Genomic DNA, 121896 nt, shown 5'->3' with positions numbered 1-121896 from the left:
CTCAGATATAAATGAAGCCCCTCCCCCCCTTATTTTCCATCAAAATTCAAAATGTAAGTAGGTACGTTTAGAATTTGATTTCAATGCCTCAGAACGCTGCGGTAGAGTCCCTTTATACCCAGAGTAACGACAACTCGATTATCAGCTGACTGGCGGCCGACCTTGGCTGGCCATGGAGGCCGAAACTAGTGCACTCAAACGAACGATATTGGGGGATAAGGATCAGGAATCCTGCGATGTCTGTCATACAGAAACAACAACATCAACAAATTGATCAATTAAAAAGAAAATGAGATTGGTTTGTGAATAATTTCTTAATCTATTTTCATTTTGGACCGATGGCAATAACAATTTACTCTTGATAAACCACAATTAGGTAATATTTTCATTATTCTTGTTCACATACGAGGTACCGCCATCTTGGTGCACTAGTTTCGGCCTCCATGAGCGAGAACCAATCAGAATTGGATTTTTTTTTAGGCCACTTTCAGCCCAATCCTGGCCCAACCAAAAGTGAGTTGTCGTTACTCTGGGTATAAAGGGACTCTACGCTGCGGGGCCCCCACACAAGCTTGTGATTTCTCCAGATATGCTAAAGATTTTCCCTCCTTAGGTAATCCTTAAATTATATCAGAAAAATGTCTTGCCAAAGAATTTTGAGAATTACCCTGGTTAGTACTTGGTTTGAACTCTTTTAGAAATTTAATCCCGATCAAAAAGGTCAATTCCCTGAGCTGAGCAGTTTAATTTTTCTCCGAGAGTGAAATTTGTGCTTGGCGCCATTATGTGATGTGCAAAGAGTAGAGGAGAGGAGAGAGCAACAGAGTATAATCATGGAGTCCGAGCGAGCTTCATGCACGCTCCACCAGCTACTCCCGCTCTGTGATCGCCTGCTCATTCGTAGGGGGTCTTTGCCTGCAAAAACGCTCAATCGGCTTCATCGGCGCTCCAGTGCATTGCGACTCTATTGTACTCTATGGTCAATACGTATCTCTATTTTGCTTGTTCAATCCGGTCCCTTTTGGGTTTTCTTTTATCTAGTCTCGAATGTTCAGTGTGATATGGCAGTTTCTGAATGGTTTCTGCCCATGTTTTCCATGTCTCATACGTTATTGAATCAAAATACTCTTTTTAATTGTTCCTTGTTTTGGAGTGTTGAATGCTCTTGATGTCAGGTCATTGTTTAAAATGGCAAGGCAGGCTTTCGGGTGACTGATCATTTATTTTAAATTTAACCTTCAATAATGAGTGTTTATCGAAAAATTGTGTCTGCAATGCAATTGTAGTGATGGACAGCAAGATGGCCATTGAAGAGTGCGACCCGGATGAAGCAAAGTTCTCTGACAGCATCTCATACCAGCAGAGTGATCAGCGATCAGTTGCTGGGTTTCCAGATGAAGATGGAGAATTAGGAAGTCTCAAGAATGTACATTTTAATTTAGAGTCAAATGGATCCAATCATAACTGGCTGAGCTATGATGATACCATGAATTTTTTCCACCGGGTTGATTCCAATCAAATCATTTATCGTGCCAAGAAAAAACGGTGCAAAATGATAGGCAAATATGTCATGGGCAATATTTTAGGTGAGGGTAGTTATGGGAAAGTTAAAGAAATGTTGGACTCAGAACTACTTTTCAGGAGAGCTGTTAAAATTCTCAAGAGACGCAAACTGCGAAGGATTCCGAACGGAGAACAAAATGTTCAAAGGTGGGTGTTAAGTATGGTTCGTTTCATTTTACGTAGTATATTGAAGGTGAAAGAAGGATGCCTCTTTCAGGTCATTTGACTGACGGATCTATGTCGAGATTGAAATTTATGGAAATTTCAGTTTTATTGCGCTGCTGATGGAGATTCTCTTTATTTATTGATTCCAGACCGGATGGTTCTGATCAACATAGAGGTGCAAAGTTAAACTGAAATAAGCTGGGCAGAAGAATTCTGAAATGTAAACATAGAAAGGTTATTTCATGATAACAGGAATAGCTAAAATGTGCAATACTTTCAAAATGAAAGTGCACCAATTTTAAGGTGATTCATCAAGCTCAAGTGACGTGGTCGAACTGGCATGCGACATATTGCATCGATTAAGTCAAAAATCTCGGCCGATTTTGAATTTTTTGTGAAACAAAGGACTGTAGCCCCAGCGCATGAGCCTAACGAACCATTCTAAACCCCAAAATCATCAAAATTCTGAGGAATGAAAGCAGAATAGTGTTTGGAATAAAACCTCGCATTCGATTTAGCCAGCGATTTCTGTATCAAATGCGAGGTTTTTTTCCAAACACAATTCTGCTTTCATTTCTCTGAATTTTGCTGATTTTTGGGTTTAGAATGATTCTTTAGGTTCATGCGCAGGGGCTATCGTCCTTGTTTTAGCTAAAAATTCAAAATCTGCCGAGATTTTTAACCTAATCGATGAGATATATTGCACTCCACTTCGACCACGTCATTTGAGCTTGACGAATCACCTTAAACAAATTTTATCACTTCATTTTAAAGGTATTTAACTACCTTTTTCCAGCTTTGGCAGGAACTATTTTGATTCAGTACAAAGTTGTAGGGATTGACAAACAAGCCATTGAATCACAGGTATCAGCTCCTCCCGCAGGACTGCTGGAGATCCATGCAAACATGGCCAAATTATGCTGATTAGGTAACCGACACAGAGTAATTGACACTTGAAAATGTGAAATCTAAGATGATACAAAAGATGAAACTTGCCAATTCTAAACTTTGGGGACTTCTTGTTTAGTTTAATATTATGAAATTGAGGATCTTGTGTAGTGTGTAATTATTGCTATGGACCTAAAAACACAGGTTTTTATCATAAAAATCGAAGTCTTCATCGTAGAAAAAGCTGACTTATCAGTAATTTTTTGTTTGAGAAAACTTCAGCAAACAATTTGATGACAGCTTTGAAACTCCTGGTTCTATTTGGCGAGATAAACGCACTTAATAAAACTGCAAAAATATGTTGCTGAATGTAGTGACATTCTTTCCAATGACTTTTCTTGCTTTAGAATAAATAATTTAGTTCAAAATGGCAATCGTTTTGATCATTAGAGGTTCCTTTCAGCAAATATTGCCAAAGAATCCATGATCAGACAGATTTACTACCACAAATTGCTCTTCTGCTTTAAAATCGAGGTTGGCGACGCGAAACCGACTGTACATTTTCGGGCTTTAAAGTCTGGTACTATTAAATACAATCATAATTTATCATAGTTTTTAGCATTGATAAGTTCAGGTACATCATTCCCATTGGTTTATCAACTTGGTTTTCAATGGTTTTGCCCTGAGTCGTTGATAACCGACAACGACGCGACTATTCCTTTTATTGAGAAATCACCCAGAAACTATGAAACTCAAGTACTTTCCTTTGCGAAGCCTTTAGAAACAGATTGAAATAGGTACCTCAAAGTACCAGCCATTCCAAACAACCTTTTGTGACATCTGAGATTCTGGTGTTATCTAACCTATTCCTAAAGCTGTCCAAGATAGTAGGTATAAGTAATGCATACGCAATCCAACCCACAGAAATTCCTGGAAAGAACATGAATACTCACTGAACTTAAGAAAAAAGAGGAATCAGTGAAGCTATGAAGTAATTTGTACAAGGATACAAGATCATCATAATGCAGATGGCAAGAAATAGGAAATAATTTGAACACCTTGCAATAGAATCATAATCATAGTCTGTGAATCCTAACGAAATATCAGTTCTCCAAGAAGCAAATCATGTAAAACTATGTCTAACTTCGCCAACCTTGGAAATATTAATAGAGGTAGATGGAAACCCACTAGGGCACGAGCATGCCTGAAAGGCACAATAGTTAACCTGCACGAAAGTCATTTACTTAGGATGACCCTCGAGGTGTACCCACGAAGTGCACTGTATAGGGGTGCCAAGCCGGCACTATCTATATCTGAATTATCGGACATATGTATTTGTGCTATAAGGAATTTTGTGCCCAAGATTTGTGCTCTACATGGTTCCTTTTGATTTTACTAATTATTACTTATGTTTATTATCAAGATTTATCACAAACAGAACACCTTTGCTTTTACCATCTTTTTTAACTAAGTCAAAGAAATGCTGAGGATCACATTTACCATACTTTTCAGTTTCTGGAATGAATTTATCATGCAAAAAACTCAATAATAAAAATTGTGAGATCAGCGTATTTCTGGGCACTAGTTTTTGACAAGGAATTATAATCCTAAGTACATTTTTGAACCGGAGTCGGAAATGTTGTGACACTTTAAGCCAGACGCAAACATTTTCTAGACATCTGGTGTGCTCACAAACAATTTGAAAAACTAGGAAATATGATAAATGTTTGGTGGAGCTTCAAGATCAGAACTTTTAGAGGAAGATTATTGGGTTGCACTTTGCATAAAGGAACCAAGAGCACTCAAATGTTGCCAGGATTGTGCAATTTAAATTCTTTGCATTAAAATACTGAAATCATGCAAAAAAGTAAAGAGCCTCCCAAAAATAGGGCCTTTTTTGGCCTCTTTTCGGGAATCCGGGGATTTCATTCGTTAGTGACCTAAACGAAACCTTGTGGTGAGGCAAGCCTCCGGTAAAAATTTTAGCTCGAGAATATGTCTGGTTTCCGAGGTACAGCGCTGCAAAGTTAGCATATTTAAGCATTCAAATTCTCGTCTTTTCGGGACCTTTTCCACAGCCCCCCACATTCGAATCTTAAATAAAAAATTATACCATAATTTTGTGCTATTTTGTGCCGCAAATTAAAAATTTTGTGCTGCAAAATTGAGGGGGGGGGGGGAACGCTCCTCAAAATGGGGGAGGGGCTGTAGAAACGGTAGTCCCCCTCCTTTCGAATTTTCGAAAAAAAGGAATGTCATAATTTTGTGCTAATTTTGTGCTATTTGTGCCGCAAGAAAAAAATTTTGTGCTCCAAAATTAAGGGGGGTAGCAGCATTCCAAATTGGGGGAGGGGGAGGGCTGTAGAAATGCCTGCCCCCTGTTTTGATTTCTCGGAAAAGGAGTATGCCATAATTTTGTGCTATTTTTTGCCGCAGCGGAACATTAATTTTTTTCAAATTTAAGGGGGGTAATGGGCACATCAAATTTGGGGGGGCTGTAGTATTGTTAGCCCCCCTTTTTGATTTCTTTGAAATGGAGTATGCCGTAAGTGTTTGCGAATTTTGTGCTATTTTGTGCCGCAGAAAAACGCTTCATTTTTGGAAATTTAGGGGGGTAAACGGGCACATCAAATTTTGGGGGGCTGTGGAAATGTTTGCCCCCCTTTATTAATTTCTTGAAAAAAAAGAATGCCGTAATACTCTCCGCCGTAGTAATGAAAATTTTGTGCTCCAAAATTAGGGGGGTTAAATACCATTTCAAATTGGGGGGCTGTAGAAACGATAGCCCCCCACTCTCGAATTTCGAGGAAAAAAGCACGTCATAATTTTGTGCTATTTTGTGCCGCAAAAAGAAAATTTTGTGCTCCAAAATTAGGGGGTTTAAATACTACTTGAAATGGGAGACGGGGACTGTAAAACAAGTTAGCGCTCCGTCGGAACCCGAATCTTCCGCTCCGGAGTCGCAGGCTCGCAGGTAGCCGAAACCTTTAATAGCGCAGCGTGGTCACATCTCTCTCCGCTTTGACTTCTGCCCATGGAAACGGACGGAAAGGGCCAAGTACCGTGGCAACTGAAGAAACATCCGGGCGGGAGATCCGGCGCTCTATGCACGGGATATTTAAACAGAGAAATTTATCCTAATCATTAAGGAGCCTTTTCGGGGGTTATATACCGTTGGGTGTCAGCGAGTTCCAAATCGAATGTTATTCTACTGTTTTTATTTTGCACGCTACCGATTATTATTCACTGAATCGAACAGTTTTAAGAAATAAATGATTGGCTTTCATTTCAAAGCAACAACAATTTTGACCCGTATCCAGCGAAACATATCATAAAAGGACTATTTTTAAGAAATGTCTCAGAAAATGTGTTATCGTTGATTTCAAGACCTCCGAAATCTAGTTTCCATTAATTCACTGGAATTCGCCCTGTGCTCTTTTCCAATTTTTAATAACAAAATTCAGTTTTTCCACCATTTTTCTGTAGGTGCATGCCGATTTTTGGTTTTAAATAAAGTGCCCACACAATGTACATGCATATTTTTTTATAATGCCTTATTTATTTTAAAAAGCACTCAAGTCTCCGAAATTTTTTGTTTTGGTAACGCTTAGCTCTAGCGTTCTACTGGGCTGATTTACATGATCTTTGCGGATATCAACGGGCAATTTTCTTTAAACGAGCCCGCTTACAGAGCCTCATTTATGGGAGGGGGGGGGGGTGGAGTTATGCCATCGGGCGGCTAATTCCGGATTTTTTGGGGGTTTTTTTTAGCGGAAGGGGAGTGTATGTTTCATTTTCGCCTTTTACGCCTCACAAATCCTCCTTCCTTGAAAAAGCATTTGCCCTTTCCTTAAATGCTGTTTGCAACACTTTCCTGCACATACCTTTGCTTGTCGACCACGGAACCAGAAGTGCTATTGCTTTTGTTCTTTTGTGCCTCTTCTTTGTTTTGTTGCTTTGCTCATTTTTAACTACTGGCCGCTGTGCAGTCCAACCCCCAAAGGGCCCGCATCGCAAGCCTTTGTTTCTCAATTTAAGTATACTGAGGGCGCGCTACGATGTCTGGATAATCGGATGAGTAAATACCATAATCTCTTAATTGGGTTGACGGGTGAGCTGGGCAAGGGTAGGGGCAATAAGCAAAATTTGAAGTTCCCTCCAATGAAAAATGACGGGAATTTCAAATTTGGCGGAAAATTGACCAAATTAGAGATATTGAAGTCTGGTTTTTTAGTCTCAGTTCGTTTGGATGATCAACCGGGGTAATTCTCATGGCTTTCTTGGCTACTAATGGAATAAAATCGCTGGATAGTCACGCTCTATACTGAAGGCGCGATACGATGATGTCTGGACCTGAGGTTTTTCCAGCACACGCTGACACCAGCAAAACCATATCTCGGCCAATGCCGGTCTCTTTTACACATAACAATAGACCGCTCGGAATCAATGAATCTCAATCCGTCGGCCTTTCCTATGGCCAATTGGAGCTCCAAAGAAATTTGATGACATTTTTCAGTTTGCTTCGACTTTGACTCTCTTAGTAAACTTACATTCTGCGGAAGAAGCAGATTACAATGAACTAACTTTTTTTATGATTTGTATACATACAACGGAGATGCCGGTCAGCAAGTTGCAAATTCAGCAGAAGAAATATTGGACCGCGTTTAGCAAACAGGAGCCAGCGTGATTACAGTGTTTTCAAAATCGTGCAACTACTTTTTTTCTCTTACAAATACGAAATGTATGTACTGTATGAAAATTTACAGAATTATTTCCCCTCAAAATTAATAAAACTTATTTGGTGGGAAGCCAGAACTATTTGTTATTTTGGTAGATTTTACTTGGATAATTATGAAAAAACAATATTTTAACTCCCCTTCCACTTGGCAGGTTCCTGTTTGCTAAATGCGATCCTATTGATCTTGCTATGCCGCAGAATCACGTATTTTCTTTGGTTTGACCACCAATTTGCTCGAAATTTTACCGCGAATTTGAAAATATAGACTAAAAAAACTTTTTTTGAAAATATAAAAAAATTGTACTGGCGAGCTGCCTAAATCGTCGGTTGAAATTTCGAGGGTCAGATTCAGGTAAGCGCAAGACAATACGGTAAGTAGCGATATCGAGCGTGCCGAGTAGTGGTCTAGAGGATTGCTGTGTTGCCAATTAAGAGGTTATGGTATTTACTCATCCAATTTTCCAGACATCATAGCGCGCCCCCGGTATACTTAAATTGAGCAACAAAGGCCTGCGAAGCGGGCCCTTTGGGGGTTGGATGCACAGCGGCCGGTAATTAAATATGGCCCATCATGAAGAACAAAAGCAATAGCACTTCTGGTTCCGTGGTCGACAAGCAGAGGTATGTGCAGGAAAGACTTGAGTGCTTTTTAAAATAAATAAGGCATTATAAAAAAATATGCATGTACATTGTGTGGGCACTTTATTTAAAACCAAAAATCGGCATGCACCTACAGAAAAATGGTGGAAAAACTGAATTTTGTTATTAAAAATGGGAAAAGAGCACAGGGCGAATTCCAGTGAATTAATGGAAACTAGATTTCGGAGGTCTTGAAATCAACGATAACACATTTTCTGAGACATTTCTTAAAAATAGTCCTTTTATGATATGTTTCGCTGGATACGGGTCAAAATTGTTGTTGCTTTGAAATGAAAGCCAATCATTTATTTCTTAAAACTGTTCGATTCAGTGAATAATAATCGGTAGCGTGCAAAATAAAAACAGTAGAATAACATTCGATTTGGAACTCGCTGACACCCAACGGTATATAACCCCCGAAAAGGCTCCTTAATGATTAGGATAAATTTCTCTGTTTAAATATCCCGTGCATAGAGCGCCGGATCTCCCGCCCGGATGTTTCTTCAGTTGCCACGGTACTTGGCCCTTTCCGTCCGTTTCCATGGGCAGAAGTCAAAGCGGAGAGAGATGTGACCACGCTGCGCTATTAAAGGTTTCGGCTACCTGCGAGCCTGCGACTCCGGAGCGGAAGATTCGGGTTCCGACGGAGCGCTAACTTGTTTTACAGTCCCCGTCTCCCATTTCAAGTAGTATTTAAACCCCCTAATTTTGGAGCACAAAATTTTCTTTTTGCGGCACAAAATAGCACAAAATTATGACGTGCTTTTTTCCTCGAAATTCGAGAGTGGGGGGCTATCGTTTCTACAGCCCCCCAATTTGAAATGGTATTTAACCCCCCTAATTTTGGAGCACACAATTTTCTTTTTGCGGCACAAAATAGCACAAAATTATGACGTGCTTTTTTTCTCGAAATTCAAAGGTGGGGGGCTGCCGCACCTGCGACCCTCCCCCTCAACTTGGGGTGGTATTTAGGCCCCCTAATTTTGGAGCACAAAATTTTCTTTACTACGGCGGAGAGTATTACGGCATACTTTTTTTTCAAGAAGTTAGTAAAGGGGGGCAAACATTTCCACAGCCCCCCAAAATTTGATGTGCCCGTTTACCCCCTAAATTTACAAAAATGAAGCGTTTTTCTGCGGCACAAATTAGCACAAAATTCGCAAACACTGACGGCATACTTCATTAACTGCGGCAAAAAATAGCACAAAATTATGGCATACTCTGGCAAAATTTTTTTCTTACGGTACAAAATAGCACAAAATTATGGCATTCCTTTTTTTCGAAAATTCGAAAGGGGGGGGGCTACCGTCTCTACAGCCCCCCCCCCCCATTTTGAGGAGCGTCCCTCCCTCAATTTTGCAGCACAAAATTTTTAATTTGCGGCACAAAATAGCACAATATAGCACAAAATTAGCACAATATTATGATATAATCTTTAATTTCAGATTCGAATGTGGGGGGAGGGGCTGTGGAAATGGACCCCGTATGTTCAAGTACCTAATTTTGTTTGAACAACTCCATTGAATATCTTATGATATTTTGTGACATTTTATGAATAGTTAGTGTTATTATTAAATGCATATTTCTATTGATACGATAATACTGCGAATTCTGTTGATAGGTACAACGTTGCAAAGCTTCCATCACAGACCTATGAAAATTGCCCATTTTGTTAAGTTTCTCAATCAAAAATCGAATTTCGTGGCCACAGAGAGATATATTCATGGGGCTTAGATGCAATTTCATGATAAGTCTTCTATCAAAAATCGAATTTCGTGGCCACCGAGAAATATATTCATGGGGTTTAGATGCAATTTTATGATAAGTCTTCTGTAAAAGTTATACCTGCAGTGTAAGTTTATTTTTAACGATACAGCGTTGCAAAGTTCATATATCTGAGCTTTAAAAATTTTTGTAATTTTTAAGTAGCAAGTTTAAAAAGCAGCTCTCGTGGATATTTAGTAAAATTTAAGGCATACAATCGACTATTTATGTCATTTCTAGATGTATGTCCGTGTTTGAATAGGAATACTTTGACTGGTGGTGATGCAACGTTGGCCAACTTGCTTTATGAATTACAATTTTTTTTTTAAATTGAAGACGACTTTAAAGGGCATCATAACTCTTATCAAGGCAAAATATCCAGGTTTGATGTCAGTCTCAGGTGAGAATTGGTTTTGACGAAAACACTTTTGCCAAGTTAATTCATAATATTTTTCAAAGAATAAACAATAATATGATTTTAAAATAAAAACTTATTTATATGTTGTTTTATTTTTTTTCCTAACGAAGTATGGAACTTTTAGAACTCATAAAAGAAAAAAATAATAGATAATAATGCCGGAATAATACTTTTTGACACATCAACGCAACAATGATTTAATTATTCAAATTATTTTTGAAATTGTTTTTTTATTTATTTATTTATTTATTTATTTATTTATTTATTTATTGTTTTATTGTTTTATTGTTTGTTTGTTTGTTTTAACATCTATTATCCTTACGTTGATGATACTTTGTTTTCCAAGGCACAACACATGTATTTTCGATTTTTAGATGTATTTTTACCAAAAAAACTGAAATGCTTCTATATTCTATGTTTGTTTTTTCATTCCACGTAAAAAAGGTTGAATTGGCAACTAAGTCGACGCAGAATTTTTTATATTTTGAAAGCAATGCTGATGCTGAATCATTCATTATATTCCCTAAACTCACTTGAATTACGTTTTACAACCAGATTATTGGAAGTATCCATATTATAAACTTATTATATAATCTAATGTCAAAAGAAAACTAAATAAAATTGGCAACAGTGCCATTTTTAATAAAAATTTTCACGATGGATTCCTGAAAGTCCTCCACATTTTGCTTCACAATATTAACCATCGACACTTTTTCTATCTGGTCTCCAATAAAATAACAACATAAAATAGATATTTTCATTGTGTAAACTTTGCAACGCTGTATAATCGCATGCTGATATAAATTATTTAACGCATCCACGAGTATCACTACTCCTTGATTTCATGTCTTATAATATAGTTAAATCTTCACTGAAATCGGATTGTGAATGAGAAACTTATAAAAAATGGGTATTTTTAAAGCTCAAAAATATAAACTTTTCAACGTTGTACTGCCAAAACATGGCTTATTCACGAGTCAAAACTTTTAATTAGGGACTCTTTTTATCATAAATTCTATTTACGCTTTGTGTGAGTATCCTAAAGTCTACTCTAAAGAATGTTTTTTAAAGGAAATCCATGGAAAAATGAAAATTACTAAGACTCAAATATGCAAACTTAGTAACGCTGTATCTTGGAAACCAGATGTATACTCATGCTAAAATTTTTACTGGAGGCTTGCCACATCATGAGGTTACATTTAGGTCTCATGCGAATGAAATCCCCGGGCTCCCGAAAAGAGGTCATTTTTTTGGAGGCTCTTTACAAAGGTAATTTTCGTCTTGAATTTTTAGTATATTGTGAGTAAAGATAAAATTTGTGTAGATTACCAGTATATATTTGCAAGGTAAGAGAAGTTGCACAATGTAAGCGACATTGGAATAGTCTTGGTTTCTTTTTGCATAATGCAATCTAATTATCTTATAGTTTGATAGGTCTATACCTATTCTTGTCACCCAAAATTGACAATGCTGTCTAGCACAAGCCCTAGACGCCATTGGAAATATCTAGTAAACTATAAGAAGGACCCTTCATAATCATCTTGGATGCGTTTTCAGGGCAGCACTAATAGTGCTGACTTTTCCATTGGATTGTAAGGTGATGCCAGGACATCATAGCGAATTTCATACTTTTCAGTTGCCTACTGGTACTTAATGGTGATTTTGGTTTTATAATTTTGGACTGGGTGTAGGTAAGCACCTGAATTAAAATACGTATGCCACACTCCAAAAAATTTGCAATTTTTGGACATTGAAAGGTGTATTTTAAGTCGTGAGACCTAAAGAAACTAAAACTGCTCGAAATCTTGCTGCTAAAGGAGAATTTTCTCCTTCCGCGCATTAAAGATACTTATATCAAACCAAGAAGGCTTGCTTGTGAGTTGACTTGAAGTGTACTGTTTAGAATTTTTGATTATTTGTAATCATAATATCATGTTTAATAAGTTCTTATTAAATTTTCTGATAAGTTAATATTGAGGGTTCTCAGTATGCATTGTTAGAAGAATTTTGCAGTGTCCAATGGAAATTTCTGTAGGTACTTAAGAAATATGAACTTTTTGACCTGCAGACTATGATGCAAATGTAATCTCTTTGAAAGATTTCCAAAATTTTAAATTTTGGCCCTGAACTCGAAGGCAGCTATGGCAATGGCAAATTTTAGGAGACCTTTTATCCTTTGAATCTCAAAAACTGATGAAATCTATTTTCAAGAAAATGATTTTTATGATGTTTACTATTAAACTGTATTCCTCTTTAACATAAACTTCATTAATCATTTAAATTGAGTTTTTTCTAAGGAAAAAATTGGTGCTGTGAGTTGGAAGTACTGTCAAATGATAAGTAGTAAAATGTTCACCTTCTTCAAACAATTATGGGTTTTATTTTACAGAGAAATTCAATTGCTAAGAATGTTGAAGCATCATAATGTGATAGAATTAGTTGACGTTATTGTGAATGAAGAGAAGCAAAAAATGTATTTAATTATGGAATTCTGCATTGGCGGCCTTCAAGACATGCTAGATAACTCACCAGGGAAAAAGTTGCCTGATTGGCAAGCTCATGGGTATGTTTTTATTATTATTATGAAACTTTTTTACACCGTGGCAGATGAATTTAAGGTTGTATGAGACCTTAACATGAGAGTTGTATGAGACATTAACCATAACATGATGAGTTTAAGGTTATTATTTATTTTTTTATTTCACAGGATTTCTTCCGGTATTCAGAACCCAGAACGAGTCGAGGACTAGAGTTTTGGGTCCTTTTCATGCCCTAACCATTAAAGTTTTCAAGAATAGAAAACTAAAAAAACGAAAAGAAAGAGAGAGAGGACCACTCTACGTTAAGGAAACTCCGAACTATATTGCAGGTGCTGAGAATAACTGACTTCTGAATGGTGTGGAAAAGGTGATCCGGTAGTTTCAGCTCTTTTAGGTGTTTAATTAGGCTCTCCGGTATGACTCCCGTGACGGACATGATGAGAGGTCTGTTGTGAACAATGTCCGTGCCCCATTTTCTCTTAATTTTCACAGAAAGAGGCATGTACTTGCATATCTTTTCCTCATACTTCAACAACAAATTGTGTCAATTAGGGATGCTGAAATCGCAGACCTGCGCAAACGAGCCTGCTTATCTATCAAGATGACTTCAGGTCTACTACCCATAACCATCCAATCAGTTTGGACTGGATTGTGCCAATACTGGCGATATCGTTGATTCTCAAATACAGTTGGCGGATCATAAGTTCCAGATTCCTAAAGAGATCGCAATTACTTGCCAAAGCTTGAAAACTATCTGTCCCATGTCGTCATGATGCTCTGTATATTTTTTCGCGGCAAGCTGAGTACGGGCAGAAGTGATATGATCTATTCTTTCAGAGGCCGCATTAAATCCTCTGCACCTGTAGCTCCCTGTGTTTCCCTGTGTGATAGTATTACTCTACATAAAGGTGCCGTACCGGCTCACTCTGCCCCCCCCCCCCCCCCCCCCTAGAGAAAAATTGGTTGAAGCGATTTCCTTTAAACTTGGCACACGCTTAGCAATTGTCGTGAGGAGTTGATCAAAATTATTGTATGTATGTATGAGCCGCTTTCACGGCGCGCTAGGGCGCTCTGCGACGCCTACTCTCCATAGGAATCTGCCATGGTAGAGATCCTCCGGAAGCTGGCATCTCTCCATCTTTTCACGGATGCCCTCTACCCACCGTTTGGCTGGAAGCCCTCTCTGCAACCTACCTGGGGGGACCCACTCCAACACCTTCTTCGGCAACCTGGTATCAGCCATTCTCTGCACATGCCCATACCACCCGCCCGGCAAAATTACGTTGTGGCAACGTTGCCAAAACGTTGCAATTTCGCCGTTTACGTATTCGGGCAACGTTGTGGTAACGTTGCCACAACGTGTAATTTTGTCAGCTTGCATGAACGTAATAGGCAATGTTTCTGCAATGTGTTTTAGCAACATAGTGGGAATGTTGCAAAAATTTTGTGAAAAAAATTGCGGTGATTTATTTTAGGAGTACTCCACATTTTACCTCTTAGAAATCAATGTGGACTGCAGAGAAGGTTCCCTTAGGCACCCGAAAGTCACGCTGAGTCCGAAAGTAGCCGCGCTCCGCCCGGGTTCCCAAGCGGGCTCCCATCGAAGTACTAACTACGCCCGACGTTGCTGATCATCGGTGATCGCCCGTGTGTCGCTGCCACTCAGCCACGGACGCTCGCGCGAGAAAGATCGCTTATTTAGCATTAATCAACATCCCCAGATCTGGTTCAATGATAGAAAGCAATGATATTCTTGCACTTCTGTGCATAATTCTACAACGAAGGACATAATATTAGGAAGATCAAGTTTCTACAAAAAAGGAGTATGGAAAAAAAAAACTAAAAAAGAATTGAATAAATATATTCATTTTCAAGTTTCTAAAAAAAAGGAGTATGAAAAAAAAAACTAAAAAAGAATTGAATAAATATATTCATTTTATATAAATAAAATGATTATTATTTTAATTATTTATTATATTATATTATAATAATTTCTTATTATTACAATTATTTGGTATTTTTATTTTGTATTAAATTATTTTTTAATTATTTATATTTATTTGTATTATTTTATTTTTAAATTATTTTTTATTTTTTTAATTTTATCTTTATTTGTATATTTTTATTGTTAATTTTTTTTTATTTTTTTTAATTATCTATCAATTTTTTTTATTTTTGTACATACATATACATATTTTTGCGACATTGTATGAGGGCGCATTCCCTTATATTGATTGGAGAAAATCATCTGTTGAAAAACAACAGAAAGGAGAACACCTGAAACAGTGTAAAAGTGTCCCCTCCGATTTGCAGCACATCATCTGCCTGACCTCATAACTGAGTTCTACGACCAAAATTACATAGGGATTGATACCTCACATGACACTATATGCGCATTTTAAAAAACCGAAATCCCAGAGGCCTTATTATGGCCGCCATTTTGAAATTTAGGCATTTTGGGGGGTGTTCCGGGGTCGGACCGTGGTAAACTTTTGGTATGTTGTTCACGAGGAACTACTGATGACGTTTACATAGGAAAAGTTTGTTAAGCAATTTGTTCCGGGTCAAATCGTATTTGTCCCTGACTAATAATGTTTAACAACGTTGTCACAATATATCTAAGAAATATTTATTGAAACGATTTTTAATAATGTTTCAGAAACATTTCTATAAACGTCTTGAAAATATTGTCTAAAATATAATGTCAGGCAACATTGCTGAAACATTGCTTAAACGTTGCTGCTTTACCTTTACAAAGCAATATCATCAAAAATGTTGCCTTGCAACGTTGCGGCAACGTACACATTGCTCCCTTGCCGGGCGGGTCTGAGTCCCCTGTGGTTCTGCCTCGCCTTGAGTCCACTGACAAAGTTGCTTGGCAGTCTGAGGGTGGGGTGCAATTACGGAGATTGCAATATATCACACTTGTGGTACATGGATGATTTGAAATTGTTCTCCAGTCAGAAAGAGAACCTTCACTCGATGTTAAATATAGTAGGAGAATTCAGTAGCGACATCCAGATGAAGTTCGGGCTCGATAAGTGTAAAATAAGCAGCATAGTCAAAGGTGTTTGGTCAGCTCACGAAGGTTATGAACCTGCGGGACAAGAAGGGAAAATAGAAGGTATGCTTGAGAATGATCAGTATAAGTACCTGGGGTACTTGCAAGCGAGAGGAATCCAGCATAAAGATGCAAAACAACAAGTTTCTGATGATTATAAGCGAAGACTCAGGTCAATACTAAAGTCTGAATTGTCCGCACGTAATACAGCGCTCGCGATCAATACGTATGCTACCTCACTGTTGACCTACACATTTGGCATTCTCAATTGGTCCAAAACTGAGCTCAACGCCCTGGACATTGCAACGAGGAGGGAATTCCGGAAGTATCGTGCCCATCACCCTAGAAGTTGTGTTGAAAGGTTCCACTTGCCGCGAGCGGAAGGGGGCAGGGGGATCCCAAGTGCGATGCGCAGACATCATCAGCAAGTTCAAAATCTAAGGAAGTACTTTCTTGACAAAGCCAAGGAAGGCAAGTTGCATCAGGCCATCGCGCGTGCGGATAAAAACATCACGCCTCTGAATTTGAATGATCATACCTTCAACCCAGTAGAAACGCTCCCAACCACAGAACAAACAATCGGGCGGTGGGAGGCTAAGCCTCTTCATGGACGGTACATTAAAAGACTCCATGAAGACGCAGACATAGATGCTAAATAGAGTCTCCCTGGAAGATGCCGCGCCTGATGTCAATCGTCCCTATTTTTAGCTGTTGGCCGGGTGTGTTTAGACAGAGCTCGGTTTTCCAGCTTCTCATAGTCTGTGCTAAAAACTGTATAAGTTTCGGATTGATACCGTAAATTTCAAGGACCTCTAGCAACCAGGAGTGGGGAATGCTATCAAATGCCTTTTGGTAATCAATATAGGCTGTGAAAAGAGGTGCCTTTGTGTTGATAGCGGTCTTAGTAATTACTTGTGTTGATAGCGGTCTTAGTAATTACTGCATCAATTGTTAGTTGTTCTTTGCACCCTCTTGAGCCTTTACGACATCCTTTCTGCTCTTCGTCTAGTAACTTATTCTGCTCAAGATGTTTGTAGATCTTCTCTGAAATTACAGACGTTAACAGCTTGTAAACTGTGGGAAGGCAGGTGATCGGCCGATACTTTGCAGGGTCATCTGAGTACCGCTTCGTTTTGGGTATTAAAAATGTGATTCCAGTTGTTAGGAATGCTGGCAGCTCTTCCGGGCATTGAAGGATTTTTCCAAAACACCGAGCAAGTTGCTGGTGCGCTGATTTGAAGGATTTCAACCAGAAATTTTGGAGCTTGTCGGGGCCAGGGGCTTTCCAGTTCAGCATCTTTTTAAGGGCTCCCTCAACATCTGCTTCGCTTATCGTTTGCTCTGTCATTTCATCCTTGATGTTAACTTTGGACTTAACTTCCTCTAACCACTCTGCGTTATTGTTATGGTTGACTGGCTTTCTCCATATATCTTGCCAGAAATCCCTGGTGATTTCAATGCTAGGCGTTTTGTCGTGCCCTACGTTTTCATCTGCTCCTTTATGCTGCAGACTCCTGTAAAATGCACTTTGGCTTCTCTTGAATAACCCATTTTGTTCCCGGCGTATGTTACTCTTTTGGTACCTCTTTAGCTTCGCTGTTTGAACTTGTAATTTTTGTTTAAGAAGATCTAACACATCGGTTTCGGTGGGATTATCCTCGCTCCTGAGCTTTTCAAGAAGTTTTTTACCCATCTTTTCGACTTTTGCTTGGGTGTGGTCTCAAGTACTCGGTGAGAATGCCTGTATCCTTCCTTAGGCCTTTGATTGTCTTCTGTATCCTGGCTTCCCACGCTGGTCTCCTATTCTTTTTGCCACGACCGTTGCCTTCTTGTAATCCATCGATTTTCTGGTGATTGAGGAACAGAACTGTCGCAGCTCCTACGAAAAGCAGTGTATGCAATTCTTGGAGTGACGTTTCACTAGTAATGATGCTCCCTAGTATGCCATTGATTTCAGCTATGATTTTTTCAGTAAACGGCTTATTGAAAAGTCGTGGGAGTCTGGGTCTACTCGCAGGCTCTAGATGCTTGAACTGTGACAGGAACTTGTCGAACACCTCTGTGGCTTTGGGAGACGGACTGGTTGGGTTTTCAGCCCTTGCTCTTTTCTGCGCAAATGCAGCACGTATCTCTACTCTCCTGGATCCTGCCGAGCTCTCCGCACTAGCCACTACTTGAGTAGCATCTCTCAAATTTCCTTGCTCCATTCTCTCCGTTTCTAGAAGCTGCAGCTTGTTGGCGACCTCCCTCTTGATTCGATTTATGTCAGCCTCAAGGAGAAGTTTATTGGCAAAAATTGATCTCCTTTGGTCCAATATGTTCTGAATCGACTTGCTCCTCAGTTCAGGGAACCTTTCAAGCACCATCCTATGCAAATCTCCACTATAGGGTAGGTCAGTAGTTTCGTTCCGAGTGATTTCGAAGTAGCAGCGCACTATGTGCTCGTTCATTTCTTTGGTCCACTTGGTTCGCCTTCGTCCTGGAACGGGAAGAGTTGTAGGTGCGGCTATCACTACGACTGCGGGTGGCTGATTACTTGCGGGCGTTACTTCCTGGGTTTCGTTTCCTATATTCTGCATCTCTCTTGCTACTTCTTCTTTAATTTGATTCAGCCTGTCTGGAGCTACGCGTTGCTTATTGACTATTGATCGCCGTTGTCGCAACATATGCTGCACTGTTAGATGTTGCAGCTCCGGAAAACGATCCAATACTTTCCGATGCAGCGCTGCTCCATGGGGTTCTCTCGTTGACTCGAGTTTGGTAACTTCAAAATAACACCGAATCACATATTCGTTCATTTCCTGTGTCCAAGTGATTCTCTGTTTGTTTTTTGGGCCTTGCGAGGCGGGCTGCAACTGTGGAGTAGCAGCAACGCTCTCATCAGGCACAGCCACAAGATGTTGTGGAGTGTGATCGCTATTGTCAATTCTGGATGTAGAAGGTGTTGTTGACCGTCGTTCCGTCCGCTGAGGGGATCCTCGGCCGGCCTCGTCCTCAGCGTGGGGTTCATGTACCACACCAGCCTCCCCAGTTGCTGGTGCGTCCGAGGCTCTTCTTATTCTTTGCTGGAAGATTGACTCCTTCCTGCGGGGAGCAAACCCACAGGAAGGGTTTTGTACCTGTCTCCAGCTACTGGCTCCGGCGCCGCGGGGTTTATTATTATTATTATTATGTTCTCGTATCTCAATTCATAGCTCGAGGCCGGCAGATTTTTAGTCCTCCCCCGGCAATTCAATGCAAAGGAGAGTCCTTGAATTTAAAATTGAAGTAAAAATTTAAAATTGGGATTAAAACTTTAAAATTGAGATTAAAACTTTACAATTGAAGTACAAAATTTAAAATTGGGACTAAAACTTTAAAATTGGAGTAAAAAACTTAAAATTGGGGTTCAAACTTTAAAATTGGAGTTAAAACTTTAAAATTGGGGTAGAAATTAAAAGTTGAAGTTTAAAATGCAGGTTAATCTATCGGTTGGTGGTAACTATCCATCACCCAGAACTCGCCTCACAATCCTGCAGCTCCCTAGCAAAGCTGCTTTCTGCAATTGTTGATACAGCTTCTCCCTAAGGTTGATCTTCCTAAGACTATCAAACAACTTCACAGGAATCTCCCCCGTTGCTCCAATAATAATTGGCACAATTATTACTTTGTCCAATTTCCAGAGGCTCTTGATTTCGTCTGCCAAAGGCATGTACTTGCTTATCTTCTCAGCATAAGCGCACTGGATATTCACTGCCGACGGCATAGCTACATCGATTGTAAAAGCAATTTTGGCATCCTTCATTGTGAGCACTATGTCTGGGATGTTATTAGGAATGGTTCTATGGGTGCGAATCTTCCTGTTCCAATAGAGGCGGCATATATCATTTTCTTTCACCTGGGGAGGTTCAGATGACCCTGCAAAGTATCGGCCGATCACCTGCCTTCCCACAGTTTACAAGCTGTTAACGTCTGTAATTTCAGAGAAGATCTACAAACATCTTGAGCAGAATAAGTTACTAGACGAAGAGCAGAAAGGATGTCGGAAAGGCTCAAGAGGGTGCAAAGAACAACTAACAATTGATGCAGTAATTACTAAGACCGCTATCAACACAAGTAATTACTAAGACCGCTATCAACACAAAGGCACCTCTTTTCACAGCCTATATTGATTACCAAAAGGCATTTGATAGCATTCCCCACTCCTGGTTGCTAGAGGTCCTTGAAATTTACGGTATCAATCCGAAACTTATACAGTTCTTAGCACAGACTATGAGAAGCTGGAAAACCGAGCTCTGTCTAAACACACCCGGCCAACAGCTAAAAATAGGGACGATTGACATCAGGCGCGGCATCTTCCAGGGAGACTCTATTTAGCATTTATGTCTGCGTCTTCATGGAGTCTTTTAATGTACCGTCCATGAAGAGGCTTAGCCTTCCACTGCCCGATTGTTTGTTCTGTGGTTGGGAGCGTTTCTACTTATTATTATTATTATTATTATTATTATTATTATTATTATTATTATTTTTCATATTCACTGCTGTCACCAGCTTTGCTGGGTTGCTTTAAGCCCTCACACAGGGGCAAACAATGCTCCTAGGTATGAGGGCTGTTTGTGGTTTGGGTAGCCGGGTGGTGGTTATTTCACTCCCCCTTGGGGGGTGGCTCGTCACGGACTAGGATACCTGTTTTAGGAACCGAGGCAGGGTAGGTGTCTGGAGGACGCCTGCCTAAAGGTTTCTATCCTGAGGTGGTAGGCGGTAGGGGTGTTTTTGGTGTGTGGGAACGTTCTAGGTGTATTCGCGCTGCTCCACCTAGCTTAAGACCTTCCGGAGGATTCTGGCAGTGCCTAACACAGCAGACTTCTGGGCCAATACTAGCGAATGTTTCCCAGGGATTTCGTTCTTCAGTTTAGTCCAGTCTTTAGAGACTGCTCCGGTAGCTCCTATCACAAAGGGTATGACTCGGGTTTTGGTCTTTCACATCCTGCTGATTTCGATCTCTAGGTCTTTATACTTTAGTTTCTTCTCAGCTTCCTTTTTTGTGATGTTCCTGTCTGCTGGGATAGAGACGTCAATCAGCAGACACGTTTGGCCTTTCCTGCGTAGGATGATGTCCGGTCTGTTTGCCTCAACAGTTCTATCGGTTCTGATAGGGAAGTTCCACAGGATCGTTGTCTCTCCATCTCTGGTTGTTGCAGTGTTTTTCGGTTTGTGTTCATAACATTTATCTGCGTCGACTTCGATTCCATATTCTTTGCAGAGGCTGTAGTGAAGTTGGGTGCATACTCTGTCGTGTCTCTCGATATAGTCCTTTTGGGCTAGAATTGGGCAACCTGATGTTATGTGCTCAATGGTTTCTTCGAACTGGTGACAGATTCTGCATTTGCTATTCACATGTTTCTTGTGGATTTTCCTCTCTCGGTACCTTGTGTTTAAGGCTTGATCCTGTGCCGCTACAATTAGGCTCTCTGTTTCTGCTTTTAGTACTCCTTTACTGAGCCAGATGGTAGAGAGATTACTCTCGATAGAGTCATTTTCTAGCATCAGTGGATATTGCCCGTGCATGATCTTTCCTTTCCATTTGGTTCTGATGCTTTCTGAGATTTTCTTTTTGATTTTTTGCTTCCTGCTGTTTATGGGGGCCACTTCAAAGTTTTCTCCGAGCTCGGCTTCAAACTTGTTTGCTTCTTTCGCAATGTGGTCTTTGTCTAGAGCAAGGTTGACGGCATATACGGCTTTGAGAAAAGGGTCTTCGTTTTTTTTTTCCTGGAGGTAGTACTTCGCATTGATGATGGAAGATTTGTATGTTGATTCAATTTGCCTAAGTCCTCGTCCTCCTAGTTTTCTGCTCACGTATAGCCTGTCAACGTCTGCGGATGGGTGGTGCATTTTATGCATTGTCAGACATTTTCTTGTTTTTATGTCTAGCGCTTTTATTTCTTTGATTTTCCAATTCAGAATTGCAAATCCGTACTGTAGAACGGGTACGGCTAGCGCTCCGATTGCAGTTATCTTGTTTTTTGCCGTTAGCTCTGTCTTTAGTACTGCTCTTACTCGACGTATGTATTCTCTCTTTACCTTTTCTTTTATTGTCTTATGTTGGATACCTATATTTTCTTCCATTCCGAGGTATTTGTATGTTTCACCTGGGTCTAACTGTCGGATGCTGGTGTCGACGTCTATATCCATGTTTTCTCCGTGGATGTATTTACCTTTCTTGAAGGTTACTTTGGCACACTTATCTAGGCCAAATTTCATACCTATGTCGTCACTGAATTCTTTCACCGTCTCGAGTTGATTTTGCAGTTTCTCGTCGCTGCTGCTGAACAGTTTCAGATCATCCATATACAGGAGGTGCGTCAGTTGTTTATGGCCTGCCTTGATGTTATATCCATTGTTCATGTTGTTTAGTCGTGTAGAGAGGGGTATTAATCCAACGCAGAACAGAAGGGGGGAGAACGCGTCCCCTTGGTAGATTCCTCGTCTTATTTTAATTTCAGAGGTGATAATTGTATCTGTTTTTCCTCTTAGTTGGATGCATGTTGACCAGTGCTCCATCATGTTCTTACAGGCGTTTACTATATTCGGGTGCACTCCCATGAGTTCCAGTGCACGGATGATCCAGCTGTGAGGCATGCTGTCGAAGGCTTTTTGGTAGTCCAGCCATGCGATCGATAGGTTCTTCTTGTTCTTCCTGCAGTCCTCAATGATGGTTTTGGATATTAAGAGTTGGTCAAGGCACCCTTTAGCTCCTTTGCGGCACCCTTTCTGCTCTGTAGGGAGTAGTTTGGCACTTTCTAGGTATTTGTACGTTTTTCCGGCCAAGAGTGCCGTGAAGATCTTATACGCTATGTTGAGGCAGGTTATGGGCCTATAGTTTTTGGGATTTGCCGTTTCTCTATTCTTTGCTATCAGATATGTAGTCCCTTTGGCCAGCCATGGTGGGAATTCTTTCCCGTTCAGTAGTTTATTGTACTCGGCTGTTAGGTACTTATGGATGCTAGGGATTCTTTTGAACCAGAAGCTTTGTATCTTATCTGGGCCGGGTGCTTTCCAGTTTGCAAGGTTTTTTATGGTAGTTATCAGTTCATCATCACCGAGATCTGTCCATTCCATTTTGTTGTTCGTGACCTCTGAGTCTTTGATCCACCCAGCCTCCGAGTTGTGCTGAGTAGGGACTTCGTAGATTCCTTTCCAGAACTCTTCCACCTTTTCTTTCTCTGGGGTTTCACCGATGTCGGAGGAGTCACCTTTGATGTTCCTGTAGAAGCTTTTGCAGTTGGTTTCGAAGCTTCTGTTGTGAGAGAATTGATTTGATCTTTTCTGGTATCTTCTTATTCTTTGGCTAAAGACAGCAATACGTTGCCTCAGTTGCTCCATTACATTGTCTATACTGCTTTCTTCTCCTTCCGCGGTGTATTTATCCAGGATTGACTGGACTTTGTGGGTTGTCTGTTGTCCTTTTTCCTTGCTCGTTATTTTGAAGTTAGCTAGTACTGAAAGGTTCCTCCTCAGATCTTGGATTCTGAACTCAATTCTTTTTTGCCATAGGGGCTTACTTTCTTTCTTGTTCATTTTAGTTCCTTTTGGGCCGTTCGACTCGTCACTGATTGTGAGGGCTGCAGCGTAGAGCAAGCAGTTGATTTTCCACAGGTCGAGATTTTCTTCGCTCTCAAGCATATTTTGTACTTCATTGTTAGTTCGCATGATGATTTCTTGGTCTTTTTTCGCCCCCTTTATTTTCCTTATCGGCTCTCTTTCTTCCAGATTCATCTCGAGAACTTCTTGATACACGCTTCTTAGCTTTGATGTAGAGGTCGTTGTTTCTAGTGTGCTCGTCGTGTTCTGCTCTTGGGGAGTTGTTTCGTGTTCTGGTTCTGGAGATGGTATTCTTAGCTGCTTACTTCTTCTGGGAGTTTCGTTGGTTTGAGGTATGTTTGGCGTTGACTCTGATTCCCTGGTGTCAGTTGGATCATTCCGTCTCGACGGGCGGTTCTCGTCGTTTGTGGCATCACCTGGTGAGCTTTCAGTTGTGTGTTGGTCAGTGGATGCTTCTATGGTGGAGTGAACATCGTCTTTAATTTCTTGAAGCTGTTGTTCGGTTAGTTTTTTCTTGTTCTCGATGTATCTTCGTTGCGTGGCTAGCTTATTAGCGTTGAGATGCAGGCGGGCATTAGGGTTTCGTTGCCTCCATAGCTCGTAGGTGGCCTTTATGTTGTGGATGCCCGTGTTTTCCTTAACAAACCAATGGCACCATATGACTTCTTTGTATTCCTCTTCGGTCCATTGTACTCTCTGGGTGTGGTTGGCTGCATTATTCATTGTGGTAGGGGAGTTTTGGTTGTTATTGGTATTTTGGGTTTTTCTGGTGACACCCAGTTCACATTGTGTTGCTAGGTTTGCGGCTACATCAGCTTTGATTTCTTCAATTTGTGCCTCACTTAGTTTTTGGTTTTTCGCAATGAATCGTCTTTGTGTGGCGAGCTTGTTTGCATCGATATGCGGGCGGGTGTTCGGATTCCTTTTTCTCCAGAGGTCATAGTTGGCGTTTATATTGCAGCTTTGAGTGCTCTCTTTGATGTACCAGTAGCACCATATTATTTCTTTATACTCTTCTGTGGTCCACTTCACTCGCTCTGTTGCTTGCCTACGCTGTGCGTTTGTGTTCTTACCGGCCGGGCTAGTTGGTGGTGGGCTTTGGGCCTGTGGTGTTTGATTCAGCTGTTTCTGCTGTTTCTGCGTTCTTTTCCGTGTTGTCCCAGAGACCTGAGTCAATTCTTCTGCATTATCATCGGTTCGGTCGGTTTTTCCTTTATAGTTTTGGGTTTTTCTTGCTTTAGAGTTGCGCGTTTCCATATTTGTTCCCACGAGTAAGATGAGGATTTAAGAGGGTCCACCCGTAACCTCTTTCCGGGTAAGACTATATTAACTCTGGGAGGGCGCCTGGTATCCCAGGGCTCCGTAGGTCGACACCAACATAAGCGCCCTGGTGCCAAGGGACCCGATGGGCACGGTTCGCATAACACCCCGGGTTGGGCTTTTCATTAAGTACTCCTTGGCACATAGAGTGTGCGTCCAGAGTAACTCGGGAAAGGAGGTGCGTCAATACCCCAGACCATAGGCAGTCCTCCCTGCAGATTATTATTATTATTATTATTATTATTTTTCATATTCACTGCTGTCACCAGCTTTGCTGGGTTGCTTTAAGCCCTCACACAGGGGCAAACAATGCTCCTAGGTATGAGGGCTGTTTGTGGTTTGGGTGGCCGGGTGGTGGTTTTTTCACTCCCCCTTGGGGGGTGGCTCGTCACGGACTAGTATACCTGTTTTAGGAACCGAGGCAGGGTAGGTGTCTGGAGGACGCCTGCCTAAAGGTTTCTTTCCTGAGGTGGTAGGCGGTAGGGGTGTTTTTGGTGTGTGGGAACGTTCTAGGTGTATTCGCGCTGCTCCACCTAGCTTAAGACCTTCCGGAGGATTCTGGCAGTGCCTAACACAGCAGACTTCTGGGCCAATACTAGCGAATGTTTCCCAGGGATTTCGTTCTTCAGTTTAGTCCAGTCTTTAGAGACTGCTCCGGTAGCTCCTATCACAAAGGGTATGACTCGGGTTTTGGTCTTCCACATCCTGCTGATTTCGATCTCTAGGTCTTTATACTTTAGTTTCTTCTCAGCTTCCTTTTTTGTGATGTTCCTGTCTGCTGGGATAGAGACGTCAATCAGCAGACACGTTTGGCCTTTCCTACGTAGGATGATGTCCGGTCTGTTTGCCTCAACAGTTCTATCGGTTCTGATAGGGAAGTTCCACAGGATCGTTGTCTCTCCATCTCTGGTTGTTGCAGTGTTTTTCGGTTTGTGTTCATAACATTTATCTGCGTCGACTTCGATTCCATATTCTTTGCAGAGGCTGTAGTGAAGTTGGGTGCATACTCTGTCGTGTCTCTCGATATAGTCCTTTTGGGCTAGAATTGGGCAACCTGATGTTATGTGCTCAATGGTTTCTTCGAACTGATGGCAGATTCTGCATTTGCTATTCATATGTTTCTTGTGGATTTTCCTCTCTCGGTACCTTGTGTTTAAGGCTTGATCCTGTGCCGCTACAATTAGGCTCTCTGTTTCTGCTTATTATTATTATTATTATTATTATTATTATTATTATTATTATTATTATTATTATTATTATTATTATTATTATTATTTATATGCGAAGTTATCTCCAGCTTTGCTGGGTAGTTGGGCTCTCTTCACGTGAGCAAACAATGCTCATTGGTAGAGAGAGTATAGTGGGTTGAGGCCGGTGTTAACTTGGCTATGAATGGCCAATTTACAGCCGACGATAAGGTTTGCAGTAACCGGGGTGAGAACTGTGTCCTAAGACGCCCACCCAGAGGTTGCTTCTCGTCGATGATGGTGGGGTAGGGGTTTAGGTTGTGGGGGAACAAATGAGTATGGATTCTTTGGTTAAGGTTTTCAACTTAAGACTTTCCTCAGTATCCTAGCAGTTCCGAGGATTGCTGCTTTCTGAGCTGTGACAAGAGAGTGCTTCCCAGGGATTTCTTCCTTAAATTTCTTCCATTCTTTCGAGACTGCTCCCGTCGCGCCGATTACGAAGGGTATGACTTTCGTGTCCGTTTTCCACATTCTACTTATCTCGATTTCTAAGTCTTTATACTTGAGTCTTTTTTCGGCTTCCTTCAATGATATGTTCCTATCCGCTGGGATTGACACGTCGATAAGCAAGCAAGTTTGCCCCCTTTTTCGCAGTATGATGTCAGGCCTGTTGTTCGGAACCGTCCTATCAGTTCTGACAGGAACATTCCATATGATAGTTGTTTGTCCATCATCCGTTGCTGTGATAGCTTTTGGCTTGTGCTCGTACCAGTTTGTTTCGACTTATTATTATTATTATTATTATTATTATTATTATTATTATTATTATTATTATCATAATTATAGATAGCATAAAATTTCCCCATGGTAAATTGTCATTATCAACCTGACAATCAAAATTTGTTCAAAATAATACACAGCTTTTATTTATTCACAGATATTTCACCCAATTAGTGGATGGTCTTGAATATTTGCATAGCAAAGGCATTGTACATAAAGATATCAAACCTGGTAACCTTCTTCTCACATCTGGTCAAGTTCTGAAAATATCGGATTTCGGTGTAGCTGAGGTATTTTTTGCTCTTGTTTACAAATTGTACTTAGATCATTTCGCGTGAACTCAACCAGGTGCGGTACTCGGCACCATCCGACGCCCCGTTCGCGAAATATCGACCCTCGAAGATGAGGTGAATTTCAGCGCTATTCGAAACAGCCCGTTTCAGAGATTCTCATTTTCTGAACTTCCCTCTCTTTGACTGTGCCTGTTAAAACTCTGTATAGATCCATTATTTTTTAAAGTGTCGCTAGATCAATTTTTCTCGTAAATCTACCATCGAAATCGAGCTAAAAATGATTTAAATGGCCATAATCTAGGTGATTACAAAATGCTCAATTTTTTGGCCACTCATTGTTTCAGCTAAAACATCTCAAATACAGTATCTCCGATTCTAGATTCTTATTTTTTTAGGCCAAGCTTGCGATAGAAAATTGTGGTTGCTATACTTTTTGCAGTTGCCAACTCACAGTTATAGGCGTAAAAAATGTGGACAGAAAAGGTCCAATATTGGTTTAAAAAAAGAAGGAAAAAAATACAACTTGCTACTTGTTGATCAAAGTATCTCAAGACTTTAACCGGCAACGAAAATTTTTTATCCTGCGCTTGAACTAAAAAAATACAAATCTAAAACTGGAGACACTGTTTTTAAGATATTTCAGCTGAAACAATGAATGGTCAAAAAATTGAGCGTTTCTTTATATCCTAAATTACGACCATCTAAATCATATTTACTTAATTTTTCGATGGCATATTTAGAATTTGCGTGAAAAATTGCTGCAGAGACAATCTTTAAAAACATGATGGATTGATACAGAGTTCCACTATGGAGAGTCAAAGAGCTGGAAGTCAAATAAATGAGAATTGCTAGAATGGGCTTTTTCGAATATCACTGAAATTCACCCCATCTTCAGGGGTTGATGACTCGCGGACGGGGCGACAGGTGGGAAAACCCGCTAAGGTAGTCTCTAAGAATAATGTAAAGGCCTCGTATAAAAATTCTCAGCCAAATTGGAGGGGGTCGGGCACCGCATCTGGTTGAGTTTAAGCGGAATGATCTAGCTTGGTCCTCACTGAAGGTGCAAATTTTCCCATTTAAATCTTGAGATTTGTTCATTTTCCTGGCCTAAAGCCATGAATGAACAAAAATTAGGAGGGAGATAGGTAATCTTTATTCTTACAGATATTTGATTGACCAACTAAACTATCCTTTCTAGGAAGTGAGGGATGGTTGGAGTGGAGGGGGTGTATAGAATCAAATAAGTATTATTCTCAAATGTTCGGAAAGTGTATCTGGGATTTTTGAAAGTTATTTTCTGTCTAATTATTCTAATTGTTAGGTTGAATTAAGCTTTTACAATAGTGTGCCAGTGTGGACTTATATCGCCATTTTAAATGAAAAAAAATTGTATGTCAGAAGCAAAATATCTTCTACTGTGGGCTAAGTTTGATGCTTGCAACTCGAATGCTCAGTTTCAATGTGGAACTGACTGATTCATGCAGTAGAATGTTTGCACAACTGCTTTACAGGTTGGGCCAAAAGTAACGGAAAAGTGACTATTATCTTTTGAACAAATTGAAATGAGAGGTTCCGGTTTGGACCATTGCTCATTGTGGCAAGGGGCTGATTTCTTTAGAGTAGGCTCATTTTTAGGGCCTCCAAAGGGAGCAATTCGAAATTTACAAGTGGCAACCCCTCCTTTATGATACATCGGTAGGGAAAGAATAAAAAAACTAGAATGTTCACGCAAGCTAAAGATCAATCCAATTTTTCGTTCTTGAGATATTCACGATATTGAGGATTGATGAAATATTTTTGGAGGTATCATGTAATGGCAGGGTTTCTAAAATTTGTTCCAATCTCATGATCAAACTGTCACAATTTCCTATTGCAATCGCTGCCAGCGACCTAAGTAGTGATTACTCCTGGAAGATAACGGACACAGTCAGACACGACTCAGAGTTATTATTATTTATTCATTTTTTTTTTATTTTTTTTATTTTATTTTTTTTTTTTAAATGGACTTATTTTCTTGACTTTTAAAAATTAGCAATGATTTAATAAATTTTTGGGTTTGTGATATGTTGTACAAATAGGGCATTAAACGGAGGAGAGTAACTATTTTCAATGAGTTTTTGTAACATGGTATCTCTATTTATTAAGTTTTCGTCTTCGAATAAGATTGTATGATTCAGGTCCTCATAACGACTGCATTCACACGTTTCAGCGTCTTTGTAATTTAATCTCTTTAAGTGGACTGGGAAGTTCTCATGGCCGATTTGAAGTGTAATCAATTTTTTTATTTCAGTATGTTTCCATTTTAGTAATGGGGTTGTTGCAAACTTTTGCTAGAGCAAAAATAAGAGTTGTCTCTTATAGATAATGCCTCAGAAATCACGATGAGCGCATCGGCAAAGTCTGAAATGCACTCATAACTTCACAATCTGCGTAAGAAATTTGCGTTTTTTTAAGCTTCCCGCTTCAAAAACGATACTACGGCACAGGTGAACATTTTGTTAGAGGAGTCGCTCCATCGTCGGCGATATTCATCATGGCCGACACTTGCGCGCAGTTTTGCGCGTAATTCGAGGAGAGTTTAAGGTCAATCAATGCGGGCGTGGAAAACATGAACGTTAAAACACGCCGATTGTTATCTGGTCTAATCCAGTTCAGGTATTATCTCGTCCCATCACACGTGTTTTGGCGGATTGGCGTCGGCCATGATGAGTATTGCCGACGATGGAACGACTCCTCTTACAAAATGTTCACCTGTGCCGTAGTATCGCTTTTGAAGCGGGAAGCTCAAAAAACCGCAAATTTCTTACGCAGACTGTGAAGTTGTGAGTGCATTTCAGACTTTGCCGATGCGCTCATCGTGATTTTTGAGGCATTATCTAGAAGAAACAACTGTTACTTTTGCTCTAGCAAAAGTTTGCAACAGGCCCATTTCTGTCCCTTCGAAGTACAATCAATCCATTCTTAATTCCATTCGAAGTATGTCCAATGTTTTTTGAAATGAGGAATTAATTTGTAAATAGTTAACTGTCGACTCTTTCATTCCCTGGGATTCCTGCACGGCCAGGGATCCATAGAAGCCATATATTATTGGGCTGATTATAGTAGAGGAGTGTCTATATGATCCCTTAATTGCATATGCTTCCGCATCGAAGATCAACGCAAAGTTTATATAGTTTAAAAAACTTTTTGACAGTGAAAACTGCTGTTGTATAAGTTTCTGATTTACCTCCATTAGTGTAGTTGGGGCATTGGTCAAGACATTCCTGGAAGTTTCTAGGGAATAGGTCTATAGTAATGACAAAATCATGCATTTTAGGCAACCTTGCTCTTCTTACTTAATGAATTATAATTTTCTACATTTAAAATCAGGTCACCATAGCAAATGGTAACATGCAAAAGTTTCAGATTAAACAATTCGATGATGTTAAAACATTAAGTCCACTGTAAATACAATTGATGATGGTCATTGAACAAATTAAGTTAGATAAATTGACTATATTTTACTTTTTCTCAAATTTTACATCCAACAAATTAAGATAAACATCTTATAAATAAAGGATAAAAGAAAATATACGAATGTAAAACCAAACTTTAAAGCTAAGCTCAAGCAAAAAAAAAAAAAAAAAAAAAAAAAAAAACTGATGAGGAAACACTAGGTATGCATTGAGGACATAAATCCCCCAAAACTGACATGATAAAATTTTCAATATATATATACATGATTTGCAGCCCGACATGATACAAAAGATGACACAATAAAATTTGGGATAAAAGCTGTAAACACGTAAAAAATACCGTACGTTCGGGGCGAAACAACCAACCTCTTCCTCAGCGGCTGAAACAAAAAAATTAAGCTAAAAATCTAAAAAACTACCTCCTCTCCATCTCGCCAATGCTTAACCTATAAATCACAATTAAAACAATAAGTCACCGCGGCCACCGAATGGCAGCAATGACCGAACCGAAAAAACATCAACAAACATCTAATTACAGGGTGCTCTAGAAAAACCAGTCAGACACCGTTACAGGGTGTCTCAAGTGGGCAGGAAAAATTGATGGTACGTCGTACTCAGTTTATCAACATCAGCGCGATAGTTGCACACTGAGTCCCTGTTTTTTATGATATGCGCCATTTCTTATCTTCGCGCGCACCACAGCAGATCTCGATTTTAATATACCCGCTTGATCTTTAGTAATATACTCCTTTTTACACCACAAGTCGACAATAGTGGCGTTCTGTTTTGTTTGAGCAGGCACTAACGAGTGTCTACTCCCCCTTTCAGTAATGCCATCGTTCAAAAGATCTAACATTTTTTTTCTCATAATCAAAACTATTGATAATGACAGTTTTATTGGTCTTGTCTGCTCTGATGACTGGTAAAAAGAACCGGTAAAAAGCTGGTGGCTGAAAATTGCTACCCTATTTCCCGGAAACTTACCGGAATGTCTTGACCAATGCCCTAAAGAAACGATTGTATTGAGTTGATCTTGGGCGTTTAAAAAAGCTAAAAATCGAAAAAAATCCAATGGCATACTTTTTTTTGTGTTACCAATATTAGTTTCACTGCAGCTCTTATTTTTATTAATTTTTTGTTACTTTAATCCTTTGTCCTTACCGTTGACTCAAAAACACTGGTGTATGTATGAGCATTAAAGTTTTTGACTAAGTTGCACTCATCGCAAATCTTGAAAGTTTTTCTCATTTTTTGCTTTAAAGGTAATCGATAGTTGGGTGAGTTCAAATAAGCGTCTACTCTGGTGTACTGAGCTGTTTTAATCGTCAAAATCTGAGAAACACGGGCAGATCAAATTTTCTTCTCATTTTCCACACTATTTTTGACTGTTACATGCTACTTTCCACTTTATTTGGACTGAAATAAAAATTTAGGAGAACTTTTAATTTGCAAATTGCCTACATTTGTCCCAAATTTGCGTGTCCCCCGTGCCTGGTTCTTGACTCTAAATCAATGTTTCAGCATAACTAAAGTGATTACTTGAGAAAACTTTATCGGAGATGATAGGTAATGCTTTTGAATTTGAGAAAAAAAACAGGTCAATTTCTTTTTTGCTCCATTAATAACTTTTTCACGAGCTAGAATCATTGTCCCTAGCAACAGTCAGCAACAGTCAGGAGAGACATGGCAACAATGTAACAAGCCCTAAATGATTGCTGTAATGTTTGAGTTTTTACCAGAAACTACTTTTTTTGTTTCGATTGAATAGTTCACACGTCGCAGATGGCAAAAATTCTGAAATTCGCAAAGTTTTGTGCAAGATTAACGCCATTAATGATGCCAAACAAAATGCTATACACGATATCTAACAGGGCGTCAAGGATACACACACACACACTAATATCAGCTCGTAAAATACTTTCGAAGTGTGCGTTGAGGAAAAATTTTTCTTATTCCGATACTCTAGGATGTGCTACTAAATATTCCATGAAAAAAACACTAACATTGTCTATACTGTTGGAGATAACGAATTTTCAAAAATCGAAAATCCAAGATGGCGGACATGGTTGAAAATGCTAGCTCAGCGCCTAGTTAATCGATTTACGTGAAACGTAGTATTCGGGAGTATTTTTAAATGGGAAACTCGAATTTTCGAAATTCGAAAATCCAAGATGGCGGACATGCCCAAAAATGCTATCTCAGCACCTAATCAATCTATTTACGTGAAACTTGGTATCCGTGGGTATTTTTCAATGGGAAACTCGAATTTTCAGTCGAATTTTCAAAATTCGAAAATCTATGATGGTGGACATGGCCTAAAATGCTATCTCAGCACCTAATCAATCGATTAAAGTGAAACTTTGTACTCATAGGTATTTTTTGACGGGAAACTGAAAATTTTAGTCAAATTTCCAAGATTTGAAAATCTAAGATGGCGACCGTGGCTTAAAACACTATCTCGGTGACTAATTAATTGATTTTAATGAAACTGGACCGGAAAACCTTGGCATTAGAAAAAGAAAGGAAATTTTAATAGGGGTGCAGTACATGGTTTCTTATGTATCTTAGGCTACGAAATCGAAAAATTCCTAGGTTTTTTCCATCGTACACAGATTCTCTCGGAAAATTGACTCTGCTGAAAAAGCTAGATTTTTAAGGAAAATTCCGATTTCTCTGGAAAAGTTCCGAACTTTCCCGGGATAAATCGCACCGATACAGGTAAATGGAGGTGATATTAAGAATCAGCGCCAAAAATCTACTCCGAAACCGTTAGCAAATCTTCGGAAAATTAAAAAAAAAACGTTGACCAGTGTAATTGATATGTCAATGCAATTCCTCAAACTTTTCCTGGCTTTATCTCCACTTCAGCGGGTACACGCCCACTCGCAGTTTTAAAATTCGGCGTTTTTGATCCATTTTGTACTGCAATATTCCAAGAAATAAAAGTTTCTTCTCGTGTTAAAGGAGGACAGTGCGCATATTGATAAACAGACGGAACTGTCTAAAAGACAAGCAGAATAAGCTCCAGATATCTTTCATGACGGATGAATTTTTTCTCAATGTTTTAGTTCTGCAAAATATGAAAGAGTTACTTGATTTCAATTATGCTTTAATTTACTGCTCGGCGATGCTTTTATGTAAATTGTGTTCAATTTTCAATTAAAAATATTATATGTCACCTCTGAGATAAAAATTTGGGAAATCAGGCAAAATTGGAGCAAATTTTGGGAAATGATACACCTGACCGTGAAAATTCGGGTTTAAGCCCAACTAGCCATATTTCCTAATTCTACACCTAATGATAGTCAAAATAAAGTTTGGTTTGTCCAATAATTCACAAAAAAAATTTGGGAGGAAATACAACCTGGAATTGGACCCTTATTTGAATTCACCCAGTTGCCACTTACCAAATTATTTTATGGAACTGACAAGAGGAAATCTCTGAAAACTCAGTATAGCCTTTATTGCCCTTTTATATTTTTTTTATTTTTTTTTATTTATTTTTTTTAAAATAAAACTTTGAATAATTGATGAACATTTTGTGGCTATTTATCATAAATGCATGTCCACACATTCCATTGTATCCATCAACATGTCTTGTTTTAATATTCTTCTACGGATAATTTTCTGTTTTGATAACCTCGTAAGAAGACAAATCCAATATGTTTGATTTCAGCCATTAGACCTTTACAGTGAAGATGATACTTGTCGAACCAGTCAAGGATCCCCAGCTTTTCAGCCACCTGAAATTGCCAATGGTTGGGAGAAGTTTCCTGGTTTCAAAGTAGACATCTGGAGTAGCGGTGTGACGCTGTAAGTTATTTTTCAGCTTTTGCAGGGACTCTTTTTCTTTGGTTTTTTTCTGTTTGGAAAGCTTTGTGTAGAACCCTCTGTAGCTTAGAGGGTATAAAAATATCAAAGATCTCCATTTTTATGTGGTTTTCTCCCAATCATGTGCTCCTAACAGTATCTGAACAACTCCTTTAACAAGTTTTCCTCCAGTTGGGTTTTGAAATCTGTTTTGATGAAATGAAACTCCTGTTTCTTTTCCATTGCTTCAAGCTAATTAAATTAATATTCAGATGGGGTTGTCGTGTGGGTTGGGGATTTGAAAATAAAAAAATATGTATCCATAGATTTCTTAGCAAAAAAATGTTGGTATTGTTTTGAAGTGCGAAATCCGAGTCCTGCAGCCTGAAAAAGCCTTTTAAAGTTCCATCAAATGCAAGTTGGAAACAAACGATAATTATTAGCCACTACAGTTTGTCAAACTACACGTCACATTGCATGAGAATCTTTCCGTGCCACCATCTCTTGTATCTTGCCTGTGTGTTTATCCAGTGGAGGCTAGGTTAGGTTAAACTCATCTTGAGCTCTGATTGGCAGCAATAATGAGCGGACGCTGCCAGGAGAGCCCAAACAGGGCTGACTTCTACGCACGGCTCTCTGCTTACCCCCGAATGGCTCCCTTGCTCCGTAGAGAGCATGGGGAAGGAGTGGTTTTTAACCCTATTTTTGTCCTAGAAATCGTTGTGACAAGCCAAAAACTAGGTCTGAGAATGATTCACCAGGTATTCATTACGATAAAAAAATGTGGGCGAAGCCAGAAAACTCGCTTTCTCCCAATTTTTTATAAACTCACATTAGCATGAAGTTTAGATATGTAGTAAAAACCTGTGACCGTACGTTTTGAAGTCAGTCACATGATTCCGAGGCACGTGAAGGAACTCCGTTTCAAATCCCTTCTGAACTCTCGAGGGTTTTTCTCCATGTTTGTGTCACAGGAAAATTTTCATAAAAATCCCCTAACAATTAGCAAAATTTTGCGAGAAACATGATGGTTCCACTGGTTTTCTATGAAACAAACTTCAAAACTGAAAAAAAAAAAAAAAACCTCTCAAACTTGATGCCGCACTGGAGGTCATATCCCATGCTACCATGAGAGTCCACCTCCATATCAAGAAAAACTTTCTTTGCAATGATATGGAGCAAATACATTAGCAGGGTTGCTGTGTTTTCAGTTTTGGAGTCTCCTAACATAGGGGCAACCCTGTCAATGTATTTGCTCCCTATCTCTGAATGGAGAGTTAGTCTTGATATAGAGGTGGACTCTCAGGGTGGCGTCGGATATCCTCTCCATTACAGCCTCAATTTTGAGCATTTTTTTTGAGCTATGGAGTTGGTTTCAGAGGACCCAATGGCACCATCGTGTTCTTCGCAAAATTTGCATAGGAATTAGGATTTCAATCCCAAATTTCTGACATATGCAAGAGCTCCATTTTGCATTTAGGTTTTCTCATGATATTTATTGATCTGTAGAGTTTGGTGTTGAAAACTTACGTAGACTGCTGTAAGGTAAATAGAAATAGAAAGACTAGTCCTTGCACGTGCTGATGATGGGTAATTATGTTTGTATTTCAAATTCAATTTACGGTCTTGCTGAAATGCACAGGAGACACTAATCAAAAGGGTTGGAGTTACTAGGAGAGCAGAACCCCAAAGGGTATTGACATTTCTGTAGGGGTGAGGTAGGGATGTAGGCTGGTCCGCTGATTATGCCTCGGGACACAGAGATCTGCTCAACGATCCAAATGAGAGCACGGCAACTGCTCTAACTCTGCACTTACGTTTGTTGAGATGCGGCTCATTAATGTGATTCAGATTTTGTTTCAAAAGCATCACAACTCATCACTATGTCTGAAGGTTGAACACTATATTCCAGCGGGCACCTAGACTTTTGAATACCGGCAGACATCCAAAATGACGTAGCCATTAAACCAGATGATTGTTGCTAGAAAGTCTCTTACATGACTAATGCAGTAAACCAAAAAAGAAGTTCAATTAAAACAGTGGTGACTTAGGGCAGCTACAATAATCAAGTGACAATGAACCATAATTGGACGTATTTCTACCAAACAGACCTATGTGGAGGTGAGAAATATGAGGTGTGCTCGTTAGTTCTCTGGCCGTAAGAGTGAATGGGAATAATAAAGCGCCAGTGACGTCAGCGGCAATGATAGTGCGCACTCGAACGAGGGGGAGATCGTTAGAGGGAGTCTTTAACTCATGAGCCCTGTCCACAACGCTCTCTTGCCATGCCCGCGGCTCATGAATCTCTCATTCAGTTGGCACATAGGTCTGTTTGATAGAATGTAAAATCCCGCTTTTCCAATTCTTCAAAAGGAATCACGCCCACTTTTACATTGCTTCTTATGCAGCTTCGAAGAGCGCATCCAATATTTCTCACCTCCACATAGGTCTGTTTGGTAGAAATACGTCCAATTAAGACAACCGAGAAAAAAAGTAGAAAACCAAATCCTCTTTCAAATGAAGGCAAACGTAGGCCAATGCAAAGTGTCTACTAAAAATCAGCAATGTTGCGCAGATTTTTCAGAACGGTCCGGAAGCACTGAAAAAGTGTTGAAATTCCTCAAGTAATTCCGGAATTTTTCGTTTCATACCGTGCATAGTTTTTCATGACAGCCTGGAAAGTATGCAATCACTTGCACATTGATTCTTAGTGCAGTATTTACCTCCTAGATTGCGATTGTGCAGGCAAGCAATGAGTCTCGCATTTCGTGGCTACATCACTTAAGTTGCAATTCGCTTGTGAATTTCGAATTTTGCAAATTTCATCACATTGAGTGACTAAATAGCACTGAAACCCTTTTGCTGAGAAGGTTCTAAATACTTTGGAAAATCACTGAAAAAGTGCCGTAAAAGTATTGATTTTTTCCCAGCCAGTTTTAGTACACAACCTGCCAGTGCAGAATGAGATGCCACGGTAATCATTCTGTCTATGAATAAAATAATGCTCACATGAGTATTCGAGGGAATGAATCAGAATAGTCTATTATGTACCTTCTTTATCCACAGCTTTGTCAATCCATTTCCACTAACTTGATCGCTCCATTTTCTCGTTTTCTTCCTTGTCTATAGCTTTGTCTTTAGCATTATCTATGAATTTTCAATGATAAGCCTGTAGGAAGTTTCTGCACCCCCTGGTGTAACACACTGGTATTTTTCTGCGGAAGAATTATGTGGTTTCAAATAGTAAAAATAGTATTAAAAAAAAAGGCGAAAAAAATGAACAAAGCCAGACAAAGTATTATTATTGGCTAGTTTAATATTTATGAGGGTATACCCAAAAGTAAATTTTCTTAATTTCTATCTCTAAAAGTTAAGTAGATAAAGAAAATTTGTAAAAAATATTTTGTAAGTCATATTTCCAGCTTTCTAACGAGCGAAAGTTTTTTAAGTTGGTATATGGGTTGCTGAGATATTTAAATTTTTCTGGGCCCACCTCCTCTTGGTGTGGGTCTGATAATTGATGTGGATCGGTGGTCGGAATAAAATGAAGACGCAGATGATCAACTAAACAATATTTGTTGAATGGAAATCACGAAAACACATCAGAAAAAAAGGCTGGCTTGGCCCAACGCCATGTCCAGGTTACAGGTTGAGTGGCTGTTGCCAGATGGGCCACCTCTATATTGATGTTGGCTATGATGCCACATAGGCCCTACTACACCTCCCCATTTTTTATTTTTTGAAAGAAAGAAGCAGCTTGGCTTTGGCTCCGGGGTGAATGGGGACAGGTGACACGGTGCGTTTTAAACAATTTTAATGCGGTCAACATACCACCCGCGATTTTTTTGCGGAAATGTCAACTAGAAGGCCTACTGATTGAGGAACAACAAACCGCGAAATCTGTGATGGGGCCGTTTTTGAGAAAATGCGATTTTTCGCTTTTTTGGCGGGAATTTCGGGTCAAGGCGCTGAAAAAGTCAAGTTAGGCTGTTTTTGTAGTTCGTAAATGCATATCCTATACATTTTGAGTCAATCAAGTGCCAGTAGATAGCTATTCGTGCATATTGCCCAAAATTCATATCCTTAAATCCACGACTTTTGGGTTTTTGGGGGGTTAGTCAAGGAGAAATCCGAAAAAAAGAGGGTTAACCCGGAACAAATTGCTTAACAAACTTTTCCTACGTAAACTTCTTCAGTGGGTCCTATTGAACCACATACCAAAAGTTTACCACGGTTCGCTCCCGGAACACCCCCCCCAAATTGTCTAAATTTTAAAATGGCGGCCATAATAAGGCCTCTGGGAGTTCGATTTTTTTAAAAATACGCATACAGTGTCATGTGAGGTGTCAATTCCTATGTAATTTTGGTCGTAGATTTCAAATATGAAGTAAAAAAAGTCCCTTGATCAAAAGGGGGTACCCCAAATCCAAGATGGCAGCCAATTTTGAAAGTCAAGAGGGTGGATTTTTAAAAAGTTCGCGTGATAAGGCAAGTGAGGTATCATTTCTTATGTAATTTTGGTCGTAGATTTCATTTATGAAGTCATAAAAGCCCTCAAGTCAAAGGGATTGCTCCAAATGCAAAGATGGCGGCCAGCTTTGAAAGGCAGGAGGGTGAATTTTTGAAATGTTTACGTGACATCCCTAGTAAAATAGAATCAACCTGACGTTTCATAAACTACCCTGAGTCAGACTAATTCAGGCTGATATCAATCTGACTCAGGGTAGTTTATGAAACATACCCTGACGTCAGGTTGATTCTATTTTACTAGGGATGTCACGTAAACATTTCAAAAATTCACCCTCCTGCCTTTCAAAGCTGGCCGCCATCTTTGCATTTGGAGCAATCCTTTTGACTTGAGGGCTTTTATGACTTCATAAATGAAATCTACGACCAAAATTACATAAGAAATGATACCTCACTTGCCTTGGGCAAAATGCACGAATAGCTATCTACTGGCACTTGATTGATTCAAAATGTATAGGATATGCATTTACGAACTACAAAAACAGCCTAACTTGACTTTTTCAGCGCCTTGACCCGAAATTCCCGCCAAAAAAGCGAAAAATCGCATTTTCTCAAAAACGGCCCCATCACAGATTTCGCGGTTTGTTGTTCCTCAATCAGTAGGCCTTCTAGTTGACATTTCCGCAAAAAAATCGCGGGTGGTATGTTGACCGCATTAAAATTGTTTAAAACGCACCGTGGTGAGTGAAGAGGGACAATCTTGATTTATTTCCATTTTTTAGTCATAACTCAGTAAGTTTGGCACCTACAGAACTCGTTGTTTTCCAAAAATGTATAGTTTGGCATCCTCCTAAAGTAATCTGTGTAATCGGTGTTGTTTGGTGAAAGCATAAAATGTCAATATAAACCTCAAAACCAGACCTTGAAAAACAGCCGTAAAACAAGCGTGATAACGTCCCATGCAAGTGGATCATGAATTTAAGCAAAGTTTTTTTTTTTTTTATGTTATCACATTTTGACATCATAAGTTACCTTGCTCATCACCAAAAATGATTAAATTTGCTTGCTATCTAGGTGGTTTAAAAAATATTTTTCTCCAAAAATTGAGCGGTTGGGAGTCTGAGTATGAAAAGAGACAACATAGATTCTGGTACCGGGGGGGGGGGGGGGCTTTCTTTGACATTTTCCGCCTCTTATCGCATCCTTGGGAATACTTTTATGTACTTATTTCATATTTAAGACTTTTGAATACTGCCCTGGTTTAATTGAGGAATTCATCTTTCAGATCTCACAATGGTCAGGGCGTGTAGGACAATTGTCATTTGTTTGCTTTTTATTATTTAAATCACTTTTCAGTTAGCAGAATGGGGACAACGCCTTATTTACATTGAAATTTGCTGGTGTCCCTTTTCACCCCAGTGGAGGATGAATAGGGACAATAAGTAAAAAAAAAATTAAAATAGTTAAAATTTTCGTATCATCACGATTTTGGGGGAAAGTACAGGACTTGGAAGGTCACAACTTCCTGTTAAAAGAAAACGAAATTCTCGATATCAGTAGGCTGTGACGTGCATTTGTATAAAAAACTGTCCCCATTCACCCCAGATTACGGCATTTTCTTTTCTATTCATGTTGCTATTTACAGCAAAATAAAGCTATTAGGAGCCTAATAATGTAGCCTTTGGGCAAAAGGTAAATAATATCGCCATTCGGCGTAATGAATCAATTATGTAGCCATTGGGCTGAATTGTCAATAATGTCGCCATTGGGCGTAATGAATCACTTATGTAGCCATTGAGCTAGCAGTAATATTGCCATCGGGCATACTGAATTACTTATGTTGCCATTAGGCATAATTAAGACACTGTTGCCATTGGGCAGAGAGATATTGTCGCTATTGAGCGTAATAATGTGGCCATTCTGTGTAATGAGTTATTTATGTTGCCAGTAAATTAATTAAGATAATTACAATTCAAAAGTTAGGCGCGGAAACACCAGTCATAGGTTCATTTTAATTGGTCTTTCATTTGACTCTGACTCGGATTCAGCTTGCAGTCCTGATGAAAAATATTTATAATTGTATGTAAGTATGATGGTAGGTTAGTGTATCACAGAACTCCCGAATTCTTTCAGCACGTTTTGTGATACAATAACTTACCATCATACTTACATAAGTTACATACAATTATAAATATTTTTCATCAGGACTGCAAGCTGAATTCGAATCCGTTCCGTCAAAATAAAGGAAAAATTCACAAATAATAATAAATTTAGTTAGCAATTTTTCGTCTACCAGTAGACCACGATGACAAGAGTCCGGGCCGCCAGGTAAAGGCTCGGTGTGGACACAATGGTACCAATACCTTGGTGAGCTCGACGCAGACCTAGTGGCTCCGCGCCGGGATGCATGGTTGCAATTCTCGCTTCGCCCATAAATGCCCGAATTTTTAATCGGTCTAATTGGTTTGCACTGTAATGAATCGAGTCCTATGAACAAATGTACCAGTGTCTCAAAAATATTAAGTCCCGCAGGTGACACAAACAGAAACAAATGAACAAATGAAAGAACATCAGAGAAAAACGGAGAGTCACTATAACCAAAGTAGTAAACCCAGGCAAGAATTTCTAGAGAATGAAAAGATCTTTATTTGGGAACAAGATAGGTGCTTGTATTCAAGTAAAATAGTTAAAAAGTTGGAAGCTCCAAGATCATATCTGGTCTCTAAGGAAAAAAGGGGAACCGTTGTACGGAACTCCAGATTTTCTAAGAAAAAATTATTGTAATTCTAGAGCAGAAAAAGATTTTAATCCCTATTTGTTTTAATCATCATAATCGCATACTGGTAATAAACATCATATAACTACTGCTAATCAGGTCACTCCACCTCAAACTCTCGATCTGGTTCCTCCAATTGGACCCAAGCTGAAAATGCCCCTGACACTGTCTCGTCAGATGACTCGGATGAGATCACTGTAATTGAACTTATTGCTCCAGAAGAAAAAGTCATAATTGAGAAAACAGAACGTACAGATGAAGAAGAGTTTTTGGGATGTGAGACAGAACCAAGTACATCAACACCTTATGAGGTTATAAACGTTCATAAAAATGGTCCTCTCAATAAAAAGTTGAGGTTGAAATTAAATGGTGATTTAAATTAATTGAAATGGTGGACGAGGTACTCCGAAAAAACTTAGAGACTTTGTTAAATTAGTAAGTAAATTTGTCAAAATGCTACTCGATGTGCTGATATAAGAAAACTATGTATCTTAGCAAGTACCAACAATTGTATTTTCTTTTTATTCGCCCTTTTTGGCAATCTTCAATCTATCTGACTGTGATTAATTTTAATTTTTGTATAAACTTCAACTTCAGAGTCAAATGAAATACCAATTAAAATGAACCTATGACTGGGGTCTCCAAGCCTAACTTCTAAATTGTAATTATCTTAATTAATTTACTGGCAACATAAATAACTCATTATGCACAATGGCCACATTATTACACTCAATAGTGACATAATCATTTGTGAATTTTTCCTTTATTTCGACGGATTCAAATTCAGCTTGGAGCCCTGATGAAAAATATTCACTATTGTTTGTAAGTATGATGATAAGTTATTTCATCACAAAACGTGCTGAAGGAATTCGGGACTTTTGTGATAAAATAACCAACCATCATACTTACATACAATTCTAAATATTTTTCTACAGGACTGCAAGCTGAATTTGAATCCTACAAAATAAAGGAAAAATTCACAAATGATAACAAATTTAGTTAGCAATTTTTTGTCTACCAGTAGATCACAAGGACAAGGGTCCGAGCCGCCAGGTAAAAGCTCGGTGTGGACACAATGGTACCAATACCTCGGTGAGTTCGACGCGGACCTAGCGGCTCCGCGCCAGGATGCATGGTGATAATTCTTGCTTCGCGCGAAAATGCCCGAATTTTTACTCCGTCCAATTGGTTTGCACCAACTAATAGCCGTTGAGCTGGAGCCGCTCCAAAAGCTAGGATTGGAGTATTGTTTTATTCTGAAATAGCAAGATCCAAGTCGCCTGTGCTTTCCGTGACTTCCTAGCAGCATTTTGACTCTTTCTACCCTATTTTTAGCCATGCCATTGGATTGCGGATACTTTGGACTCGATGTTTGGATTTTGAAATTGAACTATTAAGCAAACTGACTTAACTCAGATGATCCAAATGGTTGGTCGTCTGCAATGACAAGCGCTGGAATACCATGAATCCTGAAAATCTCAAAAAGTCTGATTACTTCTGAAGATATTATATTTTGGATTTGACCTCAAACCATTCCCTGCTAAAAATTACCATGTTGGTAACATGTTGAGACCATGTTGTTACCAACAGGGTCTAAAACGCCCATGTTGATATCAAGGTGATGTCACGTGATATCAACTTGGGGTAAAAGACCAACATGCTAGCTATATGGCAAGTCCCAATATGATATAAACATGATTAAAAAAAAATGTTGTTAACAACATTGCACAAATATGGTAACATGATGATATCAATTTGGACTTTCTTACCATCATGATAAAGAGTTGCCTTTGTGGCCTTATTAATTTTGGAAATCCATGTTGATATTTTTTTATGAGTAAATTTTCCTTTAGACTTTTTTTTATCTATTTTTCTTTCAAAACTCATTTGTGCATTGAATAAAATTTCATTTATATCTGCGGTTTTAAGTCCAAAGAATGTTGCTCAATTAAGATGGGACCAGGAAGTAATTATAAAAATCATTAAATAATATTAAGAATTTATATTATCAATATGATAAATCATAATATAATAAATATAATACATAATATAATATAAATGATATATAATATAATAAATTATAATATATTATAATAAATTATTAAGAATATTATTCATTTTTCAATAATTTATATTATTTATTTATCTTTTTTCGTTTTTAATATTTTCATCTTTAATAACTATTTATCCGTCCATATTTTATTTCATTTTTTTCATGTGTTGTTCGTACTCCTCTCTCTCAAAAACTTGATCTACTTTATATTATTTTCGTATCCTTCATTGTGAAACTAAATGATGTGCAGAATTGCGAGAATATCATTGCCTCTAATCATTGAACCAGATCTAGTGACGTTTATTAGTGCTAAATTAGCTCCCTCCCCCACGCGAGCGTCCGTGGCGGAGTGGCAGTGACACTCGGGCGATCACCGAAGTTCAGCAACGTCGGGCGTAGTTAGTAGTTCAATGGGTGACCGCTTGGGAACTCGGGCCCAGCGCGGCTTAATTCTGGCGAACATTGATTGTCGGGTTCTCAGCGTCACTTCTCTGGTGTCCGCGATAAAAATTAAGTCTCAGAACGTGCAGGGCGCCTAAATTTAAGCATTTTGGAACTTTTTTTTTTCAGTGTGTGATATCATATTGGTAACGTGTTGATATCATGGGGATAACATGTTGATATCATATATGATAACAGGTTCCATTCACCCTGTTGCTACCATGTTGGGCCAGACCAACTTGTTACCAGCATGGCCATTTTTAGCAGGGTTTCGAGTAGTAATCAATTAGAATTAGGAAAATTTTCCTGCAAACTCTGCTATGTTAGATCCTACTTTATGAAACGGCAAGTAAGGAATGGTATTAGAAACCAAAGGCTCCTTTATTTTTTTTGGTAGAAATTTACGACACGTAGGATACACTTTAATATATTTTTCTATGTCTTTGATATATGTAGGCCAGTAGGTAATTAATTTAGCCTTTTCTGTTATTTTACTAATCCCTAAGTGCTCTTTTCAAAAGAGTTCTTGTCTAATGCTCTTTTCAAAAAATCCCCACGCCGAACGGGATTGCTGTATCAAACCAAACTCTCTGCCAAAAAAACTCTAAAGCAGCGCCCTTTCGATAAAAAAAGAAAAATTCTGCTGTACTCGAAAACTGGAGCACGGGGAGCCCTTATCGGTTAGGAATGCGGTTAGAACCCTCGGATCCTTTATTTTATTTTTCAACGTTAACTTGACAAAAAATAATTTGATTTATTTTTTTATTTCGTATGAGACCTTAAATATTTATCATAAACACTTACAAAAGGTAAGGGTGTCATTTTGATCAGCACTATGAAGAAAATTTTTATTTAAAATATTAATTATGACTCTTAAAATTAAAATGATACGCCAAATTTATATTTAAGCTGAAGCCGGGGCCCGAAAGCCTCAAACGAGATAGAGAATGAAAACAGGTGGATAAAGTGAACACGAGTAGGTTTTTAGAGTTCAAATAGCGGAAGGACCCTGAAGCACATGATTGAGGACTAAAACACTAGATGGGGCCGAAGCCCCACCCTTTCAAAAGGATGATGAAAAAACTTACGTGAAGTCTCCTAAGGAGATGGCAAAAAGACTAATGGCGGCCGGGCCCCCCACTCCCCAGGCAATGCCAATTGCCCTCTCCCCACTGGCCGACAGCCAGTAGAGAGAGACCAATCAACGTGCCCTGGGACTGGAGGGACCAAACCGCGCATATTTAAATTTTATGTCCGGAGACCGGGTTACAGATACCCCCCAGCTCTCAAGGGTATCTACAGACATTTAGATGGACTGGAGGGCTGGTTCCCCCAGGAGGAAATATACTAATTAAGGCGAAAAAGGTTAATTTACGTTAATTTAAATCGTGCTTCAAATCCCTTACCATTTATTTTTAAAATATTAGTTACAAGAAAAATTAATATCAAAAAAATATTTGGAGCCGAGAAACAGGATAACATCAGTTATAAAATATAAGTACAAAATACAAATTGGTAGGCACTTTTAAGTCACAAAATACAAGAAAGTGGTAAGCATATTAAGTTACAAGATACAAAAAAAACTGGTAAACACTTTTAAGTTACAAAATACAAAAAACTGGTAAACACTTTTAAGTTACAAAATACAAAAAACTGGTAAACACTATCATGTGTGTAGCAAGCCGCTTTTAAGTACTCCGTAGCAATTATTCACTAGCTGAATTACAAACAAGATTTTCTAAGGGCTGAGAATCCAGGGGGACAGGGAACCTATACTGTGAACAGCTCTCAATGTTCGCAGGTGCAGAGACCAACTTCACTTTGGCTCGCGAAACCCAAATGAAAGTTTTACAATTTAATCAAGTTGCCACTAAAATTGTAGCCAACCCATATTGTATACAACTTGGACACAACTGGACTGAATCATACAGTATTACTACTGGACTTGCAAGGTTGTATTTAAAAAAAATTTGGACAGACAAAAATATTTTAGCCATAGGTTTGGCACCATGATCAGCCTTTTGGAGCCATAACCAAGGGAGGGACGTCTTCAAGAATAAAAATTACAAAAATAAAGCTCGACAATAAAGGGAGGGATTTGTTAAACAAAGGATAAATAAAGCTACGAGTGACCCAGTCTGCTCGCATCTCGTAGGGTCTTCCTGCAGCTGGCTATTACTGAAGGAATACTCTGACAGTTTCCGGTCCTCCCATCAGTCTTGCACAGAGTTTGGGGGGGGGGGGGGGAGAAGCATTCTCAAGGGGCGCCAGGGTAACTTCATCGGCCCTGGAACGCCGGGATTAAAAAAAAAGTAAACAAAAAGGGATACCTCTAGTGCCGTAATACCATCCAGTATACTGCACATTAGGGTGTTCAACAAAATTTGGTTGCCTCTTACCAACCAGCAGTTAATGTTTGGATTCAGGTGAGAGTTGAACAAAATACGGAAATTCTAGTTAGTTAATTCAGTAGTGCCCAAAAGGTGAATTTACCTAGACAGAATTATTATTGGAAAAATTAAATTTGGAACGGCCTTGGTGGAGGGAAGAAAGATACAAAATAAGAATGATTACATGTTTAGGGCTGCTTAGAATTGCTGGCTTGCCACATCGTGCAAAAGAAATACAATCCTTCAAAAAGAAATACACATATGAAGAAAATGTTTTAAACAAAAAAAATTTAAAATACTAATAAGACAGCAGAAAAATACATAAGTTCTGACGGGAAAGAAGGGGTTGACCCCCGATTCCCCGGAAGAAAGCCGGGTGCATTATCAACATGGAGATCCAAGAAACGAAGGTATAACTTTTTTCATTAGAGATGTTCAATAAATGGGCGCAAATTGGCTGTGTTGTAAACACCCTTAATTTCTTTAGTTTTCGCGTCGACAACGCGGAAGGCATTTTTGCCTATTTCTTTGCTAATTTCAAACGGGCCTTCGTATAATCTGAAGAATTTGTGAATTTGGCCTTTAAGGGCATCAGACAAATAATGGGTCTTGATTAAAACTTTGTCTCCTATCTTAAAAACGTGTAAGCGATGACTACTGTCATGTTTTCGTTTCCTTTGTTCTGCTTTTCTGGCTAAGGTTTTATCACAAATTGCCAGTTTAAGTGATTTATTGAAAGACAAGTCAGAGGTTGGGAAAGAGATAAGATTAGCAAGGAAGTTGAACGGAATTTCACCCTTCATTACTTCGATGGGCGTCACCCCTGTGGATTCATTAACCGTATGATTGATGCAATTTTCAAAAAATGGGAGGTGTTGCGCCCAGGTACGATGGTTTTCACTACAATACAGGCGGCACAAAGCACCAAGGATGCGCATATATCTCTCGGAGGGATTTGAACCAGGATGGTATACAGAGCTGTGTGTCACTCGTATTCCTGCACGTTCTAAGTTCTGGTGATAATAGTTAGATGTGTAACATGGACCATGGTCACTCATGATAGTTTCTATCTGCCCTACTTCATTTACATAATTGTTCAAGATTTTTCGGGTAACCAACACTCCAGTCCCTCTCCTCAGAGGGTATAGCTTAACATACTTGGTATATATGTCTACTAAAACAAGCACAAAAGTAAAATTTCCTTTCGACCTGGGTAGGTTTCCATAAAGATCAGTGGCTACAAGTTCAAGAGGCTTGGTTGCCATGACAGCTTTCAAAGGAGCATGACAAGTTTGGTTCGGTTTTTTACATTGTTGACAATCTACACATGATTGTATGAATTTGCGAACTTTGCGTTCTAATTGTGGGAAGGTTACAAAATTTTTTAAGTAATGATATGTTTTGGTGGCACCAAAATGCCCTATAGAAAAATGCGCAGCTTCTATGACTTTTGTTTCTAAAATTTTAGGGATGCAAAGTTTCCATTCTTGTTGTTTGATAAATTTGGTGAATAAATTATTATGGTGAATAAGATAAAATTCCTCTCCTTTAAACGGAAGTTTGTTTTTTACTTTGTCGTATATTCTCCCAAGTCGACTGTCGTCCTTTTGTTGTTGAGGTAATTCAGACATCATATTTTCAAAATCCTTTGGCATATAATTTTTTGAAAAATTTACACAAATTTCCCTATCAGTTGAAGGCATTGAATACAGTTCTGGTGGATATCTAGAGAGTGTGTCTGCAGCGACATTTTCACTACCCTTTACATATTTGATTTTGAGGTTGAATTGTTGTAAATACAGCGCCCATCGGATTAATCTTCCTGATGAGAGGATGGAAATCTTAAGAAAGGTAAGAGCTTGATGATCTGTCAAAATTGAGGTAGGGAAACCCAAAATAAATGGGGAAAATTTCTGACAACTCGCCACAATCGCAAGTAACTCGATCTCAGTCACAAAGTAATTGCGTTCGGGTGGGCGTAAAATACGGCTGTAAAAATATATAGGACGACGGTGACCGTCTGAGTCAATTTGAAAAAGCTCTCCAGCAATAGCTCCATAACTGGCATCAGTGGAGATATAAAATTCTTCCTCATAGTTGATATATGAAAGCATTACATTTTCAATGAAATTTTCCTTAATTTTATCAAAAGCAGTTTGTTCTGTTTCTTCCCATTTCCACACCTGGTCCTTCTTTAACAAGTGAAGTAATGGTAGAAGGAGGTGAGAATGATTTTTGTGGAATTTGGAGTAAAAGTTTACAAAGCCAATGAAACTTTGTAGGGCTTTCTTACAATTTGGTACTGGAAATTCTCTGATACATCTAGCCTTGTTTGGATCCATGGAGATTCTTTCTTTAGACAAAATAAATCCTACAAAATCGACAGAATCAAGGAGAAATTGGGACTTCTTAAAACTAACAGTAATATCGTTTTCAATACATTGTTGCAACACTCTTCGCATGTGTTTTAGGTGTTGTGCAAAACTTTCTGAGATTACTCGGAAATCATCCACATATTTGCTGAGAAATTCATCAAACTCAGGTCCAAAAGTCCTATTTGTGGCCTTTAATAAAAATTGCATGCTGACACATGTACCGAAGGGCACACGTGTGAAACGGTAATTGTGGCCTTCAAAAACAAAACTAGTCATGTCTCTTGAATCAGGGTGTAGTTCTACTTGCCAGAAAGAAGAAACTAAATCTAGCGTACTTATATACATTGGTTTTGGAAATCGGAATAATAAAGAATCAACAGACTCTGGAGCTTCTGCATCAGATATGAGCTTGCTATTAAGAGCTCTGGCATCAAGACATATGCGAACACTTCCATCCTTTTTCTCTACTGGTACTATGGGATTGCTATAAGGACTGAAACTCTCTTCAATTATGCCCATATCTAACATTCTCTGCAGTTCCTCTCTAACTTTCGCTCGTTTAGCTTCTCGAACAGGATAGGATCGATTTGTGAAAATTTCATTGTCCTTTTTTCTAAATTTAGCCATGTAACCTTTAATTTTACCAGGGACTGTAGAAAAAGCATCACGCATTTCAGCAAGCATTATGGCCATTTGTTGCTTCTCAAACTCTGAGGCACCACATGACTGAAGTTTCTCAGCAATTTGTTCATCGGTTAGCCTTTCAGCAGATGCTGAGGCTGAGTAGCACATAAAATCATCCTTATCATAATCAAATTCGAGGCATGAATGGTTCTCTAACAGGTCTACTTCAGAGCAAAATAAACTAAAAGTACAATTGGATTTTACACTTATAGGTCCGAGACATGCTGAGACATTTTGGGCAATTATCTCACTAAGCTTATATTTTCCCGTATCGTTCAAGTGTAAACCCTGAGCGGTAAAATGTTTCCTATCAAGATGATCTTTGGTGGATATCAGATTACAAGGTGTTTTCTTCAAAGATTTTGTAAAATAAAGATTAAGAGCTGGAACTAGCTCGTTCAGTTCCGGGTTATCAAATCTACGGAACAGCTCAAAAAGGAATATTTTAGACTTAATTCTTTCGAAGACAGAAAAATCAAACTCCAACTTAAGTACATTCTTTGTTTTATCTATATTTAAATTGTTAGTGCCTGCGATTATAAATACAAAGTCAGATGGTCTAAGACCAGGAGCTATATCAGACAAGATTTTGACAACCGACTGGAATGTAGCGTCTGGTGCAAATGAAACTTTAACTTCAACTTCTGGCAGTCTCTCCGAAAGTCGTTTCTGCATGTCTCGGCCATGACTATCAGCAAATAGGTACAATATAGGTTTTTCATCCGAGGCACTCAGGGATGATACCTGTGGATGTGTCGACTTGCAGCTTAACCAAGGGACCTTCAGGCGGCCCTTGAGCAAGGATAAACATTGATGATTGCATTATAGTAGATTAGGAAATCTATTCCGATAATGAAGCTTACATTGATGTTTGGTACAATAAGCACAGCCTTAGGAAATTCTACATTCTCAAATTTTAGGACAACATAAATTTGGGAATTTACAGCTTTAGATTTGACTCCTGTGACGCCGCGTAGGAATAGACCCGTTGTTGGCAATGTGGGAAACTTACGCTTAGTGCTGTCACACACATGTTCATAATAATCCTGACTCATCAATGTGACTTCACTCCCAGAATCAACCATCGCTTCAAAGGAGTGGCCAGCTATTGTGACAGAAACAAAAGGAGATTTATGTCTTGTGTTCTCAGGTTGTGTTTCATCCTCCTCAAGGAGAAAATCATCGTCCGTGAGGTACATGGTATTATACGGGATTTCAGGATTAAGGTTAATAGCGTTCACATGCAGATTGATATTATTTGAAATCAGGGAGTCCATACAACTGATAAGGATGGATTCAACAATTGAAAAAGGCGACCTGGCTGTGACGAAGGCCTTCCTAATTAGAGAATTATCGTTCGTGTTAACAAAAGAGATATTTGAATTTTTCGTATTAAAGTGATTGTGGAGTAAAGTACTTATTTCCCTGAGACAAGTATTGAAAGTATCACCTTTTTGGTAATGAAAGAAGTCACAAAACACTACCGGAATTTTCTGCGAGATATCTCGAATCACGTTTGATACTGCTCTAACAAGCTTCTTATCAATTTCTAGAGAATTAAAGGATACATTGAAATATTGTAGGACATCAAGACTGTGGCATAAGATCAAGGAACTATCATAAATGGTCAGCTCAATTTTTAAGCAATATTGAAAAAGTTGAACAAAGTCAATAAGTATACATTCAAATAGGAGTTTTAATTCAATTGAGTAAGTTGGTGTTGTGATATTATGGACATCTTTTGTCATTGACTTAGGGATTATTACAAGCCAGCATTGAGTTATGTTATTTTGTGAGGTTGACTTTATGTTATTTTGTGAGGTTGACGTTATATTATATATTATTTTGTGAGGTTGACGTTATGTTATTTTGTGAGGTTGACTTTATGTTGACTTTAAAGAAACAATAGCTAGAAACTCCTGATAAATTGAACGGCGATAACCAGTGGTGGTTTGGCTGAGAGCTGTTGCTAAGTTGAGCTGCCGCAGATTCCACAGATCCCTGGGGTAACAGCTCTGATACATCCTCAGGTTCCGGGTAGCTCAAGTCTAGTTTAAAGAATCGGTTTCTAATTGAGCCTCAGCCTTAGGCATAAAGTTAGAATCAGATGTACCACTGGTATCAGTTTGGATAACACTGACCCTTTGCTGATTCAGTGGCCTGGGACCGAACTTGTTCTTGAAAGTACTACTGTTGCTGGTAGCACTGTCGGCTGGAGATAACGCTTTAGTAATTCCCTGTTTACGGATTTGATCAATGCGTTGCAGCTTCCGCTGAACGTGCTCAATTGTCAACCCATGATCATCGATAAATTGTTCTTGTACATCACGAGGAAAATGTGCCAATACCGCGGAAATCAAAGCAGGAATGGGAATTGGTTCATCAAGGTGTTTCGTATCTCTGACGTATTTCAGAAAATAAGTGGCGTACTTGTCTACAGCAGGATTAAATTTGTTAGCGTACAAGGATCCAGAAATATTACTCTGGTCACCGCGGCCCCAGTAGTACTTCAAGAACCCGTCAACAAAATCCTCAAAGAGAAGAAAATCAGTAGACTGAAACCAAATTTTTGCTTCACCTTCTAACAGCATGCCAACCTCCATAACTTTGGTAGCGTCATCAGCATTTTTAGCGTTAAAATACACTGTTACTATATGGACAAAATCTTTAGGATGACATTTATCCAAGTTCCCATTAAAGCGTGGCAAATCGTTAAATCTAATTGAATTGACATGTTTTACAATCTTAATCGAAGAACCATTTTGGCTTGAATCACTGTTAGACCCCCCAGTTTGTTGCCTGCTTGAGCGCTTTACTTTATTCAAAAAAGGTTTCACAGGTTTGTGAGATGTTTTCCCAGTCTGTTTTTCTAAAGAATCTAATCTTCTGCTTACATCAACCTGCAAATTATCTAACTTATCTAGAATATGGTGAAGGGTCTGGCTTGTAGCACTAGATGCGACACTTGAACGCCTAGATCCAGAACGGTCACTCCTTGACGAACACCTTGAGGGAGTCGGTGAGACTCACCGCTGGTTGAGGTCATGCCTGGATACCGAATCAATACCCACATCAACATGATGCCCCAAATCTCTCCTCTCATTTCTGGGTTGTCTCCACTCATTTCTTGGCTCTCTCCAATTGTCATGGTTCATTAACACAAAGTTAGGTATAGGCACTTGGCCAGGGTGAGGTGGTGTAGGCATATCACGCCCTTGCTGAATATGCACTACTGGCTCTAGAGGGTGTTGAACAACATTTTCCATGTCATGGCCTCCAACAGCTGCGACATCCAACGACTGACCCCTATGGCGTCTACGACCCCTCCACTGGGGGTTGACATTTCGTCTTTCCGCCCTGTTTCTAGTTTGATACCCTTCTGGACCACTCATTGTAAAATTTAACAGGGTGGACTAAATAACACACAGAGGAAAACCTAAAAGATAATATTAAAAATACAGCAACAATGATGCAATACTAACACAGCCACCGACAGATGATCCCGGAACGAAGCTTAAGCGCAGGAAATGTCACAAACTCGAACACGCTGGAATGAAGAAGATCAAAGACGATTAGATGTAGAAGGCTATGAGGTGTATTGCATCAGTTGTCCAACACCAGCACGAACATCACTTGTCCGCTCCCACAGACAATGCAGCTTGGCAAAACTCCAACGTCCAAACGGTGACTCCTCCAGACTGGGCGGTCGTGAATATGACTAGGGCGCTCCAGCCAAGCAGGACGGTCGTGAATACGACTAGGGCGTCCGCTTACCCCTCAAAGATGGAATAACCAGGACATCAGACAGGAATTGGCTTCATTTGAGTGTTGTTGGTGATAACAGCTCAAAACCTCAACATAACCTCGTCGGTTTGTGAGTTGAATGATGCATAGCATCGGCATCGATGGCACCGGCCGAAAATTAAAATGGCTGACAAAGACAAGTCTGCAAAAGCTAACATTGAACAATGCACTGTGAAGCACGCGTCAAGGTTGGAAAGTTCAGCGAAGCACTGATGAATTGATGATTGTGCTGGTATCAGGTTGTGATACACAAATAAATAAAACACATAAGGATTGCATCCTTTCGCATGATCAGGGTGTTCCGCGAAAAAGGCCAGTAAAACACTACAACTCGTGCCCCCCGTTGGGCGCCATAACTGAAGCCGGGGCCCGAAAGCCTCAAACGAGATAGAGAATGAAAACAGGTGGATAAAGTGAACACGAGTAGGTTTTTAGAGTTCAAATAGCGGAAGGACCCTGAAGCACATGATTGAGGACTAAAACACTAGATGGGGCCGAAGCCCCACCCTTTCAAAAGGATGATGAAAAAACTTACGTGAAGTCTCCTAAGGAGATGGCAAAAAGACTAATGGCGGCCGGGCCCCCCACTCCCCAGGCAATGCCAATTGCCCTCTCCCCACTGGCCGACAGCCAGTAGAGAGAGACCAATCAACGTGCCCTGGGACTGGAGGGACCAAACCGCGCATATTTAAATTTTATGTCCGGAGACCGGGTTACAAAGCCAAAATTAATTTGAGCACTAGTGGAAGATTTCTTCGAAGAAGTTTCAGTTTTAAGTCTCATGAAAGAAAAACGAATAGTATCTTGTTGCCACTACAAAGAATAAAAAAACTACTTTTAATAGCTGGTTTTGAAATAATATCTGATTAAAGAGAACATAGAATAAAACAATTTGACTCAGCTTAGCAGAAAGGAACCAAATAAGTACATTATGACGCTGCAAAGATGGTGCAACTTTTTCTTTCAAGCAAGAAAATCTGAAAGTTTTAACAGTTTTCGTTTCTAAACTTACTAATAGTAATAATAGTCGCTAAGAAATCACTCTACGAATTTTATTTGCTTGCATGGTCTCATAATTCTCACCTCTAAGTAAAAGTTCCACAATCCTAACAGCGATGCAGTTTACTTGGTTCCTACACAGAAAAAAAAGTTGCTGATTCAACAATTCAATTGCTAAAAACAGTGAGTGCAATGTTTCAACGCAGATTTTACAACAAAAAAATGCTACTTTATCCACCCCCGTAGTTAAATTAGTTTACAATGTGGTTAAAGCAGCATTTTTTGGTTGTAAAATCCGCGTTGAAACATTGCACTCACTGTTTTTAGCAATTGAATTGTTGAATCAGCATTTTTTTTTCCGTGTATCTGCTGAACTCAGTTCAATTTTTTTTCCTTCTGTAATAAAACTGTGCGGCTAGAAAGAAAAATAAACTCCAGCATACCATTGAAAGCAAGGGCTGGAAAGAATCGTCTGAGAGTCCAACAGGTTCCAATCTAAGGTTCAAAGTTGACTTGCGTGGGAGGACATCCTTTTTCAATTTTAACTTTATTTCGAAACCACAAAACGACAACATCTTGCACAAGTGGTAACCTTTCACATCAGAGTCAGGCTGCAAGATTCATAAATTGTAATAAGTTATTAATACATAAAATGTAACTACAACAATGTCGGATTAAAAATCCAATGAGTTTGGTCTCTCACCTCCCTTCACTCTAACATCAACAAGTGAAGATTCATTACAGCTCAGTTTTAAAAAATATAATCTAATGTTGGTCAAAAAAACTATTTAATGTAACCTCAGTATGATATAGACAGGAGTACCCATACGCGTTTCAAGTGTATGAATCGTGCAAGCACTAAGAGGGAGGAAGGTAGCAAGAACATTTTTAGAGGGGTGTGCTCTGTAAAAATTATCTAAGTTTAGAAAGCGGGAGTCACGTTGTATAATTTTAAAACTGCAGGGGATTCAGTGGTTCACCTTCATCCCTTTCTTAGTTTAGACCTGAGGCCGAGTGAAATTGTTCCTTTTCCTCCAACTTCATCGAATGAAACTTTTAACTGTCTACTTTAAATAGATTCATTCTTCATTTGATACAGTTAGAAGAAAAGTTGAACTGGACTTGAAACAGTGAGATAACAGGGATTGATGGAGGTATTTTGTCCCCTGTATTTTCCACTGAAGCTGAAAAAAAGTTGGCCTTATTATGTAATGAACGCGTCATGATGGAAATAACCTTACAGAACACACACTACTCAAACTCAATAAATTAATTCATCCACTTGCGCTTCAGATTGATGACGCAGTAATCTATTATTCTGTCAATCTAGACATATCTTGGACAGTAATGTCTAGAGATTAGCAGGAAAATATTTTGAAATGGCTCAGTGCAAGTTTATTTCACTTAAAAAAGGAATTTTGTACATAATGAGCTTGAAACTGATACGTATATTGTTGCCATTCATCCATCAATCAGGGAGGCCTCAGATGCGTTTTCGCAATATTCATAATAACTGGCTAGCATTTTTATAGCTTGACTCGGAGGTCACAATTGACTCTTCGACAATGGGGTCAAGGTCTATATTTTCCTTGGAAGACAAGTCAATTTACATTTTTTTTTTACAATTTTACAAAACAGTTGGGTCAAGGATTGTTGCAGAATTCAGACGTTTCAGGTGATTTCACCTGCACTTACCTGCTATCGGCTTTAAAGAGGTATTGCTCTAAGTATTTGTGAACATTTGGGTGGATATGAATACATATATTTCACAGATTTCTTTTGTTGGATCAAAATTACCTTATCATCAGTGCTATAGTATAGTATTTATGATGAAATGGTCTTGGCAGCAGACCAGATTTCTAGTGAGGGAGATGTTGCTGTCATTCTTCCCCACGGCCTGGAACCAGTCATGTCTCGTTTCATTTCGTGGCACACTAAAAGAAGTGTTTACCACTTACATTTACACTATTCTCACACCGCGGCACATAACACCTAGCCATAGCGATCACGGAGGTTTATTTATTTACGTGAAAAGTGGTTATCACTTGTTGCCGTGTTGCTTGTTTTGTTGTAGCGGCGGCGCTGCTCGTGGCGTTCTGCGAAACTTTGAGTTAGACGTCGATTTGACTACCGTAGTTTTTCAACAACGTCATTTGCCCGCCATTCAAGAGCGTTTTAAATTTGCGGAAAAGTTGCGCCTTTTAAAATGCGGTTTTCTCCGGGATTTCGGCTCCAAAAAAATGCGAGATCACCAGTTAATCTACTTACTTAGTACTTTTAGAATATCAATTAAAAAAAAAGTTGTTAAGTGACCCATTCACACTCCCTCAAAAACTCTGTAATTCTTTACGATCATTTGGATTTTTTAATTGCAATCTGGCCTGTATTCTGAATTCGGGCTGATTCCTTCTTAACTGATAACATGTCCCTTGTAATTAATCAATGTCTTTTTGAATTGAAATTTAGATTTATTAAACTTAATGTTCAGTTCTTCTGCTCTTTGCAATACCTCTGCAAAAGCTTTGTCATGCTCTCCTACAGTCTCACCACAAATTAATGTATCGTCAAAATAGATTATTACATTCGGAATATCACTGAAATATTTGATCAAAACTTTTTGAAAAATTTCTGGTGCATTAATTTTTCCAAACGGTAGCCTCAGAAATTTTAAACTTCCAAACGGTGTGTGAAAACCAACGTAATTTGTTGCTTCTGGAGACAATTTTCTATGCCAAAATCCATCCTTAATATCTAAAACGGTAAATAACTTTTCGTATGTGAGTTTAAGTTTAATTTCTTCGAAGGATGGTATGAGAAAAAGTTCTCTTTTAATATTTTTATTCAACCTACTAGGATGTAAGCATACCTATATGGATTCATCATCTCTTTTCACAACGACTCAATTCTGAACCATATTACGTTTTTGACATCGTTTGAGATTATATTCACGGATAGTTTTTTTTTTTTTTTTTTTTTTTTTTTTTTTTTTTTTTTAAAGTGACCTTTATTATCAGAGAACAAAAGAAAACATAAGTAATTACAAAGAAGTAATTACAATACATTAGTCAACAAAGTTAAAAAAGAAAACAAAAGGTAGAAAAGAACAAATGAAAATTAGAAACAAAACAGGTTATAAAAGAGAGAGGAAGAGAAACAAATTCAGGGGACTCCAGGGGTCAAGGTCGCACCGGAACTACCACATGGTATACCATCGGCGGGGTTTGGGGGGGGGGGGTAAGATAGTAACGCATTTAATTTATCTTATAAAAGGGAGTTCTAATCTTATGCGGCAATCTTCTCGGTGGATCATTTGATGGGATTGAATTGGGTGACACATAAATATCAACTAAGTCTGACAATTCTCCGACGCCAGAAAACTGTATGGGAAAGAACCCGGCACCATCCATATGGGAAATCCCCCCCCCCCCCCAGTCAAATTTGATGAAACTTGGATATGTAGCTCAACTCGTCATTCTGATCAACAGCTCTCACGGGTTCAAAGAGATCCCATGTGCGGTTTTCGAGATATTCGCCGTTTAAAAGCGTAAATTGAGGTTTCGCTGGCCGGACCATTGAGCGGCGCTACTCGTGCCGTGCCCTTCCCTTCCAGACCCCTCTTACCGCTCTCCGCTTCCCCGCCACCCGTACTCGAGGCTCGGACTCCGACGCTCACGAGGCTTTACTCATCGTTGCCGGCCCGGGTGGTCTTATCACCACCCAGATAAGACCACCCAGGAAGGGCACGAGTAGCGCCGCTCAATGGTCCGACCAGCGAAACCTCAATTTTCGCACGTAAAACGGCGAATATCTCGGAAACAGCGTAGGGGATCTCATAGTGCCCGTGAAAGCTTTTGATCAGTATGACACGCTGAGCAACATAGCCAAGTTTCATTAAAGTTGATGGGGGGCGGGGATTTCCCATACAGATGGTGCAGGGTTCTTTCGCATAAACTGCAGCTTCATCGGTGAAGGCAGACACATAATCTGTTGGTTTTTTAAAAATAAGGCCAAGTTGTACTGATGTTTGTAAGCTAAATAGAGGTGTAGAGCCTGTTTTGGTGGCAGTGAACTTAATTTTATGTGGAACACATGTATCAGGTGATTGACTGTTTAAGGTTACATCACCATAAGTTTCGATAGGAACTCTGCCATATCCGGAAACCATTGTTGTCTAACTAAATCATCACTTAAGATTTTAACTTTTTGTTAAAGATGTCACGGTAAAATATTTATTTCAGCACCGGTGTCGATTTTGAAAGCAATGAAAGAATTATTATCTAGCAGTTGTTGCAACCAAAACTGATCATTTGTTACAGCGGAAGAAACTACATTCACACTTACATGATTTAGTTGATCCAATAGCTTTTAATATCACTTTCTGAAGCTTTTTGATTGCGACCCGCTCTCACTTCACTTTCAGATCTTTTACTGCACTTGCGTAAATTATTAACAGTAACAGGAAGATTTGAAAAATTGGGCTTTGCTGGTACATAATCATGTGGAATGCAACTAATTTCTAAAATATAAACATACTCTGAAGCATCGACTTCATCAAGGTGTTTTGAAGGTGCGGAATTTTCAGGACAAACTACTTCGTTAATTCGACACCTTTTTTCAAAATGATTTTGACCCAAACATTTCTTACACTGTTGCCGATATGCAGGACACTCGCTTAGGATGTTGTTGACCACAGGAACGACAGTCAATGATCCTCGATGGCTTCTGTTGATAGGGCTAGTTGTATTTGTTTTGGTAGTTGTGTTTTTGTCCTTGATTAGAGTTGTTGTTCTTTCTTACTTGTCCAGAGTTGTTGTTTTAAGCTCGACCAGCGAAGTTGTTGCTTTGATTTGAGAGGTTGTTTTTAAATCTTCCACTATTTATTTGATGCACATTTGATGCTTTGAGTTGTTTGACTTCATCCGACCTATTCTTTCCTGCCTCAACGGAGAGGCACAAAGAAACTACTTCCTCTAATGGCAGTTCCTCGCCAAGGAGACCTTCTCTCAGTGGAACGATATGGATGCCGATGATGATTTGTTCTCTGATAAGTGAATCTCTAAGCTTTTCGAATCCACAATTTTCGGCTACTTTTCTAATTGCCATATAAAATTGATCAAATGATTCCCCCTCTTGTCGATCCCTAGGATTGAACAGGTTTTTACAGTAAGCTACGGTCAGTTTATGCTTGGTGAGTTCAGTTAGAGCTCTAAAAGACCATCTACTGTTTTCTTTGGAGCTTCAGTAATGGTAAGGGTGTTATGAATTTCTTCCCCATCAGTGCCTAATATATTGAGAAAGATAGCGACTTGGACTTTCTCATCTTTCTTGTCTAATTTGTAGCCCATACTTCAATTGGATTCCTGGTTTTGAAGCGTTTCAGGTTTTCATGGACGTTTCCAATGAGAGAAAGGTGCCCCACCTCTAATTTCCCATGGTTTTAGCCTCAGAGGGGGTCTGAGGATGGGACAACACATAAAAGATGTATGCACTGAGGCTAAGAGAGTGGTAACAAATTTCCGACTTCTCATTCCTAACCTGAAAGGTCCCAATTTTATTCAGCGGAAAATTATGACTCATGCTTTTCTATCCATCATATTTTGTGGCGTCACTATATGGGCTCCTTCTTGTGACACAAAAAAGAACATTAATGAGTTAAGAAAGACCATTCACCGCATGAAGATTGCATTAAGTTGTGCTTACCGCTCAGTCTCCGATTTTTGCCTCAGTGTCATATGAGGCATACCATCTGAGCGAATATTAATACAAGAGAGAATAGATAAGTACAATACAAAAGACCCGACTAAAATTCAAAAAGATAAAATGGCTCGATGGACTATAGAGTGGGATTCCTCCCCTAATGAATGGATCAAAAGACTGATCCCAGTACTATACTAATGGATCAATAGAAACCACGGAGACACAAATTACTACCTCACTCAGTTTTTGTCCGGTCATGGAGCTTTTGCCAACTACTTACACAGGTTCAAGATAAAACAGAATCCAAACTGCCCGTTTTGCCCAAATGAAAGGGATACACCAGAACACTCGTTCTCTAAATGTAAAAAATTTTACAGACAAAGACAAAATCTGGTATCACAAATAAATGCCCAACTTACCCCGGACAACACCATTACACTAATGATCGAAAAAAGGCACACCTGGAAAATTAAACACACATTTATTAAAGAAGTTCTGCAATGCAAACAATTTGCACTAAACTTGGACCAAGATGACAGCAACCACCAACCCCCTTCCTCCCTCGACGACATGGCTCAACTTGGCAATTCCGAGGTCAACAAACACACTTAAATAGACAAATGGAGATTGAGGACCTCCAGCACTCCAAAAATTAGATTTAAGATACTTTTACAGGAAAAAATTTACAGGGGGGAAACACACTATATGAATGTAATAGTAATAAATCAATATAGGCTCATATTAGAATGTAAAAGAGGCCTTTGGGTTAAGTTCTGTCCAACTTAATTCCACCCTGTAATTATCAAAATAAACAATAAGTTAAAAAAAAAAAAAAAAAATGAGAGAAAGGTGTTCAAAGGGTCGCAATTCCATTGTTTCAATTGCTAGTCTGAGAGATTCTTGAATGCAATAATTACTGAGCCTCATGATAATGATGGGTACCTCAACTTTTACTGTTATCAGTCATCACCTTGTAGCGCATGCAGACTAAGACATTATGGAAACAATGCGAACTGAATTGATAGGTTAAAATTCATTAAAATCACTGTAAATGTAGATTCTGCTTGAAAGTCATAACGGGGGCCGATTAAAACAATATATTTTATCGATTTTCTTCTGATCTGCGGCGGTGAGCTTAGTGGCCTAACAGGTGCATGGCCAGTCCCCAGTTAGTTAGGTGAATCCGTTGATTTCCGTCACGTTTACTTTGTCGCCATGATGTGGATGGGTGGTCTGAATAAAATGAAGACGCAGATGATCAACTAAACAATATTTATTGAATAAAAATCACGAAAACACATCAGAAGGAAAGGCTATAACTTGGCCCAACGCCATGTCCAGGTTACAAGTTGAGTGGCTGTTGCCAGATGAGCCACCCCACTCCCTATATTGATGTTGGCTGTGATGCCACATAGGCCCTACTACAATAATGTCCCCTCCTGATTGAGCGCATTGATGGTAAGCGTTCGTCGCTCTCTGTATAGGCAAGGATCGTCGCTCTCTGTATAGGCAAGGATAGCCGATACCTGTAACAACTGTAATTGTCAATGTACATGCCTCTTGGTCCGATTTTTCCGATAAAAGTAGGTTATTAGTGAGATTTTTCCCGAAGCCATCATGACCGGAAAATTTGCTTGCATCTTTGTCGCAATCAAAGCAGGGTATTTGCATGTGATCTTCAACCATGGAGGATAATTGTCGATTGTTTCTGATGTTCTGATGTTTTTGTGTTCTAAATAGAAAAGTACAAGCATTTTCAGACATTACCAACATGAAAACTGTTCAATGTTGCTCGTGAGGTGCATTGCAGCTGCATTTGAAAATCGGATCCACAGATACCCCTAAATATCGGACCCGCGGCGAGAGGAGGTGGGCTCAAAAAAAGGTTGCTATCTCAGGAACCCACCAACCCAATTTGAAAAACTCTAACTAGTTTGAAAGCTGGAATTATCACAAAATTGTTTTTAAAGATTTGCTTTATATACGATACTTTTTGAGGTATGAAACAGGGAAACTTACCTTTGGGTATACCCTTGTTCATCTGATAACATTGTCAGTGTCAGCTGATAAAATGTATATTTTCACATAAGAGGTTAATAAAAGTTTTCAGTCAGTCTTTGACATCTACCGAGAATTGTTTTGTATTTATTTACAATTACTACGTAATTATATATTTTTCTTATTAAAAACTAAGAAAAACACCCTCATAATAAAATATTTCTGAACTCAGTTCTTTTTTATTGTGATAGATTAGCTTTTAACCCATCCGCTCATATTTTATTTTTGCTCCCAGGTATAATTTGACAACTGGAAAGTATCCTTTTGAAGGTGATAATGTATATAGGCTATTTGAGAGTATTGGACAATGCAACTTCCAAATACCTGATTCAGTATCCCCAACGCTAAAGTCTTTACTTGAAGGAATGTTGCAAAAGCAGCCAGCCGATAGGTTTAGTATTCAACAAATTAGACAGAATTTGTAAGTATACTCTTCTTAGTCATCTGAATGTAAATAAGTTAGCAGAAGCTAATCCATGCAGTTGTCAGAGCTATGATCATGACTTCTGATCCTGATTCAGTGTGACAAAATAGGGTTTTGTCCCCTGTCCCCTTTAAAAAAGGGTTTCCGTAACTTAGACTTTAAAAGAATATATTTCCGACAATGTTAGAGTTTTCACAGTGAAATGTTACCCAGGATCTCTTTCACACTCAATCTGTGGTGAGATTTTGAAAACTTCTGCAACGTGCGGCAGTTGTGAATAATGCAATGTAATAGTTTTACCACATCTCATGTGTGGTGATTGAAGAATATTGGGGTTCAGGAACCGCAGGACAAAAAAAAACTCACTTTCGGGATGTAAAAACTTTTCTAGATTTTTATGAACTTTTTGGGGAAACAAAATCAAGCAGTACAAAACTCAATATAACTTATTATTTTTAAGGTTAGTAAAAAAACCTAAATCTTCTCCCTCTCCAATACTTCATCAGCTGATCCCGATTGGGGCTTGGACTGTGATTTTGATTCTCTACTGTAGCTTCTAAGTTTGACTAACAATTTCTCATACCTCTAAATCGGTATTTAGTGTCTGTCCAGGTCCAGTTGCATTGCAACGTTCTTTATCATGAAAGAGGCAAGATTGAGAATAATTCATGATTGAACAAAATATTTAAATTAAACAAACTTGAAAAATCAAGCGAACAACAAAATATCTCATAATTTGCTCTTTTATTATTCTTCTTCTCCCAATTAGCCTTGGAGCTATACAAGGACCCTTCCCTCTTATTACGAGTGGCACTGCAACAAAATTGAGGGTGTCAATTTTTATTGCAAATTCGTAAGTGCGACTTTTCCTTGCAACAAATCCCGAGAAAACGTTTTGAGGAGACAAGGTCCTAGAATTCAAGTTTTGAAACTAAAGTCCCATTTTTCAAAGCCACAGTTGCTTTGTTGATGATCTTAACTTAAATTTTTAGATCACATTGTTTCGAATGTGTCTCCTTGTTTTCAGATGGTTTATTGTGAATCCACCTAGAATAGAACCTGAAGTGCCAGTGCCTAATTTAAGAGGCCAGAAAGACCACAAAATGACAGTTCTACCCTACATCATTGATTATTTTGATGAAACGAAAGGCAGTAGTGACGATTTCGAAGAGGAGGTCGAATATTTGATGACTGAAAGGGAATATTTTGGTATGGAAATCTGTTTAGATTTGATCTACAAATCTTTTTAAAACTGTTTTGTCTTTATAGATTTTAGAGGAAGGATATTTGCTTATTGAACGCGCTTCATAGATCCCTAATATTTACTGACAAAATATTTTCTTTTGTATTCCGTTTTTTTGTAGCAGCAAATCATTGTAATTCCTTGTAACAACCCATTTCCAGAGTTATAAATCTGAATTTCAGTTGAGGTTCGCAAGAAATGTGTATTTTATAGTTCTTTGTTCAAAGCTTTCTTAATCCTCCCTTGGGCTAGAACTTGAACCAGGGAACTTCTCAGAGGTTTTAAAGTCAAAAACTAAACTTCAATTATTGCTAGAAAAACGTATCGATTTCTTATCTCTATGCCCTCTGGTTTTTGATAATCGTAATGGTCCAAATTTCTTTAAGTCCTCCCCATAATTATTTTGTATTTTTGGTAAGAGGTCTTGTCCATCCTGATATTTTTTTTCAGTTCCACACCCGATATTCATCTCTACTGACCGAATCCATGGATTATTTTAAAGACTGTGATAACTTGTGACAAAAAGTAATAAAACTGTATCTTAAAAGAACTTCCTTGAATTATTTAGTCGGTCTCAATTATCAGTTTAGTGATAAATTAGTGTTTTTGTTTTAGTGATATTGTTTAATTTTTGGTTCTATTCTCATAATCACAAATCTTTGGATAATCTTTGGTACAGTATCCTATATTTGAACAAAATTCGCTAAGAGAAGCATAAAATGTAACATAGCTGGTTTTTTCGTGAGACTTCAAATCAATAACATGCCTCGGTGACGAACTTGAGTTTTAAGGCAGTTTTTGAGTTCATGACATAAACACTGCCCATTTTTACAGAAATCCATGAAAACTTAACAAACTTTTTGACGTTAATCAATAACTAGAAGCATATTCTTATTTTCGCCCTGTGCTTTGTGTCCAATTTTTTATTCTTTCTTTGTGGGATGAGGAAGACTGGTGACTTTAATTAGAATACTTATAAACAGGCAAAAAATCAGACAGTGGTACTTTAGGAATGAAAATTAAGTGGGATCAAGATTCACAGCTTATTTCACTCAAGTCCGTGGCAAAGAATCAATGTCTGCCACATTTATACTTCGTGGCTGTTTGACGGGCTTAAGCGTGCCACAATTGAATTTCAAACTAAAACGCAGCACCTGCATCCGTCTTTGGAAACGGATTAAAATGAACAACAGATATCTAGCTTTGCTGATACCCTTCAACAAGTGGCATGCATTATATCAATAGAAAAACTAATCAAAATGAAAAGAACGAGCGTGACGGATTTGAAATCCCAAGTAAACAGAATGATCACTATTCAACTAAAGTTGTCTCAATTCACCAAAAACTTCAACTTGCTAATCACAAACACTTCATCCCATTGCAAGACATCACAACGCAACATCGACGCCGGCCGGTGTGAGCGCTACTCACACTCACTTTGATCATTCATCCTAATGAGTCTAGCTCTGATGAACTCTAGTCTAATTTCATGAATGATGTTTCTCCGCTTGTGAAAAATTATTCTGCAGATTTTCTTACCTTTTATCTCTTGTTTTACATTGGAGAGACGTTTCTAAATGTTTAATGATGCTAAAGTTTTTTAATATCGTTTTACTCTCTAATTTGTATCGGTGCAAACTAAGAACCTTGGAGTAGATATGTGTGACAAACCTGAGTTTGGCGAATAATAGGTAATTTTTTCAACAAACTTGGAAGAGAAAAATGTTGTATTCACACTTAGACCCAAAAATGGAAAAAACACATTCATACGCTTACAAAAGACCAGGGACAAGAAAGTCCCTTTTTTCAAATATTTGCCCCCTTTATCACAGAGTTGACCATGTTAGGCTGCCCAAAGGGAGGAGCTGTTAAAGGTGCGATTATGAATACAGCCTTCAGTCGATTTCTTTTCCAATGGTTCCTGGGTCATTCCATGCTAAGTCAAACCAAAATTTGACCCGACCTCTTTAGAATTTGATGAAATTTGGTACTTTCTCTCCCCATTGAGCTGATTTTCGTTCCCAGAAGTTCCCAGCGCCTCGACAGATTCTCGGAACGCCGCGGCTCGGAGCTGCTTTCGTCACCTGTCACACTAGTGCACCGGGAAAAAATGCTGCTTTTCCGGCCATATCTTTTGACTCCACCAAGTCTCTACTTCGATTTTTGGTAAGCGTGTGGATTCAGGTATGACTGACCTCTGGAAAAAAAATTGTAGGATTCTACGCACCCCTTTTAGAGATACTTCAATTTTAGACTTTAAGATCTTCATAAAAAAAAAATTTTGAAGTTAAAGTCAAACTTGGTGTACATATGTGGAAAACCCGTTTCAAGAGCTTTTAATCGGCACCAGAACGGTTCAGATCGAATTAACGGCTCCGAAAATACAGGAAAGTGAAGGGCATAACCTCTGTTATTTTACTCGAACTTTAAAGCTCAATAAAAGTTCAACTAATGGACAAAAATATTAAAAAATCACATTTTTGGAATCAGCTGAATGAGTAGAGTGAGTGTGCCAAATTTCATCAAAGTCTGAGGATGTTGGGTCAAATTTTGGTTTGATTTGGCATGAAATGACCCTCCTCCCTAAAATGATAAAATCCTCCATAATTCAAAAATATTTTTAAACGTTTAACTGTGCTTTTACAGTAAATCAGAGAAGGGAGCTCAGCCAGGAAGAGAATGACAGTACGTCTGAATTTGACAATGAAGATGGAGCCATTTGCATCTCAGCAGTCGAAGGTGATGGAGACAATGAATTGGTAGCAAATTTCAACAATAAAGCAAGCATTTCGGAATGCGTAACGAATACAACTAATCAAAAGCCGCAATGGAAACGACCGATCTCTTGTCTTAGCGTTGGTAAATTATCTCACTGTCGTCCATCATGATGTCTCTTGTTCCTATTCACAGTGTACCTAATCTTCGTTCGGATTGCAGCGCTTTCCTTCAGGGTCCTGCAGGCTGATCATAAAAATTGATGGACAATGCGACAGTCTAAGATGACAAAGAGGAAAAAGAGCGATTTTATTGGTGGAAATGGGTGATTGCAATCTGGACCCCCAAGACAGAATATGGGTCCTGGGACATATTAAAGAGATGAGTCCCTATGGGCTCTGGGGATAGGGAAATCCCCCTCTCTAGATAGGAAAACTGACAGACTTACAAAAACTGTCCGCGGACGCGGGAAACTTGAAAAAGTGTGTTACAAACTACGCAGATTGCCAGATAGCGAGCAAAGGAATGGATTTCAGACTTTTTGAACGTGACCGACGTGACTTTCGTGTGATTTTACTCACATAGAGCACCTGCGTTTGGCCGTATCTCTTGTGTGCAACAGATCCATTGAAGGCACCGGAGATGAGATTTTGTGCTAACTCAATATAAATTTCAAGCCGTGTTAAAAGCTTTAATTATAACGCTAATAGGGTAAATTTTAGGGTTTAGGCTTGCCAAATATAACTAACAAGAATGAAGAGAAGAAACGGGTCAAAAAGGCCAGTGAGACTGCCCTAGAGAGAGGCCTCTAAACCTGTATAAAATACAAAAATTGTGCTTACTCGCGAGGTCTCAAGACAGATTAACAAATTGCATTGGCACCTCCCAAATTATATAGCCAATTCGATCCTGGTGACCTCTGGTTCCCCGACGAAAGTTTCGTTCGCCCCCTCCCCTTGGCGGCCCTGGTTGCAATGAACAGAGGAGGTAAGTAATAGACTACCATACGGCAACCCATGAGAGACTCCATAGTTAGTCCATCGTTTTCTCTCCTTGGTCTGTAAGAACCACTCTTTTCAATCTGTAGAATATAGAATCGTTTCATTTTCCCTTTGTCTATTACTTTGTATATCCATTTCAATAATCAGCGGGCTGCAGCATTTTTATTATGTGCGATTCTGTTTTCATACTTGTTTTTTTTATTTTATTTTATTTTTTTTCTTTTCACCAAGAAGGAATCAGCCAGTCTCTTTGATCACTCTGATAGTAGTGTTTGGACTAATTTCTAATATTTTTATAGTAAGAATCAGCAAAAGCGAAATTTCCTGAGAGAACTTCGGGAGGTAAATATCTTGAATGAATGTTCCTTCATTTCAACCTTCCTTTCTTCCATCAAGTTCATAACCTTTTGATAAAAGGAAGCCAACGTCAAGTGGCAATTACTGTTCCTGGTCCTGAATCCGCAGGGATAGAACTACGCCATGTTTCTTCAAGAGGTTAATAGCCTATTGCGTGCAATATTCCTCTCTTGCCATTCATATGTTACAGTTCAGTTAGTTATTGATTTTAAGCGTTTTTGAGAGGAAAACCTTTTTTTTTCACCCGATTCACCGCATGTAGAGGGTTCTGAACCAGAATTGGAATTTGCTCTGAAATTCAATGCCCTGATGAATGCAATTTTAATGCAGTGCTTGTTATCCATCCATCTAAACCTAAGTAATTATCTTCGCAATCTATAAGAATGTTGAACAGTTTCTAAACATTCACCGATTTTGCATAGATTATTCCTTTAATTGACAGCACTGATTCAGGGGAGGTCCTGTTGAAGAATCCAAAATTTGCCCACGTGGACCACCTAATAGATCCACTGCATATGCGAGATATCAGGTGAGAATAAAAGTTCTGCTTTTGAAGCTGCGCAGAGGCCAATATTAACTTTATAATTTTTTTGCTTATGACAGAAGTAAAAACATTTCAAGAGATATCATTAAATAATAGTCCTCTGAGTAATAGAAATTTAAGGCCACAATTGTGCATACTGTTACACTTATCATTATTGAAGAAGTTTTAGAAACATTGTCATGGCAAGTAACTTTTTTTGTTCCAACTTTCTGAGAACCTAACCATTGGTTTCTTACCATGATTTATTCATACCTTCATGAACTGTTGTCACACTATGGAGTAGATTCATTTCATGATAAGTAGTTCTCGGGATAGTTTTTTTCTTCTGATTTTCTGTAAACAAGTGTAAGGCCTTGCCTTGTACAATGTACATACGAGCGCGGTTCCCCAAACTTGGGGCGAACTTTTTCCAGGAACTTATTAAGCGCGGTTCCCCAAACTTGGGGCGAACTTTTTCCAGGAACTTATTATAACTTAGTTATAACTTGTCCTGCAAAACTCCAGTTTGTGGAACTTATAATGCACCCAAACTGCGCTCATGTGAACAAGGCCCAAAAGTATTTTTCTTTGTGATTTTTTAAAAACTCTACCAACTGCTGTCTACCACAAAGTAAACATTGATAATTTATGAGACTGACCTTTTTTTTCTTATCACAACCATGATGATCGTAATCATAATTACAGAACAATTAGAGTTCATGTCTAGATTCATAACATAAAATCATTCCCGTTTTGTAGCATTTTTCCTCTTATTTTTATGTTTGTTCTTGTTTTTGTGTAAAACCCATCTCAATTTCCAAGTCTAGAATCAGACTTCTGAGGCATGAAATACTAGAATCCAGTAGAGAAGTGAAAAAAGAAAATTTCTGATTAGAGCCGAAAGTATGTAAAAACATTTTTTTAAAAATTGACGTATAGCACTGATGATTGCATGGTCAATGTGGTTTTAATTAGAAGGGTTATCCAGAAAGTAATATTACCTAATCTGTACTTCCTATACTAAGATTGATAGAGAAGAACTATAAAAATCGTTAAAAAGCTACTACTCTCAGCTTTCTAACGTTCTATAAAAATCCAAATTCGGTCCGACAGCACTCTAGAAAGTGGTTTTTTTTTAACCCAACTCCCCAAGCGGGTCCAAACTTTTACAAAACTTTAGCAGCACATGAGCTGAACTGCTGCAATACAAAACTTTAGCAGCACGTGAGCTGAACTGCTGCATCTATTGCTTATGGCAAGGAAGTGAACTAAAAATGGTTTTTTATTTAAAACATCACATAGTTGGAAAATTGCTGGATTGACCATGTGTTTTTTTTGTTTTTTTTTTTTTGGTTAAAGTGCAAATGAAATCTGTAGTTTAGTAATTTCAATGTTGATTTGGTCCAATCGTGAAGTTTTACTGCTAGATTTTGTTTTGTTGTGTGGATTGTGCTGTTATTTGTTCTTTTCCCAATTAGGTAACTATAGCTCACTGTGCAACAAAAAAAAATGACAAAAATGTCTCCCGGAGGAGATAAGGTGATTCTCATGTATTTTTAGGCGTTGAATCCGAATATGACCTCCGTTCTTTTCCATCACCCTCCAGTTTTTCGGCAAAGTCGATTTTACCCGGAAAAATGGCCATTTTCGGGCATTTTTGGTGTTTTTGCGACTGTTACCCCCTGCAGAATGTAGGTATTTTTCTCAGATACGAGAAACGGCTATTCCAATGTATTTTGAGCCGCTGAGTCCGAAAATGACCTTCATTTTTCCCTATCTCGTCTCAGTTTTCCGGAAAAGCGACTTCTCCCCGGGAAAATGAGCAAATTTGACGTATATTTGTCATGCATGCAATTTATTTGTATAAATTTTCCTGGACCCGTGGTACAGTGATTTACAATGGTGATGGTACAGTGGTACCCCCTATTTTCCGGTAAAGTTGATTTTTCCGAGCCTAAATTTGTGTACGAGGTATGATCCATTAAAAACCGAACTTTGGCCATTGTGGGCCAACGGATGATCGGATTGACGTTGTCTTGGGTTTATCTGATTGCTGATAAACTGGCAAACACGTTGGTTTTTACGGATTTCAATTATCTTAACTAGTTCGAATTTTACAGCCGTTTGATTCAGGTGTGTTCAAGTGCGTATTGCGATTTTGAGAAATGCGTGAGCTTTTAGAACAACGGTGTAACATTAAATTTTGTTCTAAGTTGGGTAAAACGTTTTCCGAAACTTTTGCACTGTTAACGAGAGTTTATGGTGATAAGTGTTTAAGTCGGACTCAGTGTTACGAATGGTTTAAGAGATTTAAAAACGGTCAGGAATCGGTGAAAGATGAGGTTCATGGAGTTAAGCCCAGGACGTCAACTGACGAGATTCACGTGAATCAAGTTCGCGAAGAAGTGCAAACCGACGGCCGTTTAACAATTCGTGAGCTTTCAGAGGAACTGAATATTTCTTTTGGATCCGTTCAGAGAATTTTAACCCAAAATTTGAACCTTGTAGAGTTTCTGCAAAGTGGATTCCTAAGTTGTTTATCCAAGCGCAAAAAGAAAAGCGCGTTTTCATCTGCCAACAGCTGCTAGACCGCTCAAATGCTGATGTAGATCTTTCAAGTAAAATTGTCACCGGTGATGAAACTTGAGTCTATGGTTATGATGCTGAAACCAAGGCCCAGTCATCTCAGTGACTGGAAAAAGGTGCCCTGAGGCCCAAAAAAGCACGCGCTTGGGTTAACAACTTGGGAATCCACTTTGCAGAAACTCTACAAGGTTCAAATTTTGGGTTAAAATTCTCTGAACGGACCCAAAAGAAATATTCAGTTCCTCTGAAAGCTCACGAATTGTTAAACGGCCGTCGGTTTGCACTTCTTCGCGAACTTGATTCACGTGAATCTCGTCAGTTGACGTCCTGGGCTTAACTCCATGAACCTCATCTTTCACCGATTCCTGACCGTTTTTAAATCTCTTAAACCATTCGTAACACTGAGTCCGACTTAAACACTTATCACCATAAACTCTCGTTAACAGTGCAAAAGTTTCGGAAAACGTTTTACCCAACTTAGAATAAAATTTAATGTTACGCCGTTATTCTAAAAGCTCACGCATTTCTCAAAATCGCAACACGCACTTAAACACACCTGAATCAACCGGCTGTAAAATTCGAACTAGTTAAGATAATTGAAAGCCGTAATAACCAACGTGTTTGCCAGTTTATCAGCAATCAGATAAACCCAAGAAAACGTCAATCCGATCATCCGTTGGCCCTAAATGACCAAAATTCGGTTTCTAATGGATCATACCCCGTATAAGCTTTCCCGGACTCGAAGGGGATTGAAAATATATTTCAAACATGTTCGCGACGTGCGATTTGACTCGTTGAACCCGAATGTGACTTTGGATTTATCCGATCACCCACGATTTTCCCGGTTTTCCTTGTAAAACTACCTTTGTAGGTGTTTTTTGGACGATTTTCCTGTTGTCAGGAGTTTAAAAAATTTCCTGAGATCCTCTCTAGGTCTCTCCTGCTATAGTAAGAGCAGCTGAATCCGAATTTGACCTCTGTTCGTCTCTGACAACCCCCCGTTTTCTAGAAAGTCCGATTTTTCCGGGAAAAAGGCTTTTCCGAACCGTCCCCACCTCCAGGGAAATTTGAAAAATTTTCCGCATGTGTGATACATCGATTCTTATGTACTTTGAGCTGGAAATCCGAATGTGAACTGAAATATTCGTTATCATCCACCACTTTTACTGAAAACTCGATTTGGGGGGGGGGGGGGGTGGGTATTTTTGACCATTTACGGTGTTATCGCGACTGTTACTCCTTGTGGAATGTGCTTAAGATTTTTCTTAGCTACAAAACATATTATGCATTAGGTACTCTGAGTCAGAAAATGGCCTCCACTTTTTTCTATGAGCCCTAGCTCAGTTTTGTAAAAACGACACTTTTTGCCGGGAGATGGAGTGAAATTGACTTGTTTCAGTCGGGCATGTAATTCTTATTTAAATAATTATCCTGGATCCGTGACGGCAAGATTCCTATGTAGTTTCAAATGCTGAATCAGAATATGACCCCTAATTTTTCCCATCACCCTCTATTTTGTCGGAAAAGTAGATTTTTCTTGTAGAACGTGTTTTTTGGTATATTTACGAAATTTTCCCAGAAAATTGAGAATTCCGTAAAAATGGTGGGTGATAACGAATTTTTGAGGTCATATTCGGATTTTTCAGCTCAAATTACATAAGAATCGATGTATCACACATGCGGAAAATTTTTCAAATTTCCCTGGAGGTGGGGACGGTTCGGAAAAGCTTTTTTCCCGGAAAAATCGGACTTTCTAGAAAACGGGGGGTTGTCAGAGACGAACAGAGGTCAAATTCGGATTCAGCTGCTCTTACTATAGCAGGAGAGACCTAGAGAGGATCTCAGGAAATTTTTTAAACTCCTGACAACAGGAAAATCGTCCAAAAAACACCTACAAAGGTAGTTTTACAAGGAAAACCGGGAAAATCGTGGGTGATCGGATAAATCCAAAGTCACATTCGGGTTCAACGAGTCAAATCGCACGTCGCGAACATGTTTGAAATATATTTTCAATCCCCTTCGAGTCCGGGAAAGCTTATACACAAATTTAGGCTCGGAAAAATTGACTTTACCGGAATATTGGAGGGTGATGATAAAAAACCGAGGTCATATTCGGATTCAGCGGCTTAAAATACATAAGAAGCACTGTACTACGGGTCCAGGAAAATTAATACAAATAAATTGCATGCTTGACAAATATACGTCAAATTTGCTCATTTTCCCGGGGAAAAGTCGCTTTTCCGGAAAACTGAGACGTGATAGGGAAAAATGAAGGTTATTTTCGGACTGAGCGGCTCAAAATACATAAGAATCACCTAATCTCCTCCAGGAGATATTTTTGTCATTTTTTTGTTGCACAGTGAGATGCTCGAATTCAGGATAATTTACACTAAAGATATTCAAAAGGCTGCATATTTTACCAAATAGTGCATCTTTGAGGGGTTTTTTTGCGAATAGGTGGGATAATATGGAACATTTTGAACGGCTTTGTAAGGAAGCAAGAATTCAAGCAGACAATGGACCACTAGACAAGGTACGAAGGGAGGCTGTAAACTGCCACCCATTTCCTGGAAACATGGACAACTGCCCCCCGTATAAATTTGAAAACTGCCACCCGACTTGACAACTGCCCCCCGTGTAAATTTGACAACTGCCACCGGTAGTGACAACTGCCACCCGTTGAAATTTGACCAAGGAGCGCGATTGAGCGGGGTCGCACAGTTTACCAAACTTTCCTTCACACTTGGACAGGCTGAGGACTGTCTACTGAAAATCAACACATGATAAGAAATTGAGCAGTGTCTGTGATGATTTTTTAAAGGCGTGTTTAAAAGTTATTTTTTAATACAATTTTTTTAAAATTTTTTATTATGGTGAAAAGAGGTCAATGGGCTCTTAGTTGAAAGTAGTGAAAAATTGTAAAAAGTATTTTTACAGTAATTTACAGTATTTTTATAGTAAAAAATAGTTAAAAGTAGTAAAATTTTAGTAAAATTACAGTCAAAGAGTACATCACTACTAGGAGCTTTTTTCATCATTTGGCATTACTCTTAGTTGAAAGTAGTGAAAAATTGTAAAAAGTATTTTTACAGTAATTTACAGTATGTTTATAGTAAAAAATAGTTAAAAGTAGTAACATTTTAGTAAAATTACAGTCAAAGAGTACATCACTACTAGGAGCTTTTTTCATCATTTGGCATTACTTTTGTTATTCTTTTTTTTCTTTTTTACCATTTGAACTTTCTTCTGACTTTTACCTTCTTTCTTTTTGGTGAGGTTGGTGGGATTTTTGGCGAATTTAGTGGAAATTCTTTTCATGAAGTCATAAAGGGACATCACTTCGCCTTCTTTGTTGGGGATTTTTTCATCAAATCGCTTGATGACAGCATCCACCCACTTACTTTTTTTCTTTACCTGGGATCTCCGAAAATCTCTAAATTTCCGCTTCGACCCTCTGTGCGCCGAAATTCATGTGGGTGGCAGTTGTAAAATTTACATGGGTGGCAGTTTTCACTACCGGTGGCAGTTTTCAAATTTATACGGGTGGCAGTTTTCATACAAATTTCTTGAAAACTGCCACCCGGGTGGCAGTTTGCCGTCGCCCGGTACGAATTTAAGCATTCTGATACATGTCTCTTAACCAAAATTTCACGCAGAACACGATTCGCGCAACTAAAATGACTGAAACCAACTCCTAACAAAGATATCAACGTTTTTATTTCACATTGGTCACGAGGAATTTGAGCTGCCCGCTGACGAGAAACTCAAAGGTCTACGTAAGTCAAATCGCGCACTACAACGGTTTCAACAAGCTCCTCAATCGAGTAATGTTCATTTCCCACCATGTGTTGTTCAAACTGTAAGCAATTTGCTACAGCTGAGCCAAAGTGTCAAGATTGAGGTTGCCAGATTTGTATATCGTAAAGAATGTCATGATAACGTTTAGCGCGCGATGTGAATCACGCAGAGCATTGAGTTTTCATGAGCGGGTGGTTTGAATTCACGCATCAAGAATCATTGAAATCTTCGTAAGGAGTTCATTTCGGTAAATTTCGTTGTGTGCATCGTGTTTTACGTGAAATTTTGGTTAAGAAACATGTATCAGAATGCTGAAATTCGTACCTTATCTAGTGGTCCATTCAGTTAACTGTCGTTCCGATGCAACTGATGTACAAGTAAACATGAGCAATGCTGCAATGTTTTATGTGATAATCAACCATCTTTTGATCACTTCCTTTTTTTAGTTATAATAGGTATTTTAGGCTAACTTAGAAATTTTATACCCATCGTGTTACAACACTGACAGTAATGGCTTTTTAATGTTTATTACAGATTTTCCCTTTTTAAAATAGTAAAGGAAGTATTGAATAAATGAACTCATTTTTTGGACGACCCTCACATGTCTTGAAAAGTAGCAAAGTTTGACTTTTTAGGAAGTTAATTTGTAAGGGTTTATACAGGGTGTTTCAGACCACCCGTACCAGGCCTTTTTCTCGGTTGTTTTAGGTCGGACGAAGTCGGAGACCGCGGGGTTAAATAGGGAATCGACCCCAAGGAATCCGAATTTCGTGGTCCCGAAACCCCCTCACTTCCCCTTGGGGGGTAAAGGTGAGGTCACAATGCTATAAGTCACGGTTCCCGACCGAATTGCAGATAAATCGCATCAGAATTGAAAAGCACGGAAAATTTCACGTGAAATTGATCCCTGAAAATCCAAAATTGCCCCATCCAAGGCCCAAAAATGACCCCTTCAGTACCCCTCTCCATAATTTCTCTTTGGTCTCAAAATTGACGTAGATTCTCCAGAAAAAGACGGTTTCCCAGGTAATCGACCTCGAGAAATCCAAACTTCATGGTCCCGAAGCTCCTCTAGCCGCCCTTGGGGGGTAAACGGGGGGCCCAATTTTAAAAATCGGGGCTCCTTTCCGAATCGCAAATTGATTGCATCCAAATTGAGGAGCAGAATACATTTACATCTTAAGTGACTCCCAAGAGCTCTAATTGACCCCCCTGAACGATAGAAAGTAACCTCCTGAGGAGGGGGGCTCGCCCCCTCCAAAAATTTCTCAAGATTCCTTTTTGGTCGCAAAATTGACGTCGATTCTCCAGAAAAAGACGGTTGCCCATGTAATCGACCCCGAGGAGCTCAAAGACCGTGAAATTTATAAATTTGGAGAGGGCGAGCCCCCCCTCCTCAGGGGGTTACTTTCTGCCGTTCAGGGGGGTCAATTAGAACTCTTGGGAGTCACTTAAGATGTAAATGTATTCTGCTCCTCAATTTGCGAAATTTGCGATTCGGAAAGGAGCCCCGATTTTTAAAATTGGGCCCCCCGTTTACCCTCCAAGGGCGGCTAGAGGAGCTTCGGGACCATGAAGTTTGGATTTCTCGAGGTCGATTACCTGGGAAACCGTCTTTTTCTGGAGAATCTACGTCAATTTTGAGACCAAAGAGAAATTATGGAGAGGGGTACTGAGGGGGTCATTTTTGGGCCTTGGATGGGACAATTTTGGATTTTCAGGGATCAGTTTCACGTGAAATTTTCCGTGCTTTTCAATTCTGATGCGATTTATCTGCAATTCGGTCGGGAACCGTGACTTATAGCATTGTGACCTCCCCTTTACCCCCCAAGAGAGAGTGAGAGGGTTTCGGGACCACGAAATTCGGATTCCGTGGGGTCGATTCCCTATTTAACCCCGCGGTCTCCGACTTCGTCCGACCTAAAACAACCGAGAAAAAGGCCTGGTACGGGTGGTCTGAAACACCCTGTTTAACCAGTTGCCAAATGTTCATGCTCCTCTCATTAATCAGTTTTGTGACTGAAAGAGAAAAGAAACAAGGACTGTGTCACAAGTAACCATTGAAACTTTTTTTTCACTCTCTAAACTTGAACCAGTTCTTTTATTGAGGATCAAAAGTTTTATTATGCTGAACAGACATCTTAAAGTAGGTCTCCACCAGCATCGATTCGAACGATGTACCTTTGATGGTATCGATTTAATAAACTTGTTTCATGTTGCCTCTCTGTCGAAGGTGCATTCCAGCCTTCTTGCGAAGCCTTCTTTCATGCCCACCATTATGCGACACATACATCATGACCTTTTATGATCTCAAGAGAATGATTTTTTTTCCAATTGTATCAATGCTGCGGTGAGGAGAGCCAGCCTCCCTCTCAATTAAAAAAATCCTTCTCAGAACTTCCTCAGACCAGATTTATTATTTATAAACGATTATAACCAAAATTCTTTGTTTTGCCCATATTCAGCAGCAAAATTCTAGCCCACTATCTCCTTTTAGAAGTCAGATTCTTAGTACTACTTTCAACTACCAGTTCTACGAGGGTCATCCAAAAAGTAAGGTTCCCTACCTTGTATCTTTCGAACGAAAAGAGATAAATCAAATCGGTAAAAAAGACATTATTAGGCATACTCTAAGCTTTAAAACAAGCTCAAGTTTTTGAAAATCGGTTGAAGGGTCTCCGAGAAAACTTAAATTTACTGAGACAACCTCCTGTCGCCGCGTGCCCACCTCCGGGGTCAGGAAGCGCGGAAAGTCGATTATCTCAGACTCGGGTTATCGCCTCCAAACATCAAATCAAAAAGGACTTTGAATGTTTTCATTGAGTAGACTTTACCTTACTTTTAAATGTAGTCTCCGCATCTTTTTTGACATTTCTGGTATCATTACAGTAGCTTTTTGACGCCTTCCGCGTGGAAGCGCTCTCGTCTTGGCTACGAAACCAGTCACTGACAGCGATCTGCACATACAAATCAGTTGCTTTGTGTGGGGAAATTTTCCCCCAATCCTCCGAACTCTTCCAATTTAGCCTCAGGTGACTTCTCTGTTCCCGAGCTGAAATACTTCCACGGTAGAAAGCGATTTCTAGCTGATTAAGAGGTGCAGCTCGCTGTCAATGACTGGTTTCGTAGCCAAGACGAGAGCTTCTACGCGGAAGGCGTCAAAAAGCTACTGTAATGATAATAGAAATGTCAAAAAAGATGCGGAGACTACGTTAAAAAGTAAGGTACAGTCTACTCAATGAAAACTTTCAAAGTCCTTTTTGATTTGATGTTTAGAGGCGATAACCCGAGTCTGAGATAATCGACTTTCCGCGCATCCTGACCCCGGAGGTGGGCACGCGGCGACAGGAGGTTGTCTCAGTAAAATTAAGTTTTCTCGAAAACCCTTCAACCGATTTTCAAAAACTTGAACTTGTTTGAAAGCTTAGAGTATGCTTAATAATGTCTTTTTTACCGATTTGATTTATCTCTTTTCATTCGGAAGATACAAGGTAGGGAACCTTACTTTTTGGATGACCCTCGTATACATATGTGAGGTACAACGGGTAGTCATGTCCAATGCTAAGAATAAGAACCAGTATCAAAATTTGCAAATCACAAATCAGAGAATTCGTTTTACCAATAATTTTACCTTTTTCTAGCTATCATAAAGTTTCTTGGTCGGTAAAACTCTTCTTTACTTACGAGTGTCTCGGTTAAGGAGAGTTCAGTGTGGGCAAAGAAGTCAGGGCTGTCAATAAAACGTTACCAGTTTCGCTCTCATCGGACTCGGCTTGATTCTTATTTACTCTCAGCTTGCTTGACGCATTGGAGAAAAGAATGCTGTGAAGAGGTTTTTTGTGCTCGTAGAGATTTATCTCTTGGTCAGCAGTAGTAGTTATTCGGTGGTTTACAGGAGAGGGCGTGAGGCGCGTTATCCGCCATTCTCTCGCCGAAGTTCGGCATTTCGCGTTGCATGGCACCGCGAAGTGAACAAGCTTCAATTAGGACTGATTGGCTACGTTTGCCTGATGTGCTCCAATAAGAGCGCAACCGGTGGTGTTCTGTCGATAGTGCTGATTCTTTGCTCACCCTGACCTCCCTTAAACGAGACACTCATAAGTAAAGCAGAGTTTTACCAAAGAACATCGTGATAGCTGGAAAAACGTAAAATTATTGGTGGTTTGACAATTTGGTTCCATTGCAGTTATCTCCTGACATCTGGAATCAATGAAAATTTATTACAACTTATTGGCTCTTCTCTATGTGGCTACAGGTTTACGGGTTCCATTCCTTTACTTTTGTATATGTTAGCGTTAAAACGAGAAATCCGTTATTGTATACATTAACTAGCTAATGACTGAAATAATATGTTACAGTACAAAAGGTCTTAGCGTTTTATACTTTCATTTTATAGAATAACGAATGGCCCGTAAGTAAAGTGTATATCATAATCTTGTAAAAAGTAATCATCAACGATAGAATTTAACATGGGAGGGGCACCGACGATAGTGTGAGCCAGTGTGATAATATTTATTCTTGCAAAGATTGTAGAGAAAAAATATGGAGGTTGCTTTATTTTAGGCACAAAGGCTGGTGTGCTAAAACGGGCATTTCTTCGGTCCCAGTACTCCATTTGCACCGAAACTTTTTCGACCGCAAAGGATGTTCCGAACGATCCTGTATACCTCAGATCAGCTGCAACCAAAAAGGCTTTAGGTAATTAGGCAAGGGTTTGTGCTATTTTCTTGTAAAAGAAATTGTATTAACAAACGGTGGAAGTGCTTGAAATAAGGCTGACTATGTAACTCTAAATGCCATTCCTCGTCTTAGTGCAAAAATGAGTGGGGACTTTTCTTGTAAACTTTGCAACTTGATAAGAGCTTTAGCTTGGATTTAATTAAGCAGACTATAAAAATTAATGTTGACTTCGTCTGCTTTTAATGTAATATAATTATAAGCGTACGTTTAAAAATGTCATTGTTAGTCTCTTGTTTAAAAAAAAATATACGTTAACTTATAAGGAAAAAACATATACCCAAACGACGCTGGTCTGTGGCCTTTCTGTGTTAAAGTTTGTCATTGTGTAGGTATGTGGCTCCACACAACTCTGCAATAAATTTCACCTCTACCAGTACACACTTTATCTAACACTGCTTGATTATTGTACAGAATAACTAGTTACTGTATACAATAATTAGTTAGAGTGAGACCCACATAGCACAGAATATTGATATAATACTACAATAAAACTGACACGTCAGTAGTGTCAGTATTTATATAATGCTGATGTATCCTGATTTAATATTATATCAAGACTATGCCAGTATTTATTAGTTACTGATTTGGAGCTGTCAAAATATTGTTACGGTATTGGCCGAAAAGGTTGATGTCATATGGAAATCAGGGTTATGACAAGGTCATCAGAACACTGCAGGACACCGACAATATGTATGCATTACTACCTTGACACTGACACGTCTGTACACTCAGCGCACTCTGTCAAGTAGATATGAAAGTTCAGACGATGACCGTCATTTTCATAGTACTACACATGTATTACATTTGAAACATGAATTACACAAGTACACAAGTATTGAATATTATAAACCACTTACTTGATGTCCTGCGACGTTTAGTAGCGTAAAATACCCGGACGCCCCCTGGTGGATTTGAACCCGAACCGCGGAATTCCTAGCCCAGTACTCTGCCATTGAGCCACAGGGAACTGATGGTATTTCGGGTTAAAATCACGCCTGTCAAGGCTGTTACAGCATGCATAGCATCAGTGCGCGGCTCGACTTTCATCATATCTTTGATTAACACCGTGTTTTCTTAGGCTTCTTTTTCTTCCTATATTTTTTTTTCATTTTTTCGTGTTACTTTTTTTTTACCTCGTCAGCATTGACTCAATACTGTTGTTTGATATATTGAAGGTATTAGTGTTATATTCATGCTGACGCGGTATACCTTTTAACCGACAATCTTCCGGGTTCAAATCCACCCGAGGGCGTCCGGGTATTTTACGCTACTAAACGTCGCAGGACATCAAGTAAGTGGTTTATAATATTCAATACTTGTATACTTGTGTAATTCATGTTTCAAATGTAATACATGTGTAGTACTATGAAAATGACGGTCATCGTCTAAACTTTCATATCTACTTGACAGAGTGCGCTGAGTGTACAGACGTGTCAGTGTCAAGGTAGTAATGCATACATATTGTCGGTGTCCTGCAGTGTTCTGATGACCTTGTCATAACCCTGATTTCCATATGACATCAACCTTTTCGGCCAATACTGTAACAATATTTTGACAGCTCCAAATCAGTAACTAATAAATACTGGCATAGTCTTGATATAATATTAAATCAGGATACATCAGCATTATATAAATACTGACACTACTGACGTGTCAGTACTATAGTAGTATTATATCAATATTCTGTGCTATGTGGAGCCGCTTTCCTACAATGAGCGTCATCCTACATGTATATCAGGCTGTATCAAATAAGCTGAAGGCGCGTCTTTGCCCTGCTGTACCTCCTTAGCTGTCTTACCTCTCCCACTTAGTCAGGTCTAGTGCGCGGTCTAGATTGTATTATGAGATTATGATTTAGCAGTATTCAGTGCTGGTGGACTATAATAGAATCTTTTTTTAAGTACCTGGAATAGAAATATCTGAGAAACGCGTGGAGTTTTTTTGGCCTACTCTATTTCGACCTGCTCTGTTGTGATGTAACTTAAGAACTCACAATTGCAATTTTTGTGGTCTTTTTCTTAGATGAAGCGTCATGCTAAGAAGGAAAAAAAAGTTTATTGGTCATAGAATTTCTTGAAAAGACAACAAGTACGAAATTAAATTTTACAGTGTGGAAATTATGGTACGAATGAATGCCTGCTCATAGTTTGAGCCGTATTTTTTCGCATAATTGCAGCTTCAATATCATTACCTTTATCAAAAATGTGAAATTCTAAAAGTTAAAACCGAGAATCGTTTTTCTTGAGCCGATTGCTACATTTTAAGCCTGTAGGCTTATTACCTAATTGCTAATACGTTTGATGGTAGATCACAATTATTATGGAGGAAGCAATGATGAGTATGTTGATGGATTACCTATGTTGTTCGATGTTTCGAGTCTTGGTATGGAAGAGTCATTTTTATGTTGAATAAATCATTTTGGGGAGACATGTGTCCACTAACTTTTATTAGCTAAAGTCAAAATTCACTTGTTAATGTAATTCATGCATATTTTATCTGCCCTCCTTTAAGCTGACATTTGTGCAGCAAAAAAATTTCCCACAATGCTTGGAAAGAAGGAAATACCTCACCACTGTTCCTCATTTGCGAAAGAATTCTTACTGAAACAGCTCAGAGATTACATATTTTTCATAAAAACTGTGGATCAAATGACCTGCTCCAAGTTGCAACTTGTACTGTGCCTGGAATGTTTCCTTTCAATCTGTATGCACTTACCAACAAAGCGTTGAGTTTCTCTTTGAAAGTCATAAACTTGTGGACCACCATCTGGTAGTGTTCACTACGTGAATATTGTACCTTTTGTTACTATATCAGCGCATAATTGCATCTTTTTACATCAAATGTGCTTGATGTCTTCTAATACTGAAAATACTCTCCTTTATGTAAATTAACTGCTGGCCAGTAATTTACAGTATTGTTCTTAAGAGTAACAGCAACTGTGGCTCAAATATCCAATTAGTTTTTCTCCCTATTTGTATGTACTTATTTATTTATTTACTTAATTAATAGTCGAATAAAATTAACTTTTATTTGTTGAACAAATCCAATTTATTTCTTCTAGCTTGCTTTGTTGAGGCCGAAGTAAGTAACTCCCCCCTCCCCCTCCTCCCGTTTGGTATGCTTTATTTTAACTCGTCCTTTTTCTGGAGACACACATAGGAAAGACATTCACCATCGCGAATTTCCAAACCTGTTTACAAGACTCGAAAGACAGTTGGACTAAAGTGTGTACATATATCAAGACCGTCGCCAACACTGTCCTTGAAAAACACCTTACGCATTCATGGGGCTGTTAAATCTATATGACCGAAATTTATTACAATTATTTTGTGAGGATGAAAAAATTAAATTCAGCCTCAGTGTTAGGCACGAAAAAATTACTGAACACAATGAAAATTGATTCTAGTTTACGATTTGTAGCAATTTCGTATGCAGATAGTGTTCGTTTTTTGCACGCCTCATTCTACTTAACAGCAAGAACGTGCGGACTTAACAATTGAGAAGCTTTCCGGAAAAAGGGCACATTGCAAAAAATTGCGTATGAGAAAAATGCATCATAAGTTTCCATCATTACTTTCCAGTCACTGATGATAACTTGCACCGCAGCTTGAACTCCCGATTTCGAACGTAAGTCACAGTCAGTGGCCATAATTAGAATGATTGAAACTTCGAATGCATTTTTCTCAAAGGTCATTTTTTGCTGTATGTGCCCTTTTTCCGGATGCTGAGTATGAGGCAAGGATCTCATATAGTTACTCTAGGAGGAATCTTGGGGTTGAGCCCGGATACCCTGCTGAAATTGGCAATAGGAGCCCGTTGTTCAAAATTCCATAGAAATTCTTACATTCGGTTAGGTACAAAAAGCGATAGAATTCGTATAGGTAGCTGGTTTTAGAAAGCGAAAGAAATCGAAGAGCCGTGCTCAACAGTTTATTGCCTAACAATAACTTTATCGCCATCGTCTATCAAATACTGTAAGAAACTGCGTATAGCCGTCAATAGATGCTAAAAGAAATCTTATGTCCGGCTATAGGTCTATGGCATTTGGGAACATAGATTCTAAAGCCAATTTTTACCAGGGTAAAGATATCCTCTTTTCCCTATCGAATGAAGATTTTCTAGAAAATTGCAGCATGATAGGAGAAAATGGATACCATTTCCGGCTTTGACAGTCAAATGTACAGGATGTCCTAAACCTCATGTGTCAGAATTTTTTCTGCTTGGGTTATTTTAGGCCGGACACAGTCCAGGACGACGAGGACAAATAGAGAGCTGACCCGAGGAGTGCAGCTTTCGTCATCCCAAAGCCCCCTCGGTCACCCTTGGGAGTTCAGCGGACGAAGGGGTATTCCAACTTTGGAGAGCAGGATTCTCACCAAAATTTTAAAAATAAGCTGAGGCTTAAGATAAATCAATACCAAAAAGTCCACCATCAGCCAATCATTGTGCGAAGTATTGGTATAACACTCCGAGGGGAAATTAAATTTTCCAAAAGTGTATCCTCCTTCCCCTAGAACGCATTTGCCGGACATTTCGACTCCTGCAACATTCTTAATGTTACACCGCAATCACACGCTGAATGTGGGAGCTGAATGTGGCTTGACTGTGGAAGTCATCGGCCCGATGCCTGAATTTTGCGCGTGACGCGCAAAATTCAGCAACAATTCTCAGCAACCATCGGACCAATTTTGAATTTGTCTGAACTATTCGAGTAGATTTGATACACATCTGTATGAAAATAACTCGAATTTGCTAAATTTCAGCCGTTGGGCGATGACTGTTGACTTCCACATTCAGGTGCTAAATTCAGCGTCTGATTGCGGCATTAGAGAACAATAAGGTAAACCAAAACTGGTATAAGCAGCCAATAAAGTGCAAAATAGGTGTCCACCCTATCATATGCACCGAAAAATGTTTACCTTCTTTTTGAGCACAAAACGGAAAAATAACATTTGCGTTGTGCAAAAGAGAAGATTTGTCGTACCCTTGAACTATAACATATACCTATGAACATCAAAGATTTTGTTCCGTGTGATGAATTTGCAAAAATTTCATTCAAAATACACAGTGTATGAAATTGTCAAGAGACGTGTGGCATTCCTGCAATTAGTGAACTGACAATTCCATACTGAGTCGCAGGAATTTCCCCCAAACATTTTACTTTTTTGCCATGTCCATGACTGCAAAATTTTCTGAGTATGAGTAATAAGTCGTACATTTTCTCCAAAAGGAAGTGTGGGTTGCGAAATTTCATAAGCATTGCAAATTATTTGCTATACGTATCCACTTCACTTATTTTCTTGACATTCTGGACTACATCCGGAATCAGCGGAGTACAAAACATACACGAAAATTCATCATTGTATGAAAGGTAACTTCTCTACCGTTCTCACTATCTGAGCGGCAGCCATGTTGGCCACCACTTTGGTTCTTAGAGAACTTTTATGGGCCTGTTTGGGTATTTGGACCTCATTTGTGGAATTTACGACCCAAAAAACCCATGCAGCGACACCTCACTTGACGGTACGAACCTCAACAAAATATTTCACCCCGCAACGGCAGCCATTTGGCCGCCATATTGAAATTTTTGGGCTACAATAAACCTGTAGTAAAATTCTGACCTCATCAGTGAAATCTACGACCCAAAAGACCCTAGGAAAGATACCCTACTCGGCACTTTTACGCAACTCTCAGAGATTTGACCCTATCGTGGAAATTTTGGCGACCATATTGGATTTCGGGCATCCCTTTGAGCCGGAGACAATTTTGGACCTCAAATTCGGATTCTACGACCACAATTACACAGTGTTGGACCCCAAACACGACATCAAAAACAAATTCCAACATCTTCAACCCCCGAGCCCCCATTTTAGCCGCCATGTTGAATTGGAGGGGTTGGACGCAAAATTGAGCTTGACAACATCAAAATTATTTTTTTACACATCGAAAAGAAGAGATTAGGCCATTTGCCACACTTAATCCATTTACTATTCCACGGGGGGATTCTTTTCAACATATGCCCGTGGACTAATTTATGCAGGCCCGCGCTGTGCCGCCGCCGCGCGGATCGCAGTGGCGCGGAAACCTTAAATCATAGACCCATCATGTAATATATCGTTGGAAAGCTTAAAAGACGCTCTTTAACATGGCGAGTATTTAAAGTGACCTTAATAATGCGATTTTAAAAGATATATGGGTTAAAAGTTTTTTTATCAATACACAAAAACCGGTTTTTATGAAAGAACACCCTGTATATTGTCAAAATCAAAAAGTTTGTGATTTTGTTGTATTTACCTTTCAATTATCTATCAAACAAAAAAAGAAAAATAAAATCGGTTCAGTGGATCTCGATCTAGAGCGGCTCAAAGTACGCGCCGGCCGCCATCTTGGATCTGCCACCATTTTGAAAATCGACGATGCAAGTCGGCTATCACATAACTCGTTTGCGGTGTCTAAAAATCTCCGCAACTATGTTATTTTTTTAAAGGAGAACAAATGGGCATGATTCCTTGCAGTTTTTGCAGAATTTTCTTTGCACATAGAAGAAAAATCACGGCAGTTTTAAGGAATTACCGTTGAGTAGTTTTCCGTTTAAAGAATAAAGTATGACAGGAAGTCTGCGACGTCGCAAATCGAGTTATGTGATTGCCGACTTTCACCGTCGAAATGCCTCTTCGACTCAAAACGCTTAAAATATCATCTAGTTTGATCTCCCAAAGTGGCAAAACTGAATCACGATTTGCAGCATTTGGCCCTTTTTTGGCGCTAAGCCACCGTACTACAAGTAGCATCTGTAGAAAGAATCTGGATATATTGCAATTTAATTGGCGATAAAATCGCTAGGATCATCAATATCTGAGCGATTATCCTCGATCTTATCGCGCCAGGGAGTGCTGTAATGCCACAAGTATATAAGTAAAGTCTCATTCAAAGTATCCGCAGGTTTGTCCTCTATACTTTGATGGACGTATAATCTAGGAAAAGTTATTTTTGGAATGGTCAGTAAATTGTACTTCAACATCAAATGGAGGAGACATGACACATGATTTAGAGAAAAATTGTGTATTTCAGGAAAGCAGCATAACTATTTTTTAGTGCATCTAATATAGCACAATCTTCAAAAAAAAAAAAAAAAAAAAAAAAAAAAAACCCTGGGCGGAATCAATGACCATAATACCGATGATTTTGATGTACAGACTACATAAAAATTGATGAGTTCATTCATTAGATTGTTTGGTTTCTTAACGTACTGTTCTTAGTTTTGCATCTTCAGTTATTTCAACTTGTATTTTGATAGCAATTTGAGTAATAATTCTTAAAATTTCATAGTGCTCACCTCAATTTTTGTATGAATGAACTCATTTTGTGTAAATGGTACAGTACAAACACTTCTGATGCTAAAAAATTACATCGTTGTTTGAAAGACTAATTTTTAGGAGTAATAATTTAATCCAAAATAGTGGTCAAAAGACAAAAATTGCTGAGTCCAAGGGGAAAAAGACAATTAAGTTTTAAGTTCCTGATGCGTCAAAATATATTGAAACATTAAATATGTAAAAATGTGACTCATTTCCTTAAGTGGACGCATTTCTATCAAACAGAACTATGTGCGATTTTGAAACTTTCCAGTAGAACAAAATTTGCAAAAACCAGTGGCGTTTCTGTAATAATGAACCGATTTTCGATTTCTATAGCTTGTTTGGAAGCTGAGACGTTCTTCTAACTATGTAATGCCAAAACTTCTGAATAGTTCATATGAGGCGAGATCTTTGTTGAAATGGACATAGTTCTGTTTGCTGAATGAAAAATCCGCGGTAGCGTATTCCGTCTAACAGAACTATGTGCACTCGGCAATCTTCGACTGCTGCCGGCTCCTTTCGGCGCGACCGATTCGCTCAGCTTCGTTCGGCCGGTGTTGACAATTCATTTGGTTCATCTAATTGTAAGCCGTAGACTGTCATGTTCAGCATTCACCAATTCCTTGGAGAAGTGTTGGCGTTTGTAGACCACCGGGTCGGAAGGTTGTTCTGACTGATCCTGGCCCGAGAGGATGGAGGCATACGTAGCAGTTATGATCTAGTCATGATTCATGTTTATTATTGATTACCGTCCGATCAGCTTTGGTGTTTAATACAGTCCTCATTCATACCTAAACCCTACGTATTCAGTTCTTTGTTCCTTCCCGTTATTTCACCAATTCCATCCACCACAATTGGCGACGAGGATCCCTACGTTCTCATGCGGCAGTGCACGTGGTAATACAATTCATCCTTTCGTAATTCACGTTATTTTCTTTTAATTCACCTATTCAACGTCAAGATGGTAGACAATTAACTAATTCTCACTTCTATGTATTCGAACATCAAAGCGTTCAATCCAAATGACTCTACATTCGAAGCGTGGTACCAACTACTCGAGGAATTAGGAATTTTGTATGGCCTGTGGTGAACCAGCCCCGGTACCTCAGTATGGAGCTCACAATAAAAAAGGGCTCTATTCCTTTCCACAATTGGTAGAAGGTCATACGAAGTGCTGCGAACAACTTGTTTGCCACTTCCGCCAAACCAAAAGTCGATCCCGGCTTTAAAGTCAATTCTTGTAACTAGGTACGACCCCCCCCCCCCCCCCCGAACTGAAACATGCTGACAGGTTAGTTTCTGGGCAGAGAAATCAGAATGCGACAGAAACAATTTCTGAATTTTTAAGTGCTATTCAAGACTTAGCTACTCGCTGCGATTTTGGGGAGCACATCTCAAAAGCAATCCTTGATAGATTTTTAGCACGTATTCGAAATAAAGAAACGCAACAAAAGCTTATTTCCATACAGGGTTTAACGTTTGAATCTGCAAAGACTAAAGCACTCCAGTTAGAGGTGATTTAAAAAGAGTCTCGAGCTCTAGCCTAAGCTGTGGCTACGAGCGATTCTAGCATTCACTAGATAGGCCTGAATACACGATCAGCCTGAGCATAAGTCTGGCGTCAGTTCGATGATTGGTGCCTTAACCGTTGAGACGAGAAGACTGAAGACAACTTACGAGCCGATACACGTTCAGTGCAGATATCTGCTCAATGTTGTCAAACATACAATAAAAAGTAATGAGAACATGTAAGTTTTGTTATTACTACGTGCCATTGAACAACACTGCTTACGCCATTCTGATCCAGTTCTAACCTAACTTCTACTGGTTTTGTTGTTCGCTGGTTTTTGCCGCTCTTATCAGAAAGCACCGAGCATTGCTAATACAAAACAATAAAATTAAAGAATATATGTTGAGTTTTTATTACTGTTTTTTTACTGTTGAATGTCAAGTATATCGAGTGACAGAATCGTTTTAAGTTCCGGCTTACTTACGGGGAGAATAGTGTTGCCAATAAGGCCCACAAAATATAAATAAAAAAATATTCTCCTTAGTCGAAGCTAAAATTGAGGTTAAAAAATCGTTTTTTGCGTACTATTAGCTCATCAAAAAAAACCCTAGATCCCTAGAAATTCCGGAAAATCAAGGATAAATTCCTGGATATCGGATCACTGCTCACGAAACCACATGGACCACACGAGACAGGTGGTCGAAGGAAAATATAAATAATGGCACCTTTAATTCGGGATGTCGGAAATTCGGACCGATGGTTGCGGGTCAGGATTTGGCGGCCCGCTAGATCCTGACGTTCACCAAGCAACAAACTCATCATACGGACGCCAGACTTAAGCTCAGGCTGATCGTGTATTTACCCCTTTACAAGCAATGATAACAAGAAGTATTCGCATCAGTCGTGTTCCAACAATTCCACTCAACAGCAGTCAAACGTTCCTGATGGTCAACATAAAGCAACCACTAACACATCATCGTCCAATAACTCTACTAGACTGTATGGTGCGTGTCATCGGTGTGGGAAACCACATAACGTCAACACTTGTCCTGCTATCAATGGAGATGTTGCATGTGTGAGGAATTTGCGATTTGACTGTTGATTCCTATATGTATAAAAGTTCGCGAGAAACACGATGGTGCCACTGGTTTTCTCTGAAATTAACTCCCGAGCTCAAAAAAAGCTCTCAACTTGAGGCCAAAATGGAGGGGATATCCTATCCCATGCTATCCTGAGAGTCCACCTCTACATCAAGACAAACTCTCCATGCAAAGATAGGGAGCAAATACATTGACAGGGCTGCCACTTTATTTGGGGACTTTAAAACTGAGAACACGGCAACCCTGCTAATGTATTTACTCCCTATCTTTGCATGGATAGTTGGTCTTGATGTAGAGGTGGACTCTCAGCATAGCAAGGGATATCCCCTCCATTTTGGCCTCATCTTGAGAGCTTTTTTGTGAGCTTGGGTGATGATTTCAGAGAAAACCAGTGGCACCATCGTGGGTGATAGGTCAAAATGTCCAAAAAAAAATGTCCAACAAGCAAAAATGTCCAGGGTTGAGAAAGTTCCTATTTTACAAATGTCCAAGCATCTGAAATGTCCAATACTGATTCTTTGGCCAAACACAAAAATGCCCAAAAGTCCATTTATTTTTGTTTCTAGATATTCTTCATTCTTGATCACTTCCTCATTATTCTCGTCTTCGGGCTCGTTGGAAACTCGAATGTAATAGGCAATGCCCCTTAGGTACCGTGGAATGTCATCTTCATCTTTGAATTCTTGATAGCGTTGGACGCGCCGTAGGATTCTCTCCTGATTTCTTTTCGACTTCTTTGAAATTTGTTGTTTGATCCGCGTATGACCCAAGTCGAGCTGTTGGCAGAGCTGTTCTGTATCCCTTTGATCTTTCTGCATATATTCTATAAATTTCCAAATGTTAAGATGATGGGATTTCACCATTTTCTGATACTTGGAGTGGTACGACTCAACGACGTTGTTAGTCCGGTGTAGTTGGTTTAATACCAAGTCGTAAACACACCACGTTTTGGGAGGGAATCTTGGGGGAACTGCGCGACGCCGCCCCCTTGCAGGTCTACCCTTCACATAGGTTCTTTCAAGGTACTGTACGAAATCTTCCACTTCGTCAGGGGCATCATCCTTTAGCTCATTGAAAACGGTGAGAATTTCATCTAGAGGGACAAATGGTAGTGCCATGAATTGAAGGAGACTGTTTCTAATTTCAGGATTTTCCAGGTTCCTGTAATATTGCACTAATTCCAGCTTTTGAATGTTTTTGAACATAGACTGTTCAAAATGAAACAGGCAAGAATGTATTTGTGCTTGCGGAAAAGCTTCTCGGCAAGCATTAATGTTAGCTATTTCAAAATCAGACATCAAATGTGGTGGATTTAGGTTAAGATTGTGACGCACTGCAAACGCCTTCAACTCTGTGTAAACATTGGAATACGTTTCTTCAGTCCTGTTGACCGTCAGTACATACACGAAAGGGAAGCAGAAACCCTTATAGATACCGTGGATCGTCATAAGTTGTAAAAACTGGTGCGGCACTATTTTGAAAGTTCCGTCGCTAAACATTATGATACTGGCTGCTAGCTTTTGCATGTTTGCGACCGTTGTGAAGATTAGAATTCTGTTAGGGTCATCTGCACCAGAATCATGCATTAAAAATCTCTGACCAGTTTTTGTCCGTCGATACCTCCGCGGGATTTCGATGTCATTGATTCTCTTTGGCAATGGAGGCCGGGTTTTATTTTGAACTCGATTGACTGTTCGACGGAGATCATTTCTCTCAGGCATCATTACTAAAACCTCTTCATTGTCTATTGTAGCAACGTGATCCCTCACTATGTTACTTGCTCCTTCGTTTGGTGCATTTGTTGCATATTCTTTTAGTTGAGACAAGAACGTTCTCACAGCAACACTGGCAACGTCAGGCGCATGTGTATGCTTATGGCTCCCGCTGGTTTTTATTTGAATATTTTCCAAATTTGCTGTTGTCGAGCATCGAGCGTCACAGCTACCCCTGTTATGGCACCTCCAGTAAATTACAGTGTTCACTTTGTTTGCTGAGTGGCGTTGATACAGAAAGTCATCATGAATAAGAACAGGTTTATTTTTTTGGCTTTTCAATAGCCTTGGGTTCGCCATCACAAAAATCACAATAAAATCACCAATTTTTTTAGTTTTCACCAATTAGTTTAGTTTAGAATCATAAAAAAATCACAAATTGTAAAATTTTGCCCCTGTAATTGGTTTTACCGCATTTTTTAACAAACGAAAATTTTACAAAAGCCAAAAGGTTTCACAACTGAGGTTAGTTCAAGAAAAAAAGATTCTCAAATCTTCCCCGTCGTCTCCATGGATTCGAATTTATTTAGTATTCAAGCCGACAATGTCGCCACCTTCTAATTTTTTTGCAAAGGGAATGGACTTTTGGGCATTTTTGTTTTTGGCCAACAAACCAGTATTGGACATTTAAGATACTTGGACATTTTTACAATATGGACATTCTCAACTCTGGACATTTCTGCTTGTTGGACATTTTTTTTTGGACATTTTGACCTATCACCCCATCGTGTTTCTCGCGAACTTTTACATACGAATCAATTATCAAATCGCAAATCCCTTACACATGCAACATCTCCATTACACGTGTGACAAATGTGGCATTAAAGGTCACATCAAGTCTGTTTGCAAGGAAGCGTCTCGTCGGCAACAATCTAAGAAAAATTCTCCCAATCAATGACAACCATAAATGGACTGAGTTAAGCAGAAAGGAACCAACCCACATTATGGAAAAAATTGAGTTATGAGTGGTTATAAACTCAACCACTGCTCTACTCTCTATCGCCAAAAATTCAAAGTTTTTGTTGGAGCAAATTTTGCAGAAATTGAACTTAAAGTTTATCTTTTACATTGAGTCTAATGCAGGAGCTAAACTTTAAACCTCTTTTTCTCGGTTCGATCCCGATGTGGCTTGGTTCCTTTCTGTTTAACTCCGTCCAAATGGACTAACGCCCATCAAGCATGTTTCAACAAAAGGGTGGATGATTAAGTGGATGAACTCTTGTACGTTCCAGTCAAATTCATTCACGAGAGTGTTTATTCCGAAAATTGCGTGGGATCTAGTCTCTGTTCGTTCGATTCTCATGTAAGGAGTAACTCCTACAATTCAAAAGTGCATATGATCTCGGCAAGATCAGAGGTTAATTCAAAGTCTCTTGTTGTTCATTCTTCTAATATTAGTTCGGAACATCTCACAATGAAAGTGTTGATTAATAAAGTTCTAATCGAAATGGAAATAGATTCAGGTTCTGGAGCAAGTATTATGCACGGTCAGAGTTGCTAAAAGAAATTTCATCGAATGAAATTTCGTGAAATTTCACAAGAAATTTCATGAAGTTTCTTTTTTCCTCATGAAATTTCTTTCGACCGACAAAATGTCAAACATTTTCTCTCAGATTCAAGAAAAAGCAAAATACCTACCTACTTACTGATCTCAAAATCTAGCACTTCAAAGTTCAACAATACAGGTACTCTACTTATGTATCAAATATTTCCTATTTAAAAAAAGAAATACGTTAGCGAAGTAAACTGTTAATTCCTGAAAAATCATTTAAAGTGTTTCAAGGATAGTTTAAGATCCCTCCCTCCCTTTTGTACCAAGAAAGAAGGATAAACTATGAGGGGGTACTAGAATTCTTTATAGTCAAGAAATTTGTTTTGTTCCAAGTATGAAAGCTAACGTTTTACTTTATCCGTAAAATTTATTTTGGTGTTCAACCAGTACGACTGTGTGTTGAACCGAAATTTGAGGAAAAAAATTAAAATTATGTTTTGGCTGTTTTACTCAACTTTCTGGACATTTCTAAAGTTCCCTTTCACAGTTTACCACGTGTGTATAGAGAGACTTAAGGAGATTCATAAGTTTCTAGGGTTTAATCTTGAATTCTGTGTGTTTCTTGAAATTTCCTCATGAAATTTCTTTTTATAATCTTTCACGAAATTTCTTAACTCTGTGCACAGTTCAATTTTCCGCAAATTTTTCGCGAATGTATAGTGTTAACTCCCTCCTCAACAGTGATATCATTAATCACCGGCACGGTAATGGTGGAAGGCCAAGCTAATATGTTGGTCGAATCTTCAGGTAACAATTTCAACTTACCTTTAGTTGTTTATGCAAGTGATTAAAAAGCAATTCCACTTATGGGTCGTTTGTGGTTGGATTATCAATTTTTCTGAATTGGAGAAAAGCGTTTCATCCCACAATGTTTACTGCGCCAGAGATTGTAGCTAACGTTCATGAAGTGAAACCTCTATCCGTTGACGAACTGAAATCCTTATTTCCTTGGACATTCAATACTAGTGCGGATACGGTTATTGAAGGCCATTCAGCCATGCTAGTTCTAAAAGATAATGCGGTTCCGGTTTACCATAAGGCTTACATTACCGATCAGTTTAATCGAGCCAGTAAATACGGTGCTCAATGAATGGGACAAATCTGGTAAAGTAGTACGAATTCGACAAGCAGAATGGGCTTCTCCGGTAGTGGCAGTCGAAAAGAGAGACAGCGGCGGTGTGCGAGTCTGTACCGATTTGAAGAGGACTCTAAATCCTCAGGTACAAGTCGATCAATATCCTTTACCGCGCCCCGATGATTTATTTGCTAACTTGGCTGGAGAAGTTGTATTCACAAGTCTCGATTTAAAAGATGCTTATACGCAGTTGAAATTGCATCCGGACTCTCAAGATATGTGCGTGTTAAATACCGACCGTGGTTATACAAGCCAACTAGGCTCATGTATGGAGTAGCCAGCGGCGCTCCAATATTCCAGTGCATTATGGACCAAATTTTATTCGGCATTCCAGGCACGCAGTGTTTTCTCGATAATATCTTAAGTCAAGGGAAAAGCTTAGCTGAATATGTGCACCATACCCTTTTAGTTTTTGGACGTTTAGATAAACATAACGTGCGACTAAGTTTGCCAAAATGTCATTGGTTCGTCACTCAAATCAAACATCTCGGTTTCATGGTTTCTAAAGAAGGGCGATCCCCTGCTCCGTCCCTAACTTCAGCAGTCGTTCACTGCAAAGTCCCGGCAGATAGTAAGGAAAGGCGATCCTTTCTCGGAATGATAGGGTTCTATTCAGACTTCTTACCACAATTCAGCACAGTGGCGCGTCCATTAAGAGATCTATACTGTAAAAATATGATTCTCGAGTGGTCACCGGAATGTGAAGCGGCGACTTAGAAATGCAAAAAACTGCTAGTTTCGAATTCTCTCTTAATTAATTACGATCCAACTTTACTGTTAGTGGTATATTCTGATAAAAGTCCGGTCATTGTGGGCGCAACGTTGAGCCACACACTGAAGATGAATGAAAAACGGTAGGCCAATTGATCGGCCAGTGGCTTACGCTAACTCAAGCACACCGAAATTACGCTCAGCGAGATTGAGAAGATCTTTCAGTGGTATACGCGGTCACCAAGTTTTAACGGTTTGTCTGGGGACGTCCTTTTAAACTCTTCACTGATAATTCAGCTATATAACACATCTTCAACCCACGTAAAGGACTACCTACACGTACAGGACAAAGGATGCAGCACTAGGCTGTACTACTTCAGACGTACAATTTTGAAATCGTTCACCGAAAAAGCGAATTTGTGGCAATGGCTGATGCCCTCTCTTGACTTTCAGCACCAAACCAAATTGAAGAAGTATTTCATGTAGAATTTTCTCCTAATTTACCTATTGATTCAACAATTATTGCGTTGGAAACGCAAAATGATGCTGTATTATCTAAAGTGTTTCATTTTACTCATGTTGGCTGGCCAGTAAAAGACACTTTTTAAAATAATCCTTTCATTTAGAAATATTTCAACGTCAGAGATGCCATTACAATAGTAGATAGGTGTCTTTTATTTGCAACAAGGATAATTATTCCTCTTAAATTACAAGGGCAGGTACTGAGGGCGCATAGTTTCGTTTGATAGAAATACGTCCAAGTAAATTTATCTGTTGAAATTAATGTACCTCTGTATTACATACATAAAAAAAAAAAAAAAAAAAAAAAAAAAAAAAAAAAGATTGCAGAATTTTTCTCATTGCCTTTGTACTCCCCACTTTAAAGATTAGTCATTCATAAAAAAATATATTAATAAACTTTATACTCCCCATAAAAATAAACACTAAATTTATGATAGAAACTTAATATATACTGATTACTGAGGTTACATAAATTAGTTTCTGGGTGGCATCAGTTTGATTCCTGAGACATTCCTCTTGTTCCTGTCAAATGCTTTCGAAACCCTCGTGTGTTTAGGTTTTGGTTTTGTTCATCTCTTTGGTTCCTTTTTCTATTTTGGTTGTGAGAGTGATGGTTGTCATTCGGGTAGTAATTCCGTCCAACGTAATTTTGGATGTTAGGGAGAGAAACAGCCATCTGACAGCTGAGATGGTCGAGACTCTCTGAATTGCCTAAACAGCTGCGAATGGGAATTCCTCTATCAGATGACCACTCTCCTTTTCTGTAATTTTCAAAAACGAATAGTGTATCAGTGCAAAATATTGAAGAGTAGTATGTTGCGATAATTACCTGTATAAGCTATTACACAATGATAAGCTTATGATGCTATCATTATAAAAAGGCGCAAAGGCAAATGGGGGGTGGGGGTGAAGTAAGGGCTCTGTATAAGAAGGGGTAGTGGACTGAGTAGGTGCAGAATACCCAGAGAGGGGGGATGCAATGCCCAGCATTAGGCGTTACACAAACCGCTTATGATTTTATATTAATACTTGGAGGCATACCCCCTAACCTCTACCCAACCCAACTCCTCGAGGCCACTTTGGCCCTCTAATGTTTGCTTCGCAGACTCCTCCTCTCGTAGCTTTAAAAAGAGAGGGCTCATCTAGGCAGGTATGTACTTTATCTTCTCGATGGTCAAAAGAATTTTCCAAACTATAAACGGAGATTTAAAAAAAAGAAAAAAAGTCAATAATATACAGGGTATTAGAAAAGTTCCTTCCCTCCCCATCTAACTTTTGACCTAATTGAGGTAGAGATGTGAAACTTGGAGGACGCTTCTAGATCAAAGGGAGCTACTTTTTGACCCCCCTAAAATTGTCAGAGGCCCCCTGGGGGGGAGGGGGGGGGGGTAAAGGACCCCAACTTTTTATTTTCAAATGGGAAGACCCCCCTTGTGATACCTCATTCGAGAGCATAATAAAAGAAAACTTTTCGCGAAAACTCGAAGTCAATATCTCAAACTGTTTCGAAATGGCGGCTGGTTAAAGTTCAGGATGGCCGAAAATTGACACCTCGGTTTTTTGTCGATGGATTTGCCTGAAACTCAGTTCTATGGGGAATTTCAACACGAGAAAAACGAATTTGACGTTAGATTTTCAAGAAAACCAAAATTGTCAAAATGGCGGTTGAAAAACGTTCAAAACGGCCGAATATTGTGTGTTTTTTTTTTTTTTTTTTTTTTTTTTTTTTTTTTTTTTTTAAGAAATATAATTTCAAACGTATTAATCCTATGCCAAAATACCTGCAGGCTCCAAGTTTCGGGCAAATCCATAGGCAAATAACCTAGATGCCATTTTCGGTCATGTTGAACATCTATTAGCCGCCATTTTAAACAATGTAATAATGAGAGTCGCAAGAATAATCTGAGCGCAGTGGTGAGCCAGGATTCGATCTGACACTAAACACCTTCACTAGAAAATAACGTCCTACATTTAGTAAAAATAAAGATAAACAAGTCACATATGACTTAAGGGATTACGTGAAAGTGCTTAAGCAACAATTAGTAAAATTGTGACTTTAAAAAATATTGAATAATGGCAAAATTACAGCAAAATTGTGGGAAAAGCACCAGTTGTTTACGAATGTTATGATAACAAATCCGCCATATTGCCGATCGCCCACCTGGAAATCGCATTTGAAGTCGAATTTCAGCCTCCGGTTCGTTTATGCGGAATGTGGAAACCTAGTCTTTAGTGTAAAATAAGGTTTCAAACACAAATTTCGGAAACCTACTTTTCGTTAGTTCCGGATCGTTTATGCCGTGATTTGAACCTTGGTTTCAAACTCAGGTTTCGATTGAAGTTAGGTTTAGAGGCTCGCATAAACATAGCTATTGTTTTGATTGTGATTTATAGGATTGGCGAGATGAGGAGGAGGTAGTTTTTTAGATTTTTAGCTCAATATTTTTGTTTTTAGCCGCTGAGGAAGGGGTTGGTTGTTTCGCACCGAAACATACGGAATCTTTTATATGTGTTTACAGCTTTCATCCCAATTTTCTTGTGTCATCTTTTGTATCATGTTGGGCTCCAAATTTTATATATATGTGTGTCTAATTTCATGTTCATTATATGTATGATTAAGTGAATTTCATGAGTTGTATAACCGTTCGAATTACTTTTTATTTATTTTAAAATTTTCATTGCAACGTTTCGGTGGCTTTCTTCTTTCTGTCTGTGCCTGATGATGGTGGAAATAAGCCACCGAAACGTTGCAATGTAAATTTTAAAATAAATAAAAAGTAATTCGAACGGTTATACAACTCATGAAATTCACTTAAATATATATATTGCTGATCGTCATTAATCAAAATAACTAACTTACTACATATTTGTATGGGTCGGTTGTGGTTTTATGAGGGATTATAGAAAAAATAGTTGACAAACAATACAGGAACTTGTTTCTTCTTTTTTTTTAAACAAATAACCTCCTTATGTCAAAAATTTAGGGGTCTCTTGCCACACCCTAACTTTAAAAAAATGAGAGGTGTTCAAAATTACCCCCTAGATTAGGGTAATTTTTAACACCTCTCGCTTTATGACGATTGTAAACAATTGAACACCACTACAATCGTCACAACAAATTTTTAGATTAGGCACTCCCGACAGTCATGCCTGGGCGGAAACTGTGAAAATGAGTGAAATCCTCTGAATGAGTACATTTAAGGTAAATATCACTCAGAATAGCTCTGACAGTGATTCTAAAGGTTTAAATACATTTTTTCTATTAAAATAGGAATATTTTGCTAATTGTGAAACAGTTGAGCCAAAATGAAATTTCATGTGAAACTTTCTGGTGAAATTTTACTTCGCAACTCTGTTTGTATTAAATAGGTAATTTATTTTAGGACTTATGATACTTTGGGCGAAGTTGTTAAGTTAAGCAGGGTGAAACCCAAGTAGCAGTGATCGCGAAAAATAGCAATTACATCGGTTTGTTATCGCGATTGTAATGGTGGCAATAAATCTAAATATTATCGCATTAAAAATTGCGATATATGGCGAATAAATCGCTAGACATCGCAATTTTTGGGTCGATGAAATCGTGATCAATTTTCGTCGATAAAATCGAGCTTAAATCGCCATTTATCGCGATTATTATTCCGAAGATATTGCGATAAGTTGTCAGGCGATAAAAGCGCGATTTTACTGAGAAAAGATAGAGGATAATTGCTTTGATATTGATGATCCTAGCGATTTCATCGCCGATAAAATTGCAATATATCCAGATTTTTCCGCTGAGAAATGGTACTGGGAAAAATAACCTATTTTTTGCTTTCTTAAAATACAGGAGAAAATACCTATTTTCTTCTTTAATAAGAAGAACCTATAAGTACTTTTAACTTAAAAAATTGATCACGTTTTTACTCACTTGGCTTTACTTTGCAACTGCCAGTGTGTCAATGGGGGAAATCTTTGTGATGATTGATTTCGATTGTTTTTTCTCCCACAGTGGGTACCTTCGTTCGCCGTGTTTCTTAGCATTTTTGTCTTTCAACAACAGAAGATATCAAAATTGATTAAATTATATGATTCAAAATAATTATTATGAGAATATTAATTTTTTTCCTTCAACAATATTAATTTCCTCCTTTTATTTACCTACTGAAAAATTTTCCATATTTCATCGTATGGTAAGAACGTTCCAATGAAACTGATAACTTTTTATGTAATGAAGTACGTTCATGGCAGCGTTCAAATTCATGTTGTTACCTTTTATCAAGACTTTCTTTTTTCTCAAATTTGGTGCATTCATTTTCAGCAGTGGTTTAAAATTCTGTAAATCAATTAAAACTAGGATCAACAATAGACTGATTTAGTAGCTACATCATTCTTATGGTGTTCAACAAATAGATTTGCGACTATTGTGACATTTCACTGATCTACTTGCAATGGCTCCTGAATCTATATGTTTTATTCCAAAATATGAGGTTCCTTATCTTCATTTCTAATCTTATTCTAAAACAAGCAGTGAACTCCAACACAATACTTTAGTTGCCTCAGCCGCGTACGCAAGGTGCAATGATTCCTTATGAAATGTGTTCTCTTCGCTGAATTGCTGAACTTAACTTCATCACACCAGTCTTTGAAGAGGTATATGCATCCCCCATAATAATTGGGCCCGGAACGGAATCTTGTCACACCTTCACCTTTTGTAAAGGAAGGTTAGGTTACGTTCCAGAATTCATCTTTTTGATGGATTGTCAATCAGAAGTATAGTAGAACATGGCGTCATGCTGACGTAACCCATGGAGTCTGATGGAAAGTCAGATGACGTATCCTCGTTTGATCCCAAAAACGCTTTGATGGAATTTTCGATGAACGGGTTTGTTTTGTTTACTATTATCACTTATCAGCGAAGCAATCTGTTTTCGTTTTCTTCAATTTTAAGTGTTTGGGGCTTCATGTTAGTAGCGAAATTGCTGACAATTCAGTCATTTGAGTTTTTCGATTATTCTGCAGGATTTGTTTGGAATCTTGTCCTGCCATCTGTTAAAGTTTACCCATGTGAAGTTGCTATCGTAGAGTGTTTTGCTTTCTTGAAGTTATTTGTAACTGCTCTTTCCATGTCATTTGGACACCTTACACTTATCTTTACATGATATCTTTCTGCTTACATGCTAGAGATCTGATGTTTGATCTCACCAGCTGATTAAAGGCAGTCAAAACAGATGATCCTGCAGGAATCATCTGTCTGTTTAAGTGTTAGTAAGCATTTCTCTCAATACGTAAGTAGTCCTGATCGCTTTCTCAGTGGCTTGTAGCTACTTTGTTCGCACATATTGTTGAATACCCCAACAACTTCAGGCGAGAAATCAACCATTGAGGAGAGCATTAAAGTCCTCAACAAGGAAGCTGAGCCACTGATTATTTCTTGAGAATTAAGGTTGTGCAGATGGACCTGCAAGTTTGCCTGGTTTCAGGAAATTTTATTAGCAGGCTTTGTAACAAGGCTTTCAGTGGAAGCAATCGCAACAAAACCTTGGTAACTATCAATATTATTAAATGAGTTAGATAGCATCTCAGGAGATTCAATCGTGCCCTGCGTCAGAGCTCAGTACTGAGACTTCCGCAGACTGTGTTCAATCTTTGACACTTTGTCCAAAGAACTTAAGTCCTATTCTACAGAAATTTTGGATGAAAATCTCATATTTTGTATACTCTTCGAAGTACTTAGACCCACGAAACTTCTCCTAGTGAAAATTAATTATGAATAAGTATATTCAGATAGGAGGCTGTTCATTAAATACATGGCGCTCAATTTTGGATTGATCCCTCTCCTTTCCCTCTGATAATGCTTTTGCGACCTACGGGCCCAACTTACGTCAAGACATAACGGTGTGACGCTAACCCTAACACCCATATGAATGCATGTCTAATATTTTAAGAACTGCCTCTAAGATGAAGAAAAAGCAACTTCAATTTTTACTTATTTATACTGAGGGTAGGCCCTACTCATCTGGGGTTGAAGGCAGAATGTGTCCAGTTGGCATTGATGGCGTTGCAAACCATTATAGAACATTGCTATAGCAGGAGATAAATTCAGCTCTTCATAAAAATTATTAGAGATGAAACTTCCATGTTAACATCGAAAAATAACATTGAATCAATGCTGAAAGCGATAGGCAATGGCACGGAAAGGTAGGTGAAAATGTATCAAATTGATAGCTCCTAGTGCCGATTAAAAACCACCAGCGCACTTTGCCTTTGTCAAAGGACAAAGGTATTCAAATATTGCACTCACACAATGTTACAGCCAATCAACTTGGAGCCTAGTTGCAGCAGAACATAAAATTAAAATGAAATGACCTTCGATCTCACAGGCTCCCAAAATTATTCCCATTCGAAATAAACTAAAAAAAACTTAATACATCTCATAGAAAAGGAAAATACTGAATAATGGAGAAATTGTCTATTGCCAGGACATATTATTTACTTATTTAGTTTATATTTGGAGGTTAATTACGCCACGCTACGTCATCTACATCGGCGTGCATCGGCTTCATCGAACTCCGGAGTACGATTGATCTGGTTGATCTACTCTACGTCATAGCGATGGAATCAATCAGAATTCCAAAAACGCTTTGATGGATCTGCACCGATGAATCGTCTACTATTCACCGGTCCCGGAAACACTTTGATGCACAACCGATTCAATCGATTTACATCGCGATGAATTCTGGAACGCAACCTTAGAGAAGTTCAATAATAGCGGACTTTTTGATCCATGCCCCCGTGGGGAGGGGGGGGGGGTCAAAGAAAAATCAACTTTTAGCCATAACTTTTGAACGGTTGCAGTTATCGAACTGAACTTTTTTTTTAAAATGAAAGAACATAAAAAGATCTTTCTATTAAGTATAAGAAATTGAAAATCCGTTAATGTTTGACCAAGTTAGGACTCATCAAATTTTTTTAAAAATTTTAATTTTGGATTTCTCCATTTTTCGACGGGAGGGGTCGCACGAAATGTTATGAATATGTGTGCAAAAAATAGCCCTTGTTTTCCTCTTTAAAATTAGCAAAAGAACATGTTGGAGAAATGATTAGTTTCAGAGTTATGCTTTTTCAAAGTTGACGCGACAGGGTACGTATACAGGGTTATCCGAAAGTCACTGACCACCCCTGTAACTTTTTTCCAAATTGAGATAGAAGTTTGAAACTTTGGCAATGTTCCTCAGTCTAAAGTAGCAACTTTTTGGTCCCCCCAAAATCTTGGGGGGCGGCCCCCCTGAGGGGGGCGGGGACTAGCTTTTTTTTCTCAACTGGCAACCCCCCCTCCCGTTGTGATACCTCATTCGAAAGATAATTAAATAAGAACAGTTTTGGCGCAATCCGCAAGTAAAAATGTTAATTTTTGACAAAATGGCGGCAGGTCAAAATTCAAAATGGCGGAAATCTGACATCTCCGTTGTTTATCGACAGATTGGCGTTAAACTCGATATCCTTGGGTTTTTCGAGACGAGAAAAACGATTCTGGCATTGGTTTTCCAGAAAAGTCGGTCCTTTTCAAAATGGCGGCGGTCAAAATGGCGGCCTAGCGCGGTCAGTGGATATTTAGGCTGCTTATTGTTGGATTTGCATGAAACTTGGTATTCGGGGGTTAGTCCCGGTTCTTATGTACTCCCGTGGAACGGTAAGTAAAGCAAGTGTGGAAAATATCTTAATCTCTTCATTTTGATGCGTAAAAAAAGAATGGACCACTAGACAAGGTACGAATTTAAGCATTCTAATACATGTTTCCGAACCAGAATTTCACGCGAAACACGATTTGCGCAACGAAAATTACTGAAATCAACTCCTAAGGAAGATATTAACGTTTTTATTTCACATTGGTTATGAAGAATTTGAAAGGCCCGCTCACAAGAAACTCAAAGCTCTACGTGAGTCAAATCGCGCACTACAATGGTTTCAGCAAAATTCTCAATCGAGCAATGTTCATTTCCCACCGTGTGTTGTTCAAACTATAAGCAATTTGCTATAACTGAGCCAAAGCGTCAAGATTGAGGTTGCCAGATTTTTATATCGCAGAGACTGTCATGATGACGTTTAGCGCGCGATGTGAATCACGTATAGCATTGAGTTTTCATGAGCGGGTGGTTTGAATTCACGCATCAAGAATCATTTAATTTCTTCGTAAGGAGTTGATTTCGGTAGTTTTTGTTGTGCGCATCGTGTTCTACGTGAAATTTCGGTTAAGAAACCTGTATCAGCATGCTGAAATTCGTACCTTGTCTAGTGGTCCATTTCGATGTTGTCAAGTTCAATTTTGCGATGGCGGCCAAAATGGGGGCTCGGGGGGTGAAAATTATGGAATTTGATTTTGATATCATGATTGGGGTCAATTATTAGGTAATTTTGGTCGTAGAATCCGAATTTAAGATCCAAAATACTCTCCGACCCAAAGGGATGCCCCAAATCTAAGATGGCCGCCAAAATCTCCAAGATAGGGTCAAAACTGCGATACGTATGTAAAAGTGCCAAGTAGGGTGTCCTTGGTAGGGTTCTTTTGATCGTAGATCTACCTATGATGTCAAAAACTTACCACGGATCCATTGAAGCCCAAAAAAAATCAAAATGGCGGCCAAAAGGGCTGCCGTTGCGGAGTGAAATATTTTGTTGAGGCAAATATCGTCGAATGAGATGTCACTGTATAGGTTTTTTGGGTCGTAGATTCCAAAAATGAGGTCCAAACAACAAAATAAGCTGATAGAAGTTCTCCAAAAGCCAAAATGGCGGCCGCCCGGGCATTGAACGCGTTTGAACAGTAGGGTGTCCCATTTTGGACGTTACACAAAAAAAAAAAAAAAAAAAAAAAATTGCGAAATCCAACAGAGATACCTGCCAAAAAGTTGTCTCATAGTTAGAAAAAAAGCACAAAAAAATCTCAGGGTGGTAGCTAAAGGTTGAGTGGTCTCGCAAGGTACTTAAGATGTTTCACCGATTTCTCATCTTGGCAATCTTGGCGATCTTGCAGATTTTTTTCGGTAAATGCAATCGAGGTAAAAAGTCGCAAATGCGGATAATGAGACTTCGGATACTATATTTTAAGAGAAAAATAACGGTTTGGATCCACGAGGATCAGAATCCCTCGTTCTTAGCTCTCAAAATGCAAAAATCAGCGATTTTAGCATTTTGTAGTCAAACCGCTGCTCGACCATCATAAATGTCGCGGCATTTGACGCGCTGTTTCACAATGATCCCATTGTGGGAGTAAAAAGTCCTTCAAGTATGTTCATTAGAGGTGTAAGAGGGTCACTTTGGCCAAATTTTGTTGCTTTTAAACATTAAGCTCATTGTTTAAAATGTTTTTTTTTTTTTTTTTTTTTGTTAATATAATTTTCCTGTTTTTCATCATTTTTTAAAATGGTTTAAAAAGGGCGACTCATCTTACACCAAAATTGAACTCATTTGGCGAACAATGTACGTAGGTGGTCAAATACTTCCTCTAAAAAAGTTTTTGGATTCAAAGCCTCCCAAAAAAGCCGATGTTGCCATATTTTATCCCCAGAAAACACAAAGAACCGAGTACCTATTTCAGTATTTGGAGGCTGTTCCTCTCCGAGCTCTTAGTGGAGCTCCGAGCTCACTAGTAATGTGGTCATAACGTATGAAAACTCAAGGTTTGCTGAAATTTGCTCAAAGAGCTCGGTGAGGAACAGCCTCCAAATACTGAAATAGGTACTCGGTTCTTTGTGTTTTCTGGGGATAAAATATGGCAACATCGGCTTTTTTGGGAGGCTTTGAATCCAAAAACTTTTTTAGAGGAAGTATTTGACCACCTACGTACATTGTTCGCCAAATGAGTTCAATTTTGGTGTAAGATGAGTCGCCCTTTTTAAACCATTTTAAAAAATGATGAAAAACAGGAAAATTATATTAACAAAAAAAAAAAAAAAAAAAAACATTTTAAACAATGAGCTTAATGTTTAAAAGCAACAAAATTTGGCCAAAGTGACCCTCTTACACCTCTAATGAACATACTTGAAGGACTTTTTACTCCCACAATGGGATCATTGTGAAACAGCGCGTCAAATGCCGCGACATTTATGATGGTCGAGCAGCGGTTTGACTACAAAATGCTAAAATCGCTGATTTTTGCATTTTGAGAGCTAAGAACGAGGGATTCTGATCCTCGTGGATCCAAACCGTTATTTTTCTCTTAAAATATAGTATCCGAAGTCTCATTATCCGCATTTGCGACTTTTTACCTCGATTGCATTTACCGAAAAAAATCTGCAAGATCGCCAAGATTGCCAAGATGAGAAATCGGTGAAACATCTTAAGTACCTTGCGAGACCACTCAACCTTTAGCTACCACCCTGAGATTTTTTTGTGCTTTTTTTCTAACTATGAGACAACTTTTTGGCAGGTATCTCTGTTGGATTTCGCAATTTTTTTTTTTTTTTTTTTTTTTTGTGTAACGTCCAAAATGGGACACCCTACTGTTCAAACGCGTTCAATGCCCGGGCGGCCGCCATTTTGGCTTTTGGAGAACTTCTATCAGCTTATTTTGTTGTTTGGACCTCATTTTTGGAATCTACGACCCAAAAAACCTATACAGTGACATCTCATTCGACGATATTTGCCTCAACAAAATATTTCACTCCGCAACGGCAGCCCTTTTGGCCGCCATTTTGATTTTTTTTGGGCTTCAATGGATCCGTGGTAAGTTTTTGACATCATAGGTAGATCTACGATCAAAAGAACCCTACCAAGGACACCCTACTTGGCACTTTTACATACGTATCGCAGTTTTGACCCTATCTTGGAGATTTTGGCGGCCATCTTAGATTTGGGGCATCCCTTTGGGTCGGAGAGTATTTTGGACCTTAAATTCGGATTCTACGACCAAAATTACCTAATAATTGACCCCAATCATGATATCAAAATCAAATTCCATAATTTTCACCCCCCGAGCTCCCATTTTGGCCGCCATCGCAAAATTGAACTTGACAACATCGAAATTCTTTTTTTACGCATCAAAATGAAGAGATTAAGATATTTTCCACACTTGCTTTACTTACCGTTCCACGGGAGTACATAAGAACCGGGACTAACCCCCGAATACCAAGTTTCATGCAAATCCAACGATAAGCAGCCTAAATATCCACTGACCGCGCTAGGCCGCCATTTTGACCGCCGCCATTTTGAAAAGGACCGACTTTTCTGGAAAACCAATGCCAGAATCGTTTTTCTCGTCTCGAAAAACCCAAGGATATCGAGTTTAACGCCAATCTGTCGATAAACAACGGAGATGTCAGATTTCCGCCATTTTGAATTTTGACCTGCCGCCATTTTGTCAAAAATTAACATTTTTACTTGCGGATTGCGCCAAAACTGTTCTTATTTAATTATCTTTCGAATGAGGTATCACAACGGGAGGGGGGGTTGCCAGTTGAAAAAAAAAAGTTAGTCTCCGCCCCCCAAAATTTTGGGAGGACCAAAAAGTTACCGTTCCACGGGAAGCTTTTTTTGAACATAAGAACCCGGACTAGGTATTTCGGCACGAGAAGAACGAATCTTTCATTGGATATTTGAAATTCCGACAAATTTTAAAATGGCGGGATATCAGTTTTACGGCTGTTTACCGATGGATTTGCATGAAATTCGATATGGATTATTAAGTATTTCAATAATGTAATGAAAGATTCCTTTTTATGCAGCCAAAAACCACCGGGATATCGAATTTCATGCGAATCCATCGGTAAACAGCCGTAAAACTGATATCCCGCCATTTTTCCGCCATTTTGAAATTTGTCGGGATTTCAAACATCCGATGAAAGATTCGTTCTTCTCGTGCCGGAATACCCCCGAAAACCAAGTTTCATGCAAATCCAACGATAAGCAGCCTAAATATCCACTGACCGCGCTAGGCCGCCATTTGAAAAGGACCGACTTTTCTGGAAAACCAATGCCAGTATCGTTTTTCTCGTCTCGAAAGACCCTAGGTTACCGAGTTTAACGCCAATCTGTCAATAAACAACGGAGATGTCAGATTTTCGCCATTTTGAACTTTGACCGGCTGCCATTTTGTCAAAAATCAACATTTTGACCTGCGGTTTGCGCCAAAAATGTTCTTATTTTGTTATCTTTCGAATGAGGTATCACAAAGAGGGAAGGGGGGGGTTGACATTTGAAAAAAAAAGTTAGCCCCCCAAAATTTTGGGGGGACCAAAAAGTTGCTACTTTAGACCGAGGAACATTGCCAAAGTTTCAAACTTCTATCTCAATTTGGAAAAAAGTTACACGGGTGGTAAGTGACTTTTGGATAACCCTGTTTAGGCATCGGGCCCGAGTCCCGCAGCTGCGCCCGGGAGCACCCTGTTCCACGTTGTTCTCTGTAATTTTTTAACATTTTACAGCATTTTGACGATTTAGTAAGCATACATACATATAAGGATGAATATGCCATACGTAATTTTCCTTCCCCCTTTTTTTATTATTACTCTATATAAAGCTGCTGTTCCCACTCACTCTGCCCCCTCTAGATAAAAATTGGCCGAAGCGATTTCCTTTAAAATTGGCACACGCTTAGCTATTGTAATGAGGAGTTGATTAAAATTATTCCCACTCAAATCCGCTGCTTAGGACGCCCGCAAGAGCGAAAAGTTGTTTCTCCATATAGTATTACATTGGAGATACGCGGTTGTTTACGCGCATCGCGCCGAACAGGTTCAATCCTGTTGCGTGACGTCACTGCCTTATAGACGAAATATAAGGTTTTAGGCGGTATTTTTCAACGGATTTTTGAGGAAATTGGTTAGCGGGGGTATTTTCCAACGGGGATCTCGAATTTTTGGTCGGATTTTCAAAATCTCAAAATCCAAGATGGCGGCCGTGGCCTTAAATGCTAAGTCGGCTCCTGTTCGATCGATTTTCCTGAAACTCGGTATCCGGGGGTTTTTTTCGACGGGAAACTCGAATTTTTGGTCAGATTTTCAAAATTTCAAAATCCAAGATGGCGGCCGTGGCCTAAAATGCTAAGTCGGCTCCTGTTCTATCGATTTTCGTGGAACTCGGCATGCGGGGGTACTTTTCGACGGGAAACTCGAATTTTTGGTCAGATTTTCAAAATTTCAAAATCCAAGATGGTGACCGTGGCCTAAAATGCTAAGTCGGCTCCTGTTCGATCGATTTTCGTGAAACTCGGCATCCGGGTGTACTTTTCGACGGGAAACTCGAATTTTTGGTCGGATTTTCAAAATTTCAAAATCCAAGATGACGGCCGTGGCCTAAAATGCTAAGTCGGCTCCTGTTCGATCGATTTTCGTGAAACTCGGTATCCGGGGGTACTTTTCGACGGGGATCTCGAATTTTTGGTCGGATTTTCAAAATCTCAAAATCCAAGATGGCGGTCGTGGCCTAAAATGCTAAGTCGGCTCCTGTTCGATCGATTTTCGTGAAACTCGGTATCCGGGGGTATATTTCGAAACTAGAATTTTAGGTCCGATTTTCAAAATTCAATAATCAAAAATGGCGATCGTGGTCTAAAATGTTACATCGCTTCCTGATATCGATAGATTTTTGTGCAACTACCGATTAGGAGGTGTATTTCGACGGGAAATTAGAATTTTAGGTCCGATTTTCAACATTCAAAAATCAAAAATGGCGATCGTGGTCTAAGTTGTTATCTTGGCTTCCGATCCATCGATTTTTGTGAAATTCGGTATTAGGAGGTGTATTTTGACGGAAAACTCGCATTTTTGGTCAGATTTTCAACATTTCCTAATCCAAGATGGCGGCCCCGCACGAAAACGCGGTCCGGACTCCTAGAACATCAATTTCTGTAAAACTTGGTGAAAAAGAAGATTAAGACATAGATGTTGTCTCCTCATCAATGTTAAAAACTGTGCGGGGCGGTGGCGGCTCGCGGAGCGAGTCGCAAGTTCGTCGCGAAGCGTAGAACTGGGGTCCAGGGGCACTCCCCGGCTAGACGTGTCAGCTCGCAAAGCGAGCTAATCACGACTAGTTTCATCTAAACCAATCTGGAATTTGGAAACTTCGCACTGGCGATTGGCACAGTTGTGGATCCAGAGTGAGTTGGAGAGGGGGGGGGGGGGGGAGGCATTTGCTGATGTTGAGTGGGGATTCTGGAGGATTACCCCTGGACTAAGGGGGGTCGTCTCCAGCGGAAAATGTTAAAAAAAAAAAGCTCCTCCCATATTGAATATTAAGCAGTTTCAGCATAGAATCTGTGCATTATTTGAAAGTTGAAAACTGACGAATAGGTAATACCTGTTCTAGAGAAATAATGCAAAAAAGGGCGAAGGACATAAAATTATGGCATGATGGTGCGCTCTTACGGGTTTGGTTTAACTGGGATGTGGGTTGAGTTGATTGAAAGGTCATCACAAAACATTTTTAAAATAAACATTAGTACATTTTCTCATCATGTCCAATTTCTCGAATGCTACCGACTTCAATGAAATAATGAGCCTATTTCCAGGGTAAAATTGATCAATTGAGTGTTAATATTTTCTATTTTGATTTAGCATCGTAACTCTTTACACACCGGTACCATCATGCCATAATTTTACGTCCTTTGCTCTTTTTTTTTGGCTTTAGGCAAAAAACTACAGTAAAAACAAAGCGATGCTCATAAGGAGGGTCTTCATGTACTGGATTTTGAAGTAAAAAAAGAGGTGGGATTAGGAAATGTAGAGGATTGTTAAAAAGCCTGACATCCAGATGATAAAAAAAATTTTGAGGTTTGAAACTAAAAGACTGGTAGGATGAAGCTGGTTCAACAATATTGCAAAGGGAACACATTCCATAACAAATCATTGCACCTTGTGTTCAAGGCTCAGGCAACCAAAGTTACTTTAGAGATAAGCTGGTTGCATCGAGCAAATTGGAAGGGGTTGTAATGGGCCTGTTGCAAACTTTTGCTAGAGCAAAAATAAGAGTAATTTCTTATAGATTAAGTCTCAAAAATCACAATGAGCGTATTGGCAAAGTCTGAAGTGCACTCATAACTTCACAATCTGCGTAAGAAATTTGCAGTTTTGTGAGCTTTCTGCTTCAAAAACGATACTACGACACAGGTGAACATTTTGTTAGAGGAGTCGCTCCATCTTCATCATGGCCGACGCTTCCGCAGTTCCGCGCGTAATTCGAGGAGATCAAGGTCAAATAAGGCGGGCGAGAAAAATATGAATGTAAACACGCCGATTTTTATCTGGTCTTATCCTGGTCAGGTGTTATCTTGTCCCGTTACACGTGTTTTGGCGGATTGGCGTCGGCCATGATGAATATTGCCGACGACGGAACGACTCTACCGACAAAATATTCACCTGTGCCGTAGTATCGTTTTGGAAGCAGGGAGCTCAAAAAACCGCAAATTTCTTAAGCCGATTGTGAAGTTATGAGTGTATTTCAGACTTTGTTGATGCGCTCATCGTGATTTTTGAGACATTATTTATAGGAAACAACTCTCATTTTTGCTCTAGCAAAAGTTTGCAACAGGCCCATTGGATTCAAGTTTCCATAATTTAGCTGGAGTTTTGAGGCATAAAGGATGAGAAAAGGAACCGCACGACATTTCGGCTGGCGACCTAAGCCATTATCAACTGCTTAAACAAATACAAAGTTAAAAACAAGGCTAATAAAAACCACTACATTTAAAAACCTGTGTGATCAACCCTGACAAAAATTAGGACTGATCTGTCCTGATTTGGATCAGTATTAAATTTATTTTTTAAAACAAGATGTCATTATGAGTTCACTGAAATCTGAACCTGCATTCCCCATGAACTAATTTGAAAATACAGTGTGACATCATATAGCAGATTTTTTTTTTTTTTTTTTTGTGAACAGATTAATAAGCCTCCTATTTAACCCCCTATTTGTACCTACATTATGCAACTTGCATGAATTTCTTTTTCAAGTCATCGCCCAGATTGCTGTAATTTAAACCAAGGAAGAATACAAGCAAGATATGAGAGGTGAAGAAGGGTGGTTTATTGGGTGATCATTATAGTTCTACCTCTGGTAATTCAAGCTTACCCCCAGCTCAAGATCTTACATTCTGCTTTGCTTTCGTAAACTCAAACGCTTTGCTTTGTCTCCTCACACTGTAATTTGGTTGAGTTGTCTCTTGATGCCACCCACCTTGACTTTTAAAAGCTTACTGTGCGCAGATTAAATTTATGAAGCAACCTACAGCTTTCCTGAGATCATCATCCCTCCTGGGTACGAGAGCTATCAGTCCATTTTTTGGTCAATTTGTACAAAAAATTAGACTATTCATGCTTACCACTGAACTGAAATTTGAGGAACATTTTGTTGCCATGAGATTGAAAGTTTCGGCACTTGAGTTACCCTTGAAAACTAACTGGAATTGCAACTCTGGGGAATAAAGTATCAGGTTACAATTAATGAAAGACTAACTTGTACGACAAAAAACAGGCTCCAGAAAAATTGGGACAAAATAAACTCAAAACTGGGTTTTTGTAAGATTAATCAAAAAAGGGTGGTTGCCACATCCAGGCAAGTCACCAAGAACAAGCCAAGTAGAAGCAATAACAACCACAGCTACATTGATTTTGCTTGGTTTTCAATTGTGGTTCCAAAAGCCAAAGGCACAGAGCCACAGAATTTGGGAATGGTGGTGTTTTTGAGCTTGTTTCTGTCTCATTTGATGAATGAAAGTCTTTTGATCAACAGATCACAGTTTAGAAAGTGAGAAGATAACTTCCTTTTTTGAATGTGAAGATCAGATAACTTTGAATAATGGACTCCTAGACAAGATACAATCTGAAGCATTCATACATATATTTCTGCTTTGAAATTTCATGTGAAACACGATTTGCACAACTATAATGGCTAAAATTAACGGGCACCTAAGGTAAATATTTAGCATATTACATATTAAGATTTTATTCAGCATTGATTATGAAAAATTTGAATTTTCTTCTCACATGAAAAACCAGAAGCTATTTGAATCAAATGACGCTTTTCAACAGTTTTAGCATACTCCTCAACAAATAGTGTTCCTTCCCCACCCTATGCTGTTCAAAAAGTAAACAACATGCAATCATGGCTGAGCGAAAGTGCCGATATTTAGGTTGCCATATTTCCATACCGCAAGGACTGTCATAGTAACGGTTAGTATGCTCCTTGACTCTCATGGATTATGGTTTTTTGTGAGCAGGAAGTTTGAATTGACGCATCAAAAACGTTAATATCAATGTTAGGAGTTACTTTCTTAGATTTTTATGGTAATAATCATGTGGTACGTTGATGAGAAAACGTTTAAATTGATGATGAGAAACGCTTAAGTTTGCACCTTGTCTAGTGGTTCAGCTCGTTTATTCCAATTGCAGTTTTTTCCCCCAGAATAATTGGATATTAAAAAATTTATCAGCTATCGAGCAATGTCATTATACACATGAAACTGAAAATCTGAGACGGAATCTGAGCTTAGACCTGTTAGTCCAAGAGCCCGCCCAAAAAATTTCAACCGGAAAGATCTAAAAATGCCATCATTTCCTTTCCATGTCTTTTTTGTTGGTGTTTGAAGATCTGTCGGTCTAGCAGGTCATATCTGTGACGTTCAATGGCCATATAACCTCAAATTTCAAAAAAATTTGCCGAAATTTAACTGGAGAGATCTATACATGAAATTTTACCATCATGTAGAATTTTATGCCCATAATGCAGATGAATCGGTCTGGCAGTCGAAATTGATGACTGAATGGTCGCCAGACCAATTTAAAAATTGAAAATTTTCCGAAATTTAAACCGGAATGATGTATGAATGGGACCAGTCTCATTTAATCGGAAAAATCATCACAAATCGAAATTCCTGGGCCTGGCTGTCAATTTCGATGACTAAACGGTTGCCATACCGTCTTAAAGTGCTTTCATTTTGCATTGTACCTAATTGATAATAATTGATGGCTTTGACGCATTCCAAGTCCCAAATTCATCACTCTCCCTTTGTCTGTCATCCTTAGGCTCAACAAACAATATCTTAACATTTATGATCGACGATTATGCCCCTGGTAATTTTGGAGTACAAGGAGTATGATTGCATCGCAACGTTGGAATGTTCCTCTTCAAAATAGCCAAAATTTAGAAGGAATGATGAATCAAGAAAAAATGATCGACTAAGACCGACTTAATATGGTGATGATTTTTCTGATAAAATGAGACTGGTCCCATTCAAAGATCATTTTGGTTAAAATTTCGGGAAATTTTCAAATTTTAAATTGGTTATTCGGTCATCGACTTGGACTGCTTGACCAAATCATTTTTACTTCAGGGATTAAATTCTGATAAATGGCGGAAACCATACTCATGCAGCCCTCATAAAACTCACACATCCATTAGTACCCCAATATCAATTGAAATGCAATTTTTCTACTTTAGGACGGTCTGGCAAGCCTTTGGTCACCGATATCGACTGCCAGACCACGCAATATCGATTCATGACAATGTTTCCAATAGAATGAGACTGGTTTCATCTGTAGATCTTCCCGGTTAAAATTTTGGAAATTTTGTCGAATTTTAAATTGGTCTGGCGACCATGCAGTCACCAATTCCGACTGCCAAACAGATTCATCTGCGTTATAGGCATAAAATTCTACATGATGATAAAATTTCATGTATAGATCTCTCAGTTTAAATTTTGGCAAATTTTTTTGAATTTTGAGGACACATGGCTGTTGAACGTCACAGATATGACCTACACCAACAGATCTTCAAACATCAACAAAAAAGACATCGAAAAAAAATGGTGGCATTTTTAGATCTTTCCAGTGGTAATTTTTTGGGCGAGCTTTCCGTCTATGTAGCTTTCATTGTTTCAGAATTGGTGCAGGGTAAGTCATTGAAGTTGTTGGTGCATAAGGAAAATAAGTAAAAGAAATTGTGCAATTTTCAAAAGAAATTTCTAAGTTGAAAAGTTGCGTGGGTCAATTGAGTCTTTCGACTTGTAAAACGCTCAAACTGATGTTGCTGTACTGAAAACAAACTTTTAGAGGCTAATTAATTTGCAACGTCTATTTCAAAACAAGTTTTTTTTTCGTTTGTTGAAATCACCAGTGACTCAACTTGTCGAAGAATCTTAGGTGCCTTCTTTAGACACAGGAGGCTTCAATTACTTTATTCTATTCCACACAATATGGAACCAAACGATACTAGAATTTGATATACTGTTGGAGGGAGAGACTTATACCTTTATTTTGCTGTCGAAGCAACTCAATTTCATCATGGAGACTTGTCAGCATAATTAAGTGTTGCGCCTGCAAGGACTTTATATTCAGCTCTAGTTGTTTGATTCGTTGGTAAGGATCTAAAACAGGCCAGTCTTCAGGAGTGAATTTTCCTTTTGAGTCTCCCTGGTTTGGAGATGTGGTTCCAGTTGATGTGTGTTTCACAGTCTGAAAAATGATTCAACCAAAAGCGTAAACAATAAGATGAATTATAATATCTTATTTTATCTTGTGTGGCTGCAGAGAAAAAATGAGTCAAAGTGTACCTAGATTAAATCAGCAAATACGAAAACTAATTTTTTTTTCTTTTTCTTTTCTTCAGGAGTAGTCGACGTCTCTTCATTTGATATTTGGTCTCATTACTTTCTCTCAATTAATCAGAAACTCAATGTTCTGGTTCTAATAATACTAGTAGGTTTCTTTTCATAACTTAACCACATGGTTCTCATCAATTTATTCTTAAAACCTCATTTCATTCATCACTTAATTGCAGAAAGAAATGTGTAATATGTACAGAGTATAATCAATAATCATGATAGATCACAATGCTCTATCCCAAAAATAGCTCATTTAGAATTTACTCCATGGCATCCCACTTGCATTTAACAGAGGAATCCAAATTTTATCAATTGCTCAGGATGGCGAGTCTACCAAAAAATTCAGAAGGAAAAACAGAGTTTAAAGTAGAAAGAGCGACCCTAAAAACGACCGTTTTTCGGCACACTTTGGGACTGCAGGGATCTTTCTGAAAGAGGGCTCAAACAATACCTCATGATACCCTAAAACTCTGGTAAAAATTTAGCTTCCGTATACGCACGGTTTATGAAAGGGGAGCGGGGGGGGGGGGGGGGGGGGGGGGGCAAAGTTGCCAAATCACCATCATTCTTGACAGCATCTTGATAACAAAATGACGGGAAAAATGGATAAAAAAGTTACACCTTTGATGCATTTTGGCAGTAAATGTTTTCATTGGGCCCCTGTGCATAAAACTGTGTTCATTTTCAAAAATTTCGGCCACACAGTGGTCCAAAATGGGAAGAAATTTTGAACAAATCGGGAATCTTTGTCAAACTCTTTAAAAATGGAAGTAAAATTGTGGGTCTCCTGCAGAATTCATGGCTAACAAGGTTCTTACCAGTCCTCAATGCTTTAAATTGTGTTCAGCAATACAAGTTTTTATAGCGCAAAGGTCCAAAATGGGGGAAATAGTGCCTAAATTAAGATTCTTTGTCAAACTATTTAAAAATGGTGTATAACTGTTGGTCCCCTGCAGAGTTCAGATCCTGGATAAATTCATGTATTTAATTATTAATAATTATTGTTGAATTTCAGACCATATTGTTCACAGAACTTTGATGTAGATTATATTTTGTAGCATTACTTATTTCAATCTAATATGCAGACTTTCAGAAATTGAAAAAAAAGGAAAAATGGAGGGAAAAAATTAAAAAAGATTTATACCTTAGGCCAAAGAAACCAGAAAACAAAAAAATAATTTAGAAAAAGAAAACAAAAGATATTGAAAAAACAAAAAACAATGAGAAAAATTAAAAAAAAAACAGAAAACAAAACAAAAAATTAGAACAAAATAAAAAAAAAAAACAGAAGAGAAAAGTAACAAAATAAATAATGAAAATAAAATAAAATGAACAAAAAACTTCTTCAAAGATTAGCACGTGGTGAAGAAGCTTACCCTAGAGTACCGGTATAGGGAGAGTACCTACCGACAGATCTGAAACTCCGAAAGTCCATCAGGCCTTCACCGATGCCTCCGCGAATAAAGTTAGAGCCCAAAAGGGCAGCCAACCTATGAATTTCAATTATCCAGAGCGATTTACTGATACTATTGTTACGAACCGACCTTTGTTAAGCACGTGTTTGACTCAGTTTTTGCATAAATTTACTCAATTTCGCAGAAGAACGCTCATTTCTGTACATTCTTGGCCATCTTGGTTAGAATTGGAATCTGCAGACTGGCAGTGAAATTTTGTGCGTTAGAAGTTGGTTAGAAAGGTGGCTGTACTTTTGGGCCCTAAGCCCTCCATGAACCGATCCGTCAGTACTCTCCCTATAAAGGTAGGTACTCTAGCTTATCCATTATTTTTAATGCAATGCAATAACAAATAATGCTACAAAATCTAATCTATAACAAAGTACTGTGAACAATATGGTCAGACATACTGACAACAATAATTTAAAAAAATTAAATACATGAATCCATCCAGGATCTGAACTTGCAGGGGTCCGATAGTTTTACTTCATTTATAAATAATTTGACACAAGATCTTAATTTATCCAATATTTCCCACATTTTGGACCACTGTGCTAAGAAAACTTGTAATGCTGAATACAATTTAATGCATTGAGGACCGGTAAGAACATTGTTAGCCATGAACTCTGCAGGAGACCAACAATTTTAATGTAGAATTTATTTATTTCTCCTGAAATCTTAGAGCAAGCAACGCTTGCCTTGCTTGTTTGGATTACGTGCCACTGGCGATGAATGCATCACCTGCACTTGGGTACTACCATAGTGATGAGAATCACAATTGATTTCTAAATTTTTGGTAAACTCACTGCTCTCAAATTATCTTGGAAGACGACAATTTAATAATTGAAAATGCTGACTCAAATTACTCATTTTGCTTCCTTGGAAAGTTTTCCAGGAAATCCTCTGATGCAGTGCGATACAAATCTTTCTGCTTTCAGTTTGGAGTTCCCTGGTCTTCAGGGTACTCCAATTCACTGATATTTATTTAAGTATCAATGCTTACGTACCATACCACATTCTGAGTTAGTGCTTTTGTTCGACAAAATTACACTCATAGATGCAACATGTGCGTTACGACTCCATCGTGGATAATGAGCAACCAATGGAGGCAACTGTTCATGATGAGGGGAAAGAGGTAGTGGTAAAGTAGGAATTTTTGTACTCATTGGTCGAACAAAATGTCCCTTTCTTGAATATCATTCGTTTTAGATTTCTGACACCTGTGGGATATGAAAACAGCAAAATTAAAAATAATTTCAGGTAATACCAAGATGTTAAAGTACAGCAAAATTCAGATCGGAAAAAAAGTACTGCTGCACAAGAAAACAGAATTTCGGTAGCATTGAAATTTACTGCTTTTAAGGCCTTGTCTCCACGGGCCTTTTCACGAGATTTGTCCCAGGGAAAAATCCCACTTACGAGGTTGGGCAAAATATTGAGTTAATCAATATTTTTCCCAGTACCAAGTACGGTCCTCTTACTCCTAGGACCCGCTGAGAGAGGAAGAAGAAGTGTAAACGAATTGTGCGATATTTTGTTGATTACTCCATTGTTCATGTTTGTTTAGTTATAATAATGTGTCTAATTGTCAATTGAGCGCAATTATTATTGTAATCCCGGTTAAATACTTGACTTTATCTAATTTATCTTCCCGCGCAAACTAATCGCAGGACCGTATGAGCCTCGTCCTGTGGAGACGGTAACTGGGAAAAGTCCTAGAAGTTTCATTCCTGCGATTCGAACTTGGGACAAATCCCATGAAAACGCCCCGTGGAGACAAGGCCTAAACCAAGATAAATGCATGAATAAATTGAGGTGAAAATCTTCCCACACTGAATGATCATTCTCATACATACCTTGTTCAAATGTTACGTAGCGTCTCCAGCTTCATGGGTTGCTGGGGAGGGCCAACCCTAATGTGATGACGAATTAATAAAGTTTCTTAAACCTTTAAATGATTTCACAATAACAGGGAATTTTGAAAAGCGCACACTTCACAAATGAAAGTGCACCAATTAGGTTTAAACTAATTTATTTCATCCTTAGGTATTAATTCATGACTGAATTTGGAAAGTTATAATCCATGGTATTCTATTTGAAATGTTGATTGGTAAACAAACTTTGCGATTCCTGATTTCAAACCCTGATTGGTAGTCCAGTCTGAGGTGATTAATAAGCATGTCCCCGGTTGTTGGAATGATTGAACTTCTGTGCGATATACAGGGTGTTCCAAAAGTCCCGCCAGCCCCCCTTCCCCCCACTTTTGAATCATCCGAAATAGAGAGACAAACCTTACCTTAGGGCATGCTTCTACCTCACAGGGGACCATCTTCAGGGGGAGGTGGTCAAAATTGTTGCTCCTCCCTCAGGGGAGAAGGGGTGGGGGCCTTTCAACTTTTTTTTCAAACGGCAACTCTTATCTTGTGATACCTCATTGGAAGGGGAAAGATAAACTAAGAAGTTTGACGCAGACTGTAGATCAACATCTTCATATTTGACCAGGTTATGATAGGTCAAAGGTCAAATTTGACCTATTTTCAAGAGATCATAACTCCGGTTCAAATTATGGTAGGAAAAAAAAATAAAATGTGAAAATTTACCAAATTGTAAGCACTTTATAGTAAAAATAACAGGAATCATTTAAAACTAATTTTAAGGGGGGTATCGGACCACAAATACGTCAGTTCAAAAAGTCATGATTTTCTCTCGAAATGAACTGCTTATCCCTAACTTCGCTCCAACACTATTTTGATAAGTTCGACATTACGTTCTCAAGTCCCTGAATTTCAGGCAAAGTTAAAAAAACGAAATTTAAACAGTCAAATTTAATCACTTCAAATTTCGTTTTACCTCTTATGAGGCAGTAGTAAAGGCCATCTAGGGATCGAAGAATGGGAAGGACAGGATCAGGAAGCGCCTGGACCAAGAGGAACATCAGCAGAGTAATTAAAGTGCGGAGCAAGCAGGTTGTTTTCGTATATTAGGGACCTGATGGAGAAGTGCATTAGGGGGTGAGGTTCCGAAGGAATGGAAAGAGTCATGGATTACAGCTAAGTACTCATATAAAGATCCGGAATGGAGTTTGCAAAAACTATAGAGGTTTATCGGTGACAGCAACATAGAATGAGATTTACAGGAAAATTGTGAAAGCAAAGATACGGGAAGGATGGAAGCCCGATGCTGAGGGGCAGAAAAGAAAAGATTTTGCAAACACTGTAACCTCACTGGTTCTTTACTCCGATCTAACTACAATCTCAATTCAAGAATTCATAACTCTTATATGGGAACGGTTTCTGAAAATAAGAAGAAAGCACAACAGATGAAAAAAAAGTTATTAGCTGGCCGCAGATGAAAATCTGGGCATGTTGATCATCCAAAAATAAACACACCTGTACATCATAGTAGCATATCGATTTTTCACATTCAGATTGGCAGTGTAACCACAAGGTACTGAGATATACTTATTACTCCTCTTCGATTTCTTATCATCTTATCAACACATGTTAGTCTGTTTGAATTCTTTTTATTTCTTCTTTTTCTGGATAACGGTGATGCTGGTACTCACTACCAGCAGGTACTCCTCAGGACCTTGACTTACTAGTCTTCAAAATGTACATTAAAAAATAGAAGGTTGTACCTGGGCTGAAGTTCATCTGATCCTCAATTGGGTGACAGGCTCATGAAGGTGAGTGGCACGTTTTGATGAGGAAAAAAAAATTCTCGCTATGTTTATGATGAGCAGTTGAGCACACATTAGGTATTCTTGGAATTCTCCCGGGTACCCTACGTCCTGACCTGACGAACGTAAATCATAAATAGGTTCCTGACATGCTAAGAATCAACACTTTCCCGTTGCTACACAGCATGATCAGGCATGATAATCGCATCAATTGTCATAATCCAAGGTAGATTTACACAGGTATGGACAGAACTAAACAACTGGCCTCTGATTGGCTCTCCAGCGGCCCCTTAACGTCAGCCATTTTGTATGTTTTGATTATTTTGATTTATTATGTTCGGTTTATCGTTTGTCAAAATTTTTTGGGATTTTTTGCACAATTTTGGTTATACGATATTAATTTTAGCGTTTAAACGCACAAACGTTTGAATGTTAATTTGATTGTAATTTAATTAAAAAACGGGCCCCTTAACCTACGTCACGAGGTCATGTGACACGTACTGAGGCTCATGGGAAATTTTCAACTTTTCCATACCTGTGTAAATCTACCTTGGTCATAATCAGTGTTCCCAGGTGCTCCTATCTTGAAAAGTCCGTACGCTCTCCGGATGGGCTCGTGTATGTCCGTGCCGCTCCGTGCTCCGTGAATCGCCTCCCGCGATTTTTAAATATTATGAACTATATAGTGGTGAATCTTGATAGGTAAATGAGAATTCTAGTTCAAAGTATTGTGAACTTTTAGCCATACCTGCTAAACATCAATTCCTTCCATGATTTTTCCTCTCTGCGGGCAAAGCAAATTCTGAGAAAATTTCAAGGAATGGTGTTGATTTGTTCTCTTTTAAAAAATACCTGGCAGTGAATTTTTGAATGCTGCGAACAAACTGTTGTAGCTACCTATGTCCAAATCATGCTTGAATAGCGACATTCAAGTACCTATGTCCTCTAGAGAGCACTGGCAGGAAAAAAATAATCAGAACAATTATAGGTACCTAAATCAAAAAGCAATAATTCAAAAGATGGGAGCTGACTTTTCATGAAATTCATAATTCCTAACCCATTGAACTGATTGAATATCACGTAAATTAATGCGAAAAGAACGAAATCAGGTCCTTTATGATACCTGGGTTTTATTCGTATAGCTTCTTTAAATCAATAACATTGGCGAAATTGAGAAATAAAAATAAGAAAAAATGTCAGAGTGATCAAACACGAAAGCACATCAATACAGAAAACAGGGACGCGGACCTTATAAATGAAATGACTGAATTTTGATAAGAATACAATATAATTAATGCAAAAAGTATCTAATTTGTTCCCGAACGATACCCAGCTTTCATACTAAACATAATTGTACTTATCAATAACTTACGCAAAAGTAATAAATATTGCAAAGGAAAGTGGATTAATAACAGACGCTCGGACTGGGCCGGGCGAGCGCGCGGACCTTAAATGGAATGACTGAATTTTGATAAGAATACAATATAATTAATGCAAAAAGTATCTAATTTGTTCCCGAACGATACCCGGCTTTCATACTAAACATAATTGTATCAATAACTTACGCAAAAGTAATAAATATTGCAAAGAAAAGCGGATTAACAGATGCACGGACTGGGCCGGGCGGGCGCACGGACATAAATGAAATGACTGAATTTTGATGAGAATACAATATAATTAATGCAAAAAGTATCTAATTTGTTCCCAAACGATACCCGGCTTTCATACTAAACATCATTGTATCAATAACTTGCGCAAAAGTAATAAATATTGCAAAGAAAAGCGGATAAACAGACGCACGGACAGGGCCGGGCGAGCGTACGGACAATATAAGATAGGGAAAAATTTTCCCATAAGGTTTTTGTCCGTACGCTGTCCAACAGTTGCACCTGATTCCCTCAACAGTTGCTATGGAACGCCGTTAGTGTCAAAACCCTTTTCTTGCGCGCGCGGAATTTTTTCTGGCGCGCGGAAAGAAAAAATCCGTTTTCGATGAAAATCTCTGAATTTCCGGATTCCGCGCCGGTTTTCGATATATTTGCGCCGTTTGTGTCAAAACTATTTTTTCCGGCGCGGCGCTCCAAATCTGTTCCGCGCGCAGAATTCTCGATATATAGATTCCTGCTCGCCGACTGTTTTTTCCGGCGCTGCACCAGTATGACGCGCCGTTTGGGCAGAACTCTGACTGCGGAGCATCAGA

The 121896-nt window shown here is 38.8% G+C and overlaps 2 protein-coding genes and 1 long non-coding RNA gene across 9 annotated transcripts in view; 2 read left to right on the top strand and 1 right to left on the bottom strand.

Annotated features, from left to right (window-relative positions):
• Window positions 1–959: 959 nt before the first annotated feature.
• Window positions 960–68858, top strand: Lkb1 (Lkb1/serine/threonine kinase 11). Its single transcript, XM_072305096.1, has 7 exons — window positions 960–1710; window positions 12565–12738; window positions 26802–26934; window positions 34069–34205; window positions 62182–62367; window positions 63398–63579; window positions 66260–68858. Exons 1-7 carry the CDS (start codon window positions 1289–1291, stop codon window positions 66499–66501), a joined length of 1476 nt encoding a protein of 491 aa, XP_072161197.1. The 5' UTR covers window positions 960–1288; the 3' UTR covers window positions 66502–68858.
• A 26562-nt stretch (window positions 68859–95420) lies between these two features.
• Window positions 95421–119867, bottom strand: LOC109036019 (uncharacterized). Of its 7 annotated transcripts, none has more exons than XM_019049918.2 (6): window positions 119655–119867; window positions 117025–117237; window positions 114210–114414; window positions 111285–111376; window positions 98901–99019; window positions 95421–95754 (listed from the first exon to the last, which is right to left on the bottom strand). In XM_019049918.2, exons 2-6 carry the CDS (start codon window positions 117181–117183, stop codon window positions 95484–95486), a joined length of 846 nt encoding a protein of 281 aa, XP_018905463.2. In that variant the 5' UTR covers window positions 117184–117237; window positions 119655–119867; the 3' UTR covers window positions 95421–95483. The 7 variants fall into 7 exon arrangements, with proteins under 7 accessions (XP_018905463.2, XP_072161234.1, XP_072161236.1 ...); XM_072305133.1 differs by lacking the exon at window positions 119655–119867 and adding an exon at window positions 119407–119617; XM_072305135.1 differs by lacking the exon at window positions 119655–119867 and adding an exon at window positions 117874–118134.
• Window positions 119751–121896, top strand: part of LOC140225626 (uncharacterized) — a 27726-nt gene continuing 25580 nt past the window's right edge. The window contains exon 1 of the long non-coding RNA XR_011900641.1: window positions 119751–119889. This is a non-coding gene — a long non-coding RNA (uncharacterized lncRNA). The remainder of the gene's footprint in view (window positions 119890–121896) is intronic.

This window comes from Bemisia tabaci, chromosome 1 (genome assembly GCF_918797505.1).
Source record: "Bemisia tabaci chromosome 1, PGI_BMITA_v3".
Classification (NCBI taxonomy): domain Eukaryota; kingdom Metazoa; phylum Arthropoda; class Insecta; order Hemiptera; family Aleyrodidae; genus Bemisia; species Bemisia tabaci.
This window is presented reverse-complemented; position numbering and strand designations above follow the sequence as displayed.

Bases quoted from the DNA above. Each gene is read 5' to 3' on its own strand.
- Lkb1 (XM_072305096.1), top strand. From the start codon at position 1,289: ATGGACAGCAAGATGGCCATTGAAGAGTGCGACCCGGATGAAGCAAAG. The intron at 26,935-34,068 runs GTATTTTTTGCT...GTTTGATTTCAG, and splicing joins CGGATTTCGGTGTAGCTGAG to CCATTAGACCTTTACAGTGA. The intron at 34,206-62,181 runs GTAAGTTATTTT...TTTTGCTCCCAG, and splicing joins TGGAGTAGCGGTGTGACGCT to GTATAATTTGACAACTGGAA.
- LOC109036019 (XM_019049918.2), bottom strand. From the start codon at position 117,183: ATGAGTACAAAAATTCCTACTTTACCACTACCTCTTTCCCCTCATCAT. The intron at 114,415-117,024 runs GTACGTAAGCAT...ATCATTTTTCAG, and splicing joins CTAACTCAGAATGTGGTATG to ACTGTGAAACACACATCAAC. The intron at 111,377-114,209 runs GTATAAGTCTCT...TTTATTCCCCAG, and splicing joins GCTTCGACAGCAAAATAAAG to AGTTGCAATTCCAGTTAGTT.